Source organism: Gallinula chloropus, assembly GCF_964237585.1.
Source record: "Gallinula chloropus genome assembly, chromosome: 1".
Classification (NCBI taxonomy): domain Eukaryota; kingdom Metazoa; phylum Chordata; class Aves; order Gruiformes; family Rallidae; genus Gallinula; species Gallinula chloropus.
Window position 1 is genome coordinate 88,580,556 of NC_140085.1, and position 142,749 is coordinate 88,723,304.

At 47.7% G+C, this 142,749-nt stretch overlaps 1 protein-coding gene across 3 annotated transcripts; it reads left to right on the forward strand.

The window, feature by feature from the left end:
• Window positions 1-8,655: 8,655 nt before the first annotated feature.
• On the forward strand, window positions 8,656-113,715 carry IGSF11 (immunoglobulin superfamily member 11; the record flags this gene model as incomplete). 3 transcript variants are annotated; one of them, XM_084279345.1, is made up of 7 exons in its annotated part: window positions 8,656-8,728; window positions 108,567-108,730; window positions 109,909-110,116; window positions 110,916-111,071; window positions 112,057-112,179; window positions 112,411-112,561; window positions 113,265-113,715. In XM_084279345.1, the coding sequence occupies 7 exons, from the start codon at window positions 8,656-8,658 to the stop codon at window positions 113,713-113,715; spliced, it is 1,326 nt and encodes a 441-aa protein (XP_084135471.1). The 3 variants fall into 3 exon arrangements, with proteins under 3 accessions (XP_084135471.1, XP_084135473.1, XP_084135472.1); XM_084279347.1 differs by lacking the exon at window positions 8,656-8,728 and adding an exon at window positions 73,070-73,187; XM_084279346.1 differs by lacking the exon at window positions 8,656-8,728 and having other exon boundaries at window positions 108,692-108,730; window positions 112,057-112,107.
• Between the last annotated feature and the right edge of the window lie 29,034 nt (window positions 113,716-142,749).

Consider the following 142,749-nt stretch of genomic DNA (forward strand, 5'->3'; position numbering starts at 1 on the left):
AGACATTCTCCTGCCATCCCAGCTTGCAGTACTGTACGAGACTGAGCTTCTCTGGAGAAACCAGCAAGTGAGAGATACCACAGGGTGCTTGCAGATTGCACATCAGGTGGCACAAAGGGATATAGGTGAGATGCATTTTTTCCTCTAAGGGTTGAGGTAAGCAGACATTACCACCTCTGCTAGTCATCATCGCCTGAACTCAGGGCTCTACTTGCTACATCTTTTTTCCTTCCTCTTCATGTGAGAGGGGCCCTGTTAAGATTCCTGAGGGCTGACTTCTGTCAAGCTCAGGCTCGACTGTGCTGCAGCAACAGCTACAAAACCCAGAAATGTGGGGGTTTTTATTTCACAGTGTGATCCATTCTGTCCCAGACCGTTTTGCTAAGATAAGCAAAAAGTAAGGCAACTGGTGTCGTAGCTTTTTGTGCTGCTGAGTGAGGCACCTTGCTGAGACTGCTGCTCTCATTTCTCATACTGTAACTGTATTGTTGTTGAAAGCATTCATTGCCATTCACCTTTAGCAGTTTAATTTGCATAATCATTTTTCTTGCAAGGCTTCAGAATTGGCTGATCTGGACTCTCCACTTCAAAATATCTTAACTGTACTTTTCAATATGCACACAATGCTGTGAGAGAACAAAACGATCTTGTTGTGTTACCATAGAGACATTCAGGGTCTAAGAAGGGTTCTTGCTTGAAATCGGACTGTTAAAGGGACAAGGGGCTGTTAAAATTTGTTGAAGGGTTTAATTCTTGACCAGGGACTGGTATAAATCAGTGTCATCAGGGTGAAGTGAACTGGCAGTCCCAATGTAGTGCTTTACAGACAGCATTCTTCAGTCCAGCTGGCCCAAAGGGGCTGTCATCTTGGTACATTCAGAGGCAAAAAAAAAAAAAGGAAGAAGAAAAAAAGGGTGGTGGTGGGGGGGAAGTCCAGGAAATTCACTTGAAAATGCTAAACCACTTTATGCTTTTCCTTCATTTTCCCCCCTTCTTTTGATTTGAGTGCTAATTAAGAGGCTTTCCTTTGCACTTAGACAACTCAACTTTGCTTTTTAAGCATACATTTTTTAAGCACCACTAAATGAAGTTGGGAGTGAGGGAAGGTTCAGGGCTGACAACTCAGTGCTGGAGGCTGGAGTCCCCACGTTTGCAGTTAAAGGCAAATAGAAGGACTATAGTCGCATTTCTCTGTCGTCCTGGAGAAAACATGACTGGACTGAGAGGACACTGCCTTCTCAGCCTGTTGAGTTTTTAGTGTTGGTGCTGTAATTGCCACCTATAGAGTTTTGTGCAATGGAGGGAGAAGCAAGACCTTTCCTATATACATAAAGGGGAGCAAAAATTGGTTGGGAGTAGATTTAGCAACACAATCTTCTGGCAGTTAGTGTTGTCTTTGCCTGGGACTGTCAGTGGGCTATCAGTGAGCATCAAAAGGGTGTTTGCAAATGCTACTTGGCAAACTATTTAAAAGCCCTAGTGCAAAATAGAGAGAAATGCTGCGCTCTGCCCTATTGATGTGGTCTCTGGAATTATATTATTTGATTGATGTGGACCCTGGAATTATAATCCCTCAAAGGGCATTTGAAAGAGCATTGGTGAACATGCTTTGAAAATTCACCTTTTGTTGCTGAGTGACTGTGGTGGGAGATGGAAATCTGCCTGATGTTAAACTTTGCCTCTCCTCCCCAATAGCAGCTGCTGGTCCAACCTCTTAGGACCTCCTGCCTTTGGAGTCTGGTGAAGAGGCTTTAATCCTGCCCACTGTCCTTAAATCAGCCCTGATGACTTCTTTATCTTAAATTCTGACCCTCATGAGCTCACTTGATGACTGTTTTCTTATGGAGTAAGCAAGGTGAAATCTTTTTAAAAGACAGTACAGCTCTCTTTGCTGTGCAACAAACCCTTTCTGGCCCAGGCTATTGTGAATTATGCACACCTTGCCCTGCATAGGAGACCATGTGGCCCATGGCTAACGCTAAGCAACAGCAGGCGAAGCTGTCAGGCGAAGCTTGGAAGCTCAAGTTCCTGTCAGCAGCAGTTTACAGGGTGGTTTAGACTCCTGCCAGAACAGGTGAAAGGAAGATGAGCTGGCCTGGGCTCATGGCAGTGTCCCAGCGGTACAGCAAAAGCTGACACAAGGAGAGGTTTGAGTCTGAAGTGGAGCGTGGGCAACTACAGACATTAACCAGCAGGTTGTGCCAAGGTGCAAGCTTACATTTTGTTCTTATATTGCTTTATTCTGATGCTGCTTCTAAACAGAAAGCTTTGTTTGTTGCTGTGTGGCTGCCTAGACTGGGACCTTGGATGTGGTTGACTCTCTGTGTTGGAGGGTCAAGTCTGAAGATGCTATGTACTTGTCCCATGAATGCAGGGATGAAGTGCATGGTCTCCAAGATTCGGTTGCTTTGGTGTGGTGGTAATAATTAATAACTGGGTTTTATAGGTGGAAACCTTGCTCAAACTGACCTTTAAGCCACTAATATATAGCCATACACGCTGCTTGGGCTGCCTGTCTAGTCTATGGTTACCTTGCACTGCGGATGCCAAAGATCTGAGCTTTCTCCTGCCTTAGTCCAGCAGAGATGCTTTGCCTTGCTATAGAGCAACAGCCAACTTTGTAGCTCTCTGTGCCCAGCAAGCCTCCTGAGTTGGGAGCAGTGGTGAGGATGCTACGGAGATACCTGCATTGCTTTGTGGGTTCAGGAAAGTATGTGTTTGCTGAATGTGGAAGTCTCAGCCCTGTGCTCTCCAGGCTGTCCCGTGTATCCCTGGGGGCTTCACCATTACCTGGGATATCTCTGACCTTTCTAGATAACTTGTAGAAGTAACTTTTAATGCAGCAAGTTATTGATGCAGGCACTGTTAGCAACACCAAGATTAAGCAAAATGGCTGTATGTCTGCTGGCACAAGCTTTTTGGTCTTGTTTTCCTCTTTATTTGTTTTTAGTCCTCATAGGAAAAAGCAAGTCAGTGGCCAGGAAACATTATGTATGGGTACTAGTTGCCAAGGAACATCAAGCAGTTAAGAAATGCAGGAATCTGCAGCATCTCTTATTAGACCAGTGAACGTAATAAGGAAAAAACCAGATGGGTTTTCAGGCACAGAAGCCCTTCCCTGGGTCACTGTGACCAAAAGCGTGTTGGTATTTTTCAGCTGCATCAGCTGGCCTGGTAAAAGTTATTGCTTCTCTGTAGAAGTTACTGCACCTCACTTATCTTTAGATCATCACAGCCGCAGTAACGCTGCTACTAAACAAGATTCTTGCAGACCCATTTTGTATCACAACTGCAGGAATGTGTCCACAAGAGTCCTGACTTTAGTGTATTTCTTCTCAATTTTGTCATCTATTTATTTTCTGTCACAGCTGTGTGTAATAAATTCTTTCAGCAGTTCTGGAAAAAAAATGGGAGAGTGATTGATTCCAATTTTCAGAGCTTTATGGGGTGTGCTACTTAGAAGACTTGTCATTACCACCATTTGCTGGTGTTTAGTGGAAGATTTAATTCACCTAGCGTAATGATTTGGGGAAATCTGTCGATGTACAATTTAGAGAGTTATTATGTAAATGGTGGCATTATGAAATGCTTTTATCTGGATGCAGCATCCACCCTTTGCTAACAGGGGTGGCAGCATGTGTCCAACGGGGTACAACGGACACTTGTTAACCACAGCCAGAGCAGTGTGTCCAAAGAAAAGGTTTAGTGGAAGCCTTGGAGCCATTTGTTCCCAAAATGTCTGTGTGGACTGAGTTTGGGGGAGTGGAGTGAGAAAGAGGTGGAGGATTTCAAATCGTTGAATTATAAAGCTTTGGTTTTGTAGATGCACACTGAAATGTGTGTGGGAGTGTCTCTGGGCAGGAGGAGGGAGTAGGATTTTGTAGGTGGTAAGGTTTGTTGTTACTGCAGGAGCAGCCAGGGAAAACTCAGAAGATGTAGGAATGGTGGGGAGACCAGACAAGGTTATGGATTAGCTCCAAGAATGCTGAGATGTTTCAGGGCAGTTAGAAAGCAGAAGGGGGGGAGGATGCAGAAATGCATTTATTCCCTAAGTAAAAACTGAGGAAAACAGCACCTTGCAGCGTGCATAGCAGAGTTGTGCTGCAGGTACTATGTGCCTGGGATGAAGAAAACAAACCAGCATGTGAAAAGGTCTGGGGGAAGGAAGTGGTGTCTCAGCCTGGCTCCTGGGCACCTTTCCCATGAAGTGGGGGCTGGCAGAGAGAGACTGCTGGAGGTGTGGGTCAAAGAGGCCTTGGAGAAAGAAGCAGCACTGTGGCCTAGTTGAGGGCTGAGAAGTTTGAAAGTACCCCTAATCCACCCAGGTTTCCATGGACACATCCGCTCCTGCCATCTGGCATTGAAGGAGTGTGGAAATGTGTCTGTCGTTCCAGGGGTTGGTTTTGCCAGTCTTGCTGCATGGCTGACATGCAAGCACAGGTCACTGCTGTGGCAGGAGTGAGGTTGTCCCCACTGATGTGGGTGAGTGCTGGCCCCAAAAGCCTGCCATGGTAATGCATAGGGCTCATGGTGCCGGCATTGGACTGTGCTGGGATTCCAAACAGAGTGGATGAGAATGAACTAGTAAATTCCCACCTCTCCCAGACCTGAGGCTCCTGCTAATTCCAGCATGTGGGGTTTTGAAAGCACAAACCTTTGTACTTGAGACAGTATCCCCATATGACCGTTCTGTGGCCAGGAGATTAACGTATATCTGGGACAGTTGAGTTGATAGGAGTATCATTGTTTCTTCTTCCAGATAGTGATGTGTTTTCTATATGTGGGTGTTAAGCAACATAAATCTAGGGGCTTGTCTTAATTTTTGTTTTATTAAAAAGGTATAGAGATGGTTAATTGGCTATATCTCCAAAGGTCTGTCATATTTCTTCTCAGATAGGATTAAAACAGTTCAATCAGCAAACTCTATTTCTTCTGTCAAAAGGAGATAACCAATTCCACAGACTGAAGTTATTAATGATCAACTGAGTAAATTTTATCCATCTCTTTATATCTTGGAAGGACACTGAAGCTGATTTTGATCAATTTATAAGCAATGTCACCTTCAATAAATTCCCATCTGGCAATAGATAACCTAGTAACAAGCTGGGAGATGGTGAAGGTGATGTAAGACTTGGCATCTATTGCAGCTCTTGAACCCAACTGCATCCCCACTGTTTTTTTTAGAGTCAGGTTAAGTGGTGGTGGGGGGAGCACATAATCCTGGAAAAAAGCCTTCTTTTCAGATTTGATTCAGAAAGATGTTTTTCCCTGAGACATGAGAATTGCATTACTTACCATAATTCTTTCAAAAGGAAAAGCAGGTGGGAGTGGCTTCATTTTTCTCTTTCTGTCCTTGCCCAACCTAGCATGTAAAGTCTTGGCAAATGCCTTGAACATTCAGTTTACGGATCTTATATCTGTTCTTGTGAGCAATGTAACACAACTGAGCCCTGGAGTGGTCACCTGCCAGCATCTGCTGCTTGGGATTTTGTGAACGTATCTTCTCTGTCCATGACATGCTATTCCATCAGTGTCAAGGAAGAGGTATAGACACTCGCTGGTGGGAAAACAGACTGCTGGAGCAGCAGATATATGTGTGCCTGTAGCTCCAGCATCCAACCAGCTGGAGTATGCTGCACTTGCTGAATAAATGGCTGGTGTGAGCCTAATATTTTGGGGAAGGCTCAAGGGCAGCTCAAGTAGAAATTCAGAGTTCCAGGAACAATATCTCCTCGTCCACGTCCTTTCTGTACAAGCTGCAAGCTATTTTTGGAAGTGGTGGTAAGGTGGAGAGGGAGCCAGGGTGAGAGGACTGGCTGGTGTGTCTGTAGATTATTATTCCCTGTGGCTGCTCCATCCTTCTGGAGCAGGGCCACAGATTGTTCTTTGAATTGCTGCAAGAAGCAGCTGAAGTCACTTGCTGTGTCACTGTTAGGCAGCCGTGACAATAGTATCTGCTGTGGTGACCAGATCCTAAAGGTGATTAAAAGATTCCCTGCTCCCACCAGCTTGGGTCGGAGGGGAGTCACCTGGGTCCATCCTGGGCAGAAATGCTTTCCCTGAGCACAAGGCCCTTTGGGCTCGCTGCACTCTTCAGGAAGCACATTAATTCAGCCACGCTATGGGGCGAAGTGAACTCTGCTGTGTACCTGCCAGCTGATGCACAGCGGGGCACGAGGAACAGTCCGAGCTGGGATGGCATTTGCCAAATGCAGTGTGTCCTTATCCTAATAGCTGTGCTGACTTCCATTCGGTCAAGAGAGCTTTGGGATCTTGGCAGATGAGGAAAGCAGTGCGGCAGTCCTGAGGTCGACATGCAGTTTCGTTTGTTCTCACTTGAGTTGTCTTTGCAGCTTTCCATCCCCGGAAGTTATCCCAAGGAGTAAGAGTGGTGGCAGGCCACTGTGCCCAGCGTGCTCTCTGCTCTTGACTTTGGTGGAGGAGGTTGTGCTTGGCAGGAAACATTCATGGGCTGTCATGGTAGTTACGAACATGGACACAGCCACTGCACATACCCACAAGGATGGGGGGGTTCTCCCCAAGCTGCTGATGCTGAATAAGAACATCATGTTGCTCTACCCTCTTCTCTAGACAAAAAAACCCTCCATACAGCAGGTCAGCTGAAGAGAAGATAAGTGCTCTGAGGGACCCTGAGACAACTTCAGTCCCTACATTGCCAGAGAATGCAGGAAGCAGCTGGGCTGTGGCTGTCCCTTCAGTGCTCCTCTGAAGTGTTACGCTTCAGCTGCCTGACCCCTTGCCAAGAGCTGGATCCGTAACGGAGCAAAACTCTCTCTGAGCCCACTGGCCCATGGCAGGGCTGTAGTGGAGGGTGTTTTGCAAGGGTGCTAGACCTGTGAGGCTGTCCCTGTTGTCCCATTTGATGCCTGAAGACATGCAGTGAGCACCTGACAGACCTGGAAAGCGACTGGGGCTACATCCTCTGAGTCCCCTTGAGGTGCCTTTTCACTCCAGCGTACCACCACTTGCTGAACAAAATCTCAGCCTGCGTGGGAGTCAGTGGGAGTTTTGCTGCCTGATAAGGTCATCAGCCATTGAGACTCGTAAGTAGAGTGTCCTTCCTGGAACCAAGAAAATCCGCAAACCTGAACTGCTAGGGTGACATTTTTACCTAGTCCTCTGGTAAAAGATGCCAGAGCTAGATGCTGGGCAAGGCATGTCTCAACTGAAGATGTTTGGGTGGTAGCTGTTTTGCCACACGCTGTTTCCACAGGCACCAACTTACCTTCTTCCTGTTGCTTAGTCATTTCTTCTCTGCTACCCTGGGTGCTTCTCTACTGCCTTCACTCCCAGGTGTGGCTTCCTCCTTTTCAGTGGGAGTGTGCCCACATAAAGGGTCAATGTAGCTTCTGAGGCAACGGAGGAGGCGGCAGAAATTTGGGGGGTTGGAGCTGATGATCTCTCAAGGTCCCTTCCAACCCCTATGATTCTGTGAAACCTGACAGGTGCTAAGCAGTAGGGCAGGCTGGGCATGGGGATGCTCCCAGGGCCTCTTGCTGGGAAGGAGGTAAGGAGATGCTTCATAAGGTGGATTGGCTACCTGCAGGAGGCAAAGGTTGCGTGGCTGTGCTTTGGTGGGAAGGAAACTTTGGGAAGGGAAATGAAGCAATTGTACATCTTGCAGAATTGTTAGAGAATTTCCTGAACCAAATTGCTTATCACAAAAAACTAATGTGGTCAGACTTGGACAGGGAGCTGAGCATGTGGAAGGAGTCAATCTCTGTGAGCTCTCTGCTTTGATCCCTTTCCTGGGTGATGGCCCCAAATTGGTAAAGGACTCCTTTCCTCCATTCCCACCCTCGTACATGCATGCTTGGCGTGTAGTAGGGTGTTGGATTTAGGTTGATTGATTTTTCTGTGTAGCCTGAAGGATTGCCATTACTTAAGCTCATGACCCTAAATGACACAACTTCTTGGTGACTCTTGGGACCCTCTGATACTACATGACACAACTTGGGCAACTACCTTACTCCTTTCAGAGGTAACATGGTCTGATTTTTTTTTTAGGGGTGCCAAACACTTATGTTTCCTATGCTCTTGAATAGCATGACTATTACGGGTAGCGCGTACCTGTAAACAACCAGCCAGTGATGTTTATACCGTGTGCTGCCGCAGTTCCACATCCCAAATCATCTGCTGCGTGCTGCCACTCTCTTCTTCCATGCTGCTGTAGGCAGGTCCTGGAAATAAGAAGCCCCCACGCTGCCGCTGCGGGGGTGCAGTCTCCAGCCCGTGCTGGACCGCGGCTCCTCGCCCTGGCCCGCGTAGCATCCCTACGGATGCGGCGGGGCTGGGGGGGGACACCCCCGATTTGTGGGTGGCCCGCGCGGAGAAGGAAGGTGATGGGATGCGCCGCCGGGACGGGACGAGCGGTGCCGTGCGGGGGGTGACAGCCGCAGCCCGGCGGGTTGCGGGGGCGGCTCGGGGCCGCCAGGCTGCGCTCTCGGGCCGGCCGCCGCGCCTGCCGCCCTTCCCGGGCGACGGGGGCTTGGGGCACGGCGGAGCCTCGCCGCGAGCGGGCGGTCCCGGGACGGCGGCGGCGGCACCACCACCACCGGCGGCGGCGGCGGCACCTGCGGCTGCGGGGAAAGGCAGGGCTCGGCGGCCCGCTCTGCGCCCCTCGCCCGGCCCGGCATGACGCGGCGGCGCCCCGGCGGCGGTGGGAGGTGGGTGCCGGTAGCCCTGGCCGCGCTCCTGGCCCTGCGAGGTGAGTTGCTGGCGCGGGTGGAGCGGGGCGCGGTACCCGCGGACGGGGCATCGCCCTGGCGCCGGGGATGGGGGCGGGAAGAGGTTGCCCCTCTCTCCCGCTCCCTCCCTCCCGCCTCATCCCCGGCGCCGGCCCCAGGGCGATGCCCGTCCGCCGAGACGGTGGGGAAGTTTTTGGTTGCGGTCCCGCCGGTGATGCTCGGAAATGCGGCGGCGGGCGAGCGCTTTTGCAGGCTGGCGTGGGGAAGGAGCGCTGGTCTGCTCGGATCCTTCTACTGCCACCCCTGCACCATCCTCCTTTACAATTATTACATTATATTATTTTTTTTTTCCTTATGGTGCTGTAAAACTTGCTTTGAACTGCGCTTCACGTCATGCTCAGCTATCTGGGCCTAGCCCCTTCCCAAGCTCACCTGAGTGGGAAACTCGGGTGCATCCTTCAGGCCCTGAGGCATCAGGGAACTTTCTGCAGGGAGGGGGACAGGCTGCCCGGAGCCCTCTGTTTCCCTGGGGGCTCTTCCCCGGCCTCCTCTGCTGCCTCCTCCCAGGCACCTAACAGACTGTCTCAGCTCTAAACTAAGCGAGTACCTCTGGGGACACCCAAACCACTCCATCACCTCCCCTTCCCAGAAGCCCTTCCAAAGTCAGGTGCATGCCCTGGTCCTCTCCAGGTGGAGAGGGAACAAATTGTGTGTGGCGGATGCTACTCACTTCACTGGGTGCGTTGCTGGAGAGCACCGGGAGGAGATGCGATAAGGGCAACAGAAGCAACTACAGAGTGCAGAACGCTCTGACTCATCTGTTGATCAGGTGGCAGCGCCTTCTTTCGAGTAATGCCAAACTCGAGAGAGGGCCTGCTCAGTTATGCTGTGCCAAGGTCTCCAAGGCAATTTGCTTGAGGTCTGCTCGCTTGTGCGGAGCTCCGCTGAGCACCTGGTGGGGGTCTGCTCAGCGGTGAGCAGCGCACAGCTTTCCTGAGTGAGCTGGGCACCGCTGCTGGCCACCTCTGCTGCTGGGGAGCTGGGGAACCTGCTGCCAGCGGTGCCTGAGGGAGTGGGAGGAGAGTAAGAAATGACGGGGTCTCCCAAGAGGAAACCAGAGGTATCTCAGCAAGGTCTGGATGAAACTTCCTCACAGGCTGGACCTGGGTGGAGTCTGCTGCTTGGGTGAGCTGTGCCTGGTCCTCGCCGCCCTGTGAGGTGCGGCAGGCTGTTGCTTTCTGCCTGCTGAGAAACAAGTCTGAGGGTGGATAAGATGAGCTTTTTACAAATGCCTTAGCCCCAAAAGCACCCTGACCGCCATCCTGCCCAAAAAACATTTGGGAGTTTGAGTTGCATGCATTAACTGGAATTTGCACCTGCTGACTGTAAAGAGATGAATTATCGGGGGGGGGGGAGGGGGGGGGCGGGAAGTTTATTAGAATTTAACTGAAGGAAAAAACACCTCAGCAGTTTCACACTTCATGCCATCTAGTTAATCTTTGTACTTTTCCTGGTTTAGAAAGTGAGTTCAGTGACTTTCAGGTTCTCAGTGCCACGCTTTCTTGCCTGCAGACATTGCAAAAGTGCCAACTGTCGAGAAAGTTGCTGTGCCTGCTGCAGTTAGAGGCAAGTAAGTGATGAGGCCTTTCTGTTGATAGAGTATCCCTGCAGAAACACAGAGCAGTAACCAGATTTAAGGCTGAAATTAAAGGGGCATTTCATTATCTCTTTAGGCAAAAAGACTGATTCAATATCTGATTTTCTTTCTTTGGTTGAGGGCACGTGGGGACAATGGGAATGAACAGCTAGTCACAGAAACACATCTTTCTAGAAAGTATTCATCTGCAGCTGTGCAATGTTGGTTTTTTTTTTTCCTTGCACTTTCCTTTAAGGCTTAAAGATTACCTGAAGGAATGCCTCAGTCTCAAGCTTGTTTTTTTTCTTAGGAAAAAGTCCTTAGAAGACAGTAGTGGGTGAAAACAGCTGTGGTACAGAGTTACTTCTGTGTTATGCAGAATGGCCGTGTTTTTGGTTCTTCCTGAATTTGAAAAGAAAACCCTGATAAGGTATATGGAACAGGCACACACTCCTGAAAGCTGAAATAAAATTGGGGGAGTTTTTTCTAAACAACATTTGCAAAAGATCAGGAAGTATGTTTCTGCTCATGGTTGCCAAGTCTGATTAGAAGAGTGTAGGGTTTGGGGTTTTTTTTTTTCCTTTTAGAGGCTTTAGATTGGTTTAGAGGGTAGAGGGGAAAAAAAATGGTGGAGTCATATGTAAAGTGGTATCTAAATGAAAGGTGAAACGTTTAAAAGATCGGAAGCTGTAAGAGCATAATAATCAGAAGCAATACTTAATGCCAAACAAATGAAAAGTCCCTGGAGGTCACACTTTATGCTTGTGATAAAATACAGTCAGGTTTTGTAGTGAAATGTCAATCAAATATTATAGTGCCATTTTCTTATGGGTTTTTTTCAATTTGTAGAATAGCAATGACTCTTGTTAACTGGAGCTAGATGAGTATTACAGGCTGAGAGAAACACTCCCAATTTATACTCCTGGGGCAGGGACAGTGACTATGTTTTCCCCTCTAAAGCATTATGAGCATAATAACTTTTGCGGAAATAATATTGTTCAGGCTCCCTAGAGAAGTTTAGGGGAAGATAGGAGGGAATCCTGTTTAGAGCTTTGAAACCAAACCTGTGATTGCAAATCAGTCCCGCTCTGTAGCCAGAAATAGCGTGCTGCAAATCGTCAGATGTGTGAGAAATCACACATTGGGTACAGCTGAACTGCGGAACCGGCTCTTCCTTTCCTCCTTTTTTTCTTTAATTTAACCTGCATGGTGTTGGGGTCCTGTGACAGGGCATTGCAACAGGTGGGATGCCGGCGTGTCACAGCCTGTTGCGCCTGGATCTTGCAAGATCAGGGCAGGGGGGTGCATGCCTGTGTGTGTGCCCCTGGCAGTAGTGCATCCACGCAGCAGCAGGGCTACAAACTTTTCCAGTCCTCACCTGAAAACCTGAAGTGTCCCTCCTGGCAGCTGAGGTTATGGCAGCTGAAGCTGAGCATTTTTAAGTGTGGCCTTGCTGCAGCACCCTTGTGCCCATCCCCATGTGCTCCTCAGCCCCAGCAGGAGAGGACCGTGGCAGCGCCTTGATCTTCTGTGCTTGTGCTTTTTGTCCTTTTTTATTTTATTTTTTTTTTTATTTTTGGGAACAGATTGCCATTTGTGTCAAGCTGTGTGGTTTTGTGACGTGTAGATAAATCATTTTGCTCACGACCTGACCTTGGTCCCCAGCGTAAGGCACAGATGCATGAACTACTTCTTGCGTCTCAAAAGTCAGCATCCTTCCCTTATGCTGGAAACAGAATCTTTATCTCCATTTTTTTTTTTCAGTATTGCCTAAAACCCAATTTTCTTCTGTAAGGTACCCTTCTCCATGGGATCTCAAAGTGCCTTGAGAACAGCTATATTTAGCTGCTCAGTAGTAATATGGATATACAAAGTATGGTGTAAACAACTCATTAAGAAACTTAGAAATCATTTTTTCCTGCCTTCACTGGGGAGATGAGTCTCTATTATTACACCAACAGTACAGATGGAGGAAAGTGAAGCACACAGAGGCCTTGTGACCCAGTGAAGGTCAGTAGATGCTGATAGTGGCCCTGAGTGTCTTGGTCCAAACTGTAACCACGGGAGAATGCTTAAATTTATGCAGCAGGTTAAGCAATACTGTAATGGTATTCTTCAGGGATGTTCACCACTAAATTGTGGTGAGTCATCTATATTTAGCAGGATGCTACTATCATTGTGCTTTTTAAGTAAAGTGCTTTTAACACAGTTTATTTCAAGGGGAAGTGCATGCACTGAATATGTGTTCTTTGTAGTTTTCTCCTTGTAGAGCATTAATGTTGCTTTCCCTTTTGTAAATGTTCAGAGAGAAATTTAGCTCCTGGTTGTTTGACAGACAGTAGTGTAGCAAAGACAGTTCCCTGGCTAATACTACCTTGTGTTTGCACAGTCATTTATGAACGTTAACTAATTTAGAATCTCAGAACTTACTTTCTGAGGGCAGTCAGTTTGATTTACAGCATGGAAAACTAAAACGTAGAGAGATGAAATGATTTGCTTGCTGGCAGGTGGGACATCTGTCCAGCTTCTCCTTTAGAGAAGTCACAATTACAGGACTCCTAGTCAAAGGCCACCCAGTTTCTCTTCCTCACAAATGTTTTGTGCCTGATGTGCCAGGGAGAAAGCACAATATTATTAATTGTGCACAGTGAACTGCTGGTTTGTTTGGGTTTTTTTCCATATATGTTTTCCTTCCTTTTGGAGATTTGGAGGTCACTTGTGTCCGTGGTGGCTTCTGCCTTCTTTTTTTCCCATTGTTTGAGCTGGGCTGAGGACAAGTATTCTGCTTCATCAGGATTGAGGAGTTTTAGCTTCATTCTGAATGGAAATAGAAGCTAAATGCTTTGATGGTTTTGAAAGGCAATTTCTGAGAGGATTTCCTTCTTAGGTCAACCGATATTGTGTTTCTTTGTGGAATTATATTACTATAACACGTAAAATATACCCCAAGCAAAATGTTGGGTTTATGTGAAAGGTCAAAACCTTTCATCCCAAAGATGCCTGATTTGGATGTTTCTCTTTCTGACACTTTTCCCCCATTTTAATTCTGAAGCAGTTGTGGTTTTCCAAAACATCTCATGTTTGTTATGGCTTGGTTTAGTAGGAAGTATCTACAGTAAAAGCCTCAGTGGTTGCTATTTTATTTTTCTATTTCTACAGGGCATTAAAAAATAACGGTGAGGAAAACCAACCTGCAACAACTCTTGCTATCTGTGCATAGTCTGTCTGTCATTCTTGCTACCTCAACATGCATACACATTGCCTGCATCCCTTCCCCACTCACCGTTCTGTAGAACACCTTTTGCACCAAAAGAAGCGGAATATGGGGCGCAAACGAAGCTGTGTTTCTATTTAAACACAGCCTGCTTTTTAGTCCTTGTTTCCCCTTCTGGAGCAGCTGCTGGAGGAATTGGAAGAGCCACAGACCTCCTCCTGGCAGCACAGCGGTACTTGTGGGTCTGCATACCTGCCTGGAGTTAATTTCAAGTGTGCTATCAGTATTTGATTGATCAGATTGCTTACTTAGGGATAAAAATGTGTGCCCCCCTCTTCCTCCCGGACATCCTCATGAGTCAACTTGGCTCTGAGAACGTGAGCTAGATTGTGTTTCACAAGCATCAGCAGGAGAAAGCTGGTGTCTGAACACCACTCAGGTACATCTGCACTCTGGTTCTACTCAAAATGTAGAAGAGAGGAATGTCGTTTCAGGGCACGGAGGGGATGCGCAGATGACTGCCGCTCACAAGGTGGGGTGTGTGTCTGCAGCAGCCTGTCCCAGCAGTGTGGGGCCAGGTCAGACCGCTGGACTGTGGGTCTGTAGCAACAAGGCTAGTGTTGGGCACTTTGGGAGCGGGTGTGGCAAGCTCCACAGTGAGTGCTGGGGACCAGGCGTTCAGTAAAGAGGGTCTGATGCCATGCCAGTGCTACAGGTTGCCCTGAGAGAAGGTCAGTGTACATACTACTGTGGGCATCAAAGTCTACTCAAGCCAGCTTTCTTTTAATTCAGAGGCTGTCCACACCTTTGCCATCAGAAGAGCCAAGTCCTGTGTATTCCTCCTACCAGCACAGAGTGAATACTATGTCTGTCCCCTCTCCTATGCTCAGAGGAAGCCCCCCTTCCGCTTGCAAAGCAACAGACATAAAATTCCACTTGCCAGGAGCAAGGTAGAGCTGGGGTGACTGAGCCCCTTCTTGCAGCCTGTTCAGCTATTGGGAGTGTGTGTGTGTCCCGCTGGGCACCCAGACCTCAGTCTCCCATGCAGCATGGGCTGGGTACAGGTGAGCTGTGTCCAGGCTCAGCTCTTCCCCTGCTTGGTGTACAACTGGCATCCGCTAGGAGCAAGCGGGTTGGTATACCCTCTCTGCATGCCCACTGGGGGGATTACTTCCTAATCCTTGTTAATTAGAAGTTGGCTAGTGCCTGGCAGCATGAGGGTGTAGTGCTGCTGTGTTGGGTTTTTTCCTTTTCTTCTTTTTTTCTTTCTACCTGACACATCTGTGGATGTTCCCAGTGTCCTTATAAATGCACAGGCCTCTGATTTCTGCTGAGCTCCTGGCTTTACAATAACATGGGCTAATCAGTCTTGGTAGTTAATTATGGGCTGTGTTTAGAATAAGCAGAAAAAGTTTAAAAGAAAAAAAGAAAAAAAGTAGTAAAGTCTCAATAGATTCCTTATGTCTGGTCACATTTCCTGCTCTTCAGTGGTATTGAACAACCTTTTGTCTTTTTCTTACAAAGCCAAACCCTAACCAGAAGCACCTGGTTCACTTCACACCTATTTGATTTCTTTCTATCTAGCTTCTATCCGGGGGAAATTGTCCCAGTTTTAACTGTGCTTGACCAGTAAGCATTACTCTGACCAGTGAGAGTTACCGCCTGGTGAATGATGAAACCTTTGGGTGCCTTCTGTATTTTCAGGTGTGCCATCCAGAAGTGACCACAGCAGTTCCAGCTGTGGGTGCACTATCAGTGCTCACAGTGGCGTTTTAATACTTTTTGCAGCATCCTTTTCAGCCTCTGCCTTTAGACTTCCTAACAGCTTGCTGCTTTGACCACCATTGTATGATGAACAGATGTTTTCATTGAGCCGTGATACCAAGATATTTTCCTCAAGTGATTACATTTTAATTAGAGCCCCATGGTATAGGAGTAGTTCAGATTATTCTCTCAAGTTCTTATTACTGTCCGTTTGGTAATGTTGAATTTCATCTTGCATTATGCTGCCCACTTGCCGAGCTTTGTCAGATCCCTTGGAAGTCTCTCTCAATCTTCTTTTGTCCCAGCCAGCCCAAATCACTTTGCCAGCTCCCCCTCTCTCTCTCTTCCAGATATTAAGGAATAGATTAAACCACCCTAGAGCTGGTATGAAGCCTGAGGGTAATCCTCTGTAATCAGGGCCAGAGCAAGGGCCGGGGGAGTTGGGCTCCTGTGCCTCCAAGCTTGGGCACTGGGTGGTGGGGCAGCAGCTCCAGGCTCGGAGCCTGAAGCTGGGTGGCATGAACTGCGCAGGGATGGAGGTGAGGGGCGTGAGGTGCGTGTGTGCCTCCCACCCTGAAAAAGAAGGTGATAGGACTGGCTTGGAACTGGCATCCTGCCCAGAATGGTTTAGCAGGCACGCTTTAAAGTGACTGAAAAAACTAATGGCTTAGTCCTGTCCTTTTCCTTCCAAATTTGAGTGGATTGAAAGGGCACAAGTTCCTCTGAGCAGAGACCGAGCTCGTTTGTCTGCCAGTGTGTACTTTTAGGGGCTTAGGAAATGTGACCGGTTTAACCAATCCCCGCTGTAACTTGCAGGTTTGCCTGTACCCTCTCTGAAGGAAAGCACTGCGAACTCTGAGAAACACCTGAATTGGCAAGAGCTCATGTGCCTCTCCTAGCAGCACAGCCACTTGAGAAATGCCATTCTCCTACTGTTCAGCAGTTTTGGACCTGTCCTTTGAATATACTGAAATGACTGTTTTTTGACTCTTGCAACTTGGCCTTCAGTTTTGTTCTTAGCCCTCCTAGCTACCATCTTCTGAAGCAACTGCTTAGACTGAGTGACTTCATGTCCCTTTTGTCTGAGCACACAATGTGCTTTCTTGCTTCTCAGCAGGCTGTCTTTTTCGGATCAGGGGCACCGAGTACCTTTCCAGTGACCCTGCTGAGATTGCTTCAATGAGCCACCACTGCAGAGTGTGACAACTCTACTTACCCTGCTTCTGGAGTTAGTGGTGTGACCGCTTTCCTTGTAGTTGTCTCTTGTGAGGTGTAAGAGGTGTGATGCAGAGTTCTGGTGCTGTTTCTCTTACAGGGATGTTAAATTTGATTAGGTAGCAGTCACTTTGGGACTCGGGTTGCTCTTTGCCTCCATTGCAGGGTTTTAGCTTCTAAGTGCCCTGGGAGTGGCTGTTCTGAGTTCGATCCACCCTCCTTCAGACACTGCGGAACTGTAACCTGCTGTGACACTTACCTGATTCCTGCACATGTTGCTGAAGTCACCGGTTTTTTTTGCTGTGTTCTTTGACTTTGTTGTTCCTTTGGTTTCCATCCACGATGTGCAGTAGATACTCCCTCCCTAATCAGGTGGCCTTGCTAAGTCTAGGCTGCTGTAGTGAGATTTGGGCTTTAGTTAACTTGTCTCTCTCTTCAGCCTTGGCTGTCTAGATGGCACCTGGGCATTACTCACTGTGTGGGTTGTCCCTGCCCTTTTACCCCTGCTGGCTTTTTAGGTGGGACGTTACTTTGCAATGAATTCTGCAGCTGCTGGACGACAATGAGAGCTGTTGGATGCTTTTCCACTGCTTAGTATGGCAACTTCATCCCTTTCCTGCACAGTATAAAGTGGTTGTTGCATCATGTGGTAGGGAACAATTCACTGCAGGCTCCTTGGAGCCTTTTGTTCCAGCTCCTTACTCGACCACAGCACCAACCTGTGTTGCCTTATTGGCATCAGCTATGTAATAGGAAATGGTTTTGGTTTTTCTTTCAAGTGATATCTCAAAGCCGGTCCTGCTTCTTCGATAAAAGGTCCCTGGCTGTTCCTGCAGGGAACACTCTGGGTCCTCCTGGCTCCTGGGCATTGCTCACTCTGCTGCCTCTCATCACCTGTGCCAATGAGGGGGTCCTGTGACCCCCAGCGAGGGAGACATAGGTGACAGACCCTGTTGCTTTGGCAGAGACCTGGGAGAGAAGGTGCTGGAGGGTTTCTGTGGGGTGCTGCTGGGCTTGTGGCCACTGGCTGCTTCCATGGCTAAGCATGTGTTTCAACTTTGCTGTCAGGATTGATGTCTGAACGTGATAGAGCTGCTAGGCTGTGAGCCTGCTTGGCTTTCTGGCTGTGTGTCGGGAGCTCGTGGCTCAGAGAGGTTGAGAGGACCTTGGCTACTTGGCAGAGGGACAGAATAGCCTCAGTCTGCCTGCAGAATAATCGTGATGTCCTTGGCTTACCAAGGGCAGTCCTTCCTTTTGCCCCTGAAACAGCTGGTGTGCCCTGGGCCCCTATTACGGGACTCATCCGCAATCAGTGCCCGCCTCTCCTGCGCTGGAAATGCCAGGGATGCAGAGTGCAGGCTGGTGTTTTGCAGCTGCATGGAGCTGCAGCAAGGCTGCATTTTGCTTGTTCTTTGGGGAATTCTCCATGTCAGTTAGTTCTTCAGTAGCTTTTTTTTTGCATTGTCTCATCTGCTCTTGCCGCACTCACCCCTATTCCCAGTGGCTGCTTTTATTTTTTAATTTTTATATTTTTAAGACTGTATTTCTGCTGCCACATTGGTGGCAGTTGTCTGATTATGCACAGGATAAATAGTGCAGGCAGGCTTCCCTCACCCATCGTGGTTCCCATCCTCCAGCCTTCTTGTGCTCCCCCCCCCCCCCCCCCCCCCCCCTCCTTTCACCCTCCCTGAAACCTCCAGCCCCGAGCCAGGGGGCTGAAATAGAGGGGTCCGCAGCAGGTGAAGTGGGGGAGCTGAGGCATCCCACTGCAGCCATCGGCTCGTGTAGCATCCTAATTGCAAACAGCCTTTCCAGCATCAGCAGTTTGTGGGAATAATTGACAGGAGGTGCCGGCGAGGTGCTGAGTCAGAGCGAGGTGTGCTTGCCAAGTCACTGCAGCAGAAGGAGCCCGCTCGCCTTGCGTGGAGGGAAGCCAGTGGACAGTGGGTTTCCTAGCTGCCTTTTGGGCCTCTTTCTTTCCTTTCTCTGAGGCTGCAATTTAGCAGCAGTGATGCTATGCAAGTGAGAGAAACCTGGGAGATAGGGAAACCTTTTTTTCTTTTTTTTCTTTTTTTTTCTCCTAAGCATTTGGCTTTAGGAGTAGTAGGATAAGTTCCCACCTGCTGCCACTGGGTCTCTGCGCTGCCATTTCCATGCTCAGATACAAGCAGAAGAGGTATAAAACATGTTGGGGGTCAGGAACAAGTGAGTGGCCCTAGTGACAGATCGATGTCTCCTGGGTGAGGAAAAGGAGCATATGGCACCCTCAACTGGGCATGGGGGATAGTCTAGCCAAAAAAGCTGCAAAATAAAATGACTGAAAGAGGGTTTGGGCTTGTCCTTTCTGAGGGTTGCTTCTGGTGCAGTGCCCTACTGTCTGCTTAGGAGTTTGAAATGAGTTGTTTGACATGCAGGAAGAGATGTGCATGTCCTACAGAAATTTGGCACCTGATGGACCTCTGGGTCAGGCTTGTGAGAGCTTTGCCCTTTACTCCTGAACATCTTGAGTGTGGCTGGCATCAGTGTTAATACCACAGCTGAATCTGCCTCAGGGATCTGGATCCTTTCCTCTTCCTTGCTCCGGGTGACTTGAGACATCTTTGTCTTTCTCCTCCCTGGTAGCACAGGGTACCATTTTCCTGCCTTGGACAAGTGTCGGCAATTGTTCACACAGTTTTCTAAATATATGTGTCTGATGTATGCTGCCTTTGTGGGAAGGCTATATTTTTTGCTTTGAATAACCGCTTTGTAGAAGGAAATGAGGAGCATGGAGGAGGCCCGCATATTTTTCAGAACCTTTCATATTTATGCTGCGATCTACCCACATTTTAAAAACCAATCTTCGTATAATCTTACTCTCTAACTACTAAGGTAACAGCCATGTTATATAGCTCATCATACAGCTGATTGGAGGGTGGAAAAAAATTTGAAGCCCAGAGATGGGAATTGCTTTGCCCATGGTCACACACAATGATTTCTGTGGCCAAATGGGTTGGAACCTGCATCTCCTGACTGTCAGTCCATGCCTTCTCCACGGGAGCATGCTGCCTGTCTGCTGAGTTAGTTGGTGAGCTGCTGAATACTTTCCCTCCTGAGTTTTCATGGCAGTGGCTCCTAGATGGTTATTGATTTTGAGCCTTTAAGGAAAACCCGCAGTGACTAAACTGAACGTGCATCTCTGCTCAGCCTTGCCTTAGCCACTGTCCTGAGGAGACTCATGCATGGGGGGCCCCCAGGAAGGTGGCCTTGAGGTACTGGGGTTGTGAGTGTGTGTGCCCCCAGTATGCCTCTTCCTATTGATGCTGTGAAAGCCGAAATCAAAGTTCAGTAGTCTTGGTATTCTTTATTGCAGCGCTAGATGCACAGGGGATCACTCCTCCAAATGTGTGTGCTGAAAGAGCTAATTGCACAGCTTATATGTTGGTTCTACATACATATCCAGGATATTTCTGAGAAATTATTAACATATTCATTACTTCTCTGGGAACTTAGTATCACAGGTTTCCATCCTTTCCCGCACATGTACTACAGTCTTTAGGTGGTGTTCAAGGACCCTGGTGGTTGTTTACTTCATCCCCTCATCCTTATCACCGTGCCCTTGTTGTGAACTAATAGCCCTTCTCTTAGTTTGCCAGGGGGCTGGTCTTGGGTCCTCTTGCTCCCTGACCTCAGAAACAAGTTCCTCTTAAAAGATTTGCAATGTGCTGATGTATACAATGCCACTGCTGTCTTACCTAGTGTTGCTGCTTGCTTGAGGATTTTGGGTAGTAAACGTTCTATTATGCTAATTCTAGTTATTGTTTCACTATACTGGGTCCAGCCTGTGGTGTGGAGAGCAATCTTAAGTCATCTGTGACTTGAGGTTGTTTTGGAGAAAGCTTTGCACTCCCTGAGTTCTGCTGTGAGATCAACCATGGACAGCTGAGTGCTCAGGCCTGGCTCTGGAGGCCCAGGATGGGCTGCTGCGTAACTGGCCAGCCTTCACTTTGCCTTCCTGTGGGAGTTTTGCTGTGGGTGGTGGTGATGTGCTAGAGCGGGTCTGGTCCTTCTGCATTTTGAAGGATTGTCTCCATTGATCAAGGGAAACTTAGAGTTTCCATCTGGCCAAATGCAGCCCTTTCTTCTTATCCGCTCTCTACCTGTGCTGTGGCTTCACTCTGGAAATGGAAAAAAAAATAGACCGTTGTCTGTTACAATTGGGATTTCATAGGGTACCTATGGGAATTAAGTGCTCAGTTCCCTTGGGTTCCTTTTAAAAGGCCTAGCTGACATGAATTTATGTTGAAAATAAGCAAGGAGAGGAAGCAGTCCTGTCAGCAGTGCCATCGCTGTTCTTCCCGTGCTTGATGTAGCAACTGCAGTGGCAAAGCTTATTCGTGTCTGTGGGTCAGGAGCTGGGACTGGAATCTCCAAGTGGTCTCCGATGTGAGTGGACTCTACATCCTTGCCTCCTCCAGCTCTGTACTGAAGGTGTTTTAAAGCACTCCTAAGTACTATGGAAACATGAGTGGGTAGTATCACTGTGCATAGCTGCTTTGTGCTGTGGGGGGGCTCAGTAAATGCACCTGAGGTCTGCTGGGCTGAGGGCTAAGCGTGCCATGTATTAGTTCAGGATGATGAAGCTCTGCAAATCCAACTCTCATTTCCTAGGAGTAAAAATGCATACGAATGATGAGGTGTAGCATTTAATTGCAGCCTGTTGTCAACAGCAGGGATAGCATTCACTCTGGAGACAGATGGGAGATGATTTTGACAACTGTAAGAACTCTTTTTCACTCTCTTCATAACTGAATAACCACGGTTTGCATCAGTTTTCCAGAAACAGAGACACTCATGACAATGTTCATAATAAAGTAAAAGTAAAGCAATATGGTATAAAAAATACACCGTCTGCTGAGAGATGAAATAAGTAGTGGAGTATGGCTGTCAGTTAGAACAAGTCAGGACACAAACAAGATGCAAAAGCTGTCTTCATCCTTGGTTAGGAGTGAGAACCCTTTCTGGGATTTTGCTTTTTCATGGCTAAAAAGCTTTTGCATGCTGTGTTTCTTTCTGAAATTTCTTCCTCTGGCCATAAAGCCAGAGTGCAGCTGCAGGAGGGGAAAAGTGACTCAGGTGGGGATGCTGCTGGCTCTGTGATCTGGCACAGAACTGGTAGGTCGATGGGTCCTGGAGAACCACTGCTGTACTTCTGCCTGTGATCTTCTCTTAGCTTCCCCTTACCCCTTGGCTTCCCTCACCATCACAAAAATGTTTGAGGCTTGATGGACACTCAAAAATACCCACTCCACACTGTGAATTTGTGTGAATTGGACCCGAATTGTGGAGGTCTTATGAAATTAACCAAATACATTTTAAAGAAAACCCACAAAATATTCTTTAAAAATTTCCATTTGCTTTGGTTTTGCTCAGAGAACAGCTTGGAGTCTTCTCTCGGCTTTGAAAAGTTATTCAGCCTTAGAGCTCGAAATCAAATCATGGTCTAAAATCAGACCGGGTCTCCTTAGCTGAGCTTTTAAAATAAAAACGTATTACGCTCAAAGTACATTAGAGACAAAAGGCTGTCTTAATGCAATAATATAACTGGACAGTCAAAATAAAGCAGCACTGGGAAATGCATAAGTTAATGATGCCTTGTTATGTATCCTGTATCTTTTATGGCATGAATTTTATAGTCTAAGTGGTAGTAAGATTAGAGGTAGGTGAATAATTTATAGCAAATAATTTATTTAATGAATTCCTCTTCCATTTCTATTTGCAAATTGTTTGTGAACATCCTGTGGTTTCTTTGCATTTTACTTATTTGAAATTACTTACTGAATAGCTTCTACAAATAATATTTGACATACCGCATGCTTATGAGCAGGTTTTTTTTCCCCATTTCTTTTGGAAGGGAGCAGTATTTCAGCTCCAGGCTTGGTTCCTGGGCACTGCTACAGAGCAAAAGTTCACACCATAGTATTTCACTATCCTGACAGCTTATAAAGTAATTGTTAGAATGGAGCCGTTTCTGAAAGATGTCAGGAATTGGCTGCTACGTTTTAATAATTATCAGATTATTTACGTGGGTAGGCAAGTTCAGATTTCACTTTTGCCAGCATGTGCTAAATTTGCTTAAAACGTGTTACTTCCTTGTACACTCACGTCACTAAATCAGAATAGCTGCAGAAGTGAACAGAGCGATGCAGGGTCCGCAGTCAGCAGAGCGCTGTGCATATGCTTGACTTCAGGCGCATTCTTCAGCGGAGGCATCAGTGGTAGAGTGGCGGATGGTGAACTTCAGCATATGTTTAAGTGGTTTGCTGAATTGGGGCCCAAAACATAGAACAAAGCAAATTTATCTTTTCTGGTAGTGAACATATGAGAGGGTTTTGTTTCCTCATCTGCAGTTATGGGGTAGTGCTGCTTTCAGATGGCAGGGGGGAGGCGATGATATAAATATTACACGAGCTTGCGGTATTTCTGATTTCATCAAATACAAGACAGTTCATCTGATGTTTCCCACACTTGTCATTCTGGGCTTTTTTTTTCCCTTAAATATTGGGGGAAATAACATGATGAATTGGAAAAAAAACAACCAAACAAAAAAACCACTCAACAACAAAAAAAACCCAAACACAACCCAACCATTAGTTTTGCTTGCTATTTTATTTATATCTTAATCTGTCAAGATTTCTCAGATTTCAGAATATTTTCCCCATGTCCTTATTGGCTTATGTGCCTTTAAAAAAAGTTAATTGAGAAATATTAAATAATGCTTTACAAAAGTCACCTTCACAGAAAGAAGGACTTTTTCTGGGTCTGTGAGGAGTAGGTATGAGTTACTTTAGCATTTTTAAGGTCTGTCTTAACAATGGTTGGGAAAAGTCTACATTCTTGTCCATCTTTTGGAGGCTAGACAGTATGGAAAGCAGCTTCTGAAGTTACGTGATGTACCTTTTGGCTCCGGATAGGTGGTGGTTTGTTGGCCTGCCTGGAAGGTGAAGTTAAAGAATTAGTTTTGTGAGTTTGTGAACTAGTGGAACTTCATCTCATTTCCGTTCATGCCTTCAGGCTAACCTGCGTGGAGTCTCTTATGTCTAGTAGGCGGTTGAGTGTAGCTTGGTCTTTCCTCCTAGCAGGGATTATCTCACCTGTATGTGCCTGTCTAATTTTACTAACCTGATTGATCAAAAGTAATGGCTTTGAGGCCAGTACTTCTCTGGTAGATGAGGGATGGGTGCAGGGGCCTCGTGTCCCAGGGAAATAACTGTGTGTGGGCCATGATGCCTGTAGACATATATTGAGTGAAGTAGCTAGCAGAAGACCACAGACATCTCAGACCAGTGTGTCTGGGAAGCTGGGAAGAGAAAAAGCCATCTCTGGGTGGTGGGTTATGTGTGAAAGGCAGCCACAGGCAGTGACTTTTGGGTGAGGAAGACTGAGTGTTCCTGCTTGACTTCCAAGAGCTAAAATGACCTCCTTGGAGCACACTCAGAGGAGGAAGGTGATATTTCTTGTGCCACAGTGGTCAGAAATGCATCCAAGCCACAGTCTGCACCACAACCCAGACTGGATATGTCACAAGGACAAGCCTGCAAAATGTTGTCATCAGCGTCCATCAACTCCTTGTATGCACTCAACATACATGAGAGGAGGGCTTTTTTCTGTAGGGAAGTTCTTGGACCTCTGGACACACTTATTGCCCCTTAGGTAGTGACCTAGATATCGATGTTGCACATATGGAAACCAGGGGAGCAGTTTCAGCTCTGTGTTTAGGAAGGTAAGGGAGCATTTATCAGGCAGAAGGAAGGAGCGCTAGAGTTACTTAGCTGTGTGTGAGGCAGGGAGGACTGGTGAGTCCCTGGTCTGATGTTTCCCCATCTCTATTCCTATTTATCAGTCTGTGCTCCTCATCCACCTGCCCTCTTCTGTGTTCTGTCTTGTGATTCCAGCTCCAGGGCTGAGAGGACCCTGCAAGGAAAAGCCGGCGGTGGAATTTTGCCCTGGCAGCCTTCTCTTTGTAGGGCTTTCAGCACGCTAATCGCATAAAATTCATCCAGGCTTACTGCTCATCCCCAGCACCTTTAATGACCCCAGCGATGAACATTGTGAAATTAAAAAGCAATCACCTATACCAAATAAGATAACAGCAAATGGTCCCAACAGCCTGCCACGTGTCCTTACACACTATAGGGATGCCTTTAGCAGTGAAGTAAGTAGCACCGTTAGGTTTATGGGGCAACAATGCCATATCCTGCAAGGGCTGTGGACGCTTGTGCTTACGACAGGAACTGCATCAAGAGACTGCTTGAGGCAACTGCATCCTTGTTATTTTGGTCAGCTCAGGAAGGTGGGAGATCAAAGGCCACTTCCGAATTTAGCTTGGGCTCACTTTCATAAAGCCTGGGGATGAAAGTGGCAGAACAGGTTAGTTGGAAGAGAGGTGTGGCTGTGTCTCCATCCAGTGGCTGGTGCCACTGACGATGAGTGGGCGTCGCACGGAAGTTCAGCTTTAGGCAGGGAGATGTCTCCAAAGGGGATGTGACAGAGGGGAGGCTGCCCAACTAAAACTGGCTTATTGCAGAGGTCTGAGATGTATCTTGTCTTTTGCCTTTCTGCGTTGCTCCCTCTTCAGTGTTACAAAGATAGATCTGTTAACAGTAGCAATAAAATAATTATACAATTAGCTGCTTTATGCTCTCTTGGGAAAGACCCTGATTGTGCCAACTGGTCCTGCAGTGACTCCTGTGGGATGGTGCAGAGTTTCAGACCTAAATGGCTGTGGTCATATATCAAGCTCTCTGTGTGTCTGTGTCAGTCAGCCAGGACAAGTCGAAACAGGCAAAAAGGAAAGAAAATAGTCAAATTTCCGCATCCACAGCAGCTGGAGTGAACGTCAAACAGATGGGCTCTTCCACCCCGATTATCCTAACCTCCTAAATATAGAAATATGGGCGCTTTTTTTTTCCTCTTCTCTCTTTTTTTTTATAAATTTAAATTACCCGAGGGGGTGGTGTTAGCTCATGCTAGGGCAGTGCTAACGAGTGCAAATAGAAGTCATCTGCTGACAGAGTCGGATCACGGCTTCTGCTCATGGCTCTTCTCCACCCCCCTCCCCTTCCCACACACACATTTTCCATCGGAAGTGGGGGGACCGACAGAAGCAGAAGCTGCCCTCTCTGGGGGTGGGGGGTACATATGTGTCCATAAGCAGGTTTTTCTTTCAAATCCTGCCCATGGTTATGCAGACACGCAGAGTAAGTACCAAAGAAACTGAGTAAGAATTGCGTGTCATCACCGCCTCCTGCAGACGGTTTGGCAAGTAGATGGGGCAGCAGTGCTTCAAGTCACTGGAGGAATTCGCAGCTATTTTGGTTATCCTTGCACAAGCACACTAATAGGTGTGGGATAGGAAGCTGTGGGGTCTGCTTTTATCTTGTCCCTACTCTGCTCTTTTATGCAGCACGCAGAGAGATCGAAGGGATGACTGCGGGCAGCTGGCTGAACACCCTCATCCTTTTTGTCCCTCAGCGGTTGACACCAGTAAAGCAGCAGAAAAGCAGTGTTTTGTGTTATTTTTGGACTGCTTTTGCTGGAACGAGGATTTGAGAAACTCTGCTGATTTTTTTTTTTCCTTTTTTTCCTGATGGAGAACCACAGTGCCGTGCCAATGCTGTGTTTTCTGTTCGTCAGCTAGATTCCTTTTCTTCTGCTTTTCCTTGTCCTGGGACAAGGAAAATTCAATACCTGTTCTTAGGTGTTTGTTCCCTGACCAGCCATGGGAGCAGGAGGCAAGGAGAGGCTAAAGGAGGTGCTGCCTGGAGAACATGGTAGAGGAACGTGGAGTGAATGTGAGGCCGCGTCTCTCATCCCTGCCCTGTTACTTGCACCCTGGTGGATGCACACACCTGGGCCTTTCTCTCCCCACCTCTAGGAAGCAAATGACAGGGATTTGTTTCTGAAGGGACTGGCAGGGAAAGCCATTATGTTGGTAGTAAATTACTACTATTGCTGCAACCATGACCCAAGATGTGTAAGGAGGATAAAGGTTTGGAGGAAAACTGCCCTGGCTTGGGGCCCAGCCAAGCAGAGCTGTGATGTTTTTCCCTTGTCATTATGTACAAGGGTGTGTTGCGTGCTCTGCATGTATCTACCCTAGCATCAGTGCAGATATACAAATAGACCATGAATAAGACTTCAGAGGCTCTGTGAAGAGATTCTTTATCTTATGGGCTGCTCTCCATGTAAGGATAGCGCGTGGCTTGTTAAAGCTCTCAGGGCTCATTTTGCCTGTGTGCTCATGCTCTCCTGCAGAAACCCAAGCAGTTGCAACCTTAAGCCCAGGTGCCAGAGTGCTGTATGTACTTTCGGCTTCTACAGCATCTGCATCTTCCTTGGAGGTCTCCTAGCTGCAGGAGGGGTTGACAACCGTTGGAGGAGGCTGGCTGGGGAAGGTGTGATGTTTCCACTGTGGAAGAAGGCCTCTAAGAGTAGGTTCAGCCAGCAGCTGGCAGGGTGACAGAATGGTAGGAAATCCTGCCTTGGGGCAGAAGGATGAAGCTGGTGATTTCCTGAGGGCTGCTGCCAAGGGAATTGTTACCTCATGTCTCTGCAGGATGGAGGGCATGCTCTCCTTACCCTGAGGTTGTGCAGAGAAGCGTTGTCTGGACCGTGAAGCATCCAGGTGCTGTAGATTCTGGATAGCACAGAGGAAAGCAAAGGTGCCTGGGTAGCGCAGAGGAAAGCAAAGGAAGGCTCCCCCTTGAAGCAGTGTGGGTTTGGCATGGTGGGGGTCTTTCCACTGGCAGTAAGCCCTACTGGGGGCCGTGTTCCCGAGCGCCTGGGTCAGAAGAGGGCTCTGCAGCCTGGGTGCAGTGCCAGACCTGTGCTGGCTTCCACCCGTTTTCTTAGGATAAGCTTTCCCAGGATCCAGCGTATGCGGGATCACAGCGGAGAGGCGCCTAACTGGCTTTGCAGGAGGGGAGCTTTGGCACAGTTTGCTCGCTCTGATTCACGAGTGGCTGTATCAAACCTGGCTGGCACGACGCGGGGTCGCTCAGGCATCTCAGCGCTGTGCACTTGAGCGCTCCTGAGGAGCAGCAGCTCAGGGGTGCAGGCACACCCGTGCTGGCTCTGCACGCTGCCTGCTTGGCACGGCTGCCTCCTCACCCAGGCTTCCAGCCACCCCACGCCAGATCCGTCTCTCACAGCAGCTTCACCTCATTCATGCTGCACAGAGCCAGGGCTCATTGGCCAGCCGGACCTGCGGTAACCCTGATGGGATCCACCTCCCTATTTCTGCACCAAGGGTGGTGTGGTTAGTCAGCAGCCTGGGTAGGTCATCTCTAGGCACAGTGTGACAGTGTCTTAGGATTTAAAAAATAAAATACTGGCATCAAGGAGGCTGGTTGTGCTGCTTGTGTTTAAGTTGAATTTTCTACCTCTTCTTCCCTTGGTAAATGGGGTTTAAAAAAATCCCCCTGATTACAGTTGTTGTCCCCTGAATAACTCTGATGGTCATTATTCTTACCCTGTCTTTCCTTTCAGATGTTGAACTATTTTACCAGGTTTTAAAAAGATGAGCTGAAACTTTCCTGTCCCCGGATTCTAGCTCAGACTGACTTTGTATGGAAAATTTTAGCCACCTCTGTCCTATTTTTGAGAATAAGATTGGGGGGTGGAAAAAAGGGTCCTTTGTGTTTGAAAAGGAGAATGTTTTGTTCTGGATGCTGCAGTGAGGTATGGAGAAGGCAGGAAGCAGGGACAAATGGGACAGATGGAGACTGGGGCACACTAAGGGCAAGTCACAGTGATGGGGTCTGATTCCAGATTTTCAAGGTTTAACCCCACCTGAGCCTTCTCTGCTCCTGACTGGACAGTCCCAGCTCGCTCAGCCTCTCCTGTGGGAGACAGCAGTTGCACAGAGGGATTGAGGCTGGGAGTGGGGCTGTGCTTTGTGAGAGACCCTGAGGCATGATGAGGCTTGGAGGAGGGAGGTGGGATGAGTTTAGGACTGGCTGGGCAAGCAGACCAGCCTCCCATCCCAGGGGAATTAGAAGGATTTGCCTGTGAAAGGTGTGGGATACACCTTAAAAATAAACCCAGAGGGGCTCAGCAATCTTGCCTTCTGGCTGGGACTCAGAAGGTATGATACAAATAAAAGCAGTGGTCACACATTTAGTGTAAAGTTGGTAAAATAGAGGATTCGATGTCCTTGGTTTCTGTCTGTCCTGGACATTGAAAGAAACAGGGACAAGTGAAAGTACCTTGTCTTTTTGTTTACTTATTTAAGTATGTGGTCAGCTGTGTTGTAGCAGTGCTGGTGGGGACAGGTGTCTGCTGCTGTTGCTTCTCTGGCAGTAGCTGGACTGAATATCTGAGCTGTGTTGGTACTTGGGAGATTTGGTACTTGGTACAGTACTTGTTGGCACTTGGCATGGTTTTCTTATAAACTACCTCAATGAAGGAGGCTGGTACTCGTGCAACAGGGGTTAAAAAGAGATGGATTGACCTAATAAGGTAATAACTATTAATACTTTTATATTAGGAACAATAAACAACAATGAATTTCAAAGATCCATAGGGTTTTAATCTCTGCGGAGTAGATGGCACCTTCTGTCCTTTCCCTATGGGTATGTTGCTTTCCTGAAACATCCCCTGTCACTTCTGTGCTGAGAACTCACTGGTGTGTTTGTCATTGGCTCCCTGTCTGAGGTTTGCTGCTGTCCCATTTAACAGGAGAAGGGTTTTGGTGCAGGGATCATCCAGCAGAACATGTTGTGGGACTTCTGCAGTACACGTGTTTCATCATCGCTCCTGGCAGGATAGGCAGAGTCTGTTTCTTCCCTCAGGAAGAAAAATGGGAAGGAAAAGGTGAGAGGTGACCTTAGTGTAAAGTAAATGGCTTCAGCTGGTGATGGAAAAACGTGGGGAGGCTGGTGGATGCAACAGGGATAAGCGCTGAAGTTCCTCAGGAGGTGCACATGGTGGTCAGCGCATGTCTGGTACCCATGTGGAGGAATTGCCCCTGGGGTCTCTGGCAGCAGGGACTGCCAAAAGCATTGGGTGAGCTCACATATGCTCTCTGCATGGCTAGTCTCTTCCCCAGCGTTGCAGCGTCTGGAGAAGAACAGGCAGCAAGTGAGGCGAGGAAGCTGCTTTCCCTGGCAGCGGTCAAAAAACACTCTTTGGGCCTTAGTGCTCTTTCCTGCTTTTGTTTTTGTTCAGAAGAGTGGAAGATGAGGACAAAGTGGCCTCTTGGCTGGGTGTGATGTGTATTTTGTGGGGGTTGTCTAACCCAGCTTCTTGCAAAGGCAGTCGGTGGGAATCCTGCCAGTTCAGTCAAGCCAGATACACCACAGTTGGGTGCGTAAAGCTCGACACCTACATTGGTACTGAAGCACGTCAGGAACAGCCACCTCCCCGTCAAAGCAGTGAGCTGCTTTCTTGGGAGGCTGAGGTTCTAGTCCCAAAGCAGGTGCTGAAGATGTTTGGTCCTGCTCAAGACTAGACCTGGAGCTCCTAAGGGTTTGGGGGTCCTTTCCTTTATGACCTCAAGGACATGAAAGGATTTGTCTGATTTCATATGGAAATGACTCCCACTACGTGAACTTAGGCCCCTGACCTGTGCTAACTTAGCAAGCTTTTGCACAGAAGCCCTCACTCAGGAGCAAGGCAGACGGTGATGTTTTCCAGGGCTTGGGCAGAGAGCAGCTCGTACAGCATGAGGGAGCATCAGGAGGAAAACAGAATCACAAGGTTGGAAAAGACCTTTAAGATCATCAAGTCCAACCATTCCTGTCCTGTGCTAAACCATATCCCCAAGTACCTCACCTATCCTTTTTTTAAACACATCCAGGGTTGGTGACTCAACCCACTCCCTGGGGAGCCTGTTCCAGGCCCTGACAACTCTTTCAGTGAAGAATTTTTTCTGACATCTGATCTGAACCTGCCCTGGCACAGTTTTGTGCCATTTCCCTTTGTCCTATCACCTGTTACCTGGCTGAGGAAACCATCTCCCACCTCTCTACAACCTCCTTTCAGGTAATTGTAGGCCAGAGTTCCTGGAGCACACTCCTCCTGCCTTGCATGGTGCTTGGGGCTGCAGCACATCCACTGGAAGTCAGAGGGGAAGCTGATCAAACAGTGCTGGTAACAGAGGCTGGTATGGTGTCTTCCCACTCCCCCATCTTGGAAAAAAGGCACTAAGGTCCATGAAATACATGTTGAGACCACCACACTTTGTCAGTTCCAATGAGCTGGCCTCCTGTGTTGGGCATAAATCATGTGTGGGGGGAGGCTGTGGGGTTTGGCTGGCCTTGTCTGCCTGCTCTTTGTACAGGCATGTAGAGTTGCATGAGTGTTTGAGGGATGGCTCTTCACTGCCTGGGCATTCCTGGGAGCAAACAAAAAAAAAATTCTGTTTAGCTTTCCTGATCTCTTGCTCTCAGATTGTGTCAAGACCCAACACCCTGTGATTGAGGTTACCAGTCACACTCTCTCAAATGGGAAGTTGTTTTTTGTTTGTGGGTGGGGTTTTTTTCATTAAATCATTCACCGAGTGATTGTGAATCACCAGGAAATAATTTTCAAACCAATTGTGAATTTAGAGTAGGGTTTTTTTGTTGTTGTTATTAGGTTTTTCTTTTTTAACCCAGGTGTTGTGAAGGAATCACAGAGTAAGAGAGCTAAAGCATGCATCAGGCATTACCCAGAGAGTAACCAAACCATTTTCTCCTACGAAAATCAATGGCAAAAAGAAAGCATCCTCCCCTTCCCTGCCCCCTGCTCTCCAGGTGGTTTAGCTGTGTGTGAGTCACTATTGAAAGTATGAAGGGAGCTGGTGTTGTGAGCCACAGATAGGGGCACTTAGTTCCTAGGGGTGATACCCATCGGGAGGGAGGTTTCATTGCTCTACAGAACACATTCGTCTTTCCCGATGTGGAAGTGTAGCTTTTTTTATCAAAGCAATCTCCCTCCCACCTCGGTGAGCCTTGAAAAGATGTATCTCTGTTGTGTCTGACTGTGGCACTTTGTGCTTTATCTTAGTGGTTTAGAGAAAGGCTTCCTTACCTACTGGGGGAGTTTGGAGGCTGCCAGCTGTTTGGGTGAAGGAAGCCTTCCCTGTGCTTTTCCAGTCTTATTTCCAAACATAACTGAACTTGGGAGTAAGTCCCAGAGAATTACTCAGAAACCACCTCTGTTACCGCCTTACCAACACTGAAGACAAAAATACACCCCCCCAACCTTTTGGTTTTGCTCCTGCCTGAGAAAGGAAGGTGCAAACTAGAAGTCATTTTTAGGGTCTGCCTATTCCCAGTGCCCTGTACAGAGAAAGGGTGCATTGGGAAAGGATGCCATCATGATCAGGAAAAGAGATGTTTCCCTGCCTGGTCAAACCTGGTCTGGGGTGAAGACTGGGATGTGATGAGAGTTCTGGACCTCAGTTAGGCTCTGCAGGGCAGCCGCTGTCTCCCAGGCTGTTTGTTGGGTGAGTACCTAGAATTAATTTAGACTGATAGCACCACAGGGTAGCACAAGCACAGCTGTGAAATTAAAGCCACAGGTCGGCTTGTAGAATTTCCCATGATTGAAGTCATAATGTCTCCTCTTAATTAATTTAATTCAGTTTTAATTTATTGAGGGTTTGCCTTGATTTATTCCGTTGCCGGATTGCTCGCTCAGACAGCTTGTGTGAAGAGCCATCACATCTTCTCCCGGCCTGGAAAGGTGTGTTGTCATGTAATGATCCGGTGTGAGTTACTGATGATACCACCCCCACCCTCTCGCCTTGTGCCACCCCTCTACAGGAGATGATAAAAAAAGTGAGAAGGAAGGGATGGCTTCACAGGTCTTGCTTGTCTGAAGGCAGAGAAACTTCTTAGGGCTTGGTGACAATTTCTGCATGGGGTTACCAGCTCCCTGCTGATGCTGTGAGTCTGCGGGCAGGCAGCCTTACTCCTTCCTTTTGGGGCTGTTATTTCTCCATGCGTAATGCAGGTCACTTGGGTTTGAGATGGGCTTTTGGGATCGCAGGCATGTTAGATGCCCAACCTTCCTGCATTTGCTTCTCATGGAGCGGTTGCACGAGGGGAGGATGGATTCCCTTTGTTCCCCCGAAGGGATTTTCTTTTCTCCCCTTCCAGCATCAGCTTGTGCAGCGTGTGTGCGGTGGTGGCCTCCCCCTCCTCCATCCCCTCCCCAGCTATCCTCTCCCCCGTCTGAAGTCTCCCAGTGCCCTTGTTGCCCGGGAGGAGCCAGGGATCCTCCTCCTCCTCCCCCCCGGCTGGGTGAAAGGCCCTGATTTCCATTTCAATGGCAGGCTTTCTGCTGAGGCTTCTCCGCCGCCCAGGCGGGCGAACAAGGATCCCACTGTTCTCGGACGGGATGTTCAGCCAGCCCTGAAGTCCCTGCCGTCCTCAATGCAGCTTTTCAGCCCCTTCGCCGCAGCACAGGGCGCCGGGCTGGTGGGGGGCAGGCTCCCGGCCCCGGGCAACATGCCACTCGTTCTAAGCAGCCCCAGCCTGTCCCCACTTAGGGCTTTATGGTTTATCAGACGCTTGGTTTGATTCGCAGCTGGGTTTCGTGCGGCGCCGAGGTTATAAAAAAAAAAAGGGAGGGATGAGTCAAACTGGAGGGGTGGTAGCAAAGGGTGGGGGATGAGGTACGGTCCTTTGCCAATGGCTTGAATGATGCACGGGGCAAGTGTGCATCGTGCCCAGGGTTCCCGTCTCATGAGTTCATACCGATGCCTCAGGTCAAAGGCAGACCTGTGCCTCATCCCTGATGTTGGGCTTTTTTCTTCTAAAATCCGCATCCTGCCAGGCAGGTAGCTTTCTGTACTGTTGGCATTTGTTTCCAGAAGTGTAGCTCTGCCTCCACGTCCCTAAGATTTCAGAGTAAAGGCAGGACAGAGGAGCAACATTTAACCTCCTGACTTGGGACTATGGTTAAAGAAGAGGGATGTGGCAAAGGTTCACTTTTTCTCCATGTATTTCAAAGGAACGTCATCAATTCAAGCTGTAGCTTTGTTTAAGGGTGAAGAAATCCAGTGTGGAATCCCCCACTGGCATTTGGGGATACTCAGGAGTACAAAGGTTCCCTCCTTACGGTCAGACTCGATCTATCAAAGATCTTTTCCAACCTTGTGATTCTGTGACCTCTAAGCCTGGGGAAAACAAACCTCCTACCCTATCTTCACCATTCTGAGTACGTTGCCAAATGAGACCTCACTGTGAGTTGGTTGTGTTTCAAGCACTGGAGTCTCATAACTGCAGCCAGAGGCAGATGAGGACTGACAGCCTGCTCTCCTAATTTTTCTGGAGTTTGCCCTCTGGATGATGCTGGTGCAGGTATCATGATGGGTTGGTCACTGCCATGGGGAAGCTTCCAGTGCTGTTTTTGTTTGGGACAGTTAATTTTCTTCATAGTAGCTATTATGGGGCTGTGGCTTGGGTCTGTGCTAAAACCAGTGTTGATAGCAGAGGGATGTTTTTGTTACTGCTGAGCAGTGCTCACATAGAGCCAAGGCCTTTTCTGCTTCTCATGACACTCTACTAACTAGTGGGCTGGGGCTACATGTGATTTGGGAGGGGACACAAAACAGCTGACCCAAACTGACCAAAAGCCTATTCCATACCATGTTGACATCATGCTCAGCATATGTAAAGCTAAGGGAAGAAAGAAGGGAAAGGACATTCAGAGTGATGGCGTTTGTCTTACCAAGTAATGGTCACACATGATGGAGTCCTGCTTTTCCAGAGATGGTCAAACATCTTCCTGCCCACCTAAAGTGCAGAGTGAATTCCTTGCTTTGCTGTGCTTGTGTGCTCAGCTCTGCTTTACCTGTTAAACCGTTTTTATCTCAATCCACGAGTTTTCTCACTTTTATTCTTCTGATTCTCTCCCCATGTCACCAGGGGGGCAGTAAGCAAGAGGCTTAGCTGGGGTTAAACTATGACACTCACCTCCTGGACAAGGTGTGAGAGAACTTGGCTGCTTCTGCTGCTTTCAGCTTCCAGGAGCTCTTGGTGGCATGAAGAGTCTGAACTTGAAAAGCCATGAAGGAATTCCTGACACTGTCATGTGCCAGGATGGCTTGTAGGTGCTGCTTTTCTGAACTCTTTCCCTTTTTTATTTATTCTTTTTCCCCTCTGTCGATAGAGGCAAGGGACTCCAGATCTGAGCTCTTCCCCAAATAGCGTCACACCAATGACATATAAATTCTGCAGAACAGGCACAGAAGGGGCAGCAGCAGAGCAGGCTTCCCTCTCTGCTGATGTAGGAAGAGCCAGCTGGAGCGTGAGGACAGCGATGAGGCCAGGCAGACCTCTGCCAAGGCTGGCAGCAAACAGAGCCCACTAAAACCGGTTGCAATGTGTTAAATTGCTAGTTCATGGCAGAAGAGAATGAGAAACCTTTCTCTCCTGTCAGCATGGGTAAATTGCTGATAAGGAAAGGTAATGCCTCTGGTCACTTAAAGTCTTAATTTAGCTGCACCTCTTTGTCTCGTTCTTGGTTTTTCCAATGAGTACTTTTCATTTGTCCTCTACTGACACCCACTTGTGTGCAGAGCTCTTGCAGTCCTGTTTTTCTCCTTGCTAATGAAGACATTCAATTGAGCTACACCCTTCTGCAGCATGCAGTTGGTGGAGCACGTGCAGCAGTCCAGAGGTCTTGTCTTTTCCCCCTTCTCCACTTCCACCACTGCTCTGGCAACAGGGTAGGACTGGTGACACTGAATCCTGCAAGTGAGATGAGGCTCATTCAGGATGGTGGTAGAGCCTTGAAATGGATTGGCAACTGCTTCTCTACTGCCAACAGAAGCACTGGCAATTGAGTACTTCCTATTGCTCGGGCTCTGGAGGGATGTGCCCTGAGTGATGCTCTTTGGTTATCCCAGTGTTCTTGCTCAGAGCCAGCCTTGTGTGAAGGACAGGCTCTTCTGGTTGCCTGCCTGTGGGTAAAGGGACAGAATGGAGCATAAGAGACAGACCCACAGAGATGTGGAGGGTCCTTGCTGCTGTCATGGCATCTATGGACTTTGGGAATGAGGCACTGAAGCATTCCCAGCACTTGGACATAAGCAATGGGCAGAAACTTTGAGCAAAGCAGTAGCAGCCCTTGGGGGAGGCACCAAGTCACCTTCCCAGCTTGGTGGCACAACTGCAGGATGATTCCCCCTCCTGCGAGCAATCCCCTGGCTGCCTGTATCAGCACTGGAAATCTCATTGCACCCCCAGCATTCATACCCTAGCAAGAAGGGCTTTCTTTTTGGGATGGAGTCTCCCAATTTGGTCTCAGCCTTGAGGAAGGGATTTCCAGCTGTTGGTTTGTCAGTGTTTGTTGTGTGGGGGACAGAGGGAAATGTCCAGCCTCTTCTCAGTGGTTTGTGGGGACAGGACAAAGGGGCAATGGCTTCAGGTTGGAGCACAGGAAGTTCCACTCCAACATGCAGAAGAACTTTTTCACAGTGAGGGTGACAGAGCCCTGGAATAGGCTGCCCAGGGAGGTTGTGGAGTCTCCTTCTCTGGAGATACTCGAGACCCATCTGGATGCCTACCTGTGTGATCTGTCCTAAGGAACCTGCTTTGGCAGGGGGGTTGGACTCGGTCTCTGGAGGTCCCTTCCAACCCCTGTGATTGTTTCTTGTGTGTGTATGTCTCTACAATGGAGTGGTATCTTCGTGCTCTGAGAAGGTGGTGCTGTGGAGTTATGAAGGATGGTGCCTTTATTTTGATCTTTTGGGTTATTTTTAATATAAAAGGCTCGAAATTAAAGTACATAGAAACTCAGTCACATTTTCTTTATTAGAAGTATGAGAAGAGCCCTTCTTGGTCTCTGCCATGAGAAAGAAAACAGGAGTAGAAACCCAACTTAAAAGTAAGTGTTAGTAGCAGCACGTTTCGAGGAAGCTAAGCATCAGCTGCTGTTTGAGGCTACAGGGGCTGGTGCTCTGTTAAGCTCAGCACCTCAGTGGAGCTCTGATAGCTGACAGCCCCCATCCCCATGGACGTGCCCAGAAGCCCTGTGGATGCTCAAAGCCCGGGAGGATCGAACCTCATATTAATGTTACCGACTGATAAAGCTCTAGGGACCCAGATGAAAATAAGTTTCAGGGTCCCACTGAAATTCCTGTGGCAATTTTCAGTATGGAAACTTTAAGCAGGTTTTAACACAACTGACAGGCTGTTGAAATCTTTGTACTTCTGTGGGGTGTATAAACTCTGCAGGAGGGGACCTGCTTACCAGATAGCTTTTAAATGCTGCGCTCCCTCTTACAGAGTTTACACCGGTGAAGCCTGTGGAACTTGTTTAAGCTCAGCAGCTTTGGTTATACATAATGAGTAATATATAGCAGAGCCAATCTTTTTATAGATTTTTTTTTTAATGGTGGAAATTGTAGGGAATTCAGGGCGAGAAAATTACAGATGCTTGTGTTACTGTAACATTAATGTCTCAGATGAATAGGTTTCTAAATTGTGACATTTAGGAAATGTTACTTTGTCTTTATTGTGCTGGAGAAGATTGTATTTTCAGTATGAATATTTTTTGGGTTTGGTTTTTTGTGTGGGTGGTTTTTTTCCCCCCCATAAGCTATTTTCCTGGATGTTGGCCATGTAAAACGCTGAGATAACATTATTATAAGAACTTTCAGCATTTCAAGATTCATTTCCAGATTAGGAGTGTTTAGCTATGAGACTGATGGTAGTTCAGCTTGTGCTTCAGTTTTATTAACCAATCTGCACATGGTTATCACCTGGATGACTCACAATTTAGTTGAAAGTCGGAAGTCACCCAAAAAAACCAAAACCCAACAGTAGCTCTAAATACTACATAAAATGCTCTGAATACAGCCATAAATATGGTCCTGGAAACAGCTCAGTGTTTTCTCTGACAGCTGCAATCTGCACTCTTACGACTTTGAGTTTGCACTTCTCCTGCTGGGAAGGGAGCATCCCTTCACTGGCATCTCCACATAATTCAGCAGGACACTTCCACTAAGAAAAGAAACCCTTCCCAAGAGGAGCAGGCGCTTCAGCTGCACAATGATACCTGGGCAGTTCAGCTCGGGTTATTTATTCTCCTCCTTCCCCCCCCCCCCCCCCTTTTTTTCAGTTTCTATTTTATTTTTGTGGCTTTTGTGTCATATTTGATTTTTTTTTTTTTTGGATCACTTATGGACCCATAAAGAAAAAAGGGCCCTGGGAACTGTTTGTTTGCCCTCTCTTTTTTTTCCTGCCTGACCTACGGTGACTACCATTGTGAGCATGTGGCGAGGGGAGAACAAACTGCTTGTGTTTGTTAGGGTTTTGAGGTTTTGGTAACAGTGTGTCCCTTGTTTTAGGTTCGGATATGTTTGCCTGAGCAGCCTGGGAAGGAGAGGTGTGTTTCCCCAGCAAACCTGGGACCCTGGTAGCAGCTGCAGCGGGCTGGCTCCTGGGTCGTGCTGCCTGTCACACCGGAGGGGGGACTGTGAAGCTCTGGTGGACTGGCTGGCACTTCCAAGTATTCATCAGCAAAGTGAATGATTACAGTGGAAGCTGTTTCCCTCCCCACGGCACCTTTCTGTCTCTCTTGCAGAGAGGCTGCTGTGGCAGCAGCCACTGCTGCATCTCAGGAAGTCTGTGCAGATAACCCGCAGCAAGTCGCAGAGAAAATGTCGCCTTTCTGCAGGGGTTTAATTAGGCTGTGAGTCACATTAGCGGAGAGGGCACACTTACTGTGCCATACGGTGGGCATCGCTCAAGCTGGGTGTGAAAGGGCAGGCACTGCAGGATGGTGCAGCAAGGACTGAGCCGTCCTGACTTTGCTCCCTGAGATTTGGGAAAGCTGAATAAAGCACGATGTGCCTTGTTTGAGTCTGGGCGCAGGATGCGCTGCCAGAACCATGGAGGACCTCCGGAGATGTGGCTGCTCTGGCAGAGCATCCTTCTAGAGCAGGATGTGGTTCAGGCAGCGTATGTGCATGTGTGTGTGCGCCTGCCTGTGCTGTGATCCTGCTGTCCTTTTAGGTCAGGCTGTGTTTTAATAGTATGTAAAGAAATGTGGTAATGGAAAGGTTGCTTTGATGCTGGAAGGGGCAAGGCTGGTTTATTCTGTGCCTGAGCTGGAAGCTGGTGAGGGAAACTGTGCACACATGCGCACACGTGTGCGCACACACGGAAACAGGGCTCTGCAGTTGTCAGTGACAGTGTAGTAGCACGGCCTCTGTATGTGAAAGGTCTGTACTAAAGGGGCATTACTCAGAGACAGTCATGCCTTCAGGGGCTGCAAAGGGGAAAACTATTGATATGTATTGCTGGGAGACAAAAAAGGTTGCAGAAGCAGAGCTAACTGTGCTGTTTAGGCTTCTTTTTAACATTTTTATTTATTAAAATGCTCTAGATGCGGAGGAGCTCTGCTCATTATTTATAAGTGTCGCTACTGCCTTGAAATGGAATCTGCAGGCACTTTGATAAATGTGGTGAAAGCTTGTCTGGTGTCACTGCCACTTCTCTAAAGTGCCTCCTGCATCCTCTGCTGAATTGCTGTTTCATCAGTTTGGACAGCAGCGTTCCTCAGCGAATTGCAGTAAAAGTCTAGTTGCATCATCCCATGCTAATGGAAATGGAGCAGGAGGGATTGAACGACCATGTGAGTGTCCTGTGAGTGGTAGGCAGGGCAGGGGGAAGGAGGCTGTCTCACTAAGCCCCTCATGCTCTTCCATCCTGGTGGGTTTGGTGGGATAAAGGCTCCCATTTGCTCTTCCCATGAGCATGCTTTTATTTTGCCTGGTGCCATCAACTAGGAATGGCATCCCTGTTTGGACTGCCTGTGCCAGAGAATCACAGTGTCAGTCACTAGGTTGGAAAAGACCTTTAAGATTGAGTCCAACTGTTCCTGTCCTGTAATAAACCATATCCCTAAGTACCTCATCTATCCTTTTTTTAAAACACATCCAGGGAAGGTGACTCAACCCCCTCCCTGGGCAGCCTGTTCCAGGCCCTGACAACTCAGTGAAACATTTTTTTCCTAACATCTAATCTGAACCTGCCCTGGCACAGCTTTGTGCCATTTCCCCTTGTCCTATCTCGTGTCTCTGAAGAGACCATCTCCCACCTCTCTACAACCTCCTTTCAGGTAGTTGTAGGTGGTGATAAGGTCTCCCCTGGCCTCCTCTTCTCCAGAATAAACATCTCCAGCTCCCTCAGCTGCTCCTCATATGATTTGCAGAGAACAGAAATTAAATTGTTCCAGCATCAGACCCTCCTTCCCCTCATCCCAGTGCCCGTGGTGGGGACAGACGACTGGGCTGTACGTGGGCCTGCCCTGACAGGCGAATGCAGGGAGCCTTTAAAGGCCCTAAAGGACGCAACTCCCCTGGGATCAGGGAAGACTGAAGTGCTGACACTGAAAAATCCATGCGACCAAAACGCAGAGGGAGGAAGTTTGCTTAAAACAAACCAACCACACAACAAAAGCCAATGAACAAAACCAACAAAGCAACCTCCCAAAACCTTGTTGTCTCCTTTGGACAGACAGAGTTGCTCTTAGCTAAGCAGGAGCTGTACTTGTGCTGAAGCAGGTGCCTGTCAGGATGATGAAGCGATGGAAAGCTTGTCCTACAAGGGGAGATTAGAAGAGCTTGGACTGTTTAGCCGGAAGAAAATGGTAGGGGGAGTATGAATGTGCTCTCTAAATATGCTCTCAGCAGGTAAACCATGTGATGGGGAGGAGGTTTTTAACACTAGGGGAAGGTGCTGGCAAAGGTACAGGCTCCTATAAATCAGTTGTGGGAATCTAGTCTGGGAATTAAAGCAAAATTTTGAACTATTAATTCAGGGAAGTTTGGGAAGAAGCTTCCAAGCAGAGTAACAGGAGCAAAACAACCATACAGTCTTTAAGATGAGTCTCAATCTCTGTGAGGGTGATTGTATGATGGGGGCTGGGCTCTGTATGCTGATAGATTCTGTCCTGAGCCACTTCCTATGTGGGGTTTGTACACCCTCAGTAACCATGCAGGCTTTTTGCGTGGGGTGCACCTAAATAGAAATCATGTATGAAACTTCCAGTGGTTTGCAACTTCATCTCCTTTGGTTTTGGTTTGTTTGGTTTTTTTTTTTTTCCTACATGGCTCCTCTCAGAGTGTCCTTTTGACCTGAATATGCCGCAGCAGCATTTCACCCGGTGCCCAGGTTTCCCCTTCCCCCCCTCCTCGAGCCATCTCGTTTCTGTGCAAGCTGTTTCTACCAATGCATAGCTCAGCTCAGCACTTTTGGGGGCTGAAAGCTATTTACCAGCTAAGAGGGTAAGAGTACAAAACTATTTTCAGCACCGTGACCCATCTCGGCCAATTGGATTGTGCCTGACAATCCTATTTGTTGGAGATGGGGTCACGTAACCTGGAATAGTTTCTGCTCTTTGCCTTCGCCTTTGGCTCTGGTGCTTACACAGGGGCTGGGTTGTGGTGCCTGTGCTCTAGTGCCTGACCTCTGGAGGGGAGAAGGGCAGTGTGGGGTTTTGGGTTGAAGCTCCTGCTTCCCACCAGGAGGTTGCCCCTTTCTCCAGACTGATGCCCTGTGGAGCGGTGCCCTCATGCCATGAAGTGAGGTTGCTCTCTGGCCCTGTGGAGTCAGGCACGGCTGTGTCTAGCTCTGACCTTTAGCTCACTGAGCCTCTGTCCTTTGGGTCTTTGCCTTGCTGAAAATTGCTGGGGCTTGTGGCGTGACTGGGCATGGAGGAGCGGCTGCTGGGCAGCATGGAGGAGTGGCATCAGGCTCCACGTGTGGGTTACTGGCCCTCCTGGATCAATTGGGTGCTTGCAAAGGAATTACTGATGCTTTGACCTTGAATCCTGGGTCATCTTGCGCAGGCCCCAGAACTGCAGTGGAAGGAGCTTAAGCATACAGTGTGTGGTGTAGCCATTGTGGGACCTGACCCCGGATGCATGGTAGCCTCAAGGGTGATCCGGCACACCACAGTGCAACTGAGGAGGGGCAGGGGGTGAGGGCCACAGCTAGGAGCAAGCCTGATGGCATGGGCTCGCTTGATGGGCTGTAATGCCAGCTGCTTCAGGCACCAGGCTCAGCCTAAAGCTGGGCTTGTACCTAGGGTTTGATGGGAGCACTACCTTGTTGTGCCACTGCCACACTTCCATTGTTGCCAGCATTCCCACCTCATAATGGTCATGTGTACCCTTGGATGAGCAGGGAGGGTTCAGAAGCTAAGTTACATAAAGAAAGGGACATCAATAGTCTTTTATGCAGTTCACTTTAAATGTTTAAAACATTCAGAAGTCCTGAGAAATCTATTGCCTGTATGAAGCCAAGAACGGAAAGGGCTGTTTAGCCCAAACTGCGTGTTTCAGGCAGGATTTGAGGTTCTTGGGTTTTTCTTGGTGCAGGAACTAAACAGTGCACTTGTAGGATCCATTTTTTTAAACCTATTTTACTAGGACGGAAGCACTGTGAAGTTGCACTGTCTGCTTCACCCCTGTAGCTTGGTACCTTCTCGGCCAGTTTCAGCCCTATTTGACAGAAGTCTCAAAAATACTGCATTTGCCAGAATTCATTAAAAAATTACAGCCAGTTTAAGAAAGGAGACCAAATTAATTACCCTACTGAGGGAAAGGAGGTCTGTAACATGACTTTAGGTATATCATTAGTCATAAGAAAACCAAAGCCAGTAGGTCACAGGAATCTAGGTTTCAGTCCTGCTACTCAGGGATTCCTTGAGTACTTGGGATGGGGGTGTGTGCGTGTGTGAAGCTTAACATCTCTCTGAGCTTGTACAAGACTACAAAGCAGGAATGTTGCTGAGTTTTGTAGTTGCCAGTTATAGCTTGGCTCAGCTCAGGCACTTTCTTGTCTTGAGTGCTGCACCTTTCAGCCCTTTGATTGACAGAGGATACCCTGCACGCTAAGCTGGGCTCACGTGCCTGCCTTCTCTCTCATCAAAGACAGACAACTGTGGGCTAATCCCCCGGGGCAGCCCTGATGGCAATGAGAAATCCTCTGCTCTCCTTTGAGGGGTAAGATGAGACGCTGCCTCTGGCACCGGCTCAGGTCCTGCAGGTGCTGCTCGGTCCATGCCATGGGTCAGTGCTGCTTCCCGTTTGTGCTGGTGCTCAACAAAGCCATTTATTTCAAGGTATAAAACTTTGCACAGCAGAGGCATCTTCTCTGGAGGAGTGGGAGGAACAAGAAGGTTGTCTGAACACAAAGTGAGGTCTGGTATGAAAAAACAACTGCATTTCCTTAGCTAAAGCATAAGCTGGAGTTTATGCTGTGTCACTAAAGCCAGTGTCAACTCGGGCACGGGCTGTTTGTTGCTATGGGTGCTAGGCTGGACTGAGCCTGAGTCTCAATGCTCTGTGTGGTGAGCTTTTGTCTGCCTTGTGATGCAGTGAAACAGACGGCAAGTGTTGTCAGAAACCGGTGCATGCAGTACTTAGCACCGCTTTAGCCGGCGCTCTTCATCACAGGCGGCTGCAGATGCTGAGTGAAGCCTGGCAAGAAACCCGGGAGCTGGGTCAAGTATGCTACGAGCTAGGGCAAGCTGGGGGAGCCCGTGTAGGCACACACTCATGGAGTCACAGAGTGGGCAGAGCAGGGGCAGAATCCTGGTGGTCTCCTCTTTGCGGCATTCAGGCTACCGGCGCTCACTGTGTCTTGGTTTGGTCGCTCCAATGCTGCAGCTTCCTCCTCACATGCCCCTCTGGCCTGTGTGGCAGCAGCAGCTGCAGCCTGGGAATGAAGCATTTTCCCTGCTACGCTGATATCCAGGGCTGCAAAATCAGGCTGGAGGGTTCCCCCCCACCCCCCGGGCCAGTATCCTTGTTCCTCTGTGTCTTTGCACAGGGATGGTGTGAGCTCTCCCAGAAATCTTCAACAGTGGCACATGATTTATCGTGGGGTTGTTTTTTCTTTTTCTGCCTTCTCACAAAGTAAAACCTTTTTCTTGTTTCTTGTGTTGGCAACAGTAGGGGCATTAGATTTGGATCCAGCGTGGAGATGAGCAGCCAGCATAAATTCTGGGCAGGTTTTTTGAATAAATAAAATAATACACCCAATTCATCTAACTGTCATTTGTACTAGGTGGCTTGGAAACCAGAGCCTTGGTTAGGCAGGAAAGCCTGCACCAACTGAAGGTGAAAGGATCCTTTCCAGCCTGAGTGCTGGTATCCCCAGAGGGATTTCCTTCTAGGCTTTCTCAGTTTACCTGGACAATACTCATAACCTTAGCCTTTCTTGCACGTGCTTCAATCTCATGTTTCAGGCTGTAGGTCATTTGTAGGGTCAGGAGTGCATGTCTTCCTCTGATCAGCATGGGAGGGATCTGCTGTAACTTGGTTGGGTTTTTTTTCTCCCTCCTCTGTACTTTGGGGCATGCATCACTCTTATAAAAACTTCTGGGCATTTTTTCCCAATAAATTCTTTCTGATGGTGAAGATGCAAGGCAGAAGGTTAATGGAGCATTTCATCTGCCCTCCTGTCCCTAGATGCTCTGCACTTATAGCTTTGTGTCTTGTACTGTTCAGGGGTGCAGGGCATTGGTAGGTGGATGAAGTTACTACTTGTTGTGGGATCTTTCTGTTTGAAAATGTCCATTGCCAGACTGCCAGCAGGTTTGGTGACCCTGATGGGCTTGTTCCAGTCTCCCCAGTGACTGGGATGCAAGTAAGATGAGGGCTGGAGGGATGCTTGCAGTCTATAGTGGGGATTGGACAGGGACTGCCACTGTGTTTTCCGGCATCCTGCTCGAGCTGCAGCCTGTGTCCTTGCCCTGCTCAGATCTGAGCACTGCTGGGCTCCCCTCTCCTCCTGTTTGAATCTTTTTGTTTACCTCACTTAGTTCTGAATTGCAGCAGTCAAGGTATTAAAAATAAATAAAAAAAAAAATCTATCAATAATCTGGGTTTCGAAACAAGCCGCCAGGGTGTTTAATTAAACCCAGTGTGATGCAGGCAGCCAAAAAGCATGCGTGGTCTGTGTGTGTGTGTGTGTGTGTGTGAGTGTGTGCATGGAGCTGGCCATGGGGGAGCAGCAAGTGTATACGTGTGGGTGAGAGAGGGAATAAAGGACTGGGTTAAATAGATCCTTTCTTACCCATGCTCTGAGCACAACGCTCTTAAGCGTGTAACTCGCAAGAAAACAACGGTTCCCTTATGAAATACATGGAGAGGCCTGTGCCAGGAAAAGGTCAGCAGCCCAGCTTCACGTGGCTTGGGATGGGGTGGCAGAGGGTTTTGGAGGGGAAGAGATGTCCTATCCAACCCTTTCCTGGTGTGGGGGCTGGATTTTCAAGACAGGATCAAGTTGGAAGGCTGATAACTCCCCCCTAGTTGGAAAAAGAGGCAAAAGACAGGCCAGGGAGGCGATGTGCTGGCTGTTGGTTTACCTAGGTGCTGGGTGCTGGCAGAGAGTAGGGGAAAAGTGGAGTGGAAACAAAGCTCTGAGTTTCAAGTCCTGTCTCATCCCTGGCATCCATAACTTCCATGCTTCTTTCCTTCATGGAAGAAATACTACCTGGATTTCATGTAGAACAGATTTTACTTGTTTCCTGAGTTATTTTGGCGGAGAGGAACAGAGAAACCTGTGTGTGGTGGAAGAGACTACTTCAGTGCTCTTAGATGGGCCTTTTCTTTTAAAATTAATTTCTCTTTTGTCATCTTTGCACCTTGTGTAGTTTTTGTGGACAAGTTTGTGCTTTTTATTTGCTGGAAGCATTTGAGTTCTATTTCCCCTTTGCTGCTGTGCAGAGCCCCTCCTTGCGTCCCTTCCTCTACTACCCTGCTAATGTGATGTGTGGGGCCCTGGTGCCCAGCAGCTTTTCCCTGTGAGCAGGCAGGAACCCATGAGGATATTTGCCCCTTGCAGGTGTCTGAGATTGGAAGCAGGGTTTATACCCCCATAGCTAAGTGCCCTCCACAGCGCGTCCCACAGCAAGCAGTTTTCCTGCTGCCAGTGGTGTGGGCACGAGTTCTGCAGCTGCGTGCAAAGCCGGTGTCATTCTCATGTGCCTGGTGCCCATTTAGAAACAAGGCATGGGGGAGGAAAGAAGAAGGAAAAAACAAAAAAAAAAAGGCTTTTTGTTTTCCCACTGAAATGGCTTCAACAAGTCACAGGCACCATCTCCGTAAATACCGCTGTTGTGTGCGATGACCAGCTCTTGTGCTCATCCCCACTTGGCCATCAGGCCTGCAGGGGCTCCTCCAAGCCAGAGGTTGTTGAAAGCCAGCACACATGGTGGTGGGGAACAGGCAAGGGGTGGGCATCCTTGGCAAATAACTGCGGTTGGGAGGGTCGCAGGGCGCTGCCGTAGCTGCTGCTGCTGAACTTCAGAGCTGCGTGAGGGCACGGAGCCATTGTGCTTGCAGTGCTTGCTGGAATAGAAGGAATACTGCAGAAAGGTGTTACTTAATGATGGCTGCTTTGTAGTCCATTGAAGCCTGCAGTCCTGTGTCTTCCCTGAAAGACAGGGTGTTGAAGAGGATTAGGGTGGAAGGCTCTGTCTACCCTACCCACAGGGGCAGGGTGTAACTTGGCATGAAGGACTTCCAGGGTGCTCTTCCTGTTGGGCCTGGTGAGTACACCACCTTTCTCTCGCCTTCCAGCAGTGTCTGGACTGCCTCAACGTGTGCAAAGCCATTGCATGTGCTGAGCTGTGTTAAACTCCTGGTTCAAACCTTCTGTTGGAGTCTCTGCCCCTTCTTGAGGCCCTTTCTTTTGTGCTACAGCAGGTCCTGCAGGTTCCCATCATCTCTAACGCTCCTGACAGTGATGCCAAGTTGCCCACAGAAGTGTGAATCTAGTTTAAGGAGACTAAGAAACACATGTCCCCTCAAACAAAAACAAAAAAAACCAAGCCTTTTAACCTGATTATTATGCTCAGGCTGAGGCACCAGCAAAATGATCAAGCAAGGAAGAGAAACAACTTCTGGCTACTAGATGTTGTGTTCCTATCCAGGCCAAACGCTGAGGGTAGCTATTAACGCCTGTACCAGAGTGAACATCAATCTTGTAACAAGCTCGGATTATACCCTCTGGCGAATTAACAAGGACCACTGATATCTAAGTAAGTGCTTTTCAGCTGCACGGTGCCAGGAATAAGTCTCAATTCTGGGGGGCCAGAGTTTTTCCTCAATCTGAGTTTAATTCCCTCCCATCTGCTGTCTGCATTTCCTGATGATCCTCACCCAAGTAGGGCATGGAGTGTGTTTTGAGGGGAGTGGGGGGGGATGCGCCAGGGTCTGGGTAGGCTGAAATGTCCTGTGGGGTGGGGGAGGGGGTGGAAGGATTTCTTCTGTGTGGGGGTATCCAGGGTCTGTTGTGGTCTTTGTGTCCGTGCGTGTGCAACAAGGTGCTGCCCCAGCCACGACATCCTTAGAGCCTCTGCAAAGGCAAAGGTGGCTCTGCTGGTAGAACAAAACTGCCAGAGCTGGTGCAGTCTGGAGCATGGGACAAAGGCTGTCTCTTTCCCACCATTGCTGGGAATGATGGGGATAATTATCTCATTATTCCTGCGGCCTCCACAGCTCCCAAAGAAAGAGTAACTGGTGTGCAACAATGCCCTCGCTGTAAATAACGCCCTCAGCACATTCCACTGACGCAGAAGATGGAGGTATAAAGCATTGTCTGCCCTCAGACCACGCTCAGATTCACCACTTGGATTTTGGTCCACTGAGCTTTAGGTGGTTTGTTTTGGTTTTTTTGAAGGAGGGTAGGAGGGGAGAACTGCATGGGCTTTGTAGTGTTTTATTTATTAAATCACACGCATGGGTGTAGGTTCTGTCTACAACTGCTTGGAGTTGTGCAAGAAGCCTGTGCCACCCATGTCTTGGACATGACTGCAACATCACAGAGTGGCAGGAAGGGGAACCCGTGTCCTAGCTACACCAGCGCAAAATTAGGGGGTGCCACTTAGTCCTCCTGGACCTGTCAAAATACATTTTTATCTGCAGGCTTCAAAAATGTCCCCCAGATCCTTTTTGCCAGCAGGTAAGAGTAGGGGGTAGGAACAGTGGAGGTTTTGCCAAGGTTTGTGCAGCCTGAAGACAGCAAAGAGCAGAACCAAGTGCTGTGACTTGGGCTTGTTCACTTTGCCTTGTTTTCAGTGTGTCCCATAAAAAGAAAAATACACTGCCATTAGAAGCAGAAATGTTTCTTTTGTCAGACTTCTGCATATTCCACTGGAGGTTACTGCAGTGCTGCTGATGACTGGTGCTGTTATCCGGGGGTGTCTAAAATATCCTGAAGAATGTTCTTTCTACTTGTTATTCACATGAGAAATATCAGGAAGCTGTTTTCCTGGAGGTCGTCTGGGCAAGACTGGAAAGGTAGATCATGAAGTTTCTTCATAGTTGTCTGAAAATTGCATTGGCTTTCAGGAAAGCAGTTTTTTCCCATAGCATTTGTCAGGCAACTGGTTTCAATAAGTATTAACATAAAGCAGAAGGTGAGTTTTCAGTGGCTCTTCCAGCTTCCTGGCTCAGGTTTCAGTTGTTCCTTGTGATATTGCTGCTTCATTAGCTCATTGGAGCATCCTTGGCACAAATTAGGAAGCTGAGACCTCATATTTCTAATGTGTCTTAAAGAGAGGAAAAAAAAAAACGTTGTAAAAAAACCCCCATCCCTACATAAATTTTCACCTAAGCACCAGACTATTGCAAACCCATAAACCCCAAAATCTACACGCCAAAGCATCCTTCTCTTGCAGCCCTGCTGGGCCCAAGGCTGGTGCTAGTTGCCAGGTGATGGTCACCCTTCTCTGGGTGACTGTCGTGCCCTGGCTGGGCTGAGGGCAGGGGCAGAGCAGGCACTCCCGGAGGGGAGCAGAGCAGGTTTGTGGGGAGCTGGGGCAGCCCCGGTCACTTTGTCCTGGGCTCTGCCACTGATTTGCCACAAAACTTTGGTGCCTCCTTTTCTGACAGGTAAAACTGGGAAAGGTGACGGTTGCTTGTGGGTGCAGGGTGGCAGCGCTCAGAGTCATGTGACTTGTGTTTGTGCCTTGGCTGGATGCAAGATACCCTTCTACCCAGCCTGCTCCCAACCCAAAAGCCCTGTGAGGCTGTGCAGAGGAGAGATCTCTCTTCCTTGCAGCCCATCTGTGAACTGTCCTGCCAGCAGCCTCTTCTGTTCAACACTGAGCCAGCGCTTCGCCGGTATAGCCGAGGCTTATGCTGAGGGTGGAGCTTTCGAAATCCCACCATAACCTCGGGAAGTACAGGCTGCAGCCAAGCAATAAGACTTCTCTGTCTTTGCGGCACCATCTGTCTCTAACTTTCTGTAATCCTTCAGATGCTGGATTAGAAATTCTCGCTGGGCAGGGCTGGGCTGAATCCAAAGCAGGGTTCCTCCTTCGAGTCACTCGGGAGAGGCAAGCCTGGTTGAAACATGAGGTCTTCCTGCTCTTCCTCAGGGCCCCACAGGGTCACCATGTTCCCAGTGTGGGGCATCCCAGAGTGGTAGAGCTGGATTTCTGCTCTGCATCTTGGTATCTTCTTCCTGTGCCATGTTGAGGTGTAGAGGGGATGGCACTTGGGGCAGAAGGGGGCTGGCGCAGGGAGGGGAGCGCAAATGCTTGTTTCTCCTTTGATATCAACTTGACAGACAAGATGCTAGATCCTGGTGTTGCATGTGGGAGCAGTTCTGGGCATGCTTTTGCTTGTCATTAATCTGACTCCCTGGAATTGATGGATAAATCGATCTTTCCTGTGCATTTTTGCAAGACGAAATATTTTGAGGAGGGAGACAAATTGGTTTCTTCCTACGTGCTGTTGCCAACATCCATGTTATTGCTGTGATGTGCCTACCATTGTCAGATGTTTCTTTGCTATTTAAAATATGTCCTCCCTTTTCCCAGCACTGCTGGCAGATTTTCTACAGGGGATGCAGAACGGGGCAGCGAGACTTAGCGCAGAGTGGTTGGTGTGTGGCGCTGCCAGTGTCACCCAGCCACGGGTGCAGACTTTTTGTGCCACCAACTCATGCAGGGCTCTGAGATGCAAGAAGTCATTTTCCCTGCTTTCACCCCACTGCTGGTAGTGCCAGTTTTAGCAGGGTGCATGCTGATAGCTTTTCCTTGATGTTTCCTAGTTGCATCTGAAGAGGATTTAGGGACCTGTGGCTTAAACGCCCATCAGTAGCACTAAGGTTATGCTGCTTGCCTACCTGTAGAAGTGTTTCCATCCCAAGGAGCATGGCATGTTCCCCTGGGGTCTCTCAGGCTGGATAAATCCACGTGTTGGCTGGGATGGTGGGTAGGAGGTGAGCTGTCTTGGTTGGAGGACGGGGGTGGGGAGGAGATGCCGGGTTTCTCATGCCAGGGCCTGAGACAGCAGTATTGCATAAGGGGCTGGTGCTGCTGGTTACAGGCATTATTTTAGGATGTGTTTTATTAATGTTGAAATGTGAACAAGAAGAGGAACAGCTCAGTTGTGCAGAACCAGCAGGAATAAGGAACTATTAAAATGCATCTGGGTGAGAAGAGCTGGGTACGCGGGTGCACACAGAGGGAGTGGGTCTCATCAGCAAGGAGGGATCCTTCGGCTGCAGTCACTTTTCTGACAGAAGTTGCGCTTTCACTGCTGCTCCCGTGAGGTGCAGCAGGGAAGGGATGAGTGCCCAGAGATTGCCCCTGGGAGGTGAAGCTGTGTGTGTGGTTTCCTCGGGGAAGCGGCACTTCCATTTGCGAACCGTCCCTCCATGTGCACACGCGCGCGAGTGGTGATGAGGTGCCATCCAGTGTCACGCATCCCCACCTCCCAGAAGAACCTGTGCTACAGAAAGACAACAGAGGGGAGGGAAGAGGGAAGATGAGGAGAAAGGGGATTTATAGGCTCACAGGGCAGTGACGTGGGCAATGCCTACATAGTGTATTTCAGGCAGAAGGAGGCTTCCTTGACCTGCCCTCTGAGCTGGTGGATGCAAGCCAGTGCTGGTCTGAAAGCTGTGAGGCTGCTTCAGTGCAGCACTCAGTATGAGGCAATGCACCTTGCATCTCAGCACGCTAACCACAGCTGTGCAGCTGCACCAGCTCCAAGGATGGTCAGGGCCTGCTTCTGCCCACAGTACACCAGGTAAATGTACTGATGCCATCTTCTTATTTTAACCCCTGCTTTTCCTAAAGTGTATGTCACCCCAAGCGTGTGTTTGAGCAAAGGCTGCTCAGGCTGTCCCCTAAATAGGTAAAATGGCTCTAATGTGCCCCAGTTGGTCCCATCTCCTTCAGATACTGTTGTTTAATGTGGGGTTACTTGTTAGTCTCAGCCTGGCAACTTGACAGTTGTGGTTTGATCCTGCAGTGAATTCTCACAGCGATCTCAAATATCACATCATGTCACCATTAGTCTTGAGCTGTACCTTTAAAAATAGTAATGAGTGTGAAGCTCCCAATTTCTATGTCTCTATAAGGCTGAATATTCCCATACTGTGGGACACCTTTTGGTGTCCTAGCGGGAGGTCTGCAGAGTGTCAGTGTTCAGGAAGTCACTTGCTGCTTGGAGCATTAAAATGGATGGATTACATTGGAATGGGGCAGTTTTGCCTTGAGAAATAATCCCTAAAATGGGTAGGTTGGAGAGTTGCTTCCAAGCACTACAGTTGTTTGCACACAGGCAGTTTGCTTCATCCTGGGGTTTGCTGTTTCTGTGAAGGAGAGCAGATGAAGGCTTTTCTGCAATTTCAGGGGAAGCCAGGGAGCTCTTGGGCAGGCAGAACGGTTCCTGGCATCCCTGTCTCTCTTCTGAAGAAATGGGAAGACTGCTAACAGAGATGTGAAGTGTCCCCATCTCTTTTTGTCTGAGGGCCAGAAAGCACTTTACGGGCATTTAAGCTTTGCAAAATCCCCCTGCAAGGTGTGGAAGGAGTTCTTTACAGATAGAGAAACTGAGACAAAATGTCTTGCTCCTGCTTGATCCTTTCAGCACAGGAAGACTTGAGGACAGGAGCTGGAACATCTATTCCTAGCCCTGTGTGCTGACCCACAGGGTCCTTCCTCCCCAGCACCTTGTGAGGGACCGAGCCCACACATCAGAGCTCCTGGGAGAGCTTTGTGTCTGCTTTGGTCAGGAGATCTCTTTGCAAATGTTTCTCCTCCTTTTGTGCAATGACACTTTGTGTCTGACCTTTATTTCTCACGGGTATATATATCTTTAGCTGCGTCAGGTACGCCAGTCTGGAACACCCATCCGTTAGTGCCTCCCATTCCCTATCCTTCCCCACTTTTCAGCCTGTGCCAGTGCATTGATTACTTCAATCACACACCAAAAAAAAAACCAAACCCAAAAAGCAACCCACCTTGTGTGGTCTTTTATTATGTTCTGGTGTCTCTGAGCTTCCATCTCCGGATTGCCTTGCCAGCCATGGGTGCAAAGAAATCCCACCGTTGGGGGAAGGGAGCAGGCTGGGAATGCCCAGCCTCACGGGGACATGTCTGGTCCTGCACGTCGTGAATGAGAGCTGCTGTTCCATGTTCTCTTCCTCTTCCCTGCAGTGAGCTGACCATCTGCTTACCTTAATGGACTAGAGATTAGCCCGGGGGTTAAGTTATCAACATAATTAACCTAGATTTCTCCTCTATGGCTGAGGCAATTTTTACTTATCTACTGCTCAGGTGATGTTGTGAAATTCGGGTGGCTCTCTAGGAACTGCAGAAACTGGGGTGAGCGAGGGGAAGGCTTTCAAAGTCTGAAATTACCCCAAAGCCCCCAAGGCACAGAGATGAGAGATGATGAAGCTCGCACAGGGTCGCATATGTTCTCAGCTATGAGAACAGTATTGCAGAGGAGTCTAATATATTATTTATACTGCTGGATCCTTATGTGGAGAGCTTTTCAGCTCTGTCTCTCAAATCAGGCAAGACTCATTAGCTCCATTTTACGGAAATTTGTTCCTGGAACATATGCAGAGAGCTAACAAATTGGAAATATATGGCATCCCAGCATTTCTGCTTAGTAAGCATAGCATGAAGGCTATTGCGGGTCTTCTTGTAGGACACTTCCCAGCCTGGGTACGAGCGGTTCAGTGACAGGCTGTCGCTCAATACGGTGGTCACGTAACACCCGAATGAAAAGTCATTCTGGCTTGGTATGCCAGAGCGTGAATCTACAACCACGTGTGGGTGGCTTTCGATGTCACTTTTTCCTTGACAGTAGAAGATTGCACTTGCCACTTCAGAGCATCGCTAGCTGCCTTTCCTGCCCTAGATTCGGTCTGTGTTTGTGGATAGCGCTATCGGATGGGTGCACAGGCAGCCTTTCTTGGCAGGGCCAGCGGTGGCAGGGCAGTGCCCCTACTTTCAGAGGGCACCGGCAGATGCCCACTGAGGCTCTCCCTGCCTGTGGTTGTGGCATTCAAGCCATGTGTATATTTGCTCTGGGCTCAGCTTGCTGTGGGTGGACATCGCTTGCCAAGGCTGCGGGTGCTGTCTGACCCATCCCTGTGGGTACTTCCCATGCCAGGGAACACGCCATGTGGAACTGGAGGGTGTCTGGCGTGCCGTCAGGCACTCAAAAGATCATTGTAATTACCGTCCTGAAAGCTCTTAATCCCTTGGTTAAATAAAACCAACAAATGATATCGGGAGTAGGAAGCTGCAGACTGCTTGAGGACAGAGATGAGTGAACAAACAAATGCCTGCATCCTGCCAGAGACACCTAATCTTGCTAATAATCAAATTAGCATGCAGCTTTGGTCAGGTCCCACCCAAACTTCAGTGCTCTGCTCCAGACAGCTCATTGTCACAGAGGCAGGGCAAGTTAGGAGGAGTTCAAAGAACAACAGTGATTAGGGTGTTGGAGGGGAGCCGAGGTATGGGGAAAGATTAAAGCAACTAAGTGCGTTTATCATAGGTAATTGGTGATTAAGAGGGGAAACCTAACTGTCTTCCTGTAATTTGCAGGGTGTGAACTTCAGGCAGAGGAGGTGCTCAGAAGGGTAGCAGGACCTACATAAGTAGGAGTGATGTGATAAAGCTCAGGGAAAGTAATGTAGGTGGAGTATCAAGCAAAGTTCCCAGTAGGCATTTTTTCAGCCTGGTTTATGAGTGACAATGGTGAGACCATCACGTATATATGGACAGCAAAATGCTGGAAGAGAGACCCCATAGTTGTGAATTATCCTGCATGGCCAGGGCTGGACTGCCTGAGACCACACATGTGTTCTGTTCCCTTCTCCCCATCTCCTTTTATATCAAGAATCAGAGAGCACCAGTGCTTGTGATTTTCAGCGGAGAAGTATTGCAAATGTTACATTTTCCAGTAACACTTTACCCCACGCTGTCACTGTTAAATCTGTCTGCTGTCAAACTGTAGTTGAGTGTCAGTCCTCCTGTCTCTTTGATAAGGTCTGGGAAGGATTTGGTGGATGTCAGTGGCATAACGCTCCCCTGGACTCTCTGGAGAGCAGCTCTCCTTGGTGAAAAGGGGGTGAATTGTGGTGGTGGTTGCTTGGAAATCGTGCCTGTGTTGTTTCTGTATGTGCTGCTTGGTTTGCATAGCTGAATCGGTGTGCCCATTGTGATGCTGGGCTTATGCTCTGCCTTTCCATAAGGATGAAAAATTGCAGATCTCTCCCTTTCGGGTGGCAGAGCCCCAGTTGTAGGGTAGGGAGTTTCTCCCTTGTCTCAGGCAGGAGGGATCTGACTCTTTCTTTTTTTATGAGGGGTTTGTACACCTTGTCTGTGCTCCTTGAGGTGCTCAGGTCGGAGGAGCATGGCTGGAGCACAGTGACAGCCACCCAACATATTAGTCTGTTGTCCTGAGATTGTGCCCATGCAGAAAAGGCAGCGTCACCCTCCGAACAGGTAGATGAAGCATTTACTTGAGTGCTCCTAGTGATGTCTGTGCTGTTACTAGTCTTACTAGTTAAAAATATGCCTCGCCACCCCTCCCAATATTAAGCCTGCCTGTACACTGCTGGGGACTGCTTCCGGGATACAGCTGATCCCCTCCATATGCTTACACATCCCTCCCAGCTGCCTGCGCGTTTTCCATAGAATGTGCAGAGTTTTTGCCAGCAGAAAGCACTGCCTAGAGTGGGTTCCCATTGCAAGCATCTTACCTCATTAATCTCCAAAACATAATGCGTTTACCAAGTTTACAGCTGCCTGTGGGAACCTAGCTGCAATGCACATAAATTCCTCACTTTGTACCTCATCTGTTCTGTTCTGCTCCTTTCTGCCTTTCTCCCCAAACCTGCATGAAGCACCTCCTCCTCACCCTCACCCCCCGGCCCCAAGTATGTTCCTGTTTTGTGTACCAGCTGTACAAAGGCTGTGCCACCAGGTACTAACACGGCAAACTCTCTGACGTGGTGCCCATGCTCTGCCGCAGCTCTTAACCCGGGGCGCCCGCTCCCCATCTTCATCATGCTAACGCAGAGTGACTCGGCTCGAATGCCCCTGCAGGAACCTGCCTGGCCATAAATTGGAGACCTTTACAGCTGAAGGTTTGCCTCTAATATCTTTTTTTAGCTTGCTCGGTATAATTCTCTGCTCCGTGAGTGCTTGCAGACAGCGTTGCAGGTTTTATTTCCAGAGCAGACTGCATTGTAATTAAGAGGCCCCAAAATGAACTCAGCCTAGCAATAACAAAATGTAATAAACTGAGCTCCTAACAAGACTGATAAGAGAGCAGTCAAGCTGCACTCGCCTGGGATGTTTCAGCATCCACACAGACATTTTACTTGACAGAATAATAGCAAGTTTCTTTCAACTGTTACGTTCACCTTCTCTGCTAGAGCCTGACAGCTGCTGTCACCTCAGAAATCACCAGTGAAGCCGTGCATCCGTGTCTTTCCAAGGAGGTAACAGCACCAGCTAAGCGACAGAAGCTTTCATCCTGGAAAATCCTGCCACTGACACTGACCATAGAACTGAATAATGCAACCAATGGCAACTGCAGGATCGATCCTCCGTCTCCTTCCCACAGGCAGGCAACTCTCAATAACTGCAGTCTCTGACAGAATGCAGAAAGTCAGGGTCTGTAGCATCATGTTGATGCAGATATCTTAAGTTTCAAGATCCAGTGTCTTCAGGAACTGAAGGCATCTTCCTCTCAAGTACAGTTGTATTGGCTGTTCTGCAACAAATTCGTAATGGCTAAACACCATACTGTTTGCTCACTTGCCTGTAGGGCTGGGAGGCTCTGTGTCTCTGCATGATGGCCCACTTCTGGTGCAGCCTGGCCATAGCTTGCTTCAGGATGTGTGGCCAAGCAGCTAGTCCTGGCTCTGGAATTGCTCCATGAAGTTCTTAATTAACTTGCTTGGGTAACATTTGGGTGGGTCTCATTACTGGGTTGTGCCTTTCTCATCTGGTGAGGTCTAGAGAAAAGCAGCTTGCTTGTCATAGTGTCATGGTCATCATGTGTCTGCGAGAGAAGGCACATGGTTGTCTAAAGAGTGAAGGATCCTGGCACCCCCCAAAAGGCTAACATCCTTGTCCAGGCCAAAGTCAAGACCCTTCCTTGAATACATTCCAAACCCACAAGATCTTGTGGAACACTGTGAGACAGCAGCTTGTTGGCTGACAGATGGTACAAAACGAGAGACATCCTCCCTCTCTGTGTCCAAGCCCATGTCAACACAGACGGCCATCGGCTTCCACCATTGGTGAGGCGAGTCGGGGTGACTGCGTGGTGGTGAGGACACGCGTGCCAGCAGGGAGCAACCCTGGTCTCGCTCTGCACCTGGGAACACACCTATGCACAGAGGTGGTCCTGCTGCTCTTTCCACCTGCTCCCTGTCAAGGGATGAGGCAAACCCTTGGCCGGGTCCTCCTTACAGGCAGCTTCAGCCGCAGGGAGCGGGTTGGTGGATGCTGCATGGCTGGCTGGTGTCGTGCTGGAGGGAGGCGGCAGAGCTGGCAGGGTGCGTGGCCAGGCGGGAGAGCTGTGCGGCAGGACGAGTGGCTGTCAGTCTCCTGGGATCTCCAGTGGACTTGACAGCTGTGCAAACAGTGCAGGCAAACTTATCCGAGAGGGAAGCGACAGTGAGGAAATGGAAATGTCTGGAAGCATACCAGCGGGTGAAGGCTCATCATAATATACCCCCAGGCCAGATCAGAATTACTTTAGTGCAACGATACGTTATTTTTTTCCTCTCAGGGAGGAGACGCCGCCGATCCCCACTGATACTGCTGGGCACGTAACGTGTCGTGTCGCACGGCTGAAAGAGATGCCAGCCAAGGGAAATTCAAGGCCTGCACAGAAGAGCTAGCTTGCATGTGCTCTTTCAGGATAGCAGAGGCCTGGCTTTCTGGGGCAACCCCTATTTTACAGTTCTCTTAATCTTGCAAAAGGAGCCCAAGTCCTTTGGGGGCTTCTGCTGGTTGCCCGCAAAGTCCAGGAAGGAATTTTCCCTACCCCTACCTCCTGTGTATATCTGCATTTTGTATTGTGTGTGTGCCTTGTATTTTCACCAGGATCAGATTTGCTTTGGTGTAACAGGGCAGGATGTTGCCCTCTCTTTTAATACAGCCTGTATGCCATGGAGATGTGGTAGGCAATGTAGTGACTTTCTCTCTCTTCCCCTTCTACCATACTGCCAGAAAAACAGCATCTCTTCTTGATTTTCACCTTTGCCCAAAATGGAAGAAGTAGGAGAAAATAGAGTACTGGATGGATATGTGTGGTGGTGCCACTGCTTAGCTCTTTAGGAAACCTTTGAGGCCAGCAGGCATCCCTGGCTGGTGGGCCGTGTTGTGACTGGGGACTGACATTTGCCTGTAGTAGGGCTGCAACAACCAAATGCATTTCACCTTTCTTTTCCTCTGTGTTGTGATCTAAACTCTTGGTGAGTGAAAGGCGGTTATGATCGTTTATCATTTGATGAGCTTCAGCTTTGTCTCTGGCAGATAGTAATAGTGAAAATGCTGTCATCCAAACCCAAGCAGCCTTCATCTGGAGTTAAATTACAGCACTGCTGAAGAGCGACAGATTTGGGAGAGAAAATAATAACAGGTGGGCAGATTATTAAAATACAATGCAGACAATACCTGGAGGGTAAATATAATCAGCTTTGAGATGAAATGAAATCTGAGGCGCGTTTTGAAAGCAGAGAAGCCTGGTATACATGTGCCTTCACAGTGAGGACCCCTGGTTACACAGCTGGAGAGCTGATATCTTTATTTTAGCAACTTGTTTTCCATCGTACGGGAGTGCTTCCCGTGCCTGATAACTCACAGGCAGCCTGGATGCATCTTATTTCGCTGTGTTTCATGGGAGGCTTCCTGCGGCATCCCAGAAATGTTCTGCTGCAAAAGCAGGCGCTTTGAGAGGCATTGTGGCTGCTAGCTGATATCCAGCCCTGGCTTGCACGCCTTGCCATGGGGCCTGTGGACCACTGCATGCCTATGAGCACCAGCGATGCCAGTGTTGCCCACTCCCAGAGGAGCAGCCCACAGTTTCTTTTGGTACAGGCAGTGTCTCTTCGGCTGGGGTGTGCTTTCTTATCCACGTCATGAACAGGCTCAGCCTCACTTTCCCATGAAAAAAAATTTCCCTTGGGGCTCCTGCCCCATGTATCATGCAAGCTTTTTGCTCTGTCGGTCCTGTACGCTTTCAGCTGTTTGTTCTACCATACGTTTACTTCAGAGGGCCGTCTGGGGAAGACATATTCACGCCAATAAAATTGATAAACTGCCAGAGAGAGCGAGATACAGTTTTAGTAACTGGCATAACAGTGAATTTGCTGACCTGGCACAGGGAGGGGAAAGGGAAAGGCTGGTGAATTAATTACAGGGCTGAAGCAGTGCTGAGGGGAGCCTGGCTTATGCTGGAAGTGGTTCAGTGGCTTGGCTTGAGATAGGTATCCAACTGTTGTACACCCAAAGAGAGAGCAAATGCGTGAAGTTGAGAGTCAGGGCTCTTTGAGGCATGGGCCTGTGGTTGGTGTAAGCTGGTTGAAGACCACACTGCAACCCTCCACCTATCTGCCTGTTAACCTTCCACCACCTTCCCTGTCCTGACATTTGTAATTGCACCCCTGAGCTGACTCTTCAGATGGTTGCACAGCCACTGAGGATGATGTGAAGGAAGCAGTGGGAAAGTGTAGGTAAAGTCAGGACATCAGCAAAGCTCAATTACAGTCCAGTTTGATTCCTGTTCCCAGCACAAAACCCAGCTGTACCTCTGTCACTGACCTGGGTGAAGGCAGAAGCAGTTCTCCATGCCTTTCCAGAGATTTCAAGTGTACCATGAGTCTAGCAGGAAGACTGTCCCTTTACTTGTCTAAAAGTTAAAAAAAAAATAAAAAAAATTAGTAATTACTGTAGTGGTGTGATACTGTTACCTCTCACGTCTACAAATCCTCCTCACCGAAGGAAAAAGATGTGAATACGTTTTAAATACAAGTGGTCTCCTTAGGGATCATCCTATCTGTGATGTATGACTGATAACTTGGCCAGACAAAGGTTATTGCAAGAAATAGACTTGACCTTTTGAGCACACGGTGGAGATTTGCAGCAATAGTGAACACTGCGCTTTCTAAATGAATGTGTTAGCGGGCAGTGAAAGCAGAGGAGTGCATCTAATTAAAAATGTATGTCAAAGAAAATAGATGGGATAAAAAAGGGTAAACAAATATTAGAGAAGATAAACATATTGTCATAACAGAGCTTAGAGCCAGACAGAGTGGGGAGGGCAGGGTCCTACATGGAACAAAAGCAGCCATTTTGAGAGCTGTGCTTAGCACTAAATTGCAAAGAAATACAGAAATAAAATGCAATTATGACTATACAGCTGGAGGACAAAGCTATTATGATGATGGTGCAGAGCCATTGGTAACTGTATGATGAGAAAATGCAAAAATCTTTCCTCCATCTGGTCAAGTCCCAGTACTTACGTAGTTCTCATTGTTAATGGTCCTCGCATCAAGTATGTATTGTAAGGCTGCATCCTTAGCAATATTTTAAGGCTGGATCTATAGCAGTAGGACGTATGATCAGACATGCAATCAAATGCACACAAATCTCTAAATTTCTCATCGGCTTTTTAAGAGAGCACTCTTCCTGGTAGACAGTTTAAGTACTTTTTTGCTTATCTGCACTTGTCAAAGCTTCTAGTACCTCCGAACAGAGCCTTCCCTGAGCTTGGCTTGCTGGTTTTGCTGTGCCTCCTCTGTAAAATGAATGTAAGTTATCCAGTCAGACCAGTGGAGGGGCAGGGGGAGATTAGGGAGCAAGTGGTCACCTGAGCTGGAATTTAGCCATGACACCAGGCTTATCACTTTTAATCTTATAAAAAGAATCCAACAAAACCAACCGTAGTATCTCTAATGGCTAGAACTGGTCTGGTCCTTGGCTTTATCTCTGGTCTGAAAGTCCAGTTCTCCTCCAACACGGCTTGCCTGTGGGAGAGGCTGTGCTCCCAGCCTGGGCTTGGCCAAGAGAACAACCTCCTGCAAGCTCAGTGGGGGCAGCATTCCATTTTTTCCCATGAAGGTCTCCTTGCTGTGCTATCAGCTTTTGCCTGTTCAAGCTGGGTGAGTGCAGAAGCGGAGCCAGTGGGAGGCCTGGCTGTATCAGGGCTGATCAGGAGGGGTGGATGCAGGTTTCTTGTGTTTACGGGGGTGATTGCTTTTGACATCTCTTTTGGTGCCTCTCTGTTTGGGGACAGCTGAAGTGAGATGCGATGTCAGAGAAGAAGAGACCAAGCGTAGGCTGGAGCGACGCAGCTCTGTGAACTTGGAGGTGGGATCACCCTTGCTGCTGTCCTTAAGAGCTTTGGCGCAGAGCACAGGAGGATTTCAGTCGCTGCATCTCGGTGTCTCCCGGTGAGATGCCCAATCACAGAGATGTGATTCCCAAGCATGGTCTGACCTCTGTGGGCCCTGCTGAAGAGGGCTGCAGGTGCACAGTGGAGGGGTGCTCTAGGCTGTGTAAGCACTTTCAATTCAAAGCGATGGTTGACCAGTGGTAGCAAGCACAGGGGACTACTTGGCATCGAGCTCTCTGCAGAAAACGCTCTCTGGCCGCTGTTGGCTCGGCTGTCCGGGGGATGTTGTGGAAGGAGGGTGACTAAAGCCACATGTTTGGTCCATGGACACCTGTCCTCGGTGTCAGCAGGTGCTGCAGAAACCCTGGTTTGGCAGGGGCACAGCCACTCTGAGAGGGTTGCTGCCTTCCACTGCCGTGCTGTCAGCTGTCCTGGCTGTGTGTGGGGGGTGCAGGAGGGAGATGAGCTAACAGTTTTAGTTGACAAGGCTGTCTTAATACCTGTGTAGATCTATAGGCAGAGTTGCCTGAGGAAAGATGAAAAATTAATGGGGACATTTTCACCCTGGCTGGCTCACATGCCATTTTAATCCTGTTGCAAACATGATGGGCGTTTCTGCCTGAGAAGAAGTGTTGAGTGAAATCCAAATCGTTTGACAAGGAGTAAGAACAGCCACTGTTGAGCCTGGGGCAATAAATCAGTTTGTAAATTCTCTTCACTTTCACAAAGGTCTATGTGCAGATTTTCTTCTATGGTGGCTTGGGCCAGGGCCTAAGCACCTCCAAAGTGTGGGATGCTTTCAGCAGAAGGCGATCTCTGTTGCTAATGTTGAGGAATGGGGTGGCAGTGGGGAACAGGCCTATAGCATAGTGGGGAAGCCTGTTTCAGTCCAGATGATTAAGGCTTTGTCTCTGCATAGCGTAGTACCTGTGTAATGGAAGGCATGATTTCTTAAAAGTGTAGAAGTCTTTTGTCACTCCCTTTGGTTGAAACATTGAACCTCAGTGTTTCACTGGTAGGTAGCATGCACAGTGACAGCTAAGGGAAGTATCACAAGAGCAAGAGCCACTGGACTCTTAGACAGAAGTATTTAACAATGTGGTAATTTCAAAACCTGGGATAAAACAGAGAATTAATTACTTCTGGGGAGATGGCAGTGGGATGTATAGGTGCAGGAAAGAGCAGGAATTGGGAAATGAAAGAGTGTTTAAGGTTTGTGCAGGCCAAGTGGTTCACATTATAACACCAGCTCCCCAGGGATCTCTAGCTGGGAGATGTGGGGTGAGCAACTGGTGAAATGCACCCCAGGGCCCAGGATGAGAAAGGACATGCTGCTCTCCACGCAGTCCTCCAGCAGCCACTGGGTTACCACAGCTCGTTCTGTGTAAGCCAGGCAAAAGGACTCATCCTCTTTCCAGAGAGATCAAGCCTGAGATGTAAAAATAGTCCGATTTGGACCGGAGCTTAAACCTAAAGTGATTACATGACTTCTATTAAAGCAAAAAAACGCGAACAAACAAACCAACCCTGTTTTCCTCTGGCGATTACATAACTCACAAATCAGATGAATGGGCAGCCTTCAAAGCCACCGCCAGAGGAAAGCGCCTGTACAACACGAAACCAGCAGCCGTGTGCTCCAGTGGGACCGGCTGTCTGGTGGCGGCTGAGCCTCGGAAGCGTGGCTGTAGTCCTGTGCCTGCCTTGCAGCTTGCCTCTCCCGCTTTGCAGTGTGGCTTTTCCCAGTGACCCAAGGTGGACTTGTAACCTCTCCCTCAGCGTGGCGTTTCTCACTGCACAGCGGTGCTGCAGGGTGCAGAGCTGCTCTGTTGGGCACCGGGGTTTTGGGATGACTGCTAGCCAGCTAGTTTTGCCAGTGTGTGTGCAGCAGTGTAGGCAGCAGGGAAGGTGTGTATTGTACTGGAAAAGGTATGAACCACAGCAAAGATTGCACCCCGGGTTCCTGCCTATGCCCACAGTGCAATGTAGGTAGTCCTGCAGAGCTGCACGGTCAGTTGATCTGAATGGCAGAGCAGGATTTCACTGCAAAAAGCATCCGTGAAAACTGGCGTGGATCGGTGCCTGCTGGGGTCCTGCTATGGATATTTCCCATAGGGAAGTTTACTTAAGTGAAGCTTACTCCAAATGGTGGTTTCTCTGAATCAACAGTGTTTGAGAGATGGCTGCGTGTTGTGGCTCATGCTCTGGGTGATTTCTCAGGTGCCATTGTCCTCATTGCAAGTTATCAGTCAGTCTCTGACCTGGAAGCTGCTGCTGAGCCTGCTACGTGTTTTTGTAAAAGCTGAGGATGAAGGATATGATCTTTCATCTTTTTGATACATAGCTTGAGGGCTGTCCTGAAAATTCTGTCCTGAAATCCTGCTGTAGAACTACCTTGCACAAGGTCATCATACTGTAGCAGACCTGAGGGCAGATCTCCAAACTCAGGGTCCTCCTGGCTGTAGACTAGGTGTCCAGTAGGTCTCTGGCCTTGGCATGTGGTCAGGTGGTGGTGGAGGAGGTGAATGATTTCCTATCAACTTCTGCTGCCTGCTGCTCTGTAAGTGAAGTGTTGATGCAGGGGACAGCATGTCAAAACACAGTGTGTAAACCATATGATCTGGGGAAGATGGGTTTCTAGAGGATAACCCTCCACCAAAGGTGCCTGTCTGGAGTGAGGGGAGGAGCACTGGGCTGCCCTCAGGCTCCTGAGCTGGAAGCGCTTAAAGAGGGATCTGAGTAGTCCAACATGCAGCCTTGCATGTTGGTGATGGTAAGAGCTCCCTGCTTTGTGCTGCTGTCCCTTCAGAGGGCCTCTTTCTTGCTCTCAAGCCTCTTGGGAGTAGGGTCCTTTTTGGCTGTTTGCTTTGCACAAAGGTTGTCAGTGTTGCGCTCCCAAGAGAGGGGTGTGACTGTCCCCACTCTGGGGATAGCTCACAGTCAGAACTGGATAGAAACAGGGGGTTGTGATCCTTTATCAGAGCATTGGGCATCCTGTATCCAACAAAATGGCCAGTGCCTGATACTTTGTAGAACCCCCCTCCAGCCCCATCTGCCTACCTGTCACAGGACAGACACAGGAGGGAAAAGCTTTAGTCATCTGCCTTGGAGAGAGGTCTTGAAGCAGCCTGAGATATGCAACAATAAATTACTAAGGAATTTCCTCCATACATTTCTGTGCATGCATATATATGTATGTGTTGATTTATGCATGTCATCTCTTCCTCTTCATGGGCCTGCCCGGCTGGGTCACTGCCCTAGTTTGATGCTGAAGCTGGGTGATTATTCTGTGGTCAGAGTGGGCTGAAGATGGAAATGATTTTATTTTGAGAAACTCCTTTACCAAGCACAGCACTTCTGCACACCTTTTCTATAACATGTTTTTTTGTCTCCTCCTGTGAGGTTTTACCATCTCCCGTGCAGATGATATCTCCAGACAAGATCTGTTACTAAATTCTGCCTTGTGCTCTGTTTTGCCCCTCTTTATCTCCTCTCAGATCAGCTGCTTTCTTCCCTCTTCCCCTCTGATTAGGTCATTACCTGAACCAAATCTCCTCTCTTTAGCACTGCTGCTGTCCTGTATGACCCTAGCTGCTGCCAGGCTTGCAGAATTTCAGCAATGCTAACAACAAATCTCAGCCTCTCTTACTTTCTATTCCACTTCCTTTCAGGCATACCTCAGAGTCAGAGCTGGGTGTCTGAGGATGCAGTGGCAGGCTCCAGAGTTTGCTGCAGGTTTTCTGCCGTGAGTTGCAAAAGGCATTTACTGTCACAGAACCATAGAATCTCCTGAGTTGGAAGGGACTCACAAGGATCATCGAGCCCAACTCCTGGCTCCACACAGGGCCAGCCAAGTCAGAGCGTGTGACTGAGAGCATCATCCAGATGCTTCTTGAACTCAGCCAAGTTCGGTGCTGTGACCACTTCCCTGGGGAGCCTGTTCCAGTGCCCAACCACCCTCTCAGTAAAGAACCTCTTCCTAATAGCCAACCTAAACCCTCCCCTGTTGCAGCTTTGTGTCATTCCCCTGGGTTCTATCACTGGTCACCGAAGAGAGGAGATCGGGACCTGCCCCTTCACTCCCCCTCATCAGGAAGCCACAGACCATGATGAGGTCTCCCCTCAGCCTCCTCTTCTCCAGGCTGAACAAACCAAGGGACTTCAGCCTCTCCTTGTAAGACTTCCCCTCCAGACCCTTCACCATCCTTGTTGCCCTCCTCTGGATGTTCTCCAATATTTTTTGTGTCCCTCTTGTACTGTGGTGCCCAAAACTGCACCCAGTACTTGAGGTGAGGCCACACTAGTGCAGTGTAGAGTGGGACAATCACCTCTCTGGACTGGCTGGCCATACGGTGCTTGATGCACCCCAGGATACAGTTGGCCCTTTTGGGTGCTCTCAGAGGGGTGAGCAGATCAGTTAGTCCCAAAAATGTAAATGAGGTTAACTCCTTCATCACAGACCAATAATAACATGCAGCAACACTGTGAACAGCCCAGCTCCTAACTGCCTCCAACATATTGCTCAAGTGTGAAGAGCCCTGTTGTGTCATGCTCAGCTGCTGCAGCCTCCTGACAGCTCCTCTGCTTCAGAGGCTTCTGGTAAAGCCCTTGATAGTTGCAGGGGGTGGGGAGGAATACAGGAAGGAGCTGAATTAAAGCGCATTTCATGTAAAAGCCATTAACGTAGATACCGCATCTCTGCGAGATTCATCTTGCATTTAATTTGCTGAAAGCTTGCGTATAGGTGACACGGCTGCTGCCCCTGCCAGCGTGCCAGTGTCCGGATCCCAGCTGCAGCAGAGCACACTGGGTCTGCTCCATCCAGTTTGGCACCTCTAAGCCATCAGCCCAGCGAAGCTTCGATGCTGTCTGGGCACAGGGGAGGGAAGCTGCTTGTGGAGTGTGGCTGGTGAAATAATAGACATAATCCTGTATCCAGTAAACCTGTCTGTGGAAAGGGCTGTGTTTCTCCAAAGCAAGGCAGCGCCAGCAAACCAAGGTGCTTGCTCTTGGCACTAAAATTTCTCGTTCTTGAGGTATTTAAAGAATCCTGCATTATTAACCACGATATCCATAGGTATCGGTTTCTCTAGACAACTCGGTTGCTCCAGCAATCTGTATTGATTGCATTTATTGCCACATTAGGAAAGGTTGTGGGTTTTTTCCTCAATAGCTGTACCCAAAGGTACCCTTCCTTCTGCTGAATGATGTGTGTCTCATTCTCGGTATCTGAGATGCTCTGCACAAGTGGCACCTTGATTGTGCTGCTCCAGGTTCCTGGCAGGCTTTGTCTTTCTCCTGTTACTCTGTGTTTCTTGGTTGCTCTGTTACACATGTAGAAGTGCCTTCCACTAGGTTAGACCTGCACCGGCTGCCGGGGAGTGGAGAAGCTCTATTGCTCTTTGTGTGCATCGTACACAAATTATACTTAGAGTTACCACCTCAGAGATTTTTTCTTTCTTTCTTCTTTTCTTTTCCCTATTCATGGTCTCATCGTGTTTCTCATGGGTGGTCCATCCATGGTGACACAGAGAGCTGGGTCAGGAGGACTGCAAATGCGGGTGAGCACTGTCTCTTGCTGATCAGATGAAACTGAGGATTCTGGTCTAACCGTGATGTGACACAGGAGCCGTGTCCCCGAAGTGATGGAGACTTTACTGGCTGAGACGAGCCCCTGGGGCAGGTCTGAGCCACCCGCCCCACGAGCAGAGCACAGGCAGCGCCTGCACTGGGGGAGCAGTGTGAGTGCTGCTGGAAGGCTCCTCGCGTGCTTGCCCTGATTCACGTGTTTTAGCTCAGCCTGTCTTTGCTGTGTCTTTTGAAAATTTTTGAGAAGGGCTGAATGAAGTTGTCTGGGTTTGGTGGTGAGGTCTCTCAGCCCTTCCCTCTGCTCAGGGCAGGGGTGAAGTTCATGTATTTTTATCTGCATTTGGGTGCCAAATTCCATGTCTTTATTTGGCTGGCCATCTTCATCCCTCTGCCAGGATGCCTCTGGCCGTACCTGGTTATATCCAGCCCTTAGGCATGTGTGTGGGGATTCTTGGGAGGGTGGTGGCCACCCCCTCCTCCTCCACCTGTTATAAAGATTTGGGGTTGGGCTGGGAAGGAGGACTCAGGCAGCAGTTGTGCCTGGTGGATAGAGTTAAGCCCCGCAGTCTTGAGTGTCTCCTGTTTTGCTGGCTTGCCTGGTTTCCTGCCTCTAGCCCCTGCCCCGGTGGGGTAGGGTTACCGAAGACGCAGGGGTGTGGGAGCCACAGGGGGAGCATGTCTATTCTGAGGAGCCGTGTTCGGTTACCCGTGGCGTGCCAGAGACGCTTGAGTATCACTGGCAGGGAGCTGCGCGGTACCGGGGCAGGAGCGGCACGATGGGCGCAGGAGGGGGATGGCCAAGGACCTGCACGCTGGGCTATGTGAGCGCTGTGTTTACCCAGACCACTACAGGGATAAAATGTGAAGTAGTGGCACTAAAAGAGCATAAAGCAGTTTATTTGTTAACCTTAAATTATTCCTCCTACTGAACTCCCCAGTACCGTCCCTCCTAGGCTGTGAGGGAGAGGATACAGATGTGGGTGTTTTGTGTGGATAGCCATGGTGAAGTGACTTGTCTGAGGATACGGGGGTGTCTGTGGCGCAGGGATGACCAAAGCCTCAATCACAGGTGGTCTGGCAGATCTGTAACTTATCTCTAGACAGCAATGCGTGTTGCAGAGGTTGCTTGTAAATATTAGGTTGTTCTGAATATCTCTACAGGCAATGATCAGGCACCATTCAGATGCAAAATGCTGTTTGGCATACTTTATAGGCACTCTGAGATTAAGAAGCTCAGTTTGGAAATAGGCTTGGTAACCTCAGGGACAGGGCTGTGACAAGCAAGTGAACTCAGTTTGGGCTGCTCTGATTTCTTTGTGCTCGTTAACAGCATTTGAGTGAAGGACATATATGTGCAGCAAACATCACTGTGCAGGGTGTGGGCACGCCTAGAAGGAGCTTGCTTACACTGATTTCCATCTGTACCTATCTGGTACTTACCCCTCTTTTACAGACCTTTAAAGAAAATGGCATTTTCACCTTCTGACACAAAAGAGAAAAGCTCTTTAGGGAACCTGGCTGCCTGCAGGCTCCTGTCCTACAACCCCAGCACTCCTGCAACACTGTCTTCTTCCACTAACATTCACAGGATGAAGCACCACAGCAGTTGCAGAGTCCTCGTGTCTGCAGGCCGCCCGCCCCCCACGCCCTGCCAAGGCTTTCCATTCCACCCACACCCCCCAGTTGGAAATGCTCAGCTTCTTCCTACATCTCTTGTGACCTTTGGAAATACCCTTTACTTTCTCTCCTTCCTCTTTGCTTGCCTGGGTACTGGGCTGGTAAGTACTTGGCTTTGGGATCCCTGTGTGATGATTGACTGCCTGGCAGGTGAGGCCGGGCTGCTGTCTGTTGAGTTGTTACAACAGTTTGTCACAACACAAATTTACTTATCCCCTCAATGTCACAAAATTTACAGGAACCTATATCTTGGAGGTGTCTACTGCTTTGTTAAATTTTCTGACCAGCAGGTTTGAAAGGCGTGTGGGTGACAAAATACTGACGTATACCCACACAAACTCGCGGTGTGATCTCAATAAATGACATAAGTGTTGTATATGTAGACAGCAATCATAGCTTTTTGGCTTAAAAGCAAGTCGACCTCCCTACTTCTTGCATTGCTGATGAGGCTTTCTCATTTTCCTTTCTGAGTTAGCCAGGCAAACTCTCTTGGTCTTTTCTGCGCTTCTGTGTGCTGCGTATTTAGCGTGCAGCTACTCTTGGACCAGAATTCCAGGTCTCAGTGCTGCTGTGCTCCTCTGGTTCGGGGAAGACCTCAGGCATCGTGTCTGTAACTAGCCAGAGTCCAGAAGGGCCCCTGTTTCCCAGGCACACGTACCCTGTGTGTGGACACTCTGAAGTCTGTGGCAAAATATCTGTGCCCACTTGTCTTTGTTCCCTGCTTGGCACCGCATGTGAAATTCCTGTTTGCGAGGGATGCAGGAGAGCCGTATGGGAAAGCATAGCACTGCTTCATGAATAAAAGGGTATTTACAAAACAACGGGGTTTGTTATAGCTACACGCAGACTTTACACCAGACGGTGATGCCAGCATTCCTAAGAATCAGCAAGCAGAAAGACTATTCACAGGCAGAGTCAGCTGATTAATTTACTCACTGACAATAATTCTTATGGACAAGCATTCTGGAAAATAGTATTTAGGAAATAAAATCAATAGCCCTTTTTAAGAATTCCAGAGCTGTTAGGGGAGGGAAGCAAAGTCACTTCTTACTTTTCATTACGTGATGCTTGATAAAGCACAGAGGAATCATAGTCTCTCAGTTTGAGTGTTTTTTTGGCTTTTTTTTTTTCCTTCCCTATATTGCTACAGTAACCATAACTAGTGCCTGCTGTCTTGCAGCTATTACTGATTGTGCTGCTTCAGCTGATTGGTTCAGTTCTTACTACATCTTTGCCTGCAATCTATCAAAGTTTCTTTTTTTTCCCCTCCAGATTGTCACCTGTCTGTACCCTCACTACAAGTTTGGGGCTTTTTTCTGCAGGATGCTTCCCTGGTGTCCCCTGTTCTCTCAAACATCTGTCCTTGGTTTTAAAACTTTCCCACTTTCGCCCTGTATTCATGCTTTTTACCTCTCTGTGTTCTTCCCTCCAAGCCCCCCTGCCCCAACATAGTTTGTTACAGCCTCAGTCGCTGGTTCTGCCTGTAGATATCTCCCGTTTCTGTTTGTGGTGGGCTTTCCTTTTCAGCCTTGATAGAGCTGCTTCCTTGCCCTCCTTTTTATTTTTTTCCAAGTCCATGCTACGGTTTCTTACACCAACTTGTGCCCTGTTTTAGCTTATTCAAGACCTCCTGGGAACCATCTTTTACTCTTAACGTTACCAAAGACAACGGCTCCCCGGGGTCTCTGAGCACCAGGGTACTACAAACCCATACATAAAGAGTCACCATTTTGCTGGGTCACGCTCCTGATGCCCTAAACCCAGCAATTTCCTTGCTCCGAGCGCGTGGGTTTTTCAAACGATGTGGAGAAACATACTGTAGTCACTTAGCAACCAGAGCTGCCTTTTGAGAGCAAATATATATATATATATATATATTACAAAACGAAAACAAGATTTTTTGGTTTCTAGAACCTTAAAATTAACAGTTGCGTGCTCGGGAACTCAATGAAGTGCCGGCAGGGTGGCGGCACGGAGATGCGCTGCCAGCTCCGTGTGCCCACGCCTCTGCTCCCTTTTACTTTCTGTCGCTCTCCAGTTATGGGCAGGGAGGTGTGTTTCCCTGCTCCCGATTTTCAGGATTGCCGTTGAGCTCCGCTGACGGCCAGCGGGAACTTTTTTTTTGTTTTGGTGCTCGAAAAATCTGGGGGAAAAATCCGGTTGCTTTGCTGCAGGCGAAAACTTTTGCTGCAGCCTGCCTCCGACGCATCCCTGGCTGCGAGGAGAAGTTCCCACTGCCCTTTATTCAACAGCTTCCAGCTTTGTCCCCGGCAAAGTTCTGCAATGCAGCTCCGGGTGATCAATGCAAAAAAAAAAAACAAACCCAACCACCCAAACAAACCCCAAACCGAGTCTTTGGCATGTGAGAACTAAAAGTGTGGGGACAGCACAAAATAAATTGAATTGCAGGATAAAAGAGCACAGGCAATTCTCCTGATTGCATTATTCAGCCTCGCATTTATTTAATTAAAACCCGGCATCTTCTAATTAAAACGCAGCCCCTGCAGAATTTACCCGCCTGTCGCCTGCGATGGGGTGGATGGGGAGGGGAGCGGGGGGAGGCGTCGGTCAGGGCTCGCTGCAGTGGCCACCCGGGGGCTTGGGGAGTGGGGGGGGGGGGGGAACAGCTACGGTACCAGGGTCTGGGGGTGACCCCCTCCTTCGGCGGCGATGCTGAGGAACAGCCGGGGGGACACCCTGCCCGGGGTGATGCCCGTGGCCCTGGCTGTGAGGTGGGGAGGGGGGGTGGTCGGGACAGTTACCCCGCTTTCAAGGCAGCGTACTGCCCTCTAATGCCGCTCCCTGGTATTGGAGGGGGAAAGCCCTCCCTCCGGAGGGTGCTGGCTGGAGGAAGCCCCGCAGGCACCCTATCGAGGCTTAGGGAAGAAAAAGGACTTTTTCGGTCCCGCCGGGGAGAGATGGGTAGGGAAAAGCAGGGCATTTTCGGGGGAGGGATGCCCCGAGCCCAGTCCTGAGGCCAGACCCTTAGTTTGAGCTCTCCTTCCCCTTGGTGTGCCTGGTGCTGCAGCCTTACAGAGCAGCTGCTGTGGTGCCGTCTGTACCCAGGCGACTTGGGCTTTTCTCTTTGGAAGTAAACTGCTCCTGAAATTCACTCTAAATGAGCTTCAGGCCAGAAAAGTTGCCCCAGGCCTTTCTTTTTTGGCTGTTACCTGTCTTAGGTGAGCTGCTGTGGAGACAATGCTGCCCTTTGTCAGCGCTGCCTTGTTTCCTTTCCCTGTGCTTGAAAGAGGCAGGTCTGAGCTGGGCATTGCAGATCTATCAGGGGTGTCTGAAGTTACACCTCGGAGGGGACTTCCATTGCTTGAGCCTGTGTCTGAACAGGGGCAGTAAGATTTGCTCCTCCTGCTCCCTAGAAATGAATGCCTGGGGGTGGATCTGCCTTTGATTTCTTCACCAGGATGGCACTTGGGAAGGGGGTTTGGTGGCCCTGACTGTGGCATCACCTTTTTGAGAACTGTATTTCCCGATGAGGACAACACTGCTGCTCTGGAACGGTGGAATCTGCTTTGTCCTAGGGAACAGAGGGGTTGGACTCGGTGATCTCTGGAGGTCCCTTCCAACCCCTATGATTCCGTGATTCTGTGATGGCCCATGCATGTCAGGCTGCAGCGAGGTAGAGGCTCAGTGCAGCCATGGTGCCAACAAGCAAGGGCTGGGGGAAGGCTGCTGCATCTCGTGTGTGTGGGGTGACCTCTCTGTGGCCCAGGAAGGAGACTGGTGTGGGGCCAAAAGCTTCTGCCCGATAATGGAGTTCACTGTTTTCCTGACCCGAGGGCAATTGGGTAGGAAGCTTGGCTAGGAATGGCTCATCATAAGACTGTCATCAGTTGGTTTAAGTCGATACCAATTACAAGGTTATTAATTAAAAAGATGTGACTGCTGCGAATAATGATTGTAACCCTTTATGTTCCAGGCAGTCACACTGCATACATCTAGTACGAATTAGAGCTCTCTACATGCACTGACTGGTAAAAGACTCTGCTCCCTTAAATGTCTTTCTTAAGTATCATAATAGCATCTTTTTAATTGTTAGGACTGATTTTTCTGCAGAATAGGCTTTGCCTTCAGGAATCTTCTTGGTCTTCAGAGTCCTCCTTTGTTCATGTCTTGGTGTCTGAGAAAACATTAAAGGTCTTTTAAATGCAGCTCATCATGAAAGGGTCACTGTTCAATCATGCATGGAAACCCGCCTGATGTCATCTCTCATTCCTAAGAAAGTTTTCTGGAGCTCCACTAAATGTTCCCAGGCTTTCATCTGTGGGAAAGAGATACTGGAGTAGTCACCATCCTTTGCTGGCACCAAGATAAGAACTTGGCGCTCATTTTATCACACGTGACCTGTCTCCTGGGGTCAGCCTCACAACTGTCTGGTTGCCATGTCCTGGAGGAAGATGCTTGGGGCTGGCTGGTCCACATGAGGACAGGAATATATGTTCAAACAATTACTGTGTTAGACCTGCACCTCTGATGAGGTTTCCAGGGTGACCTGGTGGATCCCCTTCCATGTTTTCAGAGAGGCACCATCTGCAGGGGGGAGAGGAGTAGAGGAAGGTGGTGACAGGGACACCTGTGTGGACGTACACTGTAGTTTGTGTCATGAAGCACGGCTTTAACCTGGTGGTGCCTTATTTCTGATCTGCACCTGAGGCACAGAAGCAAATTGCTGCCTGGCTTTGGCTTATGGTTCACCAGCCAAACTTAGAGACAGCTCCAAAATGAGCATACCGCAGCCTCTGAACCTGTCTCCCTGTATGTGTGAGACAAGGTGGGTAGCCTCAGAGTGCTGATCAACTGTGCCCAGAAAACGTGTGATTCCTCCCTTGCTGACACACAACTTGGAGTTGGGGGCATGAATCCTCCTCGGGGATGCACGTAGCCCTGGCTCCACCACTGCTGAGCAGGACAGATGTGAATCCACGTGCATCGGTGACGCAGGCAAACTGGATTTGGCCAGCTGCCGGGGCTTTGAATGTTCATTTTAGGAGAGGGAGGGAGGGACAGGAGGAGGGAAGGAGGACAGAAGAGGGGAAGACCTGCCCTCTGCCTGCTCCTGGTGCTGATGTCCCTGGGGAGGGAAGGGGAGTGTGAGCAGAGGAGGAGCTGGGGTGGGGCTGCTGCTCTGCTTGGAGGTCCTTTCCCTGTTTGATGTCAGAGACATGATATTGCAGGGCCAACGCACAGGAACCCGGCTGGAGCCGTGTGTCCTTTCGCTGCATCCGAGGGATTTGCATGTGGCTCTGTGTGTGCATCTCGCTTTGTTTTTCTACCCTGTGTTTTTTAGTAATAATCCTCTCCAAGGTTACAGAGATATCATTTGTCAGGCAAGCCGACAGAGCTCTTTCTTACTATGGGATTACATAAGAGAACACAGGCTTTATTACCATTTTAGGACGTATTAGCATTGTGGATTATTTCCATAGAGACTGAGCACAGTGGCAGCCTTCACTCTGGGCTCCCCTGTCCGTCCTCCCCTCCTACCTCTTACTTTTTAAAAATAACATTCATTAGCAAACAAACAAGCAGGAAGCATCCTGTGAAACCTAGTCCACGATCGATGGTGTACGTGGAGGACTGACATGAGTGCCAAGAGTGCGTTGCAAGAGTGCAAGCAGGAGGAGGGCTTTCAAAAAGACAGTGCAGAGCAGCAAGAAAGTAGCTGTGCCTTCTTTATTCCTGCTCATCTCGGTGGTACCTTCTTTATTCCTGCTTGTCCGTGTGTCCCCTTGGGAGGCCAGGGGGAGCTGCTATGCCAACCATGGTCACTCACTGCCTGTGGGATCATGGCATGTCAGGTCTATGCTTCGTGTTTCAATTTATCAGGCTGTAAAATGTGTGTGTGTGGGGGGGTAATTTATACTGGGGGATAACCTGTTGGCCAGAGTAACTCACTAGCCTGTGATTTATTTACATCATCTTTTCTGTGACAAAGGCCAATCCCCAAACAGCTGTCCTGTGCTGTCTGTGCATCTTTTGAGCCAGTGGTATAGTAGGAAAGGAGCGTGGAGCATTGCTGTAAATAAATGAAGCCGCATATTCCTTCCTTGGAAAAGCATCCTGCCATATGTTTAAGTCTTGCGTTTCTGACGTGTCCTGTAACCAGGCTGTGTTGGGATCTCCTCCGTGGATGGAAGATCTCTCCCCATTTCCATCATGCCTTCCTTGCAGAGGGCAAAGATGTTCTTCCTCAGCAGGTCTAGGGCATTGCTGAACTGTAAAATCTGGAAATCGGTTTCTTCCTCTTGGCTGTGCCTCTATTACAGCACAAAGTATTGTGCATTTCTCATTGCCTGGCAGGCATGGTACAGGAAATTTTTTGGCCTTCTGTGCTGGGGGTGTCCATTACATGAAGTGGTTCATTGTGAATCTCATGCTGCATCGTGGAGAGCTGATATCGGAATTGATAGACAGGACTGCCAAGGCTGATACCAGTTCACTGGTCACTGACTAGTCTCTGGAAGGGAATCTTTTGTTTCACCTCTTGCCTAGTCTTCTCAATGCTTATATGTGATCTAGTGTTTCTCCTGATGCTGCTCATATGTTATTTGTAACATGGAAGTTGTACTAGATCCTGAATAATTCCCAGCTTAGGGAACACCTGCAATGTTTGCAATGCAGTCCTATGTCACAACTATCCCCCGGAGCCATTATTACAAGGGAGCAACCAGACAGCTAACTGCATCTAAGAAAGAGCCTGATGCTCTGTTTCCCGAATGCTTTTGTTCAGGCCTGTGTCCTCAGGCCTGAGGGATCTATGCACCACCTCTTCCCTACCAGTGAAATCCCCAGGCTCCAGGTAACAAATATACGCTGGTGGCAAGAAACAGGCCTCTGCAGAAGACACACTTGCTATGGGAAGAGCAAGAGCTAACCAAAATGTCACCAAGGCTTGGTCATTCCTGAGTGACTTTTTGAAGAAAGATGGGGAACTCTGTCTTTCAGAGGTTGTTGGAGGTGGGAGGGAAGGTACTATTCAGTTCTGCAATGGCTGCGGAGGCAACTCAGTCCAAAACATGAAGCCAACACTCCCAGTGACTGGAAACCTCACACAGAGATCTGACTTTCCTTCAGCTGAAAGCAGGACTTCGAGTAAGAGCTTCCTTCAGTTAAATTTGTTACAGTTCAAAAAGGACGTGTTCCAGGATGTTTCTTGTCAGCTTGCTGAAATCACTGGGGAGTTCCTTAAACAAGAGATCCTAGACATGCTGCTCTGCAGGGCTCAGGGCACATGCTTTTCTTCCTTGCAGCTACACCAGCATCTGTACACTACAACACCTTGGCCCTTTTCTTGAAGAATTTGGGTAGTTGTGGGTGGACTGCAAGTGTTTGTGCCCTGGGCTGATGACTGAGTGAGCAGCTCTGCAGGCCTCTGCAAGCGCCGGGGTTTGGTGGCATTTCTCATGCAGACACACACGACATGCGTTCTTCCAGGGGCCTCCGGGAAGGGGACACATCTGAATGCTGGACTCTCTGTGGCAATGATTAGTATCTATTTATCACAGCTACTGTGAAAGCGGGGTAGCAGATAAATTAAATGGAAAAGGACCGTCTTTCTACCATATCCAGTTCCAGGAGTGCCTTCACTTCATACGTGCTCATTCATGTGGCGCAAATCAATTTTCCTTGATGCTTAGCTGTGTTGCATCTGCAGAACTACAGGGAGATGAACAGGCATCAGTTCTGTCTCTGGTGGTCCTCAACCCCCCACCTTGAGCTAAGTTCTGACTGCAGCTGCTGAAGGTGCAGGAAGACATCCATCTCAAACCTTACTACCTCATGCCTTCCTAAGACACCTGTGAACTTCTGTGCAGTGGGAACCCTGCAAAAATGTTTGTCAGTAAAGGAGGGTGACTGCTGAAGGGGTGTTCCTGTGAACCTCTGTCGGTGCCTATCCTACTCAGGAGCCCTGTGCACACAAGCTACTTACTGCCTTGGGAGCCAAAAGCGTAACTTAATTTTCGTTTCTCTGGGTTTCTGTTTGAGAAATCCCTCAGCAAAGTAAGTGTGCATGAGGGCTTGGGGTGTATCAGGCCTGCTGCACTGATGGCTATTTCCTGCGTGGAAATAGCACGGTAAAGCTGATGTGGCCTAGCTGCAAGCAGCCATGCACAGCATGGGGACAAAATTGTTCTTTTTCATAAGCTGACAGGCTGTTCCTGTACAGGGCTGATGAAGGTCTAGAAAGATTATGGTAATAGCTGAATTTCTCTCTGCTCTCAAAAGTTTTTCTGGATAAAAAAGGAGAACTCATTGAAGGTCACCCAGTCATGCAACCAGCTGTGGAGCAATTTTCAACATCTGTTCCAAAGGACTATGACTATGTCACCAAACCCATCTCAACTGAATTGGACTGAGATGCCGGTGTTCTTAAAAACTCTTTGTTAGGCACCTGTCCTCACTTAGTGAAGGATTTGAGTGCTACATGTGTGGTGTATTTATACTCGCCATACCTCTAGGAGCTGCTTTATTGTCATCAGTGTTTGTGCCTCAGTCTGTAAAATGAAGCTAATTATTCACCTGTGGGCAAATTATATAGTACTTGGTAGTCAGAATTTCCCTCTGCATGGGCTTTTGTCTGTGTTGAGATGCTCTGAACTGTGCCTTGAGTTTGACGAGTTGAGTAAGCAGTGTCACTGTTCTTCCAAGTGACTTCCAGGGTCACATGCGTTGCTTGTAGCATAGAAAGGGAGAAGCCAGGCCTTCAGTCTCATAAAAGCTTTCCTCCCTTGCCAGGTACACTGACACCAACATTTTAATTTGTGGTGCTCAGTTCATCTTGCAGCAAGGAGAATAAAACACACTTTGACTTATAAATTGAGCACATTTAATGGGGAGCGGCACAGGAGGAGTCATTATTAATAATTATTTGCATAACAATAGACTTTGTTCCATAGATCTCGCAACGCTGGGCAAACATGAATTAATTCAACCTTAAACTACCCACATGGGAGGACGCAAAGTATCATTATCCACATGAGCAGTTTCTCTGCATGATTTTACTAATTATAGTATAGCACTTAGGTGTTGTTATATGTGCTATATAAGACGGTAAATAACATTTTACAGAGAGGAACAGAGAGCATTTCTTACCCAATTGGACTCTCCTTCCAGCACTCACACTATACTGCCTCCAGCAGTGGGGAGTTATCCCAGCAGAAGGTGAAGGAAATGGGTCATCAATGGGCAGCATGGCCAGAGCTATAAATTGATGAAATGCCTTGCCTAAACCCCACAGAAACGGGTCTGTCAAAGAGCTGGATCTGGATAATAACTCAAGTCGCACACCCTCCGCCACTCCAGAACGTTTTGCCTTTCTCTGTTGTGTGCAGGAATCCTATTCCATGTGGCCTCCTCAAAAAGGCTGAGCTGTTACAGTACCACTGCCTTAAGATGTTTCCAGGCTGGTCCAATGAGGTATGGGAGCATCTTCTGCTTTATAATGCTTTGAGCATTAGGGAAACAGCTACTGCCTCAAAACCCTGGGGAAAGGGCACTGAAATACTCCCAGCTGCCTGGGAGCTTGTGGGTACTCCTCCTTCCTGGCATCTGAGACTTCCAGCAAGGTCTCTGTCATCCTTTTCCCCCTGCTAAGCTCATGGAAAAGAGCTGGCTCTCGGTGTTCCTGAGGACAGCCCAGCAACTGGGCATGGCGGTGTCTGAAATAAATATAGTTTTGGAGGAGAGTTCATTTCCCCTGAATTAATGCAGCCTGACACAGAGCGCAGGAGCATGTGCCATCTGGTCAGATCTGCCTTGATTTTGTGAACAAGGGGGAGGGTAACCGATACTTTTATGAACTGCAGTTGCTGCACAGGCGAAAACAGTAATCCCCTAGGTACTGAAAATGCGAGATGCTAATCTGAAATTAAAATGGGTAAACGCGCACAGGCCCAGGAAGGTTGTGGAGGTCAAAACCTTGCTCTCTAAGGAAATGAACCTTTTTATCTTGAGAAGCCCTGGGCATAGCCATGTAGTCCATCAATTTAATAGGAGGCAGTGGGGTAGCGTGCTGCTCTTTTATTTCAGAGCCAAGCTCGTTCTCTGTACGTGTGGAGTGTAATGTCATTTCCTTCCTCCGTCCCATGACGTATGTGTATTCTCTGCAGCCATTTTACTCCTATATTACCCATTCATGCCCCTTGCCTCACCTTGGGCCCTGTTTTGCCATTGCCTTCCGATGCCACTGTATAAATTTAGGCTGGAGGATGTCCCTCCCATTCCTCCTCAGCTAGAGAGCAGGCATCTAATTCTGCGCTTGCCTGTAGTCCTGTGGAGCCCATAATGAAATGGCCAAATTCCGACGATTTTCCCCAGAAGGGAGCCTGAAGTCATTCAGCAGTATGTCGTACCGTGAGCTGTGATGGTGGGGAACCTGGAAGAGATCTTCATCTCTTCCTTTGTGCTGCCCATGAGAGCAGGGCTTGCATGTTTGTGAGCCGTGGGTGAGGATTCTGCACAAGCTGACGGAGAGTTCAAGACAGCCTCTGCGTGCCCCACGGCGATGGCTAGCAAGTCATGGTTGGCCGTGACTTTAGTACAGGATGGGCTCTTATGGCCAGCCATGCTGGCCTTAATTTAGCAGATAATGGCAGAGTAACCCAGAGGCTTGTGTAAGGCAGGAACAAAAAGTGTTTGCCTTGTTTTCCTAACAAAATTGCTGTCTGGCTGAGTGCCTTCCAGATTTTTAGCCATCGTCCTGCAGTCCAAAATAGCAGTGGGGGCTCTGAAACTTCTCAGCAGATCAGGCGAGGCAGGCCTGCATTGCCACCAAGAGCAAAGGGGAGAGCAGGGAGATGGTAAAAAGCTGCTTTTTCATATGTGGCAGAGCAGTGGGGGAATCCCTTCTGGTGCTGGGTGAGATGCAGGTAAGAAGTAGCAGCCTACTTTTACCTGCCTTTGGTTTGCAGTGTCTATGGTGCTTGGAGGTAAAACGCACGCAGATTCGCACAGAATTGTAGGGGTTGGAAGCGACCTCCAGAGATCATAGAGTTCAGCTCCCAAAACCTATGATCCTTTCATGCATGCTTGGGGTGAAACCGTCATGGGCTAATTGAGCATAACAAAATTGGGGTGCGGGTCTTTGCATTTCTTCTGGGGGTGTTTGCAGACATGCGTGCCGGAAGCCTCTGGATGGAAGCCCCCAGGGTGCCCAAGGCATCTGGGAATTCCTTTCCCCAAAATAGAGCCCCACACCTCCCACCTACAAGGGTAATGAATCTGCTGCAATTAGGTCTTCCCTGGCTGCTTGTGGGTTCAGCGCCTTGGTGGGCAGCAGTCAAGCACAGGGAGCCAGTGCACACCCCTTGGTGTGGGGGCAAGTGGTGATTCACGGGGAGGCGAGGGCTGTGGGAAGGACAGGAATCGGGAGGCGCGTTGGCTGTGTGGTGAGTTCAAGGAGAATATTGCAGCGCTTGTGGGCAGGAAAGCTGCATGGGGAGAGGATGTTTCCCTGTGGTAGCTTGGTTTTCCTTGTTCCCTGATGAAAAGCAGGAGCAGTGCCCTGATGCGTTCCTCCCATTCTCAGATGAAGTAAAACTTGCCTGGCTTTTTAGGTGGTGGTACATTACAATGCTTGAGTGAAAGATGCTGTAAAACAGGGTGGAGGCTTATCTGGCCTGCAAGGCTCAGGAAAAGGGTCAAGGTTTAGGTTTAATTTGTGAGAAGGAGTTTCTGGCTTAGGAATTTCCATCGGTTTTAGGAGTGCTGAGCTATGATCATCTGTGCAATGGGCACGTTTCTGTAAAGACACTGTATTTGTCGTCCCCCCCCCCCCCCCCATATTTTCTCTTTGGAAGCGAAATATCTCCAAAACCAGGGGACTTTAAATACCTCTTCTCCTTTACCTCTTTTTTTTTTTTTTTTTTCCTTTTACTCCCAACCTTGCTCTTGCTTCTGGACTAGAATGCCTGATAAAATCACGCGAAGGTCTTTTATTTATGTTTGGCTAGGAGCTGACCAGATGCCCCAGCCTGTGAAATAATCACCATCTGTTGATTGTAATCGCAAGGCAAAAGCCAAAAGCCTGGAAGGTTTTTTCAGTGATGTATTCAAAGAACTGCAGCTTGACTTTTCTGAATAAAAACAAAAGCTTCTGCTTTGGGTCAGACCTTTTTTTTTTTTTTTCTTTTTTTAATACTTCCCCACATGCCTGATGCCTATGAATAGCTCTGCTACTCGTTCCCTCCTTATCAGGAACAATTTGATTTTGTGCTTTTTTTTGCCTTCCCCCCCCCCCCCCCCCCTTACATTTCTGTCTGAGAAGGTGGCACCATTGCTGTGCCCTGGTGCATTACATCCATCCTCTGCAGCTTGGCATCTCGGTGGGGAAGCATGCTTGTCAGAGGTCCCGTCCGCAGTGAGTTTCTTCTCCCCCTCTTTCTGTCTCTCTGACATCTTGCCGTTCTCACATCAGTCAAAGATGTCTCTGGGGGAGAAGGACAATGGCGAATACTGCAGGTGCGGTGAGAATCAATAATTCATTTAATCATAAATTAATAAATGATGATGCTGCTTGGGGAGAAGGGGAGGAAAAGAAAGAACATTAATAGAGTGGTTTCCAGATCAATTCCCTAACTCCGAGAGACCGAAGAAAGGCTCCAGAGGGCCTGAACTTGGTAATTGTCAAGGTCTGTAGGATTCCCTCACAGCCGTCATTGCCGCTGCTTGGGTTTAATTGAGCGATACGGCTGTTTGCCCCGCCGCCTGCGGAACTCGGAGGCTGCAGGACTTCGGGATTTGCGGGACGGTGAGCAAAGTGCCTCTGGGTGGGGCAAGTGAGCTGTATAGAAGTTTTTATGCTTGCTGGAGAAAAGCTGGAGAAAAGCACTGCAGCTCCTGAAGTGTTTCTGCCAGTTAGTAAGCGTTAAGGCAGGTCTCCGGTCCTAGCCCACAAACATCTGAGCTTGCTTCTTGGGACCGCAGGGCGCAAGTGGGTGACCTGGGAGCACTTAAGGCTGTGCATCTGGCCCTGCCCAAAACACATGGTGGGCAGTTGCACACACGCATCTCATCAGCTTCAGGCTACAGCATATGAAGGCAGGGCAAGCCAGGATTGAGCCATCAGAAAATGAGGAATGGATATAATAAGGACATGAAGTCCATTAACCTCCAGAAGACACCTCTTGTGCAGGCAATGCCTATTTATTCCAGTCAGTGGGCAAAGACTCCAAAAGCCCCTATCACAGCCTTCCTTCATCCCATGGTAATGGGTGTATTGGGTGGCCAAACGTGTCACATGAGTTACCACCAAGGAGAGGTGCTTTACAGTACTTTCCTCTCTTGTGTGCTCTGTTCTTCCCTGTGCCTGCAGTAGCACAGACCTTTTGCAGCAGCTTAGATGAAGGCTCTCTGGTTTGCTGAGCACTGTTACTCATTTTCTCCTTCATTGGCTCTTGAGTAACAGAGATGGATATCTCTTGACTTGGAGGTTGGATTTGTCTCTTTGAAAATATGTAGGACCCTGAGGATGTTTATCGCAGGATTTAGTGCTCTGTAGGCCTACCTTCAGTTTGGGCTGACTTAAACTCCACCAAGAGATAGGCATGTTCATTTTCATCATTGTCCAGAAGAAGAGGTCGGGTCTGTTTATGCAGCATGGTAGTGCTTAGAGGAATTCAGAAACTGTGCCCTTCTCCCAGCTCTTCTTGTGGACAGCAAGCATCTGAAAACATGACCTCCCTGGGGGCAGGAGGTCTTCATTAGGTATTTGCATGTCACTGTATTAATAATGGTAATGAATAGTGGAATTAGAGCCTTACTATATTTTTACGTAACAACACGTCAGTAATGGGCCTAAGACTAGCCAGAGCTGCTGAAACACCCAGCAACACTGGTTTGCCTCAGCAGTGGTTTGAATTCTGCTCGGGGCTCTGGGCAAAGTATCGTCTTTTCCTGAAAAGAAGGAACAAATCAGTGCAACCAAGAATGCTGCTGTAGTTTTGGAGCTAAAATCTCAGTGAAAAGACTGGGAGAGAAGGAAAGGACCTCCAAAACACTCTGGATGCATGCAGTACCTGTTTTCTGTGCCTCTTTCTTTTTTGTTGAGTTACTTCTAATTTGCACTGATGAAGAAACAGAACAAGGCCAAATTATTTCCTGATATAAGGTCTATTCTTTTATTTCCTTTTCCTTTCTAGTTAAATCTTGTTGCTTTCAGCTATTACCTCCTCCTACTCTGCAGTATTAACATGCATCATGTATTTTACAGTTTACTTCCTTGGGGTTGTTCCTTAATAAGTTGTACACATTTAACCCTGCTTAGTCATCTTCATTAATTCTTCCAGGTCTGTTTATCAGTCGTCTATGATTTTTTACTTGCTTGCTGCTCATGTATTGCTGATAAGGGAAACCTGATGGAATGAACAAAATTGCATCCTTGGGCTGGTTGCATCAAAATGGTGCAGAAGCTCTTTCCTCCCTCACTTTTCTGGGAGTGATGGGATGCCCCTCTGTTCACCACTCAAAATTGCAAGAGCCTGTTTTGCTAATATGGCACATCAAGATTTTTTATTTGCTATTTTCTGTAACCTCAAGTCTCAGAGAACAAAACAGCTCCCGTGCTCTCTCCCTCCTGCTGAGTATCCATCTTTTGGATTATTGCTCTCCAAGGACATTACCTGCATTTTTCTATTTTGTTGGGTTCAGCTTGTGGCTTTGATGAGTCTAGATTCAATCATCCTCTGTCCCACTCCTGCTACTCTCCGCTTTAACTTTCGGACCATTGCCCACATGCGCTTAATTTTAAGGAGCTCTGTGTTCATCGAGGGCCTGTTTCTTTGTCTTCCATTATATCTGCAATTTCTCTGCAGGGTGTCAGCTGCAAATTTCATGGACAGTTAGTGTTGGTTTCCTGTGACACTGGTTTAATAAGACCCACACGGATGCAAACCCTTTGGCACGTCATTTGTCATCTCTTAGTCCAATGAAGTGTATTTTCTTTCGGTACCTCTGGCCAGATTTTTGATCTGTGGGCTGTTGGTTCTGGTCAAACTGATGCAGTGGGGCGATGCCAAATCCTTCAAATTCCCTGACTGCCTTTCCTCTGGGTGCTAGTTGTGCACGTGTATTAAAAAGTAAAAGACTTTCACTTGTGTATTGCATGTGATTTTATCTTTTAGATTCTTAATGACCATTCATATTTGTTTCATTATTTCACTAGGGATAGATATCGACTTGGAATTAAACATTGCCAACTCTATTCCTTATTGAAAATCTTTATTATGTTTGCTTTTTGGTTGGATTTGTGGATCCTCCCTAGCTCAATGTAAATTGTCAGATTATTTGTCACTGGGATAATACGTTTGTCAATGCCTTGCCATAACAAATTAGGCTCCTGATCCTGCATACATTTATGCAGGTGCTTATATATATAGATTGCTTAACGTTCAGCCCTGTATTAATTCTGCTGAAGTGAAAAATACTTTTTAAAAATGTCTCTGTCTTTTCTGGATTAAGTTGTAGGATGTCGTTTGCTTTATTTGGTTTGTGGACATATCATTCTTCAACTTCTTTTTGCTCTGCTTTTTTAAAACTTGCTTTCCCCCCCCTCCTTTGCAGTCCAAACTTCCTCTCTTTATTCTTCTGGCTAAGGACAGATTTAAAAAAGCTGCTCAGCCATTTCTGAACCATTAATTTCATCCTCATCCTCATTTATTAATGAACCTACCTTCTTTCTGGTGCTTCTTCTCCTGATGAATTTGTAAATCCCTTCTTATTCCCTTCAGTGCCTTAGGCAACATAAATTCATTTGCTTTTCCCCCCCTTGCCCTTATCTTTTTCCTACAGCCTTAACTGACTCTGTATATTCTTCTTTAGTCACAATCTCCACTTCCATTTGCAGTACAGGACTTTTCTTGCCATTTTCTTAATGAAAAGGCATCAGTAGGGAAACACCATGCTGTACAACACAGTGAGACCTGAAGGGTTTCGCTGTTTGTGGTGGAGCCTTCTTGGGGACAATGTATGTTAGGAGCAATCACTGTGTGGCAAAGCCAGTGTGTTTAGTTTTAGTGAGTCTTTGGCTTCATTTTTAAAGCTCTCACCGCGACTTGAGCAAGGCAAGACCGGCAGCTGAGCCAGGAATTCCTCTTCCTGCTGAGTGGTTTCACCCACCGTGCCAGCTGTTCATTACAAGAGCTGCTCTCCTGCCTTGGTAATAGGTATTGAAAAAGCTTCCTTTTTAAGGGAAGTTCTTCTAACCCAAGGGGGGTGTGTGTGTGTGTGAGTATTTCATCTAATTGTTGCTGAGGCAAAGGTAGAGCACCAGGAGGGGAATGGGACCAAAAAGATGAGAAGCTATATGGGGAGAGGAGGCAAGATGTCTTTCCGTCCTTCCAAGCTCCACTTCAAGACAGGTTGGCAATTCTGCCATGCTTGAAGGCAGGCATGGTCTTTGAGTTCCATCAGCATGTTAGGCAGGGAGAAATATCTCATGACTGCTGCTATCCTGTGACCACTATGTCTCTAGCAGAGGTGGTAGTCTTCTGCCCTTCTGGAGCAAGGCTGGAGACTGACTGGCAGAAGGGTTGCTTCAGAAGGTCTGGAAACAAAATTGGAGGCTAAATTTGGATGCTCATTAGAGAAGACCTATTCAGCCAAGACTTATCTTGTGGCCTGGAAAAAGGCCTGTCACAGCTCCTGTGAATGGGGCTGTGCCACTAACATGACCTTGGAGAAGTCTGTCATATGCTTAGTATCCCATGTATAAAATAGGGACAGTGACAGTGGGTTCCAGGGGTTTGGCCAACTACTGAACATGAAATGCTACAAAAACCTAGGTAGACGTGTCAGTGTTTCTTTCTCACAGGGAGTCAGCAAGAAGATTTTGGTGGGGTAGGACAGGAAGAAGTGGGTTGTGTTTAATGGTTCCCGGTCTCGTTTGGGTATGGTCTTACGCAGCTTTCTTCCTTTCTTCTTCCATGTGTGGGTGCCATGGAAAGCAGCTATGGATAAGCGATGTGTAATGAGATCATGAGTTCTCATGTGCCTCTGGGACCAGAATAATACCAGCCTTTGCTTCTTCATCTTCCCACATCATTCTTGGCATGCTTCTACGCTTCCTGAAGATGGACAAGTCAGGAGTCATGAGAAATCAAGAGAAGGTGAAAGAAACAGTGCAAAAGATGTTTAAAAACAGAGGTTACCTCTATAGACCCATACTGCCCCCCTTCTCCTGTGCCCCATAGTGTTGTGCTACATGAGGGCAAGGAGTCTGTCAGACCTCTGGTCAGCATGTTGGATGTTTGCTCAGAGGAAATGTCTTTTTGTTTACATGGGGGACAGAGAAGCTTAGAGAAGAAACCTGGCACAGAGCAGTTGGGATTCGGTTAATCTGCTTAGAAAGACATTAATCAGAGGATCAGATGCTGTCAACAATACTCTTTCCCCCTCACTCTCTTCCCTCTTTCAGTACCTTCCTCATTACTGCTCCCACTGGGTCCTACTCCTCACCCTCCTCCCTGTGTCCCTCCCTATCCCCTGCTGTGAAAGTCAGGGAGTAATGAAGGACAAGGAGATTAAAGCAAAATTAACAAATAAAATATAAATCCTAGATCTAAATGAAAATTAAAAATGGATCTTCATCTGTTTATTTGTTTCTCTAAAAATAGCCTTGTACCCCAGCCAAACTAAATGTAGCCAGGATTTCCCTGGAAAGTTCTGGTCCCAAAAGATGAGCAGGAAATAGTGGCTGCCTGCTTCCCCTCAGGCTCTATCTATTTCCCCCCACTTCCACTGGAGCCCGGAGGAGAAGCTCTGGGGCCCCACTGAGACATGGCATTCTCACAGCGACTGGAGAAGGGGCTACTCCAGACCTCCAGCCCTCGTTGCCCGCCTGCAGCAGGAACTGTGGGTGCTCAGCTTCTGGCAAACACCTCTTGACTAAAGATGGGAATCCATAGCTGTCAGCAGTCACAGTTTAGTGGGTGCTCTGGTGAAAACTGGAGCCAGGCAGTTCAGTTTCTCGTGTGTGGGACAACAACGTGCACAAGGACTTTACCTGTATGGGGAGAGGAGCTCTGAAAGACGGTGTGGCTGTTAGTGGTGTGTTCCTCAGCACCCTGTAGCTTTTCTGCCTGGCCTCTGGTGAACAGGAAAGGAGGCTCAAAGGCAGCATCCCACGGCTGCACAGCGCTGAGGCTGAGTTTGCCGCTCTCTGAGCTCTGTTGTTGTAGAATAACTGTTGTCAGAGGAGTATTTGTTCTACACGCGCTGTCTTCTTTTAACATTTTTGTTTTATTAATTTTTCAAGAAAAGTGCAAGAACAAAAAAGGATTGCAGTGAACAAGATATCAGTACCAACGTGGGGATAGAGAAAGAGAGAGAGAGGCAGATAGCTAGTGCTATCTCCTCCTAATGCTTGCCTTGTGCACAGGGTGTTTTATGTTCCTGGGTTTTGTTCTCAGATGTGCAGCGCTCGGTTTCATTCCCTATATGAAGGTATAATCATAGGCAATGCAGGATGTGCGGTGTGGCTTACTTAATTTCAGGGAAAACCTTTAACTTCGGGGCTCTCCTGACCTTTTGAGTCAGTGTTTTAACAGCATTACAGTTGCATTAATTTTGGAGATTTTGCAATCCCATGTTAATCCAAATTCCATTGAAGTCAGTACACAGACACCCATTGTCTTAAGCTGGGGTTGGTTCAGGTCATTATTCTTCAAATTGTGATGAGGAGGGGATGGGGATAAAGGGGAGGATTCAGTGGTATATCAGAGCTCAGCTTCTTTATTGTGCTTTCATGGGTGAAGTAAAGGCTGTCTGAAAGAGAAATTTAGGTGGGTGAATGTTTTTATGAGAGGATTTATGTTTGGTTTTTGTTTTTTTTTTGTGAAGGAGCAGGAGATGTGAGGGGAATACAAGGGTACTGCCTAAGGCCACAGCATACTTGCCCAAAATGGGATCGAAAAAGTGCTTTGGCCAGAGAGTTCTCGGCGCATCATCCCTTCCATGGGAAGATGCGTCCTTGTGCCAGTTTCCCCTCTCTGCTGGACCACTGCACAGAAGAAAATCACAGAATCATAGGGGTTGGAAGGGACCTCGAGAGATCATCGGGTCCAACCCCCGAGTGAGAACCTACCTCTGTTTCTCCTCACTCTGCTTTAAAGGGAGATCCAGAGGAAGCAGTGTTGTTCCCCTGTGCATGCATATACACGAGCAGATGCAGTTATTTGAGAACATGTGGACCCCTTTAACATTAGTGCACCCCATCTCTGCTTGGCATGGGTCCCGTATTCCCCCAGCCACTGTGGTTCACTGTGACCCAGGTGCCTGGTGTCGAATTCCAGCTGCCAGGGTGTGCTGTGGTGCCTGCTGGCTGTGCCCTGTGGGTCCTTCGCAGGCCTCCGTTCCTTACTGAATATGAAATGCTGATCTCACGACCCATTCTACAGCGTTAAACCTTGATGTTCCGGGGAAACAGCTTTGAAAGATCTGTCCTTGAGCACTGGCCCTGACACTGACAAGTGGTCATAAGACTTTCCAGAAGGCCTTGTCCAGACATTGTGCCAGCAAGGGAGAAATGCCGAGTTAGCAAGTTCACAAATTCCTGCATCTTGGCTTTGTCCCAGCTAGTGGGAGGAAGGGAGCCAATAAACCCCACAGAGATGTGTGCCTTTGACAGCAGCCCCACATATGAACTGCTGTATTGCTCCTGGCCAAGAGGGACTCCGATACCTGCTGGATGATGTTATAGCACTGAATCAATGCATTTAGGGATCCTGTATGCCTGGGCAAAGGAGGATGCGATGGCATTGCTGCATCTGTTTTGTTCAGCATGAGTAAGAGTCAGAAGGAGGATGTGGTATCACAGGTCTTGCTCTGAGCTGCTGTCAGGAAAGTACAAGATGTCCTTTCCAGCTTAGTGTCCCTGCTGGTTTTAGCATGCTAGGTGTGTTAGACCTAGTATAGACACATATACTAGTGCTGGGTCTGAGCTTTCCTTCTGCTGGGGACAAATACTTGTGGGTTTGGGGTCTAACCTGTATTTCCAGAATGTTATGTGGAGTTGGCCCAGGTTTTTCCTTCAGTTGTATGGTTGATGAAAATTGGCTATTTTAATCAAAGACTGTTTTTCACAGTTTCCATTGTGGTTTTGTCTTCCTTTTTTTTTCTATGGAAAATGATCAGGGTAGGAAGAGGAAGTGGGACAGGTGGGTTTTAATTTTTTCTCATCCAGCTCTCAATTTTCATTGAGGAAAAGGGAGGGGAAAGAGAACTGGAAAAAAGTCAAGGGAGGAAAGAAACCTTTTTGTTGTTTTTTTCATTTAATTTTTATGGAAAAATCTTACCTACTTTGTCTTTGTTTTCCTCTTCATCCCTTTAGTTCTTGTGTTCCTTTCTTGTAGTTTGCCTCATCCCAGACAGTCACTTTCCCAAAAACATAAGTTGCCCCAGGTGTTGATATCTGCCTGGAAGGTTGGAAAGGAAATTTGCAGGAAAACACAGTGGCTCAGGTAGAAATGTGCCTTGGTATCAGGCCTAAGCTGATGACCTCTTCCTGAGCTCTGAAGCTGTTCACCAGTCTGACAAATTGCTGAGCCAAGAGCTGGTGGATTGGCTTTTTTATTGGTGTCAGCCTGGTAAGCCAAAGCTGGAGAAGAGCATCACGCCCTGGCTGCCAACACCTTCATGTAAGCAGGCAAGTTTGAATAAGCAGAGATGCCTATCCTCTCCTGGAAGAAGCAGGAGATTTTCCTCTTTCTCTTCTTCCCTGAATGTGGAATGAAGTGGTCATTTTCTATCAAGTCTGCTGGCTTGAGAAGTAAAGGTGATTTTAAATGGGAACGGTGCCAGGTGGAGAAATTTTAAGACCTCTTGTCATGCTCCAGTTCTCCCTGCAGGGAGTTTTTTTATCCATGACTGTTCTCTGGCTGAGGTAAGTCACTGCTTTTTCCATTCTCTTCATAGCAGTGGCTTTGTTGGGTCTTGCCTCAGGCCCATCTAACCCGTAACTGGGCTACTGGTTGGAATTTGGATTCCAGCAGATAGACAAAGATAATGTTCTGATATGCTCCATATCCAAGATCAAAGTTGTGTGGATGGTAAATAGTGAGTTGGTGGACTGAGAAGGGGGGCTAGAAGCACTGGGGAGATTGCATCTCCCACAACCTGGGAGTCCCAGGGGGAATAGTGAGCTTCTTACACATCCCTCTTTTTCTGTGGTCTCCTTCACCTCTTCTGGAGTCTGCCCCTGCAGTTGAAGCATTTATAAAGGTAGACCTGCAGAAGTTTGAGAAGATATTGTGGCATCTTTTTAGGCCAGTGATATGTGGACTGTGATCTGCAAAACAGAGGCAACCACTCTTCAGGCAAACTGTATTAAATAGTAGTTTTTACAAGCTCAGTGGTTTCATGCAGTTGTTCTCCAAAAGTCAGGCAAGTGGAGAGTGGGCCAAATGTTCAGGCACCATTGGTCTGATCTGTGTGCTGTTCAGGCAGAGTACCTGGTTAAGTCTCAGTCAGCTCTACACCCTGTCTTTAAAAGCTGCCTGAGATGGAGTTTTCACAGCCTCCCTGGAGCAGTTTGTTTCAGAGCTTTGCTGTTGTCATAGCTAGATAGCTAGTCTGAGATCTCGCTGCAAATTTTGTTGCTAATAAAGATGATCGGTGGGGAAAAGAGAACTATTTTTCTCATGCAAATTAAAAATGTACTGCATTTATCTTTTAGCATTTTTCCATCTATTTTTCTTCTGTTTCTTTCCTGTCCCTTTGATGTATCTCCCTATCTCTATCTCATTTCCTACCTTCCTTCCCCCACAATGATCGCTTTCTCCTTTCACAGGGGGTAGAAAGAAATGTCTGCTGTGTTTTACGAGTTCCCACTTAATCCTGCCTGATCCTCCATTGTTAGAAGGCTCCTTCCCTTCTGGTACCGTCATGTCTGGTACAGATGAGTATGGCAGATCCCTGCAGAGGGTCCTGTGCTTTTGGGATGCTTCCCAGGCAGCCAGTGCCTCCGGCCCCATCTCCCTCCTCTCTTAACCCAAACAGCTTGTGCTGATGTTATCACTCTTTTCTTCTAGCACGATGATGCCTGGAGCTTTCAAATATGCTCATTAATTAAGCCTCCTGGGGTGTAGTTCCCTGCTGGCCACTGTGTATGTATGTGGGGCCGGTGGAAGGGAGGAGAGGGGAGAGGGCAAGCCTGGCACTGGAGCATACGCTGTGCATCCTGCTGGTTTGCAGTCTCACTTTAACAGTTGGTCATTCCTTAAAGCCTCAGTGCCCTGCAGAAGTCGAGAGGGCCTGGGATGCCTTGGAGGGGCAAAGAGACACAATTGGGTTTGACAGGATTTGCACCACAAATTAAGTGCTGAGTGTCAACGTTTGACACTCCAGCTCCACGGAGCTTTTGGGTAGCCCCTTGCAGAGAAATCTGTCAGAAACCCAAGCATCCAGAAAGCAGGGGGGGAAACCACCCTGCCACCTCCTGTTTTTCGCTTCTTGGAGGATGCAAAACACTGAATCGGTGCTGCATGGCCTTGTCAGCTCCAGTGAGCACCCCATTGCCATTGCCTTTGGGGGGGGAAGGTGCTGTCATGACAGGGAGCCTGTGCACTGCCACCCCCCCCATCCCACACTCCCATGTTTACTGTCTTGCTGGCAAAGGTCTGGAGGTATGGCCTGCAAAGCGAGCGTGGGTCCCGCAGGGGTAAGGATCCATACGATGCCCTTCAACTCAGCAACATGATTTTTTTCCCCCAGCTCCTTCCTGTGCTTTTCACAGCCATGGTCAGCTGCACTGTTGCGGTGGTGGGGCACAATCACATCCTCTTGAGTCTCATTGGTGGGGCACAACACTGGTGTTAGGGAGATTTGTGAAGGTTATTAACAGGGCTGCAGGAAAAGATGGCACGTGAATGGATGCCCAAGGCTCTCCTCTCTTTGCTAGGGAAGTGCTGAGTTGCTAGTCATCATTTGAGGTGTAATGGGGCTGTGGAGGCAGCAACATCATTCCTCTTGATCAATTAAAAGAAAAAGTATGAACCAAACCCATTTAATTACTTTGAGCCAGGGATGTTCATGCCAAAAGATTAATGGAAGCTCGTTTTCATTTGTTAGACTTCCACTGTCCAAAGTCGGCTGTATTTTCTTCATCTGCCCTCTGTGGTTATGGATCGTTGCTGCATATGCTGTCCAAAGCAGTGCTGTCTTCCAGCCTAGCAGAAGTGCTTTCCTCCACTGCTGTGTCTTCCTGTTTCCTAGAGCTTGGAGAAGACTTTCATGTTTTGTGATCTGAGTGTAGAAATACCTATCAGTAGGTCCTACTATGGTGAGAGCTGGGCAAGCAGTTGTAAAATCCGTTTCTTTGATGAAAGTCATCCCTGGGTGGGTAGCAGCCTCGTGCCAGTCTCTATAGAGCACAGCCTCCCACAATACCACCTTGTCATTAGAACTGAATTCCTTCCCTGCGGCCCGTGTTTACTGTGAATACAAACACCATCCCTGTGGCAGCCTCAAAAGACCATTCCTTCTGTGCTTCTGTTGTTCTAGGATTTATCCAGTGTAGCACCGGTCTTCCTCGGTTCCTCACGCTCTGAGACTACTCTTGCCCTGCTGTATTGTTCTTTAGCCATTCTGTATCCTGCCTAGACATAGATGAAATATCTGTGGAGAGACTAGGCTCTTGCAGAGGCATCCTGTGGGCAGCCTTTCCAGTTGTCTCTCTGGGGTGTGTGTTTTAAGCCATTGCCATCAAGTGTAAATAGTTGAGTTTATTCCTCTCTGCTTTTCAAGATTGGTTTATTCCGGGATCATATTCTAGTTTGCAATCTATTGCTTGCAGTATTTATTACTTTCAACCTACATGTGATCCCAGGGTATGGTTTTTGCTCCTTCCATCAGCCCCTCTACTTGTTTACCTGCCTTCCTTCAACACCACATGCCCAAACAGCACGGTGGGGTGAGGGGACAGTGCCCCACTTCACAGCCAGGCAAATGGAGGCAGGGAGTGAGGCTGTGGTCAGGTGTACTGCTCTAACTGCCACTGAGGTGGATGGTGAGGTCAGGGGCTGTCCCTGCTCCCTGTCCCCTGCCAGAGGTTACTATCAGTTCAGGTTGCCAGCACAGATGACTGCATTCTTGCTCTTTAACCTGATCCTCTCAGCGTGACCTATGGTAGGAAAAAAATTTCCTCTTACCCACTAATGAGGATCTCTTTTCTAGACCGATGTGGGAGAGCTATTAGACCAGCAATTATGCTGCTAGATCTGAGGGGGAGAGGGTGGGATGAGGAGTGGGAGGGATGCTTACCAGCACCTGGGGAGGCATCAAGCCAGAGGAAGAGGTATGGTCTCAGCATAAACAACTATGTCTCTTCTCCCAGCAGCTCCAAACTGCAGAGGATTCAAACCCACGTCATACACATTTCTCAGTGACAGACCAGGCCTTGGTGCCGTAAATTTCAGCCTTCTGTCTTCAGGCTTCTTTGACTTACCCGATTTTTATGAAATCCAAGAAGTAGCCTGCAGCCTTTGGATGTTCTGTGCACTAGAGGCTGTAAGCTAAATCCACCAGCTAAATCCACCTCCATGTTTACATGAACGTGTGCAGGAGTCTTTCCCTCGTGTTGTCATCTTTGAACGGGGCGGAGCTGGTGTGAGCACTCACGGAAGGCAAGGAAACCAGGTCGGGTGAGCACTGTTAGAGCAAACTCAGGCTTATTATTCAAACAGATGTTCATGAATATATTTTGCCATATTTGCAGAGTCTTAATTGTAATCTGACTTGATGGGCACATGAGTTTAAAAGTAGAAGACAGAATTTATGGAAGAAGGGGCGATCTGGGAGATGAGCTACCAATCTGGGCTCTGGAGAGTGAGGGTGCATTTCTAGCTCTGCACAAGAGGTAGGCAAGTCACCTGGGCTTATTGCTCCTTGCCTCCCCCTGGTCCCATGGGTGCTCACATTCTGCTGGGGGAACACATCTGCAGCCTGAGCAGGACTGTTTGTGTGCTGGGTTGCACGTTCATTCATCGTTGCTGCTTTCCTTGCCTCTCGGTCTTGACTTATGTAGTGGAGATTTGCCACCCTTTCTCCCCCATGCCTGTCACACCCCTGTCTTCTCCTCCACCCCTCTTCTATTTTCTCAGCTTGCATGGGAAGCTGTCAAAACCTTTTGTGTGAAGTTGTGCCTCTGAAGTTTTGGTGGTACAATGACTTCTGCCTGGTGAACAAGAGGAGAATCTGGGAAAGAAGCCAAATCGTGATTCTACTACTGAGATTATTATTATTGCCATTAGCAAATATGGCAGGAAAAGTTATGATAAACATGGGAGAGATAAGTGCGATTTATACATGTTTTCATCTCTTCTGTGTGTTTTTTCTTTTCTTTCTTCTTCTTTCCAATGGCAAGTACTGTTTTAAGGCTAGGGACAGATTGCATCATTTTCTCCCAGAGTCTGATGACATGGGGGTTGCCCATTGCATGCCCCAACGTGTTCAGTCTCACACAGCACCTCTTGCTCAGTGGGCAGTGGTCTCGACTGCAGATGAGACATCCTCTCCTCCAGTGGCATGAGGAGGGTCAGAGAGGCATGGGCACCTCCCTGAGTGGGCCCATCATCCCTACTAAGAGCTCTGCTCACTGCCCATGCACCTTTCTCGCCCCGGGGAGGGGCATGGGCAGGGTTTGCCTTGGCTGTCATGGTCAGGGTTCGCCTTGGCTGGCATGGTATTTCATCTTGCTGTGACCCAACTGGTTTCAGGTGGGAGCAGCCTCCTGAGAATGGTCCCAGGTGGAAGATTTGGAAGGAAAGAAGCCTTCAAGTGCAGGAAAGTGGGATAGGAAAGGGGCTGCTTCATGATGGTAGCTGCTAGCACAACTGTGCTGAGGTGGCTGTTAAAAACATCGGTGTTCAGAAAGAAGGTTTTACCCCTTACAGTAAATGACATGGTACCATAGACTCTAGAGATGGAAGCCTCCTGCTCAGCCTGCTGCAGCATTGTAAGACTGCAGCTGGTAAGAGACCAAATAGCTCCAAAAATATACTTACAAAAACCCGCAACATCTCTGCACAAGCTGCCTGGTCCCTCAGTACTGCTGCCTGGACAAACAAAAATGAATCACTTAAAGAGTATGTAAAACTGAGGGCTCTGCCTCATGCCCCATGCTTCTAAATAAGAACCCTTGTGTGGCAAGGGCAGTTTGGGGACAATTCTTCCTTCCGTGATTTCCGTGTGTCCTCTGCCACAGTGAGTTATGGCAGTCCGGACCACATCAGGAACAGACCATTCCTTCCCTGTGGACGGTACTGGCAGTGCTTCCCAAATCGCTTTGTTAAAACTGAGGGGTGTTGGCAGGTGCCAGCAAGCTCAACACTGGGGCTGACCTACAGAATTTGGTGTGAGCCTTCTCCAGGCGTTGCCAAGGCATTTGGACGAAGGTTGACACCAGTGATGTTTTAGATGCCTATGGATAGGGTCTGGTTTCAAAAAGGCACAACTGGGCAGGATGGATGAAGCTGTGACCTTGCACCACTGCTAACCCCTGCTATGCAGGGGAGTGCTATTTGGAAGCATCCTGCTTGTTTCTACTAGCTCTGGGTTTGCTCCCCATGACCACAAAGTGGTGGTGCTCTGAAATGGGACTTGGAGGTCCCCACTGTGTGTTTGTGCCACCTCTTGGGAACCCCAACAAGGTTCCTCTGAGCTTTAAGGATAAATGGGGAGAGCAGTGAGTACCTGTTCTTGGCATTAAGAGGAAGGATAGTTTGGAGAGACTGCTTTAAGCAGAGTAGCACTGATCTGAGGCTTTAATAATGCAATGGACTTGTAAGTGTTCCAAACTGTGAGATTTCTGAATGAATTTTTAATCCGGGGTTTAACATTAAAGATTAACATGTGTGTTTTGAATTTCAAATAGGGAATTTACCCCCAAAAGACTAAGACTTCCTTCAGTGGCTTCTTATGATTTTGTTCTATTTTAACTTTTTTTTCTTTCCTTTTCCCTGGGTGCATTAAAGCGAAAAACAAAGGAAAAGGAAAATCCAACGTTCAGGCTGTGCTTGGGGAATTTTCAACTTCATGTTAAACCAGTGTCCAATCGGACTCTTTCATATTAATGCTGCTCTGTGTGCTCTTAGACTTGGCAGGAGTGACAACATTTGTGTGAAAAACTGAGCCAGCTGTGCAGGAAAAGAAAAAAGTCTCTTCCTTGGTTCAGAGCAGTTGTGTGCTTTGCTGCTTGGGCAAAAGCAGCTTCTCACATCTGCTGTGGAGGGAAAATCTGCAAAGGCTTTTCCTGAGAGTCTAACTCTAGGAGACAAGGGAAGCCTGTAGCAGCTTTGTGTTGGCAAAAGTTAGCAGCTCTTGTGAAAGGGAATTTAGGACATCAGGTAGGAAGGGAAGAAGCGAAGGCAAACAGAAGACTAGGCAGCACTGTGAGGCCTGATCACCCAGGGTTAACTCTCAGAAAAGAAGGTGGTAAGGAGAGAGGCACGTTGTCATGTGCAGTAACAGCAGCGGCTGCATTCACAAAGTCTCTTTCCTGTGTTTCAAGCATGTTATGAAGATTCTCTATATTGGATTTTTTTAAACCTCCTTAAGATGTTTAGAGCATCTGACACTACCTTTAGGGCTGTGCTGCATGCCTCCCAGCCTGGAATGCTTTGGGGCTGGGCAGACAGTGTTTGCTCCTGCGATCGTGGTGGCATCCAACAGAGCAGAACATAGTAAGCCTTCTTGGTTATTTTTTTTTTCTCCTTGATAAGAAATGTGTGTGTTAATTTGAAATCAATACTAATACTTGGCACAGCGTTGAAGAGCATGATTAATAGGCAGAGCAAGGCCCATGAATCAGGTGCCGAAGTCCTATTCTTGTCTCGCCATTGACCTGCTGTGTGCTGTTCAGGTGAGTTATATCCTCTCTCCATCTTGGTTTTCCTTACTGCAAGATGGAGACCCTTTGCATTGCCCCAGCACCTTACCTCCCAGCATCATTTAGAGCTACCGGTGCAACTTGCTGCACTGGAGTCTTTTCACCATGGTGCTGTGTACCCAACTAGAGTGCAGGAGGGCTGGCACAGGAGAGAGGTGAGGAAGTGGTGAGGAAGGCTGGCATTTGTGAAATAAAATAGGGTCAATGATTTCAGCTTGGACTCTTAGAGCAGCAGATGCCCCAACCCTGGGTACACTGTGAGCGGGGAGGGCCTCTCAGCATTAGGACTTCTTGTTTCCCTGGGGTGCCCTGTGCAGGTACGTACCTGTGTGTCAGAAGAGCACACAGCAGATGGATGGCAGATTTGCATTAATCTGGCCATGCCCATTTTAATCTATTGGTCCTGCTTCCACCATGCGATGTGGGAATGATTAGCCCAAATGGCAGGAGAGTGGGGAACTGACTCTGCAACGCTTGCACCGAAGCTTTGGGTTTTGGGCTGGGAGATGGCTAAAGCTGTGCTCCCTGAGGACGGGGAGCAGGGAAAGAGTCTCATTCAGGGAAAGGACAGTTAAGTTCTTAAATAGATGTCTTTATGTGGCTCGTGTGTGGAAAGGTCCGTGCCTAACACTGGCTGCTTCAGCAACATCAAGACCAAACTTCACATGGAAACACCTACAGCTCCTGAACTCCGGGTGTTCCTTTGAGAAGACTGGGCTGGAGTTGTTGATAGCTAAAGCTTGTAATAAACTGATCATCTATTCCAGGGTAGTCCCAATGTGTCCCCTCTGTTTCATTTGACGTCACAGTGACAGTCCAGATTTTTCAGAGGATGGCACAAAAATCAGGGGGAAGTTTCCACTGGGAAAAAATACTGTTCACATGGCATGGAAGGGCCTCAGCGTATTGTGTGTGTGTGCGCACAACACTGCACTGTTACTCAATAAAACCGTACGAAGCTAGAATTTATGTAATATCTAAATATCTGGCAAAAGTTTAAATGGATTGAAATAAAGTGTTTTTACCCCGTTGAACTGAAGTGTGCCAATATTAACATAATTAAACAGGGAAGTCGAAGCAATTAATTTTGTCTTCACTGACTGAAAATGTCATCAAACTTGATATTCTTACAACCTATTTTGATTTTAATGAAAACTCTTTTTCCCAGTGGAAAATTGTCCTTTTACAACCTCTTTCAGGCAGCTCAACTCATAATCTGAGACATTCAATTACTGACCTGACATTTCCCAGATCAGAAGACAAATTTGGGTTTCCCTTTCTCTTCAATTTAAATGAAAAAGAGCTTGCCTTTTTTTTTTGTTTTGTTTTGTTTCTTTTCTGTTTGTTTTTTGCAATTTTAATAATTATTATATCCCAAGTAGTTTGGGATTAACAAAGTTTAATATGTGGAATTCTAATGTCTTTGAATATCCCCATGAAAGCTACCTTCAGTCTGACTGCTTCTGGAGACTGAAGGTTGCGCTTTTGCCAGGCTTGTTTTCAGCATTGTGTGTGAGGCAGGGAAGTTTCACTGTGGCTGTGCTCACTTAAAAACTCTTTCTCATACCAGCAGGACATGGGAGTTTTGTTATCAAAATGGGTACAAATGTGGTTGGACCTTTAAGCCCTGATATGGGAATATCATAGAATCATATAATGGCATGGGTTGGAAGGGACCCCAAGGATCATAGAGTTCCAACCCCCCTGCCACAGGCAGGGCCACCAACCTCCAGCCCTGGATCTACACAAGGTGGCCTTGAGCATCTCCAGGGCTGGGGCATCCACCACCTCTCTGGACAGCCTGTCCCAGCACCTAACCACTCAGTAAAAAAACTTCCCCATATGCTTAAACATGTGCTTAGTTTTTAAACTCTGTTTCCAGTGAGTTAACTGCCTTTGGGGGAACAGCTAGGAGGTATCACAGTGGCACGGGCATCGGCGTGTGGCCCCAGCTCTGTCTGGGCACTTTGCTGGATGTGCAGCCAGCAGCGTAGGTGAAGTCATAGAGCAGGGAAAGTTTTAGGGGAGCTGAAAGGTATGGTGAACAATGAAGAACTTCTGCCAAACATCTTTTCACTTGCAAAGCTTGTGTACCCCATAGGATGAGAACATTTCGTGCTACATGAGACATAAAACTGGGGTGGAAAGCAAATAGCAAACTTCTTGGCATTGCCTCAGCCAAAGGCTGTGGGTTGTTGGACCAGGTCCTTTAAGAATCTGATAGTCATCCTGATGACAGTCCTTTCTGACTTCAAGGAGAATGGGATCAGTCGGCAAATAAAAACCTTTTTCCTTAGAAATGTCTAGTTTCTCTCTCTTCAGGGGTTGCTTTAGTTTTAAATTATTTGTTTTTGGTTTGTCTTAGGCATGTCTTTGTTGAGGGACCAGCCCATCGTAACCTGCTATGGGCCACTATAGCCAACCATGGGGTTATGATGGCGCTGGGATATCCTAGTAACGGGGTAAGGTACGTAAGGTGGGTACCCCAGGAAGCAACGAGGGAGCTCCCCTGCATTTGGCTTGGAGATGTGCGGCCATTTCTTCAGAATTTATTTCCTGCCTGCCAGTCCCCACAGCCGATGTTTCCCTGCACTTCCTTAACCCTGATTCCAGCTCCCATGCTGCTACCACCACTCATTATTCCTCTCCCCCAACCTCTCCTTCCCATGCCCTACTTCCCAGCCCAGCCTTCACTCTCCCCCTTGCATGGAAGCCATCTCCCATAGGAAGTCCCAACTCCCTGGAGCCCTCATTGCTGACCCAAGCCCTACCATGGACTCAGTGGCTTTCTCTTATACACACACCCCTGCATACAGCCTGCCTACCCATTCATCCTGCCTTCTCCTGTGCCAGCTTCCCTTACTGGGCTTTAATTTTACTCCTTATGGGCTCTGTCCTTCCCACTCAATACAGCATTGAACATATTTAAACCTTGAGTTGTTTTCCCTTATTAAGCAGTTTATCACTATGTTGCACGGGTTTTGTTGGGTTTTTTTGATTTTTAACCAGGAGAGAAGGAAGAAATTTATTCTTTTGACCATAAATCATTTACAAAGCTGCTGGGCCGTTAATGTATTTTTTATGGCTCGGCAAACAGAAAATAGGAGCAAGTGTCTTAGTAGAGCTTTGCCGACCTGTTTTAATTTTGGCTTTTTAACACTGTCTCTCTGTTCCCCAGTCTTGGGAGCAGATACATTTCTCTTGCAGAGGCACCAGTGGATAACTTCTCCCAAAGGAGGCCACTTTGCTGTGTCAGCGATGTCACATGTTGTTGCCAGCACTTGGCACTGATCCGCAGCGTGACACATCTCTGCTGACTGGGCTGTGCTGGGAGAATACTAGCAAAAAGATGGGATGGGTAGAGGGGAACTTGAGGCTATTTTTACTTTTAGATCCTGGGAAGAGCTCTAATTAGACTTCTGCTCTGGGATAAGCAAGTTGCATATAGCTTTCATCTCATCCCATGCAGCCTTGTCCTGTACTTTGCAAGTTGTGGGCTCAGCTGGCCCCAGGTGTGGTTATAGGTACCCATGGGGATGCTGGAAGATGCTCTCAGAGACAGTGACTGGCCATGGTGGGGCTTCCTAAACATTAAGAGCTGTCTGCTGTGAGGCTTTGCAACCTGCTTCAGGAAAACGAAGCCAACATATGCCTTCACTGCTCTCAGATAGCTCTGTGCCTTTTCCTTCAACTAGGAAACTTAGAAATCTTTGCTGCAAATGGGGCATTGTCCTTTCTGATGTGCTGGGACAAGCAGTGAGGTAATTAAGAGGAGGGATGTGAGAGGCTTATGTTGGCACTGGAGCTAGATGAATGGGAAGGTCTGCATCTCTGAGCTGTTGTTGCAGGCTCTTTGCAAACTTAAACTGAGTTTCCCACCCTAAATGCATAAACGATTTATAAGCTTTCATTCCCAAGTCACTTCAGTGAGAGTAACTGGCCATGGTCATTTAAAATGTTCTCACCCCTAGAAATTCATGGCTATTGGATGGTGTCTCCACCCTAGCAGCAAGCAGGCCAGGACAGTGTGTCTGCAATGCAGCTTTTCCTTTTCACAGCAAAGCAAGTTAGCCCGTCCTTACACCTTCTTCAGCAGGGTATGCTAATTAATGCCTGGCTGTGAGATGGTGTCACAGCTTCCTTTCTGCTTTCCCTGCTTTTAGGACAGCAACCTTGTGCTAAGTGACGAGGTAAACAGCAGAGGATGAAAACATCTTAAATTACTGCAACAGGGTTCCCCAAAGCTGATCTGTCACAGGACTAGGGGTGAAGGAGGAGGGACTGTGCTTGCCAGTCTCTGCTTTATAGAAAGCAAAATAGGGAGATACCTTTCCATCCCCAGCTAGGCTTTATTTTTCTCCTTGCCTGTGATTTGGAAAATGGTATTCCAAGCATATCTGGAGGACCTTAGGAGTGAAAGAGATGACTAGCACTGCCACAAGGACACAACACCCTGTTTGTACCTTGGGTATGCTGCCTCATTGTGGCCTTCAGCCATCTTCTGTGGACAGATTGCATTCTCCTGATTTTCCCACCTGAGTCCTGGGGCAATGAGTCATTGATGACTCTGATGCTGAGCACAGCCAGGAATGAAAAAAGTTGGTTCACAGAGTAGGCTGAACTAGGCTTACCTACCCCTCTTTCAGTTCAGGGGCACAATGAGTGAGCACTTGAGTGAGTTTCTGATCCCATCTGGGTCCCCTCTGGTCTTGCTCATCTGCTAAAGCAAAAAAATCCTCAACCTCAGTCGTGCAGCTGCTCCTTGAGTCCTCTGCAAATGCTGTGAATTCAAGGACTGCCAGCTCGGATCACAGCAGTCTCTGTTTCCAGCCAGTGCCCCACGCTTTGGAGGGAAGTGTTAAACCTTCCATAATGTACCTAATTGTGCAACATTATATCGTGGAGAGGGGATTAATGAATGCCCCAAAGCACAGCAATTGATTAGTTTTATCCTAGCTAATGTCACTGTAGGTGCTATTTTTGTTCCTATCAATGTCCCTTCCTATTTTTATAATCTTGCTACAGTACAATGCAGTTGTTGTTCGTTGGGGTTTTTTATCACCAACTTGCATGTGTCCTGCATCCTAGGCAGCAGACGTGAAAGGCAGCCATCCTAGCTAGCAGGAGTTGTGAGGAAAGCAGCTCTCCCGGCAGCTCTGGCCAGGCTGGATAGAGGCATGGAAGATAGGCCAGTACTGGGAGCACAGCAGGAGTCTGGAATTGGAAAGGATCATTCAGGACATCTGTAAACTAGATTGGCGTTCTTGTTCCTGCTTCATACATGTTTGCAAGCAGCTCAAGCACTGTGTTCCTCTCAGTTCAAAAACCTCTTTTGAATTCCAAGGCTGTGACTAATTAAGAGAGCATTAAAATCTGTTGGAAGAGTACTGTATGGGTTACAAAGAGAGCTTAACATAATGTGCTACATGGACAGCATAGTCCCTCTCAATTCCCCTAGCAGGTTAGAATGCTCAGCAGTCCAGCGAATCAAACCCGTGAGGCCTAAGCCTAATCAGATGAGGATCTCATGCTAAATGGGACCCTCTGAGGATACCTGAAACTGACTGACTTGCTTGGCAGGACCTGAGGAATCTGTAGCAGAAAATGGGGAAGAAATCAAGTTCCTCGGTGTGCTGAGAGCCCTTTTTCTATCCCTGCAAGAACTAGTCCAGCTCTTCTGACAAGGACATGGGAGTGAACTGACACCATTCTTGATCTATGTATAACAGAAAGCTTTCCTGCCTCTTTTTGGTCTTAACGTTCAGTTTTCACCCCCACTACAGCTGCAGGTTGGGGAGGCCAGGGGCAGGGAGATGTGTTCCGTGCCATCTCAGTCAGACAGTTGTTTGAAATCCTCCTCCCAGCTGGCCTGCAGAGGAAGAACTATGTCTAAAAGGGAGGGTGGCAGGGGTGGTAGTGACCGTTATTCGCCAGGCCAACAGCTGAGGCCAGGGCAGAATGGGTCAGCGGGAAGATTCGCTGTTATTTTTCTGTCTAATTCAGATGAGGCTATAAATGGTAAGGGAAAAGGGTCGGTGTGATTAGCACAAAACTACATGTAGCCAGTATTGCTGGGGGAGATCTTGGCAAAGCAGTGCCGCAGGGCTTGAGTTCAAGACCCTGACATTGTGCTTTCTCCCTGGGTTAGCGCCTGCTAGCCCACATATCCTACAGAGTGGGCAGCAGTCCTGAGATTGCTCTTACTGCAGTAAAATGGATCTGTTTACTTGGGAAGCTCCATGCTGGAGGGTTGACTAGATACCAACAGTTGTATCTTATGATTTGTCCAGGGATAAAGGTGCTTAGAGGTTAACTTTGCTTTTGACCTGCATTTAAGAGAGAGAGTTACACCACATAGACCTCAGAGGAAGTTAGCATTGGTGTAGGTTTAGCACCTGTGTTACGGAGATCATGCTCTAAAGCCATGCTAGATGCGATAGTTTTTCTGCTGTTTATGCTGGTTTGTCCAGTAAAGACAGGAAGAAAAGAGTTGGAAATTATTTTGCTGTATACACTGTCAGGTTATTATCACGCCTATTAACCAGAAAGAGCCAGCATGAGCCATGTTTTAGGATACAGAGCCTATCCAGGTAAAGGGAATGGGCTTACTGCCGATAAATTCTCGGTCTGGTATCTGAAATACTCCAAGTTTGGTGTCAAAGAACAAGGTAGCCCAACTCTGTTCAATTGCAACTTTGCTTTTTGGCTCTGAGCTTTGTATTTGCCCATCATTGTGACGGGAATAGTGAAGGATACACAGAAAGAGCTGGACAGGGCAAGGGGGAGGGACAAGTTTGTCAAGCATAACTTGTGTTGCAGGGAGGAAAGGGCAAGGGGGCACAGAGGCATCTCTGGTGAGAGCTCTGGGAATTAGAAGAAAGCAGGGGCTGCTGAGTATTGGGCCAGAGTGCTGAACTGTTCTATCCACTGCAGACATTGTCTGGGGTATAAAAACTAAATTAGACAGACTTCTGTTGGAAGTGACCTGGGCAGTGTTGATTGTGCCTTGAGGAGGGGCTACCCTAGAAAGTCTCTGCCCCTCTTTTCTGGAAGAAGCCCAGTGTTTGCTTGGGTGTCCTCAGCATGCCCTGCAGCCTCACTGGGAAGCTCCCTGAAGCACCTGTGTAACATGTGCCGTGAAACTGGGGCACTGAGGCAACCACTTTGGTCTGGGGACCCAGTTTTTCTTCTTGCTGTGAACTGGCAGAAGGGCAGCGGGGTGACAGAGCCCTTCCTCCTTCTCACCATTGCTCCCAGCTTCCTGTGCAATTGTGGCAAGGAGGTCTCTACCAGGACTGGTGGCACTAACTCAGACTTGTGCTACTTTGGAGTGCATGGTGATGCTGGTTCCACAAGCAAAATGGGCATCTGTTGCAAGCTGCCTCCAGACTCTAGGCTGGGTAAATGCAGCTTTTGGTTAGATAGATTCTGAGTAGCTAAGTGTAGCTACCAGCACATCTACAATGATAGGAGGATACTCAGCCCCTGGTGAGAGTGGGCAAGACCAGTAATCAGACAGCTTGTTGAGCAGCCTGTTAGGGTGCTGTCATAATCATGCTGGATAATGATGTTATCAGTGCTTACAACTGCAAGTCAGGCTCCATCGGGGGCTTTGCAATGGTTGCTGCACTAGCAGGTCCTGTGGCAGGAGTACTCCCTGCATCTGTTGCTGCCTCCTCCATCTGTGTGCCACTCCTTCCCGGGCTGTGGGTTTTGCTGCTGTTCAGTGTGTTGAGTTGGCAGTATAACTCAGCTCATTTGGGGTAGGAGATGTTTCCTCTTCATTAGCACAGAAGGCAATTTTGGTTGCAGACTCAGTGATGTGAGACAGGCCAAAGGCACAGCGACTTGTGTTTTCCTTTCATCTCTGGAAAAAGACTGCTCTGCAGTTTCTCCCTCTGTTGCCTGCATCCAGATCAAACATTATGTTCCTACCCTGTTCTTGAAACTTTTTGAGTGACCTCATCTTTGCCTCTCCAGCGAGGGACCCAAAATGTCATACTGCCAAAGGCATCTTCCCCAGCACATGGCAACAGGATCGCTAATTGCACTGGGACAGGGGGAGCCATTCCCTAGGTTTTGGATATAAGCTGATACAGCTTGAAGCTTTATTCTCATTTCCCCCCCAACCACAAACATTTCTGCATGTGTTCCCTGGAGGTCTGGAGATGCAGAATGCACACAGCTGAGGGTTTTGGGTTTTTTTTGTCCCTTTCACACCTCCTTCTCTCCTTTCTCCCCAGCCATTTGCTTCCCTGGCTTGCCAGCACTGCACAGTGAACCTGTACCCTGGCCCCTGCATATGCAAAGTCATGCTAGCCTAGCCTCCCACGCCGCTGGGTATCAGGAGGTTGCTGCTAGCAGGTGACAAATGCTGCTGACTTGACAACAGTTCTTGGGGGTACCTGCAAATTAGAGTGTCCTCAAGAAGGTGAGACAGAGCAGGACTTCAACTTTCGTGGTAGGAATAACCCTCCTTTTAATTTTCTGTGGTCCTGGGGGATCAACACCCCTAAGTTAAATACAGTGAGAGAGGATTCTCTCTGTGCCCTATACTGCAAACCACCCAGTGATACCCAGTTATCTTGCTGAGCATGGTTGTCTCTGACAAACAGGTTCTGGGGATGACCCGGCAGTAGAGGAGGAGGTGCCTTTAGCACAACTTTGACACTGTGACCACAGTGCTTCTAGAAGGCACAGCCTCTGCAGCCTCTGAGACCCCCGTGGTCTGTGACCATCTGTCATCATGGTGATATAGACTTCATGTCATAATCTGGCCTATTGATGTGGAGTGATGGTAGTGGAAGCCCTTATTTTACTTGATCTGGTGATGTGGTGGTCTTGCTGAAGATCCCTGGCAGCGAGTGAGAGCTAGGAACATTTTCCATCAACTCGGTATGAGTCGAGTGTGTTAGAAGTGGCCACGTCTTCCAGCTTTACTGCATCTGGCATATTTTGAAGCCTTGCAGGCTTGCAGCCCTTGTAGAGCATCTAGCAAACGTGGCAGCATCTGTCTCCTCAGCAGGGAGGCAAATGCTGGTTGTGGGACTGGGCCCTACATGCTTAAGTCATGCTGTATGAACTTATCTACATGGACTCCTTCATCGATGCAGGGGAGGGAGCTGAGTGTGCTACTTGGAAAAGCAGTAGTTGCCCATCAAAAATGAAGTCAGTGTGATCTGCTGCCAGACTACTTGGTCCTGGAAATATAAAGACTCTAAAAGAGCCTCTGTCGCCAAAGCATCGTTCTGCTCGCTTGTTCTCGGATACAAGACCAAAAAATATGGAGCATCCATTCTAATTAGTGATGGGGCCTTGCTTATTGGGATCAAAGAAGAAAGCCATATGCAAAATCAAGTTAAGATCAAAGTGTCCTATGTACAGGAAGGGCCCATTCCTCTTTCTGCTGACAGTGGTGTACCCTGCTCATTCTCTAGGCATGCTGCTTACAGGGATGCTTAATTACTCAGGAGGAAGAGAGTGTAATGGCCATTGTAATCCAATTCTAGAAGACAATTCAGTGGTGATTGCTTCTTGTTGTCTCTCACAAGTCATTAAACTTCTCTGAATGCTCAGAAAAGATCTGGATTGTGTACTTTTACAAAAGGCGACCCTTTACAACATCCTTTGCTTGATTTTTTTTTTTGACCTCTTATGTGTAATTTGACTTACTAGACTGGGCTGTATGTGTGTGCATATATCTATATTTGCATTTGTATCTACCCAGGGGACTTCAAGTTCTCATTCCTTAGGCTGCAATGAAAAATCCTTATCCCAATAGATATGCTAAATTTGAAATCTATTCCTCCCTCTGTCCCCTGCCTTCCTCCTTTTGCATTAATGCAAAGCCACATTTTTGCAGCTCCTAATTTTGAAATGTTTGAATGTGTAACATTTGGCTGAGTTTTCCTACTATGTTTCTTCCTGGGCTTGCAGGTTTCTAAGTCTGCATGTCTTTGTGTGCATCCACTTGTGTTTAGAGCGGTGAGTATTGGTGTGGAAGGATGCAGTCACGTAGGTCCTTCCATAGATGGACGAGGGCACACGCGTTACATTTTCTAGTAGTCTGATGTACAAAGAAAGACACCGTAGCTTCTGAAGAGGATTTGATCTTTGCTCTTTCAGCTGTCTCCCTGGGAAAGGAATTGCATTGCAGTAATGCCCCCCCTCCCCGTGCTGTATTAACACACCAGCCTATCTCCCTGCTTGTGCTGGTGGAAGACTATGCCTGGATTTGGTCTCCTGACTCCCCTGTCGCCTTGTTTAAGCTTACTTGTCAGAAGCGGTTGTGTGTGTTTTCCCCAGCTGTAGCCCTGCAGGTACCACTTAGCTTAACAAAATGAGTCCTTGTCTTTAAGTGCCACCTGCCTGGTATGCATCCCAGGCCAGAAAGCAGCTGACAAGCCCTGGGATGCATGAGGCAAAGGCAAATCTGAGGAGATGGTGTGCCTGGTGGGTTAACAAGACAGAGAGTACAACAGGGTGCGGGGACAGTGTTTTTCTTGCATACCAGGTTCAAAGCAGCTCACCTTGGCAAGAGAAATAGATGGGGATGTCAGTTCTTCCTTAGTGCCCCCTCCCCAACCCCTCCATGGCATTCAGATTAAAAGGGATGCTGTGGTGTCTTGCAAAGGGGAGATAATTATGGGGGCTGTGGGGTGTTGCTGGGTGACAGAGCAAAGGGAATATGGTATGTTCTATTCCCTTTTGTAAATTGTTCGTAAGTACATTGGGAAATACTCAAATGTATGGAAAATAATTTTTACTGTGAAGAAATTATGCATGGCCTATTTTAGTGTTTTTATTATTCTGCAGGATGTTTACAATCAACTAATTGTCAATATTAGGAGTAGCAAGATGGTGGTTAGGTATGAAAATCACATCATCTTGATGATTGATTGATGTAACTAACCCTGCGATGCAAATTGTAAACTCTCAACCTTCCCAGTACATTTGCTATTAGTGAATACTCACACTTCACTATTTCTTTTCCTGAATGGCAATACTTTGAATGTGTGGGGTTTTCCTGGAGGGACAAGTGAAGGGGATGAGGGATGGGGCTGAAGAGCACGTTGCTGTTCAGAATCAGAGGAGCAGTTGATTTTCCTGTCACGGAAAGGATCTCATTAAATCTACACTGAATGTGGCAGAAGAGCTTTCTGCACGATGTTGGAAAGAGGTTAATCTAATAAATACCCATATTATTGTGACTCCCTGCACGCTGTTTAGCACATGGACCATGCTAGCCTGGATGAGCAGTCATGGCAAGGTAGCCTTTAAAGTCCTGCAGAAAAGACAATCCCTTGTGAGGGTCTTATTCAGTAAGAGACATCTCCAAAGTTGACATGGATCACTTCTGGTTTTAGGGCTACTGTCACTGCCTGGCCAGCCATAAGCAAATGAGTCCAAAACCATTCCCAGTCTGTTGACCACAGATGTTACTGGAAGGCAGATGCCTTGTAATAAAGGTGATGTTTATTACTGGCTCTTCAAATTATTTACTTCTGCTTGCTGCTGACAGCCCTGCATAGGAGATTGATGGATTAAGCTTTCACCAGCTGTTCCTCATCCAGGCACCTAATTCTCTGAGATGTTAGCACCAGGGAATAGCTATTTCCCTAGGAATTTCCAAAAACTTCTACATTTTGAAATATGTTCCAAGCCTATGAGGAAAGTCAGACTTTTTTTTTCAGTCTTTCTTTTTTTTTCTGCAAAGTAAGAAATTAATGACTTTCACTTGGAGTTATTAAAATGGCATTTCATCTAGCTCTGTTGTGAAGCATTTCTGAGCCTTTCTGAACAACCTGTGATTTTGGAGGTGGGAGATGTGGAGTGGAAAGTGGAAGTCCAATGGAGATTGCTGAGGTCACAGGATATTGCACCTCCAGTGCAGTCAGTCCAAACCCAGGAACTCATTGTAGACTGTTCAGGTGCTAGAAACATTGGATCCCTAACATCTGAAGCTCAGTGCTTCCAGGCTCTGGGTGCCCCATCTCTCCATTAGGTAGGCTGGGACAGATCCCAGCACATAAGTGTGTGGGAGACCACTCACCTTCTTCTCAGAAATTAACCTAATTTATTTGTAGTTCATGTAGAAACTTCATCTTGTGAAGCAGTTCACCTTCAGCAAGCTATTGTTTCTTGGCAGAAAATAGAAACTTCGCTGGCAGCCCTTTCTGGAGTCAGCAAAAGAATTAGGGTGGTCCAAAGACTACATCTGAGTGCTAGCAATATTCTGATACTGCCTCAGAGCTTGAAAACCCCTTCTCTTCCAGCAGCTTCCCACGTGCTTTGAACAAGAACATAGTGAGCTGAACCAGAAATAGATGTTTTTTATCGTAAAAATTTTGATTTTGTGTGGAAAAATGGTTTAAAGAATTTCAGTGCTACTCAAAATGGTGGTGGTGATTCCTTGGTTAGTGTCATTTGACAAGATTTTGGCAGTAGGAACCAGAGATATTTCTCTGCGTGACTTGCAGGCTGAAAACTGCAGTCTTGAGCTGCTGCGCTGGGAGGCTGGGGCTTATCAGGCTTTAGGCCCCAGCCAGCCTGTGTGGAATGCAAAGAAGTGAATGGTGGAAATGCTGGAGAATAAATACGATTGGATGAGATTCTCCATTATCAGACGTCATTTTTCACCAGCTAGATGGAAATAGACAGGGAAAGATTTAGATTTTTAACCCTTTAAATTGAAAATAGCACTAAAATGTTTCTGCTCGTGCTGGACATTATGAGGCGTAGAAGTGGGGGGAGAACTGTGTTTCTCTCTTCTTAGCCCTTGGTGAAGACTTTTGGAATGCAGTTTGCTTTTCTGCTGCAGTGATGTTTGGTATCATTAAGATTGATGGGTTTGAAAATATATTTCATTATCTCTTAGACACAGCTTGGATGCTCTTACGGCTCTTTCCCTGTTGCCAAAACAAAACCTGTTGTTGTCAGAGGTTCTGAAACTAGAGTTTTCTCACTTAAAAGGGCCACCTATCTGCGTTTGTCTGTGAAAAAGGCCTGCAGAAGAGCAGTCTGATCAGTCAAGGGAGGGATATAATTCGTTTTAGCCTGAAGTAATTTGTAAGGCACTGCTGTGTAACAACAGGATGCTGCTGTCATGACCTGCATGTGCACGGGGGCCACCTGAGGTGATAGAACTGGATGTCCTTCTCTTGAAATGCTTGAACTGGGTGTCCTTCTCTTTCCAGGTCTGGTGTGTCCTCTGGAGGTGTCAGTCAGTTCAGGGAGTATCCAGGTTGCACGAGGCCAGACAGCAGTATTGCCCTGCACCTTCACCACAAACGCTGCTCTCACTAACCTTAATGTCATCTGGATGGTCATTCCTCTTTCTAACGCCAATCAGCCTCAGCAGGTAGGTCCTTTCTTACTGGAGCACAAGTTTCTTTGGGGAAAGGTTTCTTTTCCTCATCCTTTTCACCTTGATCTGAATGTAGTCTTTTTACAGTGCTGAGTCTCTGGTTGTCCCTTGTTGCTGAAAATGCCTTTTGGATCTTACCTGAATCTCAGTTCTTCAGTGCTTTAACTGATGCACATTCTGTCATTGGCTACCTTGGCTGGATGTGCTACTGGGGCAGGTGTATGTGGTCCTGTATGGCTGCCTTGGATCTCTGGTACTTTGTATGTTCAAAATAGCACAGGAGATGTAATACGGGTTTTGGTGGGCTGGATATGGGTTTTGGAGGATCTGAGAGCAGCTGCAGGCTGCAATCCATGAAATCTATGTAAAATGTACCAGAACACATGGTCTCTCATAGACTCATCTCCCCTCTACTTACCCTCTTTTTCTGTTGCTTATGCAAGGCCGTTCTTAAGAACAGCAGCAAATGAGAGTCTCTGTGGTGAGCACAAGAATTACTAACTGGACTGATTTTTGTCCACATGATCTGACATCAGAAGAATGCCATTGCTCTAGAATGGATCTGTCCTGGGTGACACTGTTCCCATTTGGTATTCAGTTGTGAGTGAAGAGTTCTTGCTCCTCAGGGACTATGGTCTGAGTACATATCACTATATAAATGGAGGCTGCGCAGGTTCAAGGGTTGCATTGCCTGTTGTTTGGTTCATCCCAGTGATCTTCAGTAAGCAGTGTGAAATCATGGCAGGATCTTACTGGCTGAGGCTCAAAATGATGCTGTCCAGTGAGCGGATGCTTTCCAGCAAAGTGCTCACTGACCTGCAGAGAGACTCTGCCCCTCTGCATCGATCCTGTCAAGATGGGTAATGACTATGATATGAAGCAGGATGGTATTGCCAATCCCGCTATGCCAGAAGACTTGGGTATCTATCTGGTCTGTTACCTCTGTGAACATTTGTATTGACATAAAAAAGACTACAAAGTGTGTTCCTCTTTTAAAGAAAACGCCTCTAGTAGAATGGGTCTGCCTGGGACAACTGTATCTTGAGATCTGGTTATTTAGACATGCTTTAGGAACCAGTCCTTTTGGATTTGGAAGCCTGTATATTGCTTGCTGTTCTTCTTCCTTGCTCATCTCCTAAAGGGTGTTGTTTGAGCCTTCCTTTCTTTTCCAGGTTATTCTCTACCAAGGGGGTCAGATCTTTGGTGGTGCACCCCAGTTCTATGGGCGAGTGGGGTTTGCTGTGACGATGCCAACCACCAGTGCCTCCATCTTCATCAACAACACTCAGCTATCAGATACTGGCACATACCAGTGTTTGGTCAACAATCTTCCCGACCGAGGCGTCAGGAATATTGGAGTCATTGGACTTACTGTCTTGGGTGTGTTTATTGGGATTATGGGGGAGAGGGGATGAATGGGGACACGGGGATCCTCTGTGCATGATAGTGCATCATAGCAGAGCAATATGGTAGTGTCTGCATTGGAGCCCACAGGCATCCTGTAGTGAGGGATGGGCTGCCTTGGGGGCATTGTGGGGATTTGTAGGACACATAACCTTCATGTGTAGGTAGCATACGATGGAGTTTTAAAATGTGGTGGAGAGGAAGCTTTTGTGGCAGCATTGTAGTACGGAGTTGCAAAGAAGCATAAATAAGTACTGGGCATCCTGGAAAGCTGAAGGGACCATGACAGTTTTGTGCATAGCAACAGGAGAAGAGAATGACTTTAGATCTTTGCTTCTTTTTCATGAAGCAATTAGTCCTAGATATTAACTCCCTAGGATGCTAAATACTCCAGACTGTGTGCCGTTATAGGGCTACAGAAGCAAAGCCCAACCACAGAAAATTCTGTCTGCAGCTCTGTTACACCTCATCACCCTTGCTGTCTCAAACACAGAAATGTTCTCCTTTTTCTCTAGGGAGGGAATTAAGAGTAGTGGGTCCTGTGAAAGTCAGCAGTAGTGTCTAACATCGATGGGCTGGTGGGTCAGGAATCTTTGTGAACTGTCACCCCCCCCCCAAACCTTAACAGGTTCTTGTCTGCTGCCTCATTCTTGTACCCTTGTCAGCTCATGCCAGTGCCCTTGCTTTCCCCAGCAGCGCATGTCCAGACAGAGCCTGCACTCCACTGTTTGGTCATATTTCCTGATCTGCTGTCACTTCCCCTCTTTTCTCGCAGTTCCTCCTTCTGCCCCACTGTGCAGAATCCAGGGGTCCCTGGACGTGGGCAGCGATATCACACTGACCTGCAGCTCAGAAGAAGGCATACCCCGGCCAACATACCTCTGGGAGAAACTGGACAATGTTCCCAAGTTGCCCCCAACTGCCACACAAGGTGCTCATTCTGTTGATTATCCTCTTATTTCCCGGGTGGTAGCCTGGACTTTCCTCTGTCTGAGCCACCAGAAGTGACGTGGCTCATTAAGTGTCTGCTATCACTTGCATGGTCACGTTACTGGAACAAAGATACCTAGAGCCCATGGTGGACTAGATACCCTCCAGTAGCCACTTAACTTTTCATGGGTTTTTGGTACAGAAACGTGTTCCCTATTGAGGAAAAAGGCTCTGGTTGAGTGGGAGAGAGAACATGGTTGCTGGATGTTGGCAATCTAGCTGGAGATTCAGCTGCCAAATCCCCTGCATTTTAAACCAAATGAAAGGCTCACAGATATGAAACTGGGAGAAGGAAGGCAGAGAATTATCCTAGGAAGATACTGCCAGCTTCTCACACTGAGGTCACTGTTCTCCACTAAGTCACTGCCAGAGCTGCCTTTCAGATGTGTGTAAAAGCAAGGCTGTGATCAGACTGAGCATTGCCCAGTTCCAGGTCCCATCCATAAGATCACATAGCCTACGTGTCCTGGCCAAGTGGTAATAGCTGTACTTTTTCCCTTTATCTTGCTGTATTTTAAGAGTAAACAAGCATTTTAGTTCAGGAATGAAGAAAATTGGCAGAGCAGGAGGAGGGGAGCCCAGGGATAGGAGAGTTAGGGGTCTGCAGGGCAGGATTGAATTTAGCAGGTAGGATATATGTAATTGCACCTCTCTTCTTTCTTCCCTTTTCTCACACAATGCTGAGAGTCGCAAGCTTTCATTTGCAGAAATTAATCTATATAAAGAAAAAGAAACATCTAGTGTAAGCTCCTTAAGACCTAATCTCGTGTGTGTGTGTGTGCATTATGCTTCCATCTCAAGGTTATTTCCTAATTTATTTCTCTCCTAAGAGTCTCACACCAAAATTCTCTATTTGCTGGCTTTGCCTTTTCATGGTTTTCCTCAAGGGGGGGAGGGATTTAAATCCTTCTTTTCTCTCTGACTAGACCAAGTCCAGGGCACTGTCACTCTCCGAAATATCAGCACTGTGTCTTCAGGTCTTTACCAATGTGTGGCTTCAAATGCCATTGGAACCAGCACTTGCCTTTTGGACCTGCAAGTCATTGCACGTAAGTATTTTGCCAAGGGAGGCTTGGCCACCTGCTTCTGTCTTGTGACAGTAAAGTGTGTAGCCATCTTTGCTGTGAGCCACCACGTGCCTCTCTATCAGAAGATCTTTGTGCCCTGGAATGGGGACGTGTCCCTTCCCCCTTTCCAGGGCATGGTAGCTTCAAATGCTCAGGGACTGCCACAGCCCAGCCCTGATTTCTTCTCTGTTCTCTGTTCAATTGTCCCCACAGCCCACCCCCGGAGCATTGGCCTGATTGCGGGAGCAGTGGCCACAGGCGCCGTTGTGCTTGTTGTTTGCATTGTGTTGGTGGCCGTGGCACTGTTTTACTGGAAAAATAAACACAAAGAAGAAGAGGAGGAGGAGATTCCTAATGAGATAAGGTAAGAACCAGAGAAAGCTGGTGGCAGGGAACTCTGATTGTCCAGCAAAAGCAGCATCTGACAGAAAGGCAATCAGAAATCTCGCTCTTGCTAATCTTCAGTCTGTTCCCCTGGGCCAGGGAAAGATGTCCATATCTGTCCAGAAAAAGGAGGGAGCAAATGAGGAATGGTAATGACAGATTTTGTTTTCAGTACTGCCTTTCTTGAGAGCTTTGGCTTGATGTTGTTAGCTCCATAGAAGAGTCACTCTGCACGTGGTGGGGATCCTGACCCACAACATCAGACCGTGATATCTGAAAAGCACTGCAGATGCAACTGTAGTCTTCTCTGGTGTCACAGCCATAGTGTTTACTTCTGGTAGCTTCCTGCAGCTCCCCTGAGGATCACCTTCATAGGTTGTACAGTCATGCTGGCTGCCTGCATAGTAACAGTGGCTGTGACAAACACTGGTTTTCCCCCCCAAGATCATGAACATGTGTCATTTGCCTTGGTGGTTGCTCCTTGGCACATGGAGCAACTAACGTGCACAGATGTAGGACCTGCAAAATGGATGAGGAAACAGGCCAGGGAACAATGCTGGTACACATTGGTGCTGTCCTTCACTGTGAATTGATGGTGTTGACACCAGCAGAGCATGGTGGGGGTGGGTGTTAGGCAAACAGGGCAGCTTCTTTCGTGTGCCCTCACACCCTCTTCTTCCCAGGGAGGATGACCTGCCGCCCAAATGCTCCTCCGCCACAAAGACATTCCACGCTGATGCGTCCTCTTCGGAGAATGACACTCTCACCTCCTCCAACACTTACAACAGTCGCTACTGGAATGACCCCAAAGCCAACCATGCCACAGACTCCTTCACCCGCTTCAGCAACAGCAACGATGCCCACCAGCCACCCTTCTCCCGCTCTGGGAGCACGAGCACCCGCCCTGTCTACGCCAACGGCGGCCACCCATCGCCGGCTCCTCCTAAGACGCTGGTGGTGACGGCCAGCACGGCGCCGTCCCCTCAGGAGGTTATCCGGAGCAACGGCTCGGTCAGCAGGAAGCCACGGCCGCCACACACCCGCTCCTATGCCATCAGCCAGGCCACGCTGGAGCGGATTGGAGCTGTGCCCGTCATGGTGCCTGCCCAGAGCCGGGCTGGCTCCCTGGTGTAGGGCCATGCCGGTGGCTGAGAGCCGAGCAAGGGGCCTCTTGTCGCTGGTGAGGCAAAGAGACCCTCCTTCCTTCCTGAAAGGCGGCGAGGCGGCAGGGACACACACACACATGCCTCTCCCCACCTACCTTCCCATCCTGAGGCTGCTGCAGGCTGATGGGACAGCCCTGGCCGGGCCATGTCCCCCCTGGCTGTTGGGGCTCCTCGTGCCAGTGGAGGCCGCAGATGTGCCAAGGATGGCAGAGCAGGGAGGTCGGGACGCGCTCCCAGCTGCTGGGCCCCAGCTGGGACATGCACCCCATCCTGACCTTGTGGGGGGGGGGACACTTTTGCTTTTGTTTCCTGTTGGTTTTGTTGGGGGTCAATTCTGTCCATTTGGATCTTTCAGGGAGGTTTGGGGAGATATATATATATTATTTTTTTTCCATTGTTGCTGTTTTATTTCCAAGAGGACAACAGGCTGTGTTGGGGCAGGGAGGGCAAAGCACGGTGGGGTGCTGAGGTGGGGTATACCTCAACATGGCAGCCGTGGCCCCCTCCCTGTGGCCCAAGCCCCACTGCTGAACAAGAGAGGGTGATGCTCTGGGGCCGGGTGTTGGGAGGTACTGGCTGGGCTGGAGGGGCAACGTGGAGACAGAGCCACTAGCCTAGCCAAGGGGGCAGTTGGACAAATGTGCAGACTGGGGACAGTTTGTCTTTATTTTTTGCAGTTCTTCCCCCAGCCCAATATGCACAGGCACACACAGGTCCTCCCCAGACTGGGTATTCTTCCTGCGCTAGCTCAGGGCGCTGCCGGAGCACTGTCCATGGCTGTGGAGGATACAGCTGTCTGATTGTCTTTCCCCAAGACGCTGTGCAGGGTGAGGGTGTGTTGCTGTTGCTGTAGGGCTTGCATCTTTTTTTTTTGTTTTTTTTGGGGGTGTTGCTGGTGTTATACAGGAGACAGAGAGGAGCAGGGTGGCATGGCAAAGCAGCCCAAAGGTCCAAAGGTATCTGCTGCCCCTGGGCTGCTCTGGTTCATGGCAAGTAGCTTCAAACCCCACAACTGTGGTATCTGCATGATTGGTTTTCCTTATGGGGTTCTCCAGGGCTGTCTGGCGTGGAGAGTGAAAGCAGGGGTTTAATGGAGGGAGTAACCCTGTGGAAGCTTACGTGGTCTCTGCCTCCTCTGCTTGCAGCAGTGTCCTGGGGATGGGTACCGGTGGCATCTGCCAGTGGCTCTGCTGTCTCCTCGCAGCCAGGGAGGTGATTGCAGCTGGCACCTATCCTTTTTCTATTGCAACTAAATAGCCTTAATCAAAGCCAAGAGTTAAAATGCTCAAGGAACCTAGTGCCATTTGGAGGGCTGGACTGAAGGCTGGGACTTACCCTCCTAGAGAGCACTTGCTTAGAGGAGCCATGCCTGGGTGGGTACCTCAGCTCTTCTGCATAACACCAACCCTTGCACATGTAAAGGCAATGGTCACCTCCAAAAGCACACCAGAGCCCTCACAGATCTACTCTTGGAATAGTAATGTGGGGAGTCACAGGCAACTTTCCCTAGGTCTCACACTGGAAAAAGGGTCTGTTTAAGACAATAGACTCTTCCTCATCCCCACTTCCCCTATCCCAGCACGGCTTTACTTTGCCCAGCAGTGCACAAACCTTGGGCAGGGCCTTCTGTCCGAGCAGCACCTTTCATATGCAAGCACAGGGTGTGAGGAAGAGGAGGGAGAGGTGAGGGCTGGGTTCCCACATGAACACACTGGCTTTTTGGGAGGTTGGGGGCTCCCAGGCAGCACTAGGTTTGAAGCTTGGCTGAGATTTTGTGCCTTCTTTGCTTAAAATAAACAACAACAACAACAACACAAAACGAACAAACAAAAACAGAGGGAAAAGAAATCCAACCTCCCTTCCTCCCCCCTCCTCCACAGCTCCGTCTGGAACGGGTGCAAACCCATGGGTACAGGCGGGCCTTTGCCCTGTGCCTGTGTACACACGTTTCACTGGAGCATTCACTGGAGCAGCCTTCTTCCCTGCCTGTCCGCTCACTTTGCTGCTGTTGGGTGCTAGGAATGACAGGAGGGGGAGAGACTGGCTTCAGAAACCCTGATGCAGGAGCGGGATGGGGGGGGGGGAAAGGGGGGGAAAGGCAATCGAAGGAAAGCCCAGACACATTCTCTCTGCTTTTGTAACAACCCCTGTGTGACATTTACAGGAACACTGCCCTCAGCAGACACCCCCCCCCCCCACCTCCTCTGTGGGAAAGCTCTTCTGTTCTGGTTCCTACCCTCCATGAGACTGTTTGCTCCTCTTTCTTTGTTCTTTCTAATTGTCTAAAATTCAATAAAACTTTATTCATATAAAAAAGGACTTCTTGCTGCCTGCTGCTGCTTTTTCCCCTCCCTCACCTGATTCTGTAACTACAGTGAATTTGGATGTCAATACTCATCCATGACACGACTGGCAGCTAGCAGCGACTGTGCAACCAAGACCCATGTGATACTTGACCGGCCAGTGTGGTAGTGAACCCTGGCACTATAGCCTTGTCATAACAGTCTGATGCATCCTCCCCCCAAGGTTCAATTTCCAAGGCTTGCAAGGTCTCTTCTTCTCTAAAGAAAGGTGAGTAATATTTTCTGTCGTTTGGTGAGGGAGCGCTCTTGCTTTTTTGAATGATGTGGGAAAGTGCTTTTAAAACTTGCCTTGCTTTGCTCAGGTGTTGGTTTTCCACGCTGAGACACGGCGTGTGCAACCCAGATCCAGAACCCGAGGCAGCCACCAGGAAGGCCCTCACTGATTTTCTTGGGCTTTTGAGTAAGTTTGATGGGGGAAACTGTCAGGAAGTTGACAAAGCTGCTGATCCCCATAGGCAGAGCATGGTAATTTCAGTGTCTGAGCATTCACACTTCCAGGGCATAAGGGGACTGGGAAGCACACACTTCTTTGTATCAACAGCTGCTAGTGGAAGGTTATTATTAGTTGGGGAAACCTGATGTTTTGCCAAAGATTTCGCATTTCTCTCTCCATGTTTCATTTTCCCTGCTGCTTCTCTAAAATCCCCCCAGATATTCTAAGAGTGATTATTAAACCCAGAAACCCATGGATCCAACAGCAGTGCTAATTCAGCCCCGCTGCACATGCACGGTGTTCTCATTCCTTGGTGTTTTTCAACACCTAGTTTAAAATACTCCTGCAAATGTGTTTTCAGCTACAGGCCTTAGAGTAAATGAGCTGGCCGCAGTGCCGGTTTTGGACAGTTGCCACTGGAATCTTAATGTTGACATTTTTCATCTTCTGATTGTGCAACCTTCATGTGACATTAATAGCATCTTTGCATTTTATTCCCACGAGAGCCCTGTCAGTGTTCTGCTGTACTACCCATTCCCTCCTTACATCATTACTCTGCACAGCTCTGTCTGTTGACCTAGAGCAGAGTTTCCTACAATACAGGGTTGTTTTCTAGACGTGTGCAGCACCTGGTATGCTGGAGTTTTAACCTGGAAATCGTTTCTAGTGAGGCATTACTGCAATACAAAAATAATACCAGTTAGTGGTCTTGATAGTGCTCTAGATTGACTGTTTATCATTGAAAAGCAAAGGTTCAAGCAATTATAGTTGGAAGCGGAACCGAAATGTTTGCGTTCACTGATAGCCACCCACAGTGGGTGCCACAGATGTTGTTTTTAATGTCAGTACCAATCAGTTAGATCACCTTCCACCAAAGAATATCAGAAGACGACTTGTTCTAGCACAAGGAATAGCTGTACATTTAAGAGCCAAGACCATGAGAGGAATGACCATGAGAGGATGCTTTCACACTTCATCTGTGGACATCTTTTTAGGCGTTGATGTAGATGAGAGCTCAGTTTCAAACATTTGGGAAATCTGGCTGCAGACTGCTAGAAGTTTTATTAACTTACACATCTTTTGGACTTCTATCTGCTGATTCATCTGAAGTTAAAAATAAATAAATAAGAAATGATGCATGCACTTCAGCAAACTCTTTCCAGAACACAGATGAGTTTTCAGCAGAATCCAGGCTACTAGATGGTGTCCTGTCTGAGACTGCCTGGCTTTGCCATGAGGATCTGAGATGCTCAGGAGATCCGCCCTCCTTAATATTATGGTTTGGGTCCTCATGAAGAATACTTCAAATCCAGGTAGCCTCAGATGACACCAGGACCAAGGTAATTGGGTGATCAACTTGTTACTGGTAACAGGGTATCAAACTACAATGTTTTGACACCCCCCCCCAACCCCTCCAGGAAGATATTGGGGAAATTTTAATGATAAATTTCTGTTCTGTTGCATTTTTTTCCAAGTGAAGGATGGTGGTGCTTTTTTCTCTGCCTGTGTTCCTCTGTGTCTGCCCGGAGGATGTTAGCAAGGATTACCAGCTCTGTGAACTCCTAAGAAAAGGGGGGAGTAAGGGGGGTGGGGACACACACACAAGGCATTTCTTGAGCCTGGCACTAGCCCAGAGCTCTTGTCAGCTGGTGGGGAGCAACAAGAAAGGGTTTGTTAGGTCACCTACACAGCCGTGGAGGGAGAGTGAGAGAGAGTATGTGGCAAGAGTCTTGGGCATGGAATTGGTGAAGGCAGTTTTTGGGGGGAGAAGCTTGGTAGCCATGGAACTTCCCAACTCTGGGACTCTGGCATATTTTCTCTGACAGGTTTCCATAGACAGCAACAGCTACAAAAAGTGCTTTTCCTTTCTCTGTGGTAGAGGCTCCCTTGGCTTTAGAAAGCACTGCTGATTTGTAAGGATCAGACACTTTGCTAAGCCTTGTAATGCCATTTTCTGCTGGCTGTTTGTTCCTGATTTCCTCCTTTCCCCCCACGTCCTCTATAACATGTTTGAATCAGAAAGTGGGTTGGCAGGAAATTTAATCTATCTGTGTAAAAATAACCAAACAAAACCAAGCCCTTGAAACAAATAGCAGCAAAGAAGAGAGGAAATTAAGACACAGCTTGCATGGCTGGCTGGCAAGGGATTCTTTAGCACTGGGTCTAGCCCGGGTCAGCTCCTGGATTTGAACTTATTAAAGCATACTTGGGAAGGGATGATGAGTTGCTTCCAGTTGGAAAACCGGTGTGGTATGTATGCACAGGGAAACATTGGCGAAGGGGCCTGATGCTGTAAAGCCCAGAGGCTCTGCTGTTTAGCTCACCTGTATTTAAACCTAGGGTGTTTGGTACAGGGGATGAGCTATCCAGCCTGCCTCCCAGCTTCCTGGATGCTACTGATAACTGCGGAATTTATCTTGGGTAGTTATTTTCCTTGAAGGATCTCCAGGCACTTTGGTGAGCAGAGTATAGTAGTCATCATCAGGCCATCATCCATGTGGATATTTGGGATGGGGAGAGGGTGTGTGATTTGGGCCACAGCAGAAGTATTTCAAGCTGTGCTTTAAGCCATGGAAATGGGTGAACAGGGTGAACAAGCACGCAGCCCCCCGCACCAGCTCTTTCCTGGGTGCACTTGCTCCATGGCTGCTGTCCGTGAACACAGTCTCCATGTTCACAGCTTTCTTTGCTCGTCTTTCTTGTGAGCGAGCACCCATCCATGCTCAAGGGCACCAGAAGAGGTTGGGAGCAGGCGTGACTGTAAAGCATGCAAACAGCTCACGCCCTTGCTCAGCCCCGTCACCTGGAGCACACGTTCTGTTTGGTTTCCAGGCTGACCTGTTGCACATCTTTCAAATCACGAATGGGTGCTGCTGCTCCTCCTGTCCTCCCACAAGTTGCACGCTGGCTTAAGGAAAGTTGGTTACTTCTGGGAAAGCAAATAGGGAAGTTTGGGGCTACTGTCCGAAGAGCAGCTGAACACTAGGCATTTATTCACTCACTCTCCAGATTTGGGTCACAAAGCTCGCCTCTTTTGGTGGCTCTATGATGACATCCTCTGGAGGGATGAAGAATTACAGCGGTCCACGCTGTCCACTTCTTCAGCTTGTTTGCACCAGCCTTCATTTCCTTACTATCTCCTAGGGTGGTTTCTTTTCTTTGTGGTGCTGCAAAGAACAGAGTGCTCTGTGCCTTGAGTATGAACACCTCTTCCTTTTTGTTGTGGGGTTTGGGTTTTTTTCTCCTGTGTTACTTAGGGTCTGCCCTCAGTCCTGTGGTGTCTGCTATGATGTGCTGGGGACACCTGAGTGCTTTGTCTGTGTCCCAGAAGCAAATGTTTTTTCACCATGGCTTGCCTTTGGCTTCACAGTTCTTCCCTCTGTTGTGATGGTCTGTGATTCAAAGGCGTTGGGGAACGGGCTGGTGCATGTGCATGGCTAGGGAAGAGATGATCTACAAATAGCATTAAAAGCTGCTGCTTCCTTATTTAACTGTATTCCAGTGCAACTGACTTCTTGGGGGCTTAAAACTGACTTAAATTTGTCCTTCTGCCCTGCTGCTGAGGTTGAGAGGAGCTGCCTGGTTGAGTCTTCTATCTCCTCCACCCTGGAGCAATTCTTTGGGGCTTGGGACAGCACCCAGCAGAAGGGCCACTGCAAACTGTCTTACATGCCTGCCAGCCAGCTCTGGACATTCAAGGTGTCAGTGACTTTGTGAAGCCAGTGCCTAAGTCCATGCTTTGTATGGGCCCCAGTTAGTTGCAACATAAAGGACATCCAAAGTTTGGGGTCAGACACACGTACAAAAAAGACAGGGATTTCTTGGAAAGAGTCCAGCGGAGGGCTATGAAGATGATTAAGGGCCTGGAGCATCTCCCCTGCAAGGAAAGGCTGAATGAGCTGGGGCTATTCAGCCTTGAGAAAAGAAGACTGAGAGGGGATCTGATTAATGTTTACAAACATCTGAAGTGTGGGACAAGGGGAAATGGCCAGCCTCTTCTCAGTGGTCTGTGGGGACAGGACAAGGGGTAATGGCTTCAGGTTGGAGCACAGGAGGTTCTGCACCAACATGTGGAAGAACTTTTTCCCAGTGTGGGTGACAGAGCCCTGGGACAGGCTGCCCAGGGGGGTTGTGGAGTCTCCATCTCTGGAGATATTCAAGACCCATCTGGATGCCTACCTGTGTGATCTGTGCTAGGGAGCCTGTTGAGCGGGGGGGTTGGACTTGATGATCTCTTGAGGTCCCTTCCAACCCCTACGATTCTGTGATTCTGTGAATATGAGAACAAAGTACTTGCTTAGGCAAGTCTGGTGAGGTCTTGGCTCAAAAGATGACTTGAGTATATGCCAACCCCTCTGTTTGATTTTCTTTCCATCTATGTGTGGAAGGGAAATAGGAAACACGACCCTAACAGGTACTGGATGTGACCGAGACACCAAAGATTTTCTCTTTACACAGAGCCATCTCCAGAAAGAGGTAGTGGGCTTCTAAGATATTAGAAATCAGAGCTTGGCTCCAGATCTGTATTTACCAAAAGCTGGTCTGTGAGATGTTCCAAACCCCAATTCTAAGAACAGCTACTCAACAAATACTGTTTGCCTTTGAAATGCAGCTTATAATCAGGATTTCTGTGCTGTGCCCTCATTTCTATTCTTGTCGGCCAAGTCAGGAATGTAGCAGCCCATGGGGCTTCTCTGGTAGCCTTTCATCTGGGCTTTACTGTAAACACTGTGCCCCCATCCATCCTCGGCACACACCAGACACACAGTAGGTCTAACCTTTCTTTCAACTGACATTAAGTTCCTTGTCCTCTGCCTGGGAGGGAGCCGCAGTGCCTGACGGCTGTGGCATATTTCTGAGCATGGAGTTCGGGGGCTGCATTGAAATTGATCAAATCAGTCTCTGCTGTTTTAAAATTATTTTTGATGGCTGCAAAGGATTCTTGGGCTGTAGATTTTTCTTTTGTTTTCTTTTATGAAGGTTTTTGGAAGTTGTCAGTGACTGTCTGTCATGTAGATGGCCGTGCATCTTTGTGTTATATTTCAGTCCTCATAAACTTAATCCTGAGCATTAGACTGGTGTTACTCAGAGTTGTGGCAAATCTGTTGCTCATTAGAGTGAAGCACAGAGGGAAAGAAACAGCCATCAGAAAATTGCAGCTGCTACACCAGGTATTAATGAGAGAGGACGGTTACTATTACAGAGTCAGAGAATCATAGAATTGTAGGGGTTGGAAGGGACCTCAAGAGATCATCGGGTCCAACCCCCCTGCCAAAGCAGGTTCCCTAGGAAACTGTTGGTCCTGCTATTAGGTGCTGTGTTGTTTAGAACACAGTTGCTATTGATTTGTTGCAATGTATTAATCTCTTTTAGGCCCTTTTCATTGCTCATGTAAAGCTTCTGGTGGTGGCTCTAGTGTTAAGCTACACTTGATACAGGAAGATTAACACTTGCTGCTGTCGAGGCTACTGAAGCCACTGTGAAAGGCTCCCCTCCCACACTTCCCCTTGATGTCTTCAGCAGCAGCAGGATCGGGGGCAAAACGAAGTTGTGGTGTGGCTTACAGAAGCACAGAGAAACCTCAGTTACCTTGTCTCTACCTGGGTGCGGTGCGCGATGACACGGAGTTGTTGGATCGATCGCGTTTCCTTGGGGCAAAGCCTAACACGTGCGCGCGTGCACACCTGGGGCTGAGCGCGCTGTGGTTTGATTTCGGTTGACATGAATGAAGGCAGCACGAAGTTAACTTGCAGCAAGGGTGTTCACCCACAGTAGCACCCCAGCACCCTGAACGCAGGTTTGCAGGCCAGCTGGTATCAAAGCCATAAAGCATCTTCATGTAGTGGAGTCTTTAGCCAAGTCACATCTCGGCCATTAGGGAGTTACATTCAAACTCCTTCTTGAGCTTAAACATAAATGTTCTTTAAATAATTCTTTACTTTGTAGGTATGTGATTTATATCCTTTAAGGAAAGAAAATTACTCAAGAGGATAGAAAAAGCCCACACTAAATTAAGACAAATAAGTTGGGCATTTGTGATCCATTAGATGCGCTGCTAGGGCACTAGTCAGACATGGGTTTCGCTCTCAGCTTGTTACCGACTTGCTGCATGACCTGAGGTCAGTAGGGATGCAGGCACTCATCTTGGGGGTGCCACCCAAGATTGAAAATGCTAGCTTTAGTGTCTCTGCAAATTCTGTTTCCCACCTGGAAAGCTGATATAATCCTAAAGAACAGGCTTGAAAATTACTTTTGAAAAAATAAATAATCTAATCTACACACTCACACCTTCTCCCCACAGGGTCTGACCTAAGAGGTTCAACTATATTTAATCCCTTGCTGAAAGATGGTTAACCTGCTCTTAAAGATCTCCACTCGCTCAGTCTGCAGTCTTACTAGGCACAGGGATAAAAGGGAATGTTTCCAGTATTGGTTCTGACTGCCTGCCTGCCTTATAAGAGTTTTATTTTTTAAGGGTAAACTACATTTTCCTTCATATGCACATTGCCAGCCCTTTGGTGTTACCTTTGTTAGATGCCGCAGAGGGTGTATGCTAGGAATATATGGATCTTTGTACTTCTCATTTATTGACTTGTAACCAGGCGCTAGGATACTCCTTAATGCTAACTCATGTTTCAGGACTGCCTAGCTCCTTCCTTCCTTGCAGGAGATGGAGAGCTTTGTTAAACATGTTGTGTGGCCTTGAATTAGGGACCATCTGCTGGGTTTTGGGAGCAGCAGGTAGACTCTAGGACTTGCCCTGATGACTGAAGAAGCATTGCTGCTCTATGCAGCAACATAAACTGGTTGTCAGGACCTTGTCTTCTCTGTAAGCTGGTTGTTGGGACCTTGCCAATGCCACACTATTTTGGTCAGGATGCCAGGTAGAAGAATCAGCTCTATTGCCCGAGCTGTTCCTGATGGGATGGCTGCAGCTTTGACAGCTTCCCAGCATGTCTAGTGGAGGGTGTTCCCACCAGTGGCAGGTGTTGGAACTAGATGATTTTATGATCCCTTCCAACCCAAACCTTTCTATGATTCTGTGTTGGTTACTTGCAATCATGGAGTGTGCTTGGAAGTGACCTGGAGAAAACAGCTGTTTGTTGAGAAGTCTTTGAGAGTCTTCACAGTGAATGCAGTTCCTTTGCACAGTGAATGCCACAGCACTAACTGCAGTAGCTACATCTTCCCCTGCGCTGTCCCTCCTCATGTACCTCATCCCCAAGGCATCTGCCTTTCCAAGCCAAGTCCCAAAGGCACAGTGTCCTGCTCCCTCAGACTCCTGCTCTGAGACCGAGGTCCCTCTGGCTTCATCCATCTCTTCCATCCATGTCTCCTCTCTGAGCTATTCCCTCCCTTGGTGTTTCCTTCAGAGACGTCTTTTCTCTTGTTCCCCACTTGGCTTTACCTGCCCTACTGTAGATGGGTCCATTCCCTCTCTGTGGACTCTGGCATTCCTTCTCTTCTACTCCCTCCCCCTTTATATTTCCCGTCCCCTACCCTCTTCAGTCCTCTCCCCCCAGTCCATTGAAGTCGCTCATCCAGTTTCTTTTTCCTCACCTTCCCTTCCCCTGTTCATCCATCTTTTGCCTCCTCCCAGTTACTTTCAGCTCTCTCAGGTTTCCCAGTCTTGGGGTGAGGCCTTGTTGACCCAAGTGTGAGTCTGTAAGAAGTCAGGAGGCTAGCTGGCAGCGTGACTTCATTTTCCCATGTCTTAGGAGAACAACTTAGCCTTGTCCACTCCTCCGTAAATCAAAGGTGATGGCAGCAGACCTCATACCAAAAATGGTGCCTGTGTGCTTATCTCTTGGCTTTTGCCCTGCCTCCAAAGGGCAGAGCTTCTGTATGAATGCTGATAAAAACCCCTGATGTCCCCATGGGTGGGAGAATCCATGTCCAATTTTCCCCACCCCACCTCTAGAGAGGTGCAGATAGAGACATAGAAACATGCTTGTCATTCATGAAGGACAGTAAATAAAGGGAGTAATGAAAACAGCCACCCCCCACTCCAGGTTTCCCTTGCCAGCCGGCTTAGCAAGGAGGTCAGGCAGGCCATGGAGACTAGTGGTACTTGTGAGCTGGTTGTTGCTAGACAAAGAGTGTGAGGTGAGCTGGCAGGAGACAGTGTTTGGGAGAAGCTAGCCTTGATATTGTGTGCCCTCAATGCGAACCAGAGGTGGTTTAGGCTGGATATTAGGAAAAATTTCTTTACCAAAAGAGTTGTCAAATCTTGGAATAGGCTGCCCAGGCAAGTGGTTGAGTCACCATTCCCAGAGGTATTTAAAAGGCACGTAGATGTGGTGCTTAGGGTTTAACGGTGGACTTGGCTGTCTTGGGATTATGATTGGGCTCCATCTTGAAGATCTTTCCCAGTTTGAACGGTTCTGTGATTCTGTGGCACAGTCTATAGTATGTGGACAGACAGCTTTGGTCTCCAGAGCTGCCAGAGTAGCAGCGCCAACTATCTTCATGTATCCTTATGGCAAGGTGTCCAAACCAGAGCCTCAGAGCCTGATGTTCAGCTGCCAAATAGAGCCTGCAGTTTGGGGGGGGGGGGGGGGGGGGGGGGGGCTGGGGGATGAAAAAGAACAGTAAGAAAAACTTAGGGCAGAAAATAAATCTCGGTGACAGGGAATAAATAGAGAGCACCGAGTCGTCAGTTTTAATAGACTTTTGTTTCCCCTGGACCATGACTACACTTAAAGCCTTTGAAAATGGCGATTTCTTCCAGGGTCACCTCTGGAGGCGGCCGGTCCCCCCGGCCCGCCGCTGGTGCCGGGTCCCCGCTTCGGCCCCGCACCCGGCGCGCCCGCCCGCCTCGGGCCGCGGGGCTGCGCGCAGGCAGCTTGCGCGGCGGGGCCGTCGGGGGGCAGCAGCGCCAAGCGCTTCGGAGAGCTGCGCTCGGGGAAACCTGCCGGCGTGCGCCTGACTGACGGTGCTTTGCACCTCATCCTCGGTGCCCGGCTCCTTTCCAAATCCCAGCCGCATCGGGCTGCGTGGCGGTGACACTTTAACATGCAGCATATGCGTCTCATTTCCCTATTCACTGGGCTATTTGTAAACCTAATTTAAGCTAAGTCTCTCCTTACTCTTAACCGTTTTGCATAGCTCCAACGGAAAGGATGGGAGGGGGGAAATAAAGCCAAGGAAGGGGGTTGCCAGCAATGCATCTTTCCCCCCTCCCCTGCTTGTGCGATAGCTTTCTCATCATTCATTTGCTGCGTAGGGAGGACCTGGCACCCTTCATTCGTGTAACCTTGGGTGCAACCTTCATGTCTCTCAGGGATAATGTCGGAGAGGGAAAAATGTTCTGTTTCCCGGGGAGGAATAAAGGAGACGGGCAGATGTGTCTCTAGCTGGGATCCATCACCCACTCGCTTTCGCAGGGAGAAGGGCTGTCCGGGTGATGGGCTGTGCTGGGCTGCTGCACAACCGGGGTGGCAGCAGGCAGTGCACAGAGACTATTGCCCTTTTGGAAGCAGCATGACTGTGAGTGAGTGCACAATTTCCTACAAGTTATTTTAAAAATGGCATGTGCTTTGTTTGCGGATTAGTTTGGTTTGGTTGGTTCTGACAAGACTCACGGCAGTGACCCCCACCTCAAGGTGTCCCAGCAAGTGAAACCCATGAAATTTGATTAAATATTACAGTTAGAATGGTAAATTATTTCACCTCCATAGAGTCTTCCTACCCAAGTAGTTTTAACCAGCTACAGGCTTTTCCTTCTCATTCTTCCCTGCTGCGATGCAGCTTTGCTGTTCACTGTTTAACAGCTGCTGCTGCAAAGCAAAAGGGGGTTTCATCTCCATCCTAGGTGAAGTACTGCTTTTTTTCTTTGTTGTTGTTTTTGGTTGGTTGTTTTTTTTATCATGATAAAAGTGGTAAGGAGCCTTTAAGATAGAATAAGGCCATAGCAGTTGTTCCAAGGAGTTTGGAGTCTGCTCTCCTGAAGGATGCAAGACGACCGACAGCAAGATGAATGAGCGGGCGCATTTCATGTGTGCCTTTGTAGTTTCCTATTCAGTGATGCCTGTGTGTTTGGAGGAGAAGAGGGATGCTGGATCTGCTCACAGGCATTTGAGAGAAGACCTTAGAAAGACAAATATCATTGGGGGGAGGGGAGGAAGAGAGATTTGAAGAATGGCAAAAAACAGCTTTGCAGAAGGGATCAGGGATGAATATTTGGTCACAGGCTGCTTTTGGAAGAGCTGAGAAAGTGACTATTGAAGAAGCTTCAGCGAAGGTGCTGCTAGAAAGAAGAACCAGGTGCAGAGAAACGGGTGGAAGGTGAGTTGTCAAGGTAGGGGCAAAATGCTTCAAATGGACTGCAAAGAGGAAAGGGAACTGGTGAAGAAAGGGCTTGGATGTGTTTTAAGCAGATGTGTTCAGTAATGGCAACAGTGTCTTGAATAGACTGAGGCGCAATGGATTTCGTGGTCAAAGCTCATGGTAATACAGGTCTAGGGAAGGTTTTGTTATCTTGTATACATTCTGAAGACTCTCTAATGAGATTTCTCTTGTACAAGCAATACAAATACCTTTCAAATGGCAGTGCTGAGACATGTATAACTATTATTTAGCCTCTATAAGATCTCCTTCAAAACTGTCTGGGGGAAAAAAAAAGAAGATGGTAAAAAGTTCATGTGAAATTTCCATGCAATATTTTCACAGCAAATGTATTCTTTTCATGAGAAGGAACAGAAACATATTTCATGACAAAATTAAACGCTTTCAGGTTTGGCAGTGGTTTACTGTGTTTAGATTTTGGGTTTTTTTTTTCTTCTTCCCTCCCCCTCCCCCTTCCCCATGTTTGTTTTCTTCTGGCTTTGAGTTTCTCAACATAAAGTCAACATTTTCTCCAGCTGGGGACATTTACTATTCTCTCCTAGCTGCTGATGTATTTATCTGAAATCTCAACTGAGAAGGTGTTTGGATTTGCTTCTCCGTCATGAAATAGCTACATGAAGTAATTCAAAACTCAGAAATAAGAAAAGAAGCCTTATGAGTAGCAATGTTGCATCAGCCTGGGAAATCTTTTCCTGAGGGCACACCAGTGGTGCTGAGGCACACGCATAGCCCCTCTTGTTGCCTGTCTGAGATTTTTAGGGTGTTGCTGCCCTGACATGCTGCTGGTGGAGAAGCAGGACCAGCAGATGCAGCTGGGTGGCTTTTCAGAGCCCCTGTGTGAGTAGCAGCTGGATTTGGCAGTACTGGCAACAGCAGTCTGCAACACAGTGATCTGATGTGAAGAACATCTGCTGGAGACAGATAACAGGACGAGAGAAGCCTGCAGGCTTGTTGAACGGTAACTCAAACTTCAAACTAGTGTTTACAACACATTATGTTCTACTTCATCTGCTTTCTTCTCTAGAGAGGCGAAGGATGCTTACAAACACCCTGGAAACATGCTGAATGGATTAACCTGCTGGAAAGCACGTTGGCAAAAGGGAGTTAAGTCTGGCTGTGACTCAAAACTCACCCATGTTGCTTCATTTAGAGTATATTGAGTAAGGAGAGAGCATCTCTCTCTATCTTGGGTAACAGTAGAACATACATCCTTGCACTACTCAAGTACCCTCTGCACTGTAGATGTAGCCATCTTCCCAGTTATGCCTGGAGGCCACCCTTCAGGGATGAGAGAGGGCATCATCTCTGATACTTCACAACCACCCAACAGAGTACTCCCGTCCTGCATTTATACAGAAAGATTTCAACTGGACATCACACTGTTCCTTTCCCGGCCCGTCGTGCTGATGTGGACAGCATAACCCACCCAGTTAGATTGAATAGGTTGATTCTTACCAGGGTTGAGTGAACAGAGGGAGAAATTCACTGCGAATATTGGTTCATATTTGAGAGCGAATTTTCATTCAGAACAGAGACACGTCCACATGACTGCTGCAGCTAAACCAACCAAGCATTGAATTGAAGCTATTCATAACAAACTGTCCATGAATGGCCTGCAGGGCAAAAACTATCTGCAGGAGAAATTCATGGGTAATTTTGACTAATGAATGAATATGGGAATTTGGCTTTCAGTTTGCAGACAGTTCACAAATAGAAAAAAAGCATATGAAACTTACCAAATAAATGATATATAGCAAAATATTTGTTCAGCTCTAATCTCAGTAACGCGTTTAGTTTATGCTGTTAGAAAGCACTTTAGGATTAGCTGTGGGAGCTATATGTCAATGAATAGTCTATGAAAAACCATTCCTTTCTGAACAACTGTATGGAGAAGTGTTAATGTCACCTGCCACAGAGGGAGCTTGGTAAAGAGCTTCTGCTTGGGAAAGGACTGTGGGATTCCAGGAGTGCTCTCGGGCCCCTCAGAGGAGAAGTTAGGGCTTGAAATCAGCCCTCCTTGCTGGCTGCAGCAACCGAGCACAAAAAGGGTGAATACTGGGGTTTATGCATGGGGAGGTTTGGCAGCCGTTTGACAGAGTCATTTTGCTTCTGCAATGATATTCACTGAGAGACTGAGCTGTGATCGATTTTCACCAAGACTGTAAGAAACATAACTCAAACCTTGTTATATAACAAGGGTATTTATATATTCGAGGTGCTAAATGTTCATCTTCCTGAAAATGCCTCGCAGCTAGGCACAGTATGTCTTTGTGCCTCTATTCCATAGCATTTTACATGGTGCTAATACTAATAAGTCCTCTTGGGAAAACAGTAACTACACCTTGAGTAAGTATTCTTTCAGGTTCATGTGGAGATACATTCCTAACTATCCTTTCTTTAGTGGTCATCTAGATGCTGTTTCGCACTGTATTGCCCCATTTTAAGACCAGCTTGCCCCTTCTGTGCATGGCCTCTCCTACTGCAGAGTCCCTTTGGGTGGCTCCTACCAGTGTACCCAAATGCTTATGAGGAACCTTGAGCACTTGTTTTCCCTGTCAAGTAGTGTGGAGTGGGACCAGATCAATGCATCTACATGATCTGGCAACAGAAACCGCTCCCTACCACTCCTTTGCAGCAGCAGCAGGAACTGGCTTCACTTTGACAAAGCTGGAAGTGAAGCTCATTTCTGAAGCTCATTTGACACTGACTCCAAGGAAAGGAGCCAATACTGAATCCAAGGTAAATTAGAAAACAGTAACCCAGAATGAAACTGAAAATTTTCCTGCTCTACATTGGAAACCCTGGGCAGCACTTCTGCAAGCACTCTCAAGTGGTGCAACAAGGAGTTTTTGTAAAACCCATCCTGCTTTTGCACTGAAAGCCTCTAAGCTGAGTCTAGCTGGGAGGAAAGATGTACTGCACACAGACATCGTGTGAAGGAAAGCTATACGAGCAGTTTGCCTGTGAGAGCAGAGGAGATTAATAATAAATATGGCATGGTGTTTCATTTCAAATGTCTACAGGGAGTAAACTGTGTTGTATGGATGCTGGTTTGTGCTTCTCCTCTGTTTCTTACAATATTATCAAAGATAGATCTCAACCTTCCTTCCATTGCAATCATAGGACATAGTTGTCTCCATGTCCCAGTTCAGTTACTGCTCCCTGCTCACTCTTCCATCCTTTCATCTACCCACCATGGCTCACTTGCCACATCTCCTCCCTGGCCTGCTCCAGGTGTTGGCCTAGTGGGGGGTTAACTATTCCAGTGTGTCACACGGGGCCTGTTCATGGAAGCAGTGGAAATAGAAACAGAGAGAGCAAAAGCAAAGGGACACTGGCTTATAATGTTGTTCATCTGTAGTTATAGAATGGTTGATGTTTCAGGAAATAAATAGCCCAGATTGGACTATGAAGACATTTCCAAAAGCATAAAGGTTTTACTGTATTTCAAGGTATTTGACTTTAGAACAACTACTATTGAAGTCTATTAATTTTGTGGCACGTTTCAGATGTCAAAAAAAGAGAGAACCTACAGCAATCATAGTACTCTATTTTGCTACAAACAAAGCATAGCAAAGCAACTTTCCTTGAAGTGCCCATCTTGCCAATGCTTTGCTTCCAATTCTAATTCATCTAGAGGGATCAGGACTGGAGAAATGATCCTTGAAGCCACAATGGAGAATTCTTAGGTTAAGTATGATCTTAATAACATTTTTTAATGTTTTTGTGAGTAATTTTCATTGTTGCAAAAATATGTTTTTAAGTGAACATATTCTTTTATCCTTAAATTTGACCTGGTGATAAAACAAATTTCTGAATAACGTGACACACATTCAGACTCCACAGTCATTTGGGGCTCCTTTGCTGTTATTTAAGCTTGGTCTCGCAAATCCTTGTTTCATCTACTGTTCAGTCTGTGACACTGTACAGTCATGGGGAAGTCCAATTTTGTGCTACAAGGAGCAGGGCCTAGGAAGGCAGTACAGATTATTGCATTGTGAAGAGGTGAAAATGATCATGAATGTCTTCAGGAAACAACAGAAGAGTAACAGAAGAGAAAGAATATAAAATAATCCAGTGAAAACATGGTGCTGACTGAGGATCAGTAGAAATGCAGTGAACCCAAACACCCAAAGAAACATGTGGGCCTACCTTTCTAAATTTTTGTTACCCAGCACTACTCTTAAAGAAAGTAGGAGCTTGAACAGAGACTCCAGAGGACAGTAATGAAAGTAATCAGTGTTCTGAAAAATATGATCTACAAAAAAAGATTGAGTGAATTTGGGTTAATTAGCCTAAAGAAAAGAAAGCAAGCTGAAGGGGGAAGGTGGTAACGGTCTTCTAGTATATAAAAAGCTGCTGCAAGGAAAAAGACAATAAACTGTTCTTCTCATCCATGGTGGATAGGCCAAGAAATAATGGGCTTAAATTGCAGCAAGGAAGATTCAGGCTAGAAATAAAATGGCCATGGTAGTGAAGGACCAAAATGTATTGCCTGGGGCAAGTGTGGAGACTCTATCACCAGAAAGCTTTTTAAGAGCAGATTAGGTGGCCATCTGCCAGATGTGGTTTAGTTCTAGTTCATCTTACTTCATAACAAGGGATGAGCTAGGTGTTTTCCTGAGGTTTCTCCATGTTTTTTTTTCTTTGTGATTCCATATGTGTCTGAGGCTCACTCAACTACATACATGGGTTGGAGCACTGGCATCAAGGGCAAGAAGAATGATCCAGTCACACAAGGTGTGATAAGAAGATTGATTCAGTGGTCCCTTGGGCTGTGATGAGTGATGCTCTCCAATGCCTGTTGAGAATACCCTCAGGTGGGTTGTCTTCCAGTTGTGGTGGGATCTGGGTGTTAGGGGGAGAGCTGGAAGCAGGGAAGGCTGAAACGAGAGATGTTCTCTGTGACAAGACATGTCCTATCACATTTATTTTTCAGGAATAGAAGGATATGGTTCAAGATAGTTTGGTCAAAAAAGGGTGTTAAAATCATGCTCAGGCTTAAAACTGGTTTTCAGATTTGTTCTTTAAAACTTCTTTGTCCTGATCCCTATTACTCCTGTGGTAATTCATGGACATCCTTTTCCTAATGCTGGTTTCCGCTGTTCCTGATCTTTCTTCTTTCAACCCCAGACAAATTAGCCAACTAGTTCATCTGAAAACCACACAACTTCTCCTCTTTCACTCTCCCTCTGTCCCCTAACCCTGCCACACGGAGACCACACTATTCTTAATGCTGTCAAATCCTGACGAAACCAAACAGAATGAATACCCTTTGGTTGCTGTGCATTCATGCCTCAGCCATTGCCTTTCCCCTCAGAGGGGGAGGACTGGACATCTCTGACTGTTTCTTTGACCGTATGGTGACACCATCTCTGTCTTTGTCATTTCATAATGCTCAGAAAACATTCACTTTCTGCTCCTTCCCAACCCCCAAGGTCTCTCCCATGCTGTCCCAGATGTTATGCAAAATACAGCAGGCATTTATCACACCGGGCATGTTTAGATGATTTATAAGGCAGTACCACCTGCCCTTCAGTCTCCCAGAAACATGTGCTGCTGACATCTTACATGGAAATGCATGTTCCTGCCATCTAAAGGCCCAGTGACAGGCTCTGCAATCCAGGTGGGCTGGCTTTCCTGTACTCAAAGGAAGAATTGAGGGAAGGAAGAAGTAGTTTCCTGAAGCTTGTTAGAGAAGACCAACCTCTGTTCCAAATGTTGCTGAAATAATGAGACTTGATTTCCAGACCTTCACACATTGAGGCACAGATCTCACACACTCTCCTGGCTGCTGCTGTGCCAAGCGAAGAGTGCACTGACTCCTGCTTTCTGGCCTTCCCACCTTCCTTTTCATACCTACCTCCTGAGGTGGTTTTGGTTTGGTTTGTTTTTTTGTCAGGACACTGCAAGTTGTTTTATCCATCTGCACTAGGTTAACAATCACCTGTTATTAAAACTAAGCCAGCTCCTTCTTCCTGAACATGGAAGGGATTGCTTGCTAGAGCATCTCAGTCAGCAGATCTAACCAAGCAATAATGTCTTCTTGGCTGCAGCTGGAAGAGGCCATGCCATCCTGCCCTGATATTTGTGACTGTGGATGCATCACTGGGCCCATGCAAAGAGAGGTAGGAGGCCTTCTGTTTTTTGCAGATAAGTCCAATAATGTTTTTGCCTGATGTGTGATGGACAGGAAATAAGGCTAGAGAATGGTTAGTCTGTCTCTGTGCTGTCTGGGAACTTGTGTGCAAAACTGTCAACAGCCTGGGCGAGATGTGTTGCAGTTCTTCCCACAGGGAGCTCTGATGGGAAATTTCCACCAGCCTTCTGAAGAGACAGGGCTGGTCATCCCTGCCCTGTAGAGTTGTCTTATTGGTGTAGTCACAATTATTTCAGGTGAGAAGCAATGTTCTGCCAAGAAAGGCCAATCTCAGTGTCTAGCAGAAGCAAGTGCTAAGTCCTGCTTCTCACTCATACTGTTGTGGTATTGAAGGCCTAATGAAAACCTAAGTCCAAATCTTCTCACTTTGTGGTTTCTCATTCCATCACAGCCATATTTTGCCTCTTCTGATCACAGCATCTACCTGTGTGGCCTCTATGTTATCAGGCAATATTTTGAAAACAGTGCTGGAAATGTTTATGATGTCATAGGAGATGAATACCAGATGTTTGTTAATACAGTCCCTGCTCCAGCCCCACATTTCTTGTCTTACCTTATATGAAACTTGGTATATATTTGACCAAGGAGTGTAGAAAAGAGCAAAGCAGAATCTTGTACTGTGGCATATTCCCTTAAAATGCTTGATAGTTAATGAGAGTGAACATGGAGTCCTACACATACAGTGAAGTCAGCCTCGACTGCAGCGTGCATGCACTTCATGTTAGAGTATTTTAGTTGAAGCAAATGAATAACAGGTATGGCCTGAGAGTAGATTTCCTCTGAGTATAAAAGCAAGCCCAAAAAGGAGAGGAAAGTAGGTATAGAAAATGGGCAGCTCTCCCCAAAAAACATTGCATTCCTTTGTCTTTGTGCTAGGAAGGGGAGACTGAAGGTCTGCAAAGGACTCAAGGTGCAAAAGTAACCTGTCAGTAGGGAATAGTGAGCACTTCGGTGGGGACAGCAGGCAGCTGCCATCAGTGGATGCAGAAAGTACTCTGGGTTTGGGCAAAGATACAGACTCCCATCTTGCACATGTGGGCCACAAGATTCTCTGAGGCCTGGAGGTTGATGAAGAAAGCCCTGCAAAAAGTTGGTCTTGGCAATGCCTCTGCTCTCTGGCTTTTCCATACAGATGTTTAATTTCACGTTTTAAACAAGCAGGTTTTGTTCAACACTCTGCATCCTTAACAAGTAAATCAAGAAATTTCCAAAGATTTTGCCGCCTTCTACTGCCTGAGGTAGGTGAATGCAGTGTGCTTGATTCCCTTACTCATTCCCTGGTGGTTTGGTTTCACTGCCTTCAGCAGCAGATAGTGGTTAGCAAGGTATTGGAGTGGGCTAAACCTGTGGTCAACAGCCCTGTGTAGTGCAGCCTCCTTTACACACTGCAATGCCCTCCTCTCACAACTATTTTTTCCTGCTTTCAGAGAGCCTTCACGATATTTTACAGAAAATGCCCATCTGCAATATTCCCTTAATGATAAGAAATACTAGATTTCAGTCCCTCAGTTTTTGGACAAGAATAACAATGCCTCTCCCTCTAGAACGGAGGGCTGGAGGCATTGCATATTATTACTGTAGCTTTCTGTTTCTGGAAGCGGATGTTTGGTTAGACTCTCCAGTGATACGAATTTGCCGGGTATCCCTTAGCTGTCATCAGAATTTATAAAACAAAAACTCACCTGACCCCTAGTGACAGGCTACTGAGACAAGAAACCTCTGTTAGTCCACAGAAATCAAGCAAATAGGGCTGGAAAAACCTCCAGAGTCCATTGCCGTACCAGAGAATGATTGTCTCCCAGACAGCTCCACATGAGCAAAGCAACAGGCTTTCCTCGGGGAGACAGGTCAGCATCTCCATTATTGAGTGTGACCATCAGAGGCCAAATCTCCACCCTTTTAATTTCGCCCTATTCTTCATAGCTGTAAGACCTTTATTCCTCCCAGGACAATTATTCTTTCATCAAATACTTGTAGCAGGTTAAGTATGCTCCTCTGGGTATAGCAAGGCAGCTATACATATTTAGCTCCCTTTCCGTCCCCAGGAATCAATTTCCCCAGCCCTTTAATCATGTTTACTGCTCTTCACTGGGTCTGTACAGTTGCTTGTATTTTGCATTGTTTCCCATTCATCTCTGGGCTTTTTGACGAGCTGTAAGGCTTCATCTTTGCCTATTTTCTACCAAAAGAGATGCGACCTAGCAAAGCAGGTAGCACCCTGAGCTAACGGCCCCCTGCAACTATGATTCTCTGCCTCCCTAAACTGCTGGGTGATCTTGGAGGTCAGTTCCTTGTTGCAGTCTTTCTCGCTGGGTGAACTGGGACAACAACGGTTCCCTCTCCTGTGCAGTGCTTGGAGATCTATGTACATGAATGTGATAGAGACATTAATCAGTACAGCTGTTATTGCTGCCTAGGGGAGTGGCTGGCATTGGGAAATGATGCCCGAGTCTTGGGCAGAACCCTGCCCGACCTCCCTCACACACCCACGCACCAGCACAAAGGCATTCGTGTTCACTGACATCCGTCCCTGCTGGGCAGCTCATGGCTCTCTGGGCTCTGAATGTCTCAAAGGGAAGAGAACAGCTTGAGCTCGAGCTGGGGACAATTATGTTGCTTAACAATTTCATCTTCCTCTGATTCTTCCTTGTCAATGAGCGACCAGGACATTAACTCTCAATAAATTAAGTCATTATATTGGGTTTTAATCTCTCTGTAATATTTCACTGTTGACTTTTTAACAGAATCAAGAGACTTCTTGGCAGCTTTTTCTTCTTACTCGCCCTAGTATTTGACCCTTACAGGAGCAGTTTGGTTTCTTCCAGGATCTTGGATGCCAGTAGAGTGCTCTGCTCACCTTTCTTCCCTGCCATCTGCCACCCTGGCATTTCTTGGCCTCAGAACACCAGATCAGATTTCACCTTGATCAAGCTGCAAGGCAATAAGGTGAGAGCCTTGGTCTCCAGGCACTGTGGCTTGAACTGAAGTGGGATACCACAGTGGGCACGAGGTAGCAGATTCCTGCCAACAAGCCTCCTGGTGCCAGTGCAGAGAGTATGGATACCTCCTGGACAGGACATGAAGGAAAAGGGAAAGCAGCTGAGAGCTGGGTGGCTCTGCTTTGCCAGGTATGTTCAGCAAACACTGCTGGCTACCCAGCTGTAGGGAAGTGACTCCAAGTCTACTTACTACAGGCATCCTATGAAGACTGATGTGTCTGCCTGGCTGGAAAGGTATCATCAGCCAGTGGCAGAGACAGAGCAAATATGTGCCAATGGATATGAGGCTGGAAAACATCCCAGGAAGAGTCCTATAAACATCTTTCTGTGTCAGGAAAGACAAATTGTAGGGGAATGGATTTGGCTTCTTACAGAGTTGCTGGAGAGATGTTTCTTCAGTGGGCTGTTTAGAGATGTGATATGGTCCATGTTATCTGATGGCCAGAGTAGGACTAAGGTGAAATTCTGCTCTTTCATTTATGCTACACTCCCACGTAGTCATAGTTACTGTCCAGCTCTTGAAGATGTCAGGACCTATAGGTTCCTCAATTTTCACTTATTCTGAAGCTTCCTAGATGCCAATACGTATCCTGGGGTGCATGCAAATAAGCATAGTCAGATGGCTGAGGGAAGAGAGCTGAGTACTGTCTGCCTGAACAGTGATACCACCTAACAGGAGGGGCATCCTCAGTTCTTGCCCTCTGCAAATGCTCACAGAGCACGGCCTGTGACTGATGCCTGCTATTCTCTACAGAAAGCTGTCAGTAGGTTGCTGAGGGATTAAGTGGTTGCACAGTGCACCTGTTCAAGACATGCAGGCAGTGGGGCACATGAAATTATGAAGGGCAAGCACAAGGACATGGTGATGGAGAGCCAGGCTTGAGAGAAGATCTAGTTATGGGTAACATAAAGAAAAGAAGGCAGGGAAGTAAGGAAGTTTGGAATAAAGCTAAGGAGTAGATAACTCACTGGAGAGTAGTTTGGCCATGACACCCAACAATAACATTTATATACTGCTACAGCTTTTAGCCAGGCAGACAGAAGAAGAACAGGACTCTTCAGGCCTAGTCCCAGCCCCAGCCACTGGCCTCTGCCAGGCCTTAGCTTCACATAGGTTTTGGCTGGAATTGTGGTTAAGTAACACTGTGGAGTGGATTACTTTTGCACGGGTAGAGATGAAGGAGGAAGAAGAGCCAGTGAAAGGTGAAGCAAAAAATGAGGCGTCCCGAGTGAACAGTGAAGAGGCTCAGTGTTTCTTCAGCCATTTCCCAGGCCTAGAGAACTTTTGAGGGAGTTTTGAATGATGGTTAACACATCCCACTTACATGCATGTATGGCTGCTCCTGGCAAAACAGTTTTAAGGAAGCAGCAGGGGAAAAAGAGAGAACACAACAAGGTGGCAATGAAAACCACAGCTTGCTCTGAGAAAGGTGACCAGGTAAAGGGAGGCTGCACAAAGACAGTCAAACTTCAGATTTGAGTGAAAAGTGATGTGTGGTATTAGCAAATGTATTTTACACAAGAGCTGTTTCTACATGACCCTCACTATGACGTGGCTCTCAGGATACTGCGTTGTAGAAAATGTGGCTGTTATACAGGGCTCAGTGTCTGGGAAGTGTGACCACCTTGTTTTTTAGAAACTTAAATGCTTCTCTGTTGAAAGAAGCTTGAAAGGCAGAGAGGGGCAAGGGACAAGCATAGCAAGAGGCTATGCACAGGGCTGCTGTGGGGCAAGGAGAGGTGACCTCAGTGGCATGTGCACTGGAACAGTGTTCACACCTCTGTTTCCATCCTCATGAATTTCAGATAAAGGGATATGATACATGTCCCTTTTCCCCCATTGCTTGCTTCCCTCCCTTACTGTGTGAGAACCACTCTGTGGTCTACTCATGCCTCCTTGACTAAATGGACATGTGATGTTTTGATGTGCATAATGGTACATCTAGAGCAGTGGAGCTGCTTAAATGATGCAGAGATATGTGAAAGGAGAAGTTACGGACCATACGCCCTTGTTCTGCCTTTTAGTATATAGATTGTGTCTCTGTCTTTAGAATCATTTTATTTCAGGGATGGTCTCTGTCCTTCAAGGTAACTAAATACAATATTATTTTTTCCCCTCTTTGCTCAGCATTTTGGAATTTGGATTATTTTTTTTAAGTCATTTTAAATGCCACATTCTCTATTTATGCTTCACAGGGCAAATCTAGGCACTTTGTGAATATTTTGGGTTGCAACTTAGTGTGGCAAAGAAATGTGAGATGCTGAAATGATTGAATCCTTGATTGGCCCTAGTTGCATGTGACAGAGCTGAGGCCTTTGGCAGACCTAGCTGGAGCAGAGTAAAAGGCTACAACTCCTTAGGCATGCTTAGATGAGCCTGTTTAAGTCGCAGCTGTGAGGGCAGTTCTCTCATATGAAGGGCTGTAACAAGTAGCTTAAACTATGTTGACTCAATCTGTGAAAAGCTTCTAGTGTGGCAGTAAAAGAGGAACTGTCTGCAGATGTACCATAAATCTGAATTTGTGATCACTTGGATTCTGTGATACAGCAACGTTCAGAATCTCTGACCCGGGGCACCATAGAAGGGAATGAGCTGCCCATGCAGGCACTTTGTAGTCAACTACGCAAGACAGATTGTGAGAGAGGTTGGAACTGTTCTGTCACCCCATGTGGCAAAAGAAGGTGTGACTTTCAGTTGTTGCAAACTCTACAATCCCTACTGAGGAACAGGTACCATAGCTAAATGCCTGTTGAATATCACACCTGGGCTGTCCCTGGAAGCTGCCAGTTGGTGTGGCAATGGTGATGCAGCTTAACGCAGGTGAGGTCCTCTCTCTGCTCCTTCAGAAGAGAGATGTTTGCCCTTGCTTAAATGTTTCCTCAAGGTATGAGTAATGAAGACTGGAATGTATGAAAAACTACTGCTTGAGCAGAGAGGCTATTCTGGAGTAAAAAGCTGCTCAGAAAACTGCCAGGAATAGAAAGTCTGAAGAAACCCACCACGGTCTAGCACCTTGTACCATAAGTGGGGGTGTGCTGGACCATGTCAGATACTGTCCGTGGATTAACAGAATCACAGAACAGTAGATGTTGGAAGGGACCTTTGAAGATAATTTAGTTCAACACCCCTACTAAAGCAGGATCACCTAGATCATGTTGCACAGGATCACGTCCAGGCAGGTTTGAATATCTCTAGAGAAGGAGACTTCAAACCTCTTTGGGCATCCTGACCCACAACTCTGTTATCCTTAGGGTAAAGAAATTTTTCCTTATATTGAGATTGAACTTCCTGTGTTGCAGTTTGTGCCCATCGCCCCTTGTCCTGTTGCTGGACACCATTGAGAGTCTTATAGAATCATAGAATGTTTTGGGTTGGAAGTGACCTCAAAGATCATCTGGTTCCAACTCCCTTGCCATGGACCCTCCACTGGACCAGATTGCTCAACACCCCATCCAAACTGGTCTTGAACACTTCCAAGGAAGGGGCAACCACAACTTCTCCGGGCAACCTGTTCTTGTGCCTCACCAACCTCACAGTAAAGAACGTCTTCCTTATGTCTAATTTAAATCTACCCTCTTTTAGTTTAAATCCATTACCCCTTGTCCATACCTTTTTAAAAAGTCCCTCTCCAACTTTCTTGTAGGCCCCTTTTATGAACTCGAAGACTGCAATAAGGTCTCCCTGGAACTTTCTCTTATCCAGACTGAACAAATCCAACTCTCTCAGCCTGTCTTCATGGGAAAGGTGCTCCAGACCTCTGATCATCTTTGTGGCCCTCCTCTGGATTCACTCCACCAGCTTTATGTCCTTCTTGTACTGGGGACTCCAGACCTTGACTCAGTACTCGAGGTGGAGTCTCACCAGAGCAGAGTAGAGGGGCAGAATCACCTCTCTCAACCTGCTGGCCATGCTGGTTTTGATGAATGCTGGGATACAGTTAGATTTCTGGGCTGCAGGTGAGCATTGCCAGCTTGTGTTGAGGTTTACATCATTCAATGCCCCCAAGTCCTTCTCCTCAGTGCTTCTTTCAATCCATTTTCCACCCAGCCTGTAGTTGTGCTTGGGATTGTGCCAACCCATGTGCAGGACCTTGCACTTGGCCTTGTTAACTTGATGCAGTTTGCATAAGCCCACCTCTCAAGGATGACAAGGTCCCCCTGGATGGCATGCCAGTGTTGTGTCAACTGCACCACTCAGCTTGGTGACGTGTGGAAGCTTGCTGAGGGTGCACTCGATCCCACTGTCCACATCTCTGACCAAGATGTTAAACAGTACCAGCCCCAGTACCAACAATCCCTGAGGAACACCACTCATCACTGCTCTCCATTTGGACACTGAGCTGTTGATTGCAAGCCTCAGAGCCACCAGCCAGCCAATTCTTCATCCACCAAGTGGTCCATCCATCAAATCCATGTCTCTCCAATTTAAAGACAAGGACATTGTGTGGGACAGAGTCAAATGGTTTGAACAAGTCCAGGTAGATGATGTAAGTCACTCTTCCCTTATTGACCAGTGCTGTAACCCCATTGTAGGATGCCATCATATCTGTTAGGCATGATTTGCCCTTAGTGAAGCCATGTTGGCTGTCACAAATCATCTCATTAGTTTCCATTTGCCTGAGCATAGTTCCCAGGAGGATCTGCTCCAGGATCTTGTCAAGCACAGAGTTGAGATTGACCCTATCATCTAGACATCCACCTTTCAGATATTTATAACATCTCCTCTCAGTCTCTTCTTCTCCAGCCTAAACAGAGCCAGCTCTCTGTCTTCCCTCATACAAGATATGCTCTAATCCCCTCATCATCTTTGTAGCCCTCAAGGATACTGGTCTCCTGAGAAACTGAGAAGCATCACCCAAACTACTCCTAGGAGGTAATGGATCACTGTTGGGAAAGGTACGCAGCTCATTGGTTATCTGCTTAAAACTTATGAAGGGAGCTGTCCTTTCCCTCAGTACCTCTCACTTGAAATGTATCCAAAATTACTGACTTGAAATATGAGGCTATAATATGTTTATAGGTAGACTCTAGGCACAAGAGAGAGGCAAGAAGCACAGCATGTTAGCATGGATTACAGCCCAAAAAATACCAGTCAGACAATCTATCTGATCTCATCTGAAGGGAGATGCTTGACAACAGTTTTATCTGAAGTGGTGAGGTGTTGCTTACAAAGAGATGCTTTTTAAAGAGGGAACTCCAAATATTTTCTTCTGTTCATCACAGTCCATGTCCATTTTCCAGGGACTGCAGAAGCTGCTTAACTAGAGATATGAACTACTTAGGGAAAAATCATCACTTGTTTTCCTATTTAAGCAAAGATGCTTTCTCGTAAAAATAACCAAAGCAGGAGGCAGCATCTCTTGGCAAACAAAATGACATTAAAAGCATTTACTGGAAATGCTTTCCACTTTGTTCCTGAAAAATGTTGAGAGTGTATTGATAGAGCAGCAGAGGACTCAGTTGTGCAGCAGGAGCCCAGCTACTGTAATTTGAAGTTTGTGAGGGGAAGAACCAGAGGGGTGGTGAAGACCCTCTAGTGGGATCTGGGAGTTTCTTCCTCTGGGAAGCTTCTTATATTAAACTCACTAATCACTTGATGCCATCTGGCATAGTCCAAACACAGAAAATATGCTCCTCCAAAGCATGTTTAGAAGCTACTGAGATATGTCATCTCTGGTGTGGGAGTGATTCACCAGCATTGGAGAAGAAAACCGCTGGGGAAATTATCCCTAGCATACAGATGAATCCAGGGATAGAGCCCAGCTATGTTCCTTGGAACACATCGCTGCTCTGTACCCATGGGTAAAGGCAGAAGCAAGGCCTGACACAGGCCGTGTGTACGCCTCAGTGAAAGCAAGTTGTGCAAAGGGCACAAATGCTTTGGGCTCTGTGGCACCTTCAAAGTCAACCCATGGGACTGCTTTGGAGGCTGTGGCTGGCAGAATGACATAATGTTGAGTGTACGTGGGTTCCTATGGTCCTACATGTGGTGGGAATCATGGTTCCACTGTGCCTGAGACTACACTCACAGCTTGCAGTGTGGAAGCTAGGCAAGGATAATCTCAAGTCTGTTCTCTAAGGCATTGTGGATGAAGGTGCAAACAGAGCCAGGACACACACTGCTGGACAGGAATCATTGACTCTAAGGCCTGAGTTTCTGTCTGAAGGATGCAGATGCTTTACAGGAGCTAGTCTGAGATGAACTTAACTCGTACAGGAGCCTTATAAGGCTTATTTGTCATCCCACTGACCTCTCTTCAAAGTTCAAGTGTTCTTCCTCACACACACACACTGCACAAAAGGTGCAGTAGTCTTTCGGATACAAGCCCCAGACCCAGTTAAGGAGGAAGAAAGAAGAAGAGAGCAAACCATAAATGAATTCTAGTACTTGATATAGTCCTTGGAAAGCTGACAGCTACCATGGTATTTAAGGCAACTGAAAAAAAGTATAAGAGTCAGTGCAACTAACTTTGCCTGCTGTCTAATGGTCACACCAACTAACTTGCACCCATTCAGTCTTACAGGAATTTATAAAATTGGAAAAAACTTCCTTGGCCTGCAGATATCTGACAGAGCCTCAGCACAACAAGGGAAAAACTGGTCCTCCAACAGAGGCCTATATGCAAATGGGACGCCATGCTAATCACTTGCATATCAAGGCCCTGCCCTGACCAGCCTCATCTGGGCCCTCCACCAATGT